The 144179-nt window shown below is 35.3% G+C and overlaps 1 protein-coding gene across 3 annotated transcripts; it reads right to left on the reverse strand.

The window, feature by feature from the left end:
* Window positions 1-19023: 19023 nt before the first annotated feature.
* On the reverse strand, window positions 19024-119487 carry TFEC (transcription factor EC). Of its 3 annotated transcripts, none has more exons than XM_007504175.3 (8): window positions 119319-119487; window positions 65108-65350; window positions 59338-59430; window positions 42232-42346; window positions 40636-40692; window positions 33679-33754; window positions 25838-25985; window positions 19024-24857 (listed from the first exon to the last, which is right to left on the reverse strand). In XM_007504175.3, the coding sequence occupies exons 1-8, from the start codon at window positions 119373-119375 to the stop codon at window positions 24477-24479; spliced, it is 1170 nt and encodes a 389-aa protein (XP_007504237.2). In that variant the 5' UTR covers window positions 119376-119487; the 3' UTR covers window positions 19024-24476. The 3 variants fall into 3 exon arrangements, with proteins under 3 accessions (XP_007504237.2, XP_007504239.2, XP_007504242.1); XM_007504177.3 differs by lacking the exon at window positions 119319-119487 and adding an exon at window positions 65755-66346; XM_007504180.3 differs by lacking the exons at window positions 59338-59430; window positions 65108-65350; window positions 119319-119487 and adding an exon at window positions 51084-52278.
* Window positions 119488-144179: the final 24692 nt, after the last annotated feature.

Below are 144179 nucleotides of genomic sequence, written 5' to 3' on the forward strand. Positions count from 1 at the left end.
GGATAAAATATTTTATATACGCGTGAGTATGTACATGTGTACGTGTGCCTATATGTAAGCACAGACAGATGGAGAGACCCAATTGTTTGAATTGTTTGATATTTACGGACTTCTTTAGTCCTGAGGCAAAAAGGTATGTTTCGAACATAATATTAAAAAACAAGGGGAACGGAACATCTGTCATCTTGGGCTAGGAACAATCTATTATGGGCCATAAGAGTTATAATATATTCTGGCAGGTCATCCATAACCCAAGTATTAGACACATGGAGGAAATTCCATAAATGGCCTTTTTATTGGACAAGATTGGTTGTTTTGTTCAAATAAACTATTAACAATCTTGACAAAACAAAGACTCTTCCCAAATGGTCCCAACACAAACAGAAGAAACATTTTATGATATTGGTCAATATGTTCATTTTGTCTACCTGACTCCAACCAATATGTTCAGATTTTCCCACTGAACTCAGTGGTCATTTAGACATCAAGTACTTCATAGGCTCACAGGCAGCTTTGGGTAGGAGATAGCAGTAGCAACAATTACTCTATTATTGAATAATTATTATTGAATTTTAAAATGTAATAATAATCATTTAATCATTCTAAGTACATCATTGAATATCCCAGACTGGATATTTCATTAGCACTTTAGGCAATGAACTAAATGCTCATGATAGTTTTCCCATTTTCCTAACCATATTGGAGTCTATCCTAGTATAGACCATCAAAGTACTTTGCATCTATGATGGACTTTCACACTTCACTTTTTATCCATTTTCCCCACATATTTCACCCATACTATACTGTCCTGATGAGACTGTGTTCTGTTTACACACTGTGGCCTTTTCAGCACATAGTCAGTCAACAAAAACTTAACATAAAAATTCCTGCTATCTATATTTTGGTGTTTATAGGGCTTATCTCCTTACCAATGTCCTCCTCAGAGATCCAGTAATGAAATCTCTGGGCCACACAGTTAAATATTGTATTTGTTTTATTTTCACAATTTGAAATTGCTTTTTGAAATGTTTCTATGAAATAATGGCTTCATGAACACTAAAGTACCATGTTTACATTCTGACAACCCTTCCAAATATTTCGTATTCCAATTTTTTTGCCATCTTTACCTATTTTCTTGGTGTTAGGTGAAACACCAGAGTAGTATGGATTTATATATTTTTTTTTCCTTTTAGTGATGATATGGAATATTCTTTCATATGGTTGTTAATAGTTTGTAATTCTTCTTTTAAGAACTATTATTTATTTTCTTTGACTACCTTTGCATCAAGAAATACTATTTATTTCTATATTATATCATGCCATATTATATTAATACCATATATTTCTATAATAGCCAGCATATTTTAATGTAATCTAACATAGACACCAAACCCATAATTGAGAAATTTTATTAAAATGGATTTTATACCCCCACTTGTTATCTGAGATATATTAATTTTATTAGTACAAACTTCCAAACTCTTGTAATCAGAATTATCTGTTTTATCTTTTGTAATTGCCTCTATCCTTTGCTTGGTTAACGATACACCCCTACTTATGTCTGTGAAAAACATATGGTCTGCTCTTTAAATTTAAGGGCATAATACATAGTGTAAGGGTAAATTTAGGATTGAGACTGAATATAAATTTAATTGGTCACCAGGGATTTCATTCAAATCCCAAATAAAATACACATCAGTTTGGAAATTATATGGTGGTTTAATTAATATAGAGGGAAGGAATTAAAAAGAGAGAGGGGAAAGGGTATAGAATTTCTCTGGCCTAGCCTGAGCCAAGGGGAGTGCAGAGACCTTCCAGCCACGAGGCCTCCTCCGAGATGAGGGGCCTCCTAGGAGGATGCTGTTTTTAGGAAAACTAAAGGAAAAGGAATCAGCCTAAATTCTGAAAGAGCTCAGTGAAGATGCCTCACCTGAATTAGGCTACTAAGCTTCTCCCAGTATTGTATCGAGGATGCTCACCACCAAAACCCGGACAATAGCTGCAGCCACGCCAAGATGCCAAGACGCCCAGCATGCTACCACCAGCCACCTCTCTACCACCAGAGCCAGAGCCACCTCTCTGTGAAAAAAGGCCGGAGAGAGGAAGTGATGTGAAAATATATAGACCATTTTTCCTGCATCTCACATGTACCAGTGGTAGCTTAAGCTTGATTTAGGACAGCCCAGGGGGTCTGTCAGTTGTTTCTGATTTGACATTTGCTAGCACATGTCTGTCATAGGCCATCCTTCTCAATACTTAATCCTTAAGTAGGGGTGTAGACATTCCTGCTTGTTAGACTAAGCAGGGTGGAGTAAATCTAAAATTCACAATAGTATTCAGACCACATATCCATTTTGAATTTATTATGGAATAGAATATAAACTGCAACCTCTCTTAGCTCACATACAAGGAAATCCACTGCCAAGGGAATTTTACGAGTTGACACAAGTGGAAAGGATCAGAAGGGGAATTTGTACCCAAATTTTTTGACTCCATCTTCACTTTAACTGTAGACATACAAGACCTGACTTAGGGAAGGAACATAGACATGTTAAACCTCTAGACTCTTCTGCTAGGAAATCCAGCTGAAAGACAGAAGCAGACAGAGAAGAAAAGTCACCTAGGGAGATTCTTACAGCTCACTCATTCATAGGTCCCTCTCCACTCTTCCTATTCTTATTTCATTATTTATCCTGCAGCTGTAGAATGATTGGTCCAGATTCAGAAATACTGTCAATAAATGAACATCCTAATGCAAACACCAACAACATGGAAATAGGTTTTGATCAAGGACACATGTAATACCCAATGAAATTGGGTGTCAACTGTGGGAAGGGGGGGAGGGAAATAATATAATTCTTTTAACCAAAGAATAATGCTCTTAGTTGACTAAATAAATTAACTTTTAAAAAAATAAAAAATAGAAATACTGTCAAGTACTTTTCTTAAAAAAAAATCCTAAAACAAGGAGCTTAGATGAAGTTGTTGGCGAATTGAATGCATTTCTCACTCCTCTGCTCTAATGACATTGGTTAATTTGCTCTATATACCACTACCAATGAATTTTGGATTTCTGGCAACTAAATCAAAGCATAGACAAAACCTGCCTCCAAGCCCAAACTAAATAAACTGAGGTAAATGGTAGTCATTGACCTCCCTACCTTCCAAGACTTAAAACTTCTCATCAGAATTTTGGTTCAAATTTTAGTATTTGGTGTCCAGAAATATTTTCATTGTATTTCAGGTTTTGTTTGAGATGTCTTGTTAAGTAAAAGTTATTTGGATTTTTGACTCTCCTAAACATATTTATTTGATAAAGTCAAAGGGTGCTTCAAGCTGCTTGAAGACTTAGGACAGGGATATTTCTGAAGGGAACAGGGCCTCATTTAGCAAAAGGATATTCCAGAAACTCAGGAGGGACCTTTCCATGTAGTTAATACAATATCAAGTTTTTACTATGTGTCATTTTCCAAATCCTACCAAAGTTGTAATATATGGGCCCCATTGGGACAGGGCCATTTTTCATCACTTTTGTTACTAGGTCTTTTTCATCAGTTGCTAGTATTTTTCCTACATGTCCCCAGAAGACCTACAGAGGAACAGCCAGAAAATGCAAAGCTTTAACCCACAGACACTCAATAATAACAAATTCTTTATACATTTGAGGGTGTGACCAAAAAAATCACTTTAAAACTCAATTTGTCTTAATAGGCTTTTTATTTTAAAATGTTTGCTTGTAGGAAGTCCCTATAGAAATGAACTTCTGAACTTTTCAAATTGGCTTAAACAGACTAAGCAAGGAATGAGCTACCTATCACCGAGGTAGAGAAAATCAACTAGAAAACTGAAGACAAGCAACAAAAAAACTTTTTTTGTTTTTGTTTTGTATATCAAGATGACATCAAGTCCTAAAGCCTTCCAGAGAATGTAATGATTGCCTTTATCAGGATGCAGGATGATTTAGACAAGAAGCTTTCTAATCAAGTTTGTAGGGAGATCAGATAACAGCATGGTGGAGAGACTGCCTGACCATAAGTTAGTTTAAATAAACACCTTCCGTTAACAGGATAGCAATGAAGGAAGGAAATATTTATTGTTTCTTATTTGATACTGACTGACATAAATGCTAGGCTTACAAATACAAATAAAAAAGCCTACAGCTCTCTCTGGCCTTTAGGAACTTATGTTCTAATGAAGAAGAATAACATCAAAAAAAAAGGCAGCTGAAAAGTATGGTAGGAGCAGAGATATCCACAAGAAGGGATGATGTTGTAGTTTAAATATTAAAAAAAAAAACCTAGTTGAAAGGGGAATAAAGGTTGGCTATTATTGATCTCTCCCCAATATGGCGGCCCCATGAGCAACTCCCCAATGATAAAAGAGAGCCACCATCGCAGAAGGTTGTTCTGAGGTTAGAAGACTGTAGAAGGACTGATGAGAAGGACCTAGTCTGTGAGGGGAGCTCCAAATGAGGATGCATTGAAGGCATAGTGCTAAAGTTCAGAAAATCTTAAGGTCACAATTGTAAAGCTTTTCATTCTACTTTGGGATATTTAGGGTTTGGAGACAGCCAGGTGGATTAGTGGATAAAGAGGTAGGCCTAGAGTCTGGAAGACGTAAGTTCAAATCCATCCTAAGATACCCATGTGACTCTGGGCAAATCATAGAGCCCAGTTTGCCCCAATCTACATTCTTATTCCCATTTTACAGGTGAGGGAATTATATTACCCTCCAGCCTCATAGGAAACCTCTAAGGAGTCAGAGTCTTGGGAAGCTGTCCCATTGGGCTTTGGGCTTGATCAATCAAAGGGAAGGAAGATGGAAGACCAGTACCTTTGCCAAGAAAAACTCATGAACAGAATTAGTGAACTATGGTCTACAGTCATGAAGTCATGAAGAGTCAGACACAACTGAAGGACTGAATAATAGCATGAATTTAGGTTCTAGTTAGGATGTTTTCCCTCTTTTTATGACTTACACTCATTGTCCCAATTCTGCTTTTTGGAGATAAAAATAATGATTTTTCTATATTTCTATTTCTAATATTTCTTTCAACATTTCAAAATATTTTTTATTTCTATAGTACTTTAAAGTATGCAAAGCACTCAGTATTGACTGTTTCACTGGAGTCTTACAAAATTGTGACACACCGATCTACTACAAGCATTTTATTCCCATTTTACAGGTGAGGGAACTGTATTACCCTCAGCTTCACAGGAAACTTCTAAGGAGTCAGAGTTTTGGGAAGCTATCCCAATGGGCTTTGGACTTGAACTTCCTCCCTCATCCTGGAAAATCCTCTTTCCCACAACACCTTCCTGTTATTGATTAATTCTTCCAGCAACCTGCATTTTAAAGAAGGACCCTAGCTGGGTATATTTTATTTATTGATAAGCATCTATGGTTTCTCAATTTCCAGACTTCTTTCTATTTCATTCCCCAACATGAACATCTTCTTCATCTGATTTTTAAAGCTTCCTTTTCTGTGTTGTTTTCTTCTATTAGAAATTAAGTTCCTTTCTTTGTGCTTCTATTTGAATTTCCAAAGCTTGGCACAAAAGTACGTGCTTACTAAATGATCATTGACTTGGCTTCATTTGTTTGTGGGCACTTAGCCAGAGGCAGGATTTGAACCCAACACCTAATTTTAAGACCAATCTTTTCTACAACAACGAAGAACAAAAAGAATCTCTTTTTCATATGACAACTATATTATACCCACTTAAGTCTTCTCTTCACCAAGCTAAATAAGTATTCCCAGTTCCTTCGCATGATCCTGGTATGGCATGGTTTCAAGGCTTTTCATCATCCTAGCCATTATCCTTTGGATGATTTCCAGCTTGTTAGTATCCTTTCTAAAATGTGGCACTCAGAATTGAACACATTGCTCCCGATGTGATTTTGTCTTTGTATCCCCAGGATCTAGTATGTTGCCTTTCACATCGTAGCTATTTAATAAAGGCTTATTGGATTGGACAAAAGAAAAGTGGGAAGTATTCATGAAGTGGATTTGTACCCAGGGATATGTCATCTAGTGAATATGAGACTAGAAGGGTATGCATAAGGTGGACTAGAGGTCAGAGATTTGTTCCTTAGTGTCCAATGGGCCAGAGAGTGGATATAATAGTTTATAGAAATTAAATCATAATTTTAATCTCAGATTAAATTTTTATAGAATTTGCTTATGGAATCCTACATTTTATTTATAATATAGATTGAGAAATTAGTTGGAGTCAGATGGAGAAAATCCAATATAAAATTCATTACATTCATTACTTTAGATCACCCACAAATTTCAGCATGAAGAATCCCTCAGGATGAAGTCAAATAGGCAACAACATCTCATCCTGATCCTGTTTCTTAAGGATCCTGTACTAGAGTGAACAACTTTTAGATATGCTGCACACATGCTTTCACCCTTAGAGGACAGGCTATCAATTTCACTTAGGCTTATGTGATAAGGACAAAAGCAATGTGGCGAAAGCATTGGCCAAGGAACAAGGATTCTTTGAAACACTGTAGTCCCTGAATGAATGTACTTATAGTCAAAGACCTCAGAGTTGGGTATAACTTCCCTTTTCTTATAGAGAAATGGTAGAACAACCATCCCTCCAGTCACAGAGGTTCTCAACCTCAGCATTTTCCTCCATTCCTCACTTTTGCATCTAGTCATCTATTCATTGCTAAATCTTACTTCTTTCTCCCCAGCATCTCCCTTATCCATTTCCATCTCTTTTCTCATGTAACTACCACCCTAGTTCAGATCTCATCATCTCTCCTCTGGACTATTGCAATAGCCTCTTAATTGGTTTTCTTCCCTAAAGTCTCTTCCTTTAGGCATTCTTCACAGTAATCAAAGTGATTTTTCCTCATGCCCAGGTTCCTTTATTCATTTGTTCTTTTATAGTCCCATTGCCTAGTTTGGTGCCTATTGAGCATAAGTGCCTAATAAATCCTTGTTAATTCATTGATTAATAGATTGACCACAGAGGCCATGTGTTACAACCCATGCAGGAATCCATTCTGTAAAATTCTTGGCAAATGTTCATCCCACATTCACTAGATCTCCATTTAAAGGAAGCCCAGCCTACTTATTCCTAAAGACTATTTATCTGTTGTATCTTTGGACAGTTCTGTTTCTAAGTTTTTACTTTTCTAACCTAGTTAAAAGAAGACTTATTTCTTTCAACTGATCCTTACATATCATCATCTTTAGTCCATCTATAGTCCTAATCAGCCATCTGATTGTGTCCCAGTTTGTTAATGTCCTAAATTGTGGTGCTTAGAATTGGACATCTTACCTCAGATATGGTCAGACATTGAGAGTCACTGGAACATCCCTCTCACAGAATAGTTCCATGCAGAATGCAAGGGCTGGTGGGACCTTTAGGAATTTTCCTCAAACCAAATTCTTATTATGATTTCAATAATCATATTTTAGTTTTGTTCATTGTGAAATATATGTATATATATATATATATTATAAAATCCAGTTCTATATTTTTACCTTATTCTCTTCTCAAGTTATACAGGAATTGCTTTATTTTCACATGTTTATTTCTTTAGACATTCTACAGATGTTTATTATGAATCAATTATATGCCCAGCCTCTAGTTAGGTGCTTCACAAGGATATTAAAAAGGAGATTGTTCTTGTCCTTGAACAACTTATAGTCATGACAAGCAAACCAGATGTGTGTCCTAAAGAGAATGATTAAGTCAATAAAGGCGATCAGAAAAAAGTGAGATTATGAACCCAAAAGGCCACACTGAGCCGTAAGATACAGGCCAGCACACACCTAACATAACAAAGGTGAATTGCTTTCTTGGGAGCTAATGTTAGCTACTAGTTTGCTCCATGACCCACTAAAATAAGACTTGTCAGATTTGGGATATGACACTGATGAATTTACTTGTTGCTGTTTGGTTTTTTGGAAGTTAAAAGAAGCAGTGTGCATACCACAAGAAGCCATCTATTCCAGATGGGTAAGGTCTATGCATAAGAACTGAAGAAGAGATGAGATGGAAATTCATTTGGGTAATATCACAGGGCTTTCAAAGACCTTGTTGACCCTGTTGCCAAAGTCCATTTTTTAAAGTTCATTTCTTTAATTAATTAATTTTGAATATTTTTCCATAGTTACACAAATTATGTTCTTTCCCTCCTCTCCTCCCACCCCCTTTCCCTTAGCCAAAGTGAAATTCCGCTGGGTTTTACATGTGTCATTGATCAAGACCTATTTCCATATTATTGATTTTTGATCATTTGATTGATATTGATATTGATATTTGATCATTTGGAGTCTACATCCCAATCATATCTCCATCAACCCATGTGATCAAGTAGTTGTTTTTTCTTCTGTATTTCTACTCCTACAGTTCTTTCTCTGGATGTAGTTAACGCTCTTTTTCCTAAGTCCCTCCAAATTGTTCTGGATCATTGCATTGCTGCTAGTAGAGAAGTCCATTACATTTGATTGTACATTATACATTTGATTGTTCTCTTGGTTCTGCTCCTTTCACTCTGCATCAATTCCTGGGGATCGTTCCAGTTCACATGGAATTCCTCCACTTTATTATTCCTTTGAGCACAATAATATTCCATCACTAACACGTACCACCATTTGTTCAGCCATTCCCCAATCAAAGGGTATGCCCAAATCCCATTTTTAATGCCAGGAATCTCTCCAGTTATAGTATGACTTTAAGATATGAAATATCTCAATTCAGCCAAGTTTTATTAAATATTTATAACAACAATAAGTCAACCAAAATTTATTTACTTATTTTTTTAAATCCTTAAATCCATCTTTAAATCAATATTTTGTATTGGTTTCAAGGCAGAAGATCGATAAGGGCTAGGCAATGGGGGTCAAGTGACTTGCCCAGGGTCACACAGATAGAAAGTGCCTGGGGCCAGATTTGAACATAGGACCTCCTGTCACTAGGCCTAGCTCTCAGTCCACTGAGCCACCCAGCTCCCCTCAACCAGAATTTATTAAGTGCTTCAATCTGTCAGGCAGTATTCTAAGAACTGGGGATGCAAAGGAACACAAAAAATGGCCCCAGTCTTCAAGAGTGAGCTCCCAATCAAATGAGGGAGACGAAAAGCAAACAAATAGGTACAAACTGTATACAGGAAATAAGTAATGGAGAAAAGAGATTGGAATTAACTGGAATGGGAAAGGATTCCTATAGAAGGTGGGATTTTAGTTGGGACTTGAAGGAAATCAGGAAAGCCAGAACTAGGGAATGACCTAAGGACTGGGGTTTAAAGTGACTTATTTTGATATTTAAGATATTCATTGGTTAAGAGAACAGTACTATGAGTCAATTGAACGTTCATGCTTACTGGGAAAGAATTGTAACCTATTTTTTGGATCAATAATATGTATCAATTCCCATGAGAAGACCCACATGTCAGGTACTGGAGGAGGAGAGAAAATGTGCAATCTTAACCACCAAATGACCACAGAGTCTGACTAGGAAAATGTCCTAACTAGGAGTCATAGTATTCTGCTCTTGGTCTTAGTGGCTAATAGTGTTACAAATTTCCTTGGGTGATAGGGAATGCCTAGCAAAAAGCTTGCAAGACTCTAGGAAGAACTAAGTCAAGTGTAATGGCGGAGGGGAGGGAAACATGGCGGTGATTCAGAGGTCCTCTGGCAGCTGGTTCAATGGATAAAGTGCCAGGTCTGGAGTCAGGAAGACAGAGTTCAAATGTGACCTGAGACACTTGCCTTGTGACCTTGGACTCTTAGTCTCAGGCTCCTCACATGTAAAAGGAGCTGGAGAAGAAAGCAACAAACCATTCTAGTATCTTTGCCAAGAAAACCCCAAATGGGGTCATGATGAGTCAGAGATGACTGAACAACAAAACCAGATTCCTATTTAGGGAAAAGAGTTTTTTTTTAATTGGCCCTACAATAAAACTTTGTGAGAAATAGATTTAATTTTGATTTCTACATTAGCTCTGAGTCTCTGTAGGATGTGATGAAAGGGAAATTATAATAGGAACTTGTCTTCTAGGATTAACAAAAGGGATAAAAATCTTCTACATGATAATATAAAATTCATAAAAATATAAATCATATCTCCTCAAGTATCTTCTTCTCTAAGCTAAATATCTTTATTTTCTTCAAAGAGCCTCTAAAAGTTTGGTGTTTTTTCTTCTTTCCCTTGTTAAAATCTTCTACCTTCTAACTTCCATATACCTATTGGGATTCCCTCTGACTTGGTCATAATTTTTATTTCTTGTTTTTGTTTCTTTTAACCAGATCTCTTTTCCTGAGGATATTTTATTCTCTCTTATATCTTAAATGGACATGTGTCCCTTTGACCAGTAGAAATACAACTTGTATTTTGTGTCCAAAGAGTTGTTACCTGCAATTAGAAGTCACACAGGCAGAGCACATTCTTGCAGTTCCATTCAAAAATCCCTTTGCTTTCCAGACTTGCTGGAATTGAGATTCTGAATTCTCTTGTCATGCTTGCTGCCAGCTCCTATGGTTAACTGCCCTGGCAAACTTCCTGAATACTAAAGCTGTAGCTGGGGGCTCTTGACTAATTGTTTTATATGCACATTAGAATGTTCTGCCTTTTTCTGGGACTCTTCTTGAATTTTTTACCATATAAAACTACTTGCCACCTTGGTCATCGGCTTTTGAGCCTTAACTAGCAGGTGTCTGCCTCTGTCCTAATGGAGGCAGAAAATTCCCTCAGCTTTTATACCAGCCAAAGTTATAACTATGTGAGTTTTTCCTCAATCAGGTCAGCAAAGTCCCAGGGTGGAAGTTCCAGAGCTGAAAGCATTAAGTCCTTCAAGGCATGTTCTGTGGTTTGGGCAGCAAGGTTGCTAATGAGATGGCCGGGGAGCAAAGTGAAGCATGGCTGCAGCCCACCTAGCTAGAGCCGGCCAAGTGCTGCACTTACCAATCAAGACCACAGGGCCCCAGGCAGCCGTGATCTTTTCCCCCATCCTGACTTTCTATAATACATACATATATATATATATATATATATATATATATATATATATTCTCTCCTTCACTTCATAGCAGCACCTATTTATGGAATGAATGAATGAATGAATGAATGAATGAATGAAGCATTTATTAAGCACTTACAATATGCCAAACACTGGGAATACAAATAGAAAAGTAAGATAGTGCCTGCTCTTTTGGAGCTATCATTTTATTTTTATATGTTTTTCTTTGAATTATTTCCTTTTATACATGTTGTACAGGTACTGTTTCTTAAGGATAAAGACAGCTTCTTCTTTTATATCTTTTATAGCACCTACCATAGGTCTCGCTACATAATAGAGGCACAATAAATGTTTGAATGACTACATGAACTTTAGAAAAAAGCAAGTCATCTTTGATATAGAAAATATACTCAAGAAATATAAACAGGTTCCTAACACACTCATTTCAAAATGGACAAAAATTTCTTACAACCAATGCTAAATTTCAATTTCTGTTCAGTTATTTTCAGTCATACTTCACTCTTTGTGACCCTGATTTGGATTTTCTTACTGAAGTGGTTTACCGTTTCCTTCTCTGGTTCATTTTACAGATGAAGAAACTGAGGCAAAAAAAGTGATGTGACTTGCTGTGATTCTTAGCTAATAAGTATCTTGGGCCAAATTTGAACTCAAGAGGAGTCTTCCAGACTCCAGACTGGGTGCTCTCTCTTCTGGACCACTTTGTTGCCCAATATTCCCCTGGTATACTGGTGAAGTCAAGCCCAGCGATCCTCTGCTCCTGGTGACAAAGAATATTGTGAGACCAGATGGATAGCAGTTGGTGATATTCAAATTATTTAAAATGTAAATGGCTTCTCAATTAGGAATCTCAGAAACCCAGGATCACCAAAGCTCCATGATTTGGGGCCAGGGGGAGGAACTTAGACCATTGGGAAAAGCAGTTTTATGCTGGTCTGGTGGTCTCTGGAACCCCCCAGAGATTAATAATTAAGTGAGAATAAATATTTGTCATTCACAAAACAGAAAAATTCCCTTCCAATTATTGTTGACTCTAAATGCTATATTTTGCCCTCCATGTGGTGACTAGGCACCTAGGTATATCACTGCAAATTGAAAAAACAAGGGGGCAAAATATGGTATCAGAATCAATTTTTTTCCATTAGTTTTTATGTGCATTTTAAATATTTTTGATATAGATTGGAAATGAGACTAGATGAAGTATTGCTATGTGCTGGGTGCTGTGGTAGAAATTTAAAGACAAGCAAAAATTAAGACCCTTCTTGCCTCTAAGAACTTATATTTTAATGATACACTAAATACAATGCATTAAAGAGAGCTGAAAAGCAGAGGGGAGGAAGAATGGAAGGTACCCACATAGGAAAGTTAATCCAGAGAGTCAGGAGCTGAACTGAGTGGTAAGCATGGCTGGCATGTACCCCTCCTCAAATGGAGGTTCTGTACAGTAACTCACCAAATAGAGGAGGCATGAAACATTGTTGTAACCAAAGTTATTTATTGTATAGATTTCAAGAATTCAATGTTGAAAAACTATAAATACTAAAATCTTGAAATGAATCTTTGATCTTATCAGTTTGGGAGATGTGTCCAATGAAGATCATAAACTTTGCAACCAATTATAAGTAAATATGTTTAAAAAATTGTTTTAAAAAAAGGGGAATGGGGGACTTTGGAGAAACAATGTTTTTGCCATACAATCACAATTGATTCCAATAATGAAGAAAAAGAAAAAGGCAACATGTGGACCTTATTGATAAGCTCAAATTTAAAAGAGCATGCTAGTAGTAAAGATAGGTAAATGAGAAAGAATCTAGAAGATTGAAATACTCGTTTAAGAACTGGGTCCAAAATTGTGATATAGGATGGTGATGGAATACTATTGTGCTGTAAGGAATGATGAACTAGAGGAGGTCTGTATGAATTGGAAGAACCTCCAGAAACTGATGCAGAGTGAAATGAGCAGAGCCAGGAGAACATTGTACACACGAAGTGAAACATTGTGGAATGATTGAATGCAATGAACTTCTCTACTAGCAGCAATGCAATGATCCAGGACAATCTCGAGGGACTTATGAGAAAAAACACTATCTGCATCCAGAGAAAGAACTGTGGGAGTAGAAACACAGAAGAAAAACATATAACTTATCAGTTGTTCATATGTATATATGATTTGGGATTTTGGTTTCAAAAGATTACTCTATTGCAAAAATAAATAATATGGAAATAGGTAGTGATAACATTTGTATAACGCAGTGGAATTGCTTGTCAACCCCAGGAGGGGGGGAAAAAAAATATATATATATATATAAATATCATGTAAACATGGGAAAATACTTTAAAAATAGAAAAAGAACTGGGTCCAGAGTTATCATTATCAACTCAGGCTCATGATAAGAGCTAAAAACAAGAGAAAGCTTTGTTTTCCTCCTTATTTCCTTTCCTTAATCAGATTTTAGAGTTATGATAGCTGAAACTCTGAAAGTAGCATTAGAGGAATTACAAATAGGGGACTTGTGCAAGAATAAGACAAGCAAACTTCTTTATTCAATTTTCAAAAAGAAAAGATAAATAGTTCATATATTATGGAAGTGTGATATTGATGTTTATTCCCTATACATTTCTAGAGTTATGTATAAGGAATACCCAGTTTGTAAGAACTGAGAAGAAATTATTGAACTTCATATAGTCCACATAGATTCATTAAGAAAAAATTTTGCAAGATTATCCTCCTTTATTATTATTTGTATATGCTTTCCTTATTGACAAACAGAAACCAAAGGTATATCAGAAGAATTATTAGATAAAGAATTTCATTAAGACATTTATAACTGTTTCTCATAATTTTGGATGAGGGATATGCAGACTAGATGATAGTAAACTTAGATTCAGATTTGGTAGAAAATAATATTTATTAATGTATGCATGTCAACATAGAGGGTGCTCTCTAGTGGAGTACTCACATAACTCTTATCTTTTCAAGATTCTTATCAGTGACTTAAATGACCAAGACAAATGGTTGTCAAACTTATGAAGGGATTACTAATAACTTGGATGACAGAATTGAGTTTAAAAAATTTGACCATCTTTATCAATAGGTCATCAAAATATATAATATATAATAGAAATGAATGCAGAATCTTGCATCTGTGTACTCACAAGTACAGGATAGGGAGGGATGTGTCAATAATAATCACAATATGCATATATACTCATATATAGCTAATGCTTTAAACCTATTATTTCTGAATGCATGGATTTAGAGTCAGGAATAGTCAAGAAACTTACTACTTGACACAGTTTGTCTCAGTTTCTTCATCTATAACAATGGGAATAATAAATGCACCAACTTCCCAGGGTTGTATCAAATATTTATTGTAAGGAACTTTTCAAACAATAAAGTGTTATATAAATGCTAACTTTTATTATCATTATCATCATACTAATTTTAGACTCAAAAAACTCTCATAGGTACTATGGGAATTATTATGACTTTTTTACAGAAAAGGAAACTGGAGCAAAGTTGTTAAGTAATTTTCCATTGGTCACATAACAAGTTATTATTAGAGACAGGATTTTAAATGAGGCTTTCCTCACTCCAAGAACAGTAATCTGTCCATTAAATTATGCTGCGACCTAGAGGTCATAGTGGCTTTTAAGCTACATTTGAGTCATTAACATAATAAGATATCCAATAACATGAATGTAACTTCAGACATCATTAATAAAGTCTTCAGATTGAGAGAGGATGGTCATATGGTCCTCTGTGCCATACCCCTCTTTTGGGAGAAAGAGAGATTTGTCTTTAGCCATGAGTTTCACATTTTAGGAGGGATATTGACAAACTTGATGGAGCAGGTAAGTGGTCCAGTGGATAGAGTGTAGCTCTGAAGTCAGCAAGAATTTCTTGATTCAAATATGACCTCTGAAGCATCTATAAGACTTTGGACAAGTCACTTAATCCTATTTGCCTCAGTTCCTCATCTGTAAAATTATCTAGAGAAGAAAATGGCAAATCACTTCTATAGCTTTGCCAAGAAAATCCTCAAATGGGGTTACTACTGAAATAACTATAGAAAAACAAAATTAACAAATTGGAATATGTCCAGAGCAGGATGATCTATAAAATGAGCATAATCCAAAACTATACCAGAGAATGAACAGTTGAAAGAAATTAGTAATTAACTGGGAAAGGCAGGAATATGATCCCTTTTGTCAATTATTTAATATATAGAAGAGAGTGAAAGCTTATTTTCCTTGACCCTAGAAAAAAATTTTGGTTTGATATAAAGAAAATCTTTTTAATATTTAGAGTTAAGAAAAAAAACTTTATGATGGATAGTAAAGTTGAGCTAGTTAGTTATATCATTAAACATAAGATTCTTTTGTTGTTTATTTGTTCTAGATTGGTATTTACATACATTTTAGAGCCTTCTGGTCTAGAAAACCCCTTCTACTGACAAAGATCAACAATTTGTCTTTAGCTTTAAAGACTGGATTGGGTCACTGAGTGATTTGGCCGTGGCTACACTGCTAGTTATAGTAATGGGTACACTTGAACCCACGTATTCTTAAATCCAATGCCATTCCTCCATCCATTACATATGCTGCCTCTCTTTACCAAAGAGAAATCTCTAATTTTGAGCCACACATCTGTTACTTCTTTTCAAACCTGCTCCTTTCTAGGTACATAGTCTAAGACTTTCCTGCCCAGGAAAGTGGTCCCTTTCTCAATCTGCTCAGGGTTAGTTATCTGGAACTGGATAAAAGCACTAAAGCTATCTGTTGGCACTGGTTCCTGCATGGTGTGACCTGGTACTTCCTTTTGTCTTGGTTCACAGCCTTTCCTTGGGTGTTGGAGTGCTCTGGTCAGAGTGTTTTTGGCCAGACCCTCTGGTCCATAGATCTCTTTATCTCTCTATGCTGACCTCAGCTAGAAAATGATTACCATGATTACTTTTTCTGGATGTCCCCACTATGAATTGGTTTAGCACATTTTCTAGACCTCTCTGGAGAGTTTTGATGGAGAGCTTACTGTACTGATACTATTAAGAAAATCTAATCATGTCCTAGCTAATCTGCTTTTGGTAGAAAGAAGGCAATGCCAATTTATGATGTCTCTCCTCATTTATTTCCTTTCTTCTGTCCAGATAGTTTATGGTACTTGCCAATGACAAGTTTTTCTCTCCACTCCCCAAATGCTCTTATCTCTGGTTTCTGTTATTTTTCCCATGGTTATATTTCTTAAGAAATGTTTCAACTCTGTTCTACCACTTTAATTTATTCTGATCCTTTTGAATAACATATACTGTCCCAAAACTTCAGGCTAGTCATGAATCTCATTCTATCAATTGCTAGTTGTTTCTGTGAGATCACATTTCCCTTTTTGACTTAGAATTTCTAGTCCACTTTGCTTATTCTTGGACCGTTTTCTATCCATTATTGGGGGGTTTTCCTTTTTATATTGTAGCTAGTCTCTATGGGACCTGGGTAGTAGAGTAACTAACCTAAGCATTTCACTAGCTGCCTCATATTTTACTAGCTGTTCTGTTCATCAGAAATCACTTGACCCCCCCTGTTATTGAATTTCATTATTGATAAAATGGGAATGATCAAATTAAACTATCTACTTCAAAGGATCATTATGGAGAAAATATGAAACTCAAGTCAGTAATGACTGTGCCCACCACTCCTGCATTTTAAGCCATATTCCATAAATACAAATACCATTTGCAGGTGCCGTCTTCTTAACTGTCTATGCACTTCTCCTGCCTGCCTTTCTCATTCAAAGGACCTTTGATTGGCAAAACTGCTGAGAAAAATATCACCTCTTCTCCTAAATTCTTCAGTTTCTTGACTAGGATTTCCACTTCCTCTCCTACATTATTGTTTTTCTAAGATTAAACATCTCTACATCATGCTCAAAAAGAAAATGGAAAGCACTTTATTCTTATAGTTGTCGTAGTGTACATTTGCTGCTTTCTCTGTGATATAGAAGAACCTAAGCATGCATTTTCCCACAAAATTATATAAATATTTTTCCAAGATATTATTTTTCCCTAACTTGATTTTCCCCAAAAAACATATTGTCACCAAATTCACATTTATAAGCAAGTGATTTCCATTCTATAGACTATGGCATTGTTTTCGGCAATATGATTTACCTTAACGTACCTTCTTATTCCATTATATAAGGCTTGAGTGATTCACATGCAATGTTTCCAATCCACTTTTCTAGGCTTGTGAAACTTTTTAACGAAATGTTAGCATTTTCAGGCACCAGATGTTTTGACATAAGGAGAAGCAATATGTAAATTTTAATCCATGCTAGGAACAATAGCCCGCAGGCACCTTTTTCTTATTACATGAATCATATACATAACCACAATGTGGTGGATCATATCAAAATCATCACCAACTGGAATATAGTACTCTTGTCTTGTGGTTGCCAATTAATAAAACTGATATATATTTAACTTGATGGGTATCAGTGATTTAACCAATAAGCCTTATCATACTATATTACTGTAACCACTGAATAATTAGATTGTGACCTGAAGGTGATTAATATATAGTTTTTAAATTGCTGGCATTCTCTTATCTTTCATTGGTTGTCAACAAAAATGATGTAAGTATCACTTATGATTGGTTTTCATTTGTCAATATGACCAATTTGAATATTTTAATTTTTTTTGGATTGGGTATCTTTCCTGACCTCTTCGATATCTTCTGAGTTGAATCCATATAGAAAATGTTTTCCTTTCAAATAATAAAAGTGACTTTGAGATAACCTCAACTGCACCCAAGAGCATAGCATTAAAAGGAACTCTTTTATTAGGATCAAAATCCCTTGTAATAAAGAATGACGAGAAAGCTATTTCTTATAGACTATTTTACCCAAAACTCATACAACTAAAGTAAATGCAAAATATTTATTCAAGCACATATTATAACATAGATGATACTAAAATTCTGATTTTTTCTTTCCCCAAAAAATCGATTTTTATTTTGTTCCCTAAAAGGGACTTTTTCCTCCTCTTATGACATGTTTAAAGTAGGTAACTGATTTGACATTGGCAAGATATGACCTCGAAATAAAATAGCTGTCTGCCACAGAGACGAAATAGGAAAAGGACCAACTGAGAAAGAATACCAACTTTTACATGCTACCTAGGACCAAAGCATATTTAAATTATTTCTGAGGTGGCTATGCATTGACTATATACTCCCTGAAACTCCCTATACTAATACAGTCATGCAACTCACACCTAAAATACTAAAGAGTTAAGAGATCCTCTTGTGATATTACTATCATGTATAAGGGGCAAGACTTGAACTCAAGTCTTGAAAACAAGCCTGGCAAGCTCTCCACTATGCCATTCTACCTCTTAAAAATATATGTAAAATGCCTAAAACATACCTTTTGATGTTAAGAATACTCTATAGAAAATCTTTTTTTTTCAAATCTTTTATCTTTTATCCATTTCATTTTGAAATGTAATCATCGTATGTTAAGTGGCATTTCTTTTGTGTACGTGTTAGAATGGATGGTCCATGCAGTCCTTTTCCATTTTCAAATTCTGTGATAGTTATTCAATACCTTAATATTGCTTCGATATTAGATTTTAAAGTGTTTTTCAAGTTAAAATAGAGTATCCTGGTTATCCTAGATTTGGGGGAGTTGGGGAGAAGGGGTGTCTAAACATGGAAAGATTTTTTAGAATTTCACAGTATTATAATAGTTACACCACCATGCTTCCTAGTCTATTTGGCAATATTTTTAAACATTTGCTATAAATGAAAGCCTGAACAGCAGTAATAAACAGATGGTAAGAGATCCTATTAAAGAAAATATTATTTTCATTGAGGAAGTATTAGATCATTATGTGTTATCATGGACAAAGTATTTATCAGTTTTCAAGGATTTCAGCACCTCAATATCCTCTCTGAAGCCTCAGTCCGTATTTTTCTATTACTTAGCACTGTGAATAGAAGAAGCCAAAATAAGACAAGTACAAAAACTATTTTTTAAAAAAATCTGTTATTTAATTGAATATATAACAAACAAAACATCAGCACATTATAAAAATGCATTTTATAAAGATTGCATTATGTATTAAGGCAATCTATTCTTGTACATTTAGAAAACAACATACTGTGTGATTTAAAATGAAAAATTGCAATAATTATAAAATTCTACAGTTTTATAATAACATAAATGCTTTCCCTGATCTAACCAACTTAAGTAAATTAAAATTACAGTCACTTTACATCAGCCATTCATATGTATAACCCTATTAAAGTCAAAGATTTTATAATGGCATTCTTATTAAGATTAAATGACTGAATTATTTTTAGTCTTTTATGCCGTGAGCAACTACATTGCTGTTGATTTAAATGTTTGAATTGGCTATAGCTTTTCAAACAATAACCACATGGTAGGCAGCAAAATAATTTGTTTCTTTTTATTGGCATACATATGCATTTCAAGAATTAAATGAGGATATTTTGATTCCCTTTCCTTTTGTATCATTACCTTTTTGTTTTTTGCTCTATGACCCCTGCTTTCAAATATATCTGTTATAAAACCCCAAATATTTTTCTTTCATATATAAACAAAAACTTTAAAAACATTCGGAATAATTAGGTTTTTTTTTGGGGGGGGGGAGAATGCAAGCTTAGAAACACAGAAGCCTTTCACTTCTAGTTAAGGACTGAGTCAGAAATGAAGAAACCACACTTTTTCCAAAGGATTCATCAGTAGAAAAGGTACTGAAAATAATTTGGATATATGCTATTACACATGTAAATCCCTTGTAAGAAAAAGGTGAGAGAAAAAAATTCCATTTATATATGTAAAGCAGTAGGCAGCTGTATCTCATTGCTAAATTGAATGGGTACTAGGAAAGAATTAGCCCACCCCACCTTGGAATGACTTTCTTTGAGAGTTTCTGGAGTTGAATAGAGCCCCCCTCCACCTTTCTCCTGACTCTCCCAGGAAAAATGGAGTGCAGCCCCACATTAAATGCAGAGTTCTTTTCTCACTTCCTGACCAGACTATTCCAGTTTCACCTTAAAATAAATCATACAAGTATTTAAAGTATGAGGATGCGCAATGACTAATGAACCATGGAAGAGTTTCTACTATTAATCATAAAGAGTACATAATTTAAAGCATAATAAATCATTCATCAGGTCATATACACACCAAAAAAAGCTCATTATATAATGTTCTTTCTATAAACTATTGAAATCAGTATAATTTTAGGTCACCCAAATTCCAATTCTAATGCACTGATCTTAGAAAATTAGTATGTTACTTTTTTTTGATGTATAAAATTAGTCATTATGAAGGCTTTTTTTTGTTGGTTTTTGAGGGGTGCAGGACTTCGCAGAGTGTCACAGAGGCTCTGATTTTAGTGTGGTCACCCTGAAGTCGATCAAAGGTACATGTGTTTGCAAATATATGCTTTTTCCTTTTCAGATAAAATGAAAAGGAAAGATTTTTTTTCAGATGAGTTTTCATCTACTTGTTGCGTATCACTGCATCATTAAGTTGTTAATTTGACAACTAATTTTCATATTTATGTGTGAAAGGCAATGTAATCTTGTGGACTGGAATAAAAAAAGATCCAGTTTCAAGTGCTTCTCTGACAAATACTAACTGCATGGCCATGGACAAGTCATTTCATTTTAGTGTTCTAGACAGCCCTCAAAGAGTATAAATTACAGAGAAGGGGCCACATAAACCCACTGGTGAAGAGCTTTCCCACACTAGGAATTCACTATACCAAAGAAATTAAAGTAGTGTGGACAGATATTTTATATATGTATCTAGATGTAGAGAATGTCTATGACTAAAAATATTATTTATTAAAAGCTATTTGTCTATTTTGAGCAAAACAAAAGGAAGTATTTCTCCCAGAAATCAATGCCTCTTAAAAACTATGCCCCAAGCCAATTCTCTGATTGTCAGAAACAAAATTGAAAAAAAAAATTGTAATCCTGAGTTGTCCCCACTGATGAAACTCAAGGAAAATATGCAGAGCAAATTAAGGTGCTTACAGAAAAACAGTTTAAAAAGTTTCAGTATTTTTCTCCCATAAATTTAAAGCCCAATATAGGGAAAGGCAACTTGAAAATTTGAGGTAGGAAATGGAGAGAGAAGAGGAAGAGAAAAGCCCATTTGACTTAACTCTCTCCCTACTTCATCATCTCTTTATTCTTTGGTGTTTTTTTTTTTATCTCTACAGTCAGATTCCTCCTCCTCTATCCCACCATCCCCCTGATCTCCAGTCTTTCTTTTCCTTTCTCCATCTCATTTGACACACCCCCACTCTTCCTTTGCTCCATCTTTAAAAACCCAACACCCATTTTACAATCCCTCCACAGCAATTATAATCCTGCAGCAGCCACTGCCACAGTGTAGTTATTAGTGCCATCTCCAGCCCTCTTTTGGGCATGCTCTTTGTATTCAGTCCTTATTAGTAGTAGTGATTACGAGGAAGAACAGTCCAAGGTGCCTTGAGCCAGCAAAGGCAGGAGGCATGATGATGTTTTAAGACCAGGGAGCAGGAGAAAATAAGGGATGAGAGCGGGAAGCAGTCCCTACTAGTGGGTCATTTTACTCATCGTTCTAAATTAAATTTCCTCCTTTTCACTTGGGAATGTCAAATGAATAACCAGGGCAGGTTTTCAATAGTCAGAGTAAATGAACTATCATTTATTAAGTGCCCACTGTGTGATAGACAGTGTGTTACAGGCATTTCATGAAACCAAAGACTGGTTTTGTAAATAAAAATAGGCTACTGGAAATAATGTTAAAAGGATAACTTCTTACTTCATTTTCATCCTTGTTATTTCCTCTTTTGAAGATGTAGGACGAATCTATCTTTAAGGTCCTCTGAGGAAGTTAAGCCTATTGCCTCTCAATCCCAGACCTGGATTAGAATTAAAAAAATTTGGAGGTGACGTGGATTGAATGGATCACAGAGATTAAGTGTAGCCCCTTTATATGGCCTATGATTTTAGTTCCAGAAACATTCCAGTCTCAAAACCTAGATTGAACAGTATGGCATGCCTGTATATTCTAGGTAAAGAATATATATTCGCTTCATACAGCAAATAAGATTTCTTGAGTCAATTGGTGCCTGATAGTCTTGTGATTTTGTAATTTGTCATAATTTGTAATTTGTAATTTTTTGATTTTGTAATTTGTCATAATTTTCTGCTTTATCATAGCTAAATTCTTCTGCCTGGTTTTCAAGGTCTGCTATAATTACTTTCACCTAATCTATGCAGCTTTATTTCCTAGTATTTTTCCTAAATGCAACCGTCTCTCTATTCAGGTCAAGAATGGCATTCTCCTTCCCTCTGTGCCTTGCTTATTTTATTCTATCTCCCCTCCATAATGTATTACACTCCCCCCCCCCCAGCTTCTATCTTCCCCAAAGTCTACATTTAATGGTCAAAATCCGAATCAAGGTCCGTCCAGCTCTTCCTTGAAGACTTCCTTAGACATTCTATCTTTCGCTGGTCTTCCTCTTCTTTGACTCCTACGGCGGTTGGACATCTTGTATTTCACATCCATGTCTTTCACATCTTAATTATATTCAGTCCTTTTTTGGTTCATGTATGTTAGGCATATTTTCTAGAGAATATTCTTCTTGATGGCAGCAAGCAAGTCTTATATTTCCCCCTCTCTCTTTCTTTCTTTTTTTTTTAAATTTTAAACATTATTTTATTTGGTCATTTTCAAACATTATTCATTAGAAACAAAGATCACTTTTTTTTCTCCCTCCCTCCCCCATCCCTCCCATTGGCGATGCGTGATTCCTCTGGGTGTCACATTCCCCCTCTTTCTTTCTGATGATTTAACAAAGTTCTAAGCATTGAATTCTTGCAAAGTACTCAATAAAAAAGTGTGTTTTAGTTGCTTGGTTAAGGGTACTATGCCCAACCTCTTAACTTTTTTGGTAGCTCAATCCTTAAAATCTAAGAGCCAAGGGGGCAGCTGGGTGGCTCAGTGGATTGAGAGCCAGGCCTAGAGATGGGAGGTCCTGGGTTCAAATCTGACCTCAGACACTTCCCAGCTATGTGACCCAGGCCAAGTCACTTAACCCCCATTGTCTAGCCCTTACTGCTCTTCTGCCTTGGAACCAATACACAGTATTGATTCCAAGACGGAAGGTGAGGATTTAAAAAAAAATCTAAGAGCCACTCAGGAGATATAAACTTGTATGAAATAAATAACACAGTAACCCAAACTTCAAATATCCTCCAAGTTCTTTTAAATGCAATACCTTTCTCTGGGAATGGACAGAAATAAATTGAAGTTTCAACATCTTTTAGTTCACCCAATAATATCATCATCATCTCCATCAATAACTACTTAATTAATACTTAATGTTAGTCACAATCATAAATTTTAAAAGATTGGCCTACTAAAGAACAACTTGAAAACATAATTTGATGCTCATCAAAATAAACACATCATAATTTAATGATATATCCTATAATCAACCACTTTTCTTTCCCAATAAAGAAAAATATGATTTCTGATGTTGACCAAAAAGTCAGAAAGAGTAAAGAAAAAGAAAACAAATAGCACCAATATTCTTTTCAAGACAATCACTTTTGAGATGATGTGATGTAAGGACGCCTTTTAAAATATGGTTATCATGAGTAGTGGAATGGGAAAATTATGTATCAAGTTCTTTGTTCTAGACTGAATGCATCTAATGTCAACTAGACTGTGGGGCTTTGGGGCTGAATGAAGAACAATTTGTTAAAGTGCTTGGGAATTTTCAGCACTCTGCTTTGGAAAATGTCCAGTGTTTACTGTAGATTTAATTCTAATTATCCAGGGGCAGATGTTCCGTTTTGTAACACGCCTCCATTTGGCTATGGGCTCTCATTAGCATGTCCACCAGAGGGCAAGGGGGAGCCAATGAACCATAAATCTGTCAATCTTGCTGCTAATAAACTGATTTTATTTTTTAAGTTGGGCAAGGGGCAAGATAGAAATAAATAAGGAGAAGTTTCTAGGTTTTGTTGACTATAATTGATTCTGTCCATAAGCACTTAGCTCAGTTTCTACTTTCAAACTTCAGTGTGTTGCTAACTCTAAAGTAGAAGTCTATTTCCTATGTTTATTTCTTAGATATAATTTTCACACATCCTTTCCTGGGAACCATTTCAATATGGGTTAAAAACTGCAGAAAAAAAAAAGAAGTATCCATGCAAATTAGATAACTTTAGCCAAAAAATATTTCTCCAACTTAATTTTTGCATTCTCGAGCAGTCTCCTTTGCTTCAAAACTCCTCAAAACCCAGCTTGCCATGAACAACTTACTCTGTTATAAAAATTAAGCCTCAGCAATATACCAGACTCAGAGCATAATCACATAGCACCAGCATAGAATTTCTTCCCAATATGAAGATCAGGTCTGTTCAGTTTTTTTTCCTTTCTTTTTTTATAGCTCATCTCCATCATCTGAGCTAAAACTACTTCTCCTACTGCTCTCTTTGGATACTGTAGGTGAAGTGGCAGAGAGCAGAGGATCTGTTCCAAATGGAGATATTGAATCATCCAGTAATATATCATCCAATCTTTGTTCCTCTTTCAAGGCAGCACTAAATGATAAATCAGTAAAGTGTGACAGGGGGTAAGAAAAAGCTGTGGATCCATCGCAGAGGTCAATTCTTGATCTCGGAGCCAGAGTCAGTTCTTGGGAATAATCTACTGAATTATCCTCCACATAGGTTTGATGATTGGTGGTATGGGCAGCCAAATCAATTGCACTGTGTGAAGATAAGACTGGCAGACCATGTGCCCGAGCCTGTATTTCCAGTTCCTGTAGTTAGGAATGAGAATTTATTAAGTACTTTCAATATAATACTCCCCCAATGGGATCCAGACAATTAATAGGCATTCATGTGAGGACTATCGTGCTTTTAAACATCACAATATGAAAAAATGCAATTCTGTCCCCACCATGATAGAAAGCAGGCTATTTCTAACTAAAAATTAAAAAAAAAATAAGAAGAAAAAATATCCATCTCCCTTCCTCCCACCAATCCTGTGGTTCCCTGGAAGCCCTAGAAACCCAAGATAATCCCATATTACCACAGAGCCCCTTGAAGGTTGTGGAAAAATTGATGATTTATTCCTATTGAATCACCTCCCACAACAGTCCTGGACAATTTTATGTAAAGCTAGCAAGTACTTTACCTGGCAAATATGCATGCCATCTTAAGGGGAAGAAAAAAAAACCTTGAGGGGTAAAAATTATGGAAATCCATATTCGGGTACCTGTGTCACATGTACAGGTGATGAGTGACTTAATATTACCTGGCACAACATACCCAGAGGCAAGCCAAGCCATCGGAATGTTATTAAAGGAAAAAAAGAAGGGGAAGAATTTAGTGTCCGATATTTTTTGAGAAACAAATGTGGTACTTAGTATCATATACACACACAAAGTGTGTGTGTGTGTGTGTGTGTGTGTGTGTGTGTGTGTGTGTGTGTGCGTGCGCCTTTTAGCTGGAAATATCCTCTGTGAATTGGGATAGTGACATATTCCTGAAATTTTGTGATTAGTCCTCCAGATGCATATATTCTCCCTTTTAAGGTCATCATAGTTTGGGATTTTCTAACTAAAACCCAACTGAAACAAGCTGCCCTATGAACTTTTGAAGGCATTTCAAATGGTCCTTCATGGAAGAGGGGAAAAAAGTGAATAAGGAAAAAAAATAAATGAGGCCAATGAATAAAACCGAGGACAGGAAAATGGTGCATAAGCGTCGTGGTTCATGGCAACATTCATATAAAAACCTGAATTCGAAGGAGAAGCTGTCGGTTAACCAGCTCTAATTTCTTCTGCCTGTGTTCTAATTCTCGGGCTCTCTGTTGTTCTTTTTGTAACCACTTGATGTACTCCACTGATGCTTTTAAAATAGTTCCTTTGTTCCAGCGCATATCACTGCAGAAGGTAGAGATAACCTTTTCACAATTGTGCATGTCAGCAGAATTCATAAGAACTTACAAAATCTTTTACATTAATATGAAATAATGATTTACATGACTATTATTCACTCTTAGATATTATTGCTTCTGAATAGAAATTTTAATAGAATAGTTAAGAAGCCCTTATATAGTAAAATTAATCCCTGAATGAAAATAAGTGTCAAAAGAAAGTAATAAAGTGACTTTTTGTGGGAGAGCTAAATGCAATATCATGATTCTACCATTACAGTTTTTATATTTTTAGTGAAAATTGCTTTTATTATTAACTCTGAGATTAAAATCTATGTGCAGTATTTCTGCATTAATGAACTAGGAAATGTACATTACTGAGGACTTAAGCCTAAATTTTTTTAAGATCATTTCAAATATACTACTCTTTTTACCTGACTTTCTAATAAGGTTGCTTTTATGCTTATTAGAAAAAAAATAATAAAAAACGGTCCATACCAGTGCTGATTTTCATTGATTGTGTAACAGACAAACCACACAGTTCAGTGATTTAGTATTATATTACTAATAAAGCAAAACTTTCTTAAATCAGTTAACCAAACTTTCCTCATGAACTGTAGCAAAACTATTGCAAATGTAAGATATTTATTTTTAAAGGTTTTTAATGCTCTATAAACACAATTGTTTCAAATCATGGAATTTTAGAGCAATAGGAGACCATAGATGAGGTTAGCTTGCCGATGCCTCTTATAAGGTGAGAAAACTGGGACCCAGGAAGGTTATGATTTGTCCAAGGTTAAGTCCATTAATTAGTGGTAGAAATAGCATTAAAACCATGGCTTCCAGATTCCGATTCCAATTTGCTTTCCAATAAACCACTCAGATTCTCATTTTCTGTTAATCCTTCGGTTTGCATGATGGAAATGTGTATTTTACGAAAACATATATTTTTATTACAGAAGAAATTCCAAATCTGAAAACATGGAACAGACCATAGATTTTAATTCCTGAGAACATCTACCAGTAGAGTCAATGCCAGATGAGTATTTGCATGCATGGCACTAGAAAGTAGGCATAAATTGTGTCATATTAAGCAGATCTAGTGAAATCCCTGGCTAAATTTCTAGCTGATGGGACAGTAGGAATTTTTTTAAATAAATGTAGCATAAACAAATAAGACAATAATAAAATAAATTATATTTCAGTGTCCATTTTGTGAAGCATAGTAGATTTCACTTCTGTGGACTATAGATAAAACACATTGGAATATTATATATAGTTTTCTAAGGTTGAGTAGTGATGCTTAGAATGAATGCCATCTGGCATGCAAATGAATTTTCTGTATTATGCATAAATAGTATGTAGACAATGACTTTAGCTGTTACACATAGGAATAAAACTTTTTTTAAAAAATCACTGTCATATGAAAGTCAAGTAACTCATAAAGTCCCCTTCTTCACAAACGCACTGGGACACTGGAAGGGTAGTGGGGAATACAATTTCTGTAACTTCTTGGAAGCATAATATTTTGGGGGTCTTACCACATCACCTGCTTCCTTGATCTATCATGGTGCCACACAGAGAGGGGTAGTGTCATAGAAGTCTGAATTGGAATATTATTCCTACTACTTAATACTACCTGTGTAACCCTGGGCAAATCACAACTTCTTTAAGGCTTCTCTTCCTCATTAATAAAATGAAGGGGTTGTCCTAGATGGTTCTATGGTTCTATCCATTTCTGAACTTATCCCAATAAGGGAATACTGGTCACTTATGTTATATAAGGGAGGACCTGTGGTTGAAAAATATGGTAGACTCTGGATCTAATGATTTCAGTACGAGCAAGAGAAGGCACAAAATATTAACTCTTAAACCATCTCTTCTTCTTTGTGTTGAAAAAAAAAATCTTTGCTGACTTAGAGACTTTAGCTTATGTGATTTAGATCCAAATAAGCTTTCAAAATGGAAAATGATGGTAGGAACTATATAATTGTGGATAAGAACTCTAACTAGTTCTTACCTTCAACTTTTTACAGGGTTATCACTTAGAAAATAGCTTCAAAAACCACAAAGTTTAAAATTGGTTTAATCCTCAATATTCCTTTCTTTAAAAAAAGGGAGGGGGGGGTTCAGTCTGTTTAAGAGATTTTCATCTGTCAATTAAGGGAATTTTAAATAGCTAGTGACAAGAAAGTGGTTCCTGATTGCTCTGAAATGCCAAATCTTTTCTAAAAAAAAAATGCCTCAAGATGACCATGAGGAATGAATAACTATCTAGGAAAAAATTGAAAAAGAAAATATTTCTTTTACCCTCTCACCACATCTCACATTATCTTTCAAGATTAAAAGTATGGTTTTACTAGCACCACTCCCAGCTTTTATACTAATGCAAAACTAAAATAATTTCTAAAGATAATCCAGGAAAATTAAATCAATTTCATGGTTTTAAATGAATCAATTTTGTAATGTACACATTATAATGATTATCTAATATCATGAGGAAAGACATACTGAATGAGGATTCTTTTTTCACTTTGCCATCATATAAACAACCTCAGAAAATTAACAACAATAATAAGGAGATCCCTAGAGATGGAAAAAAAAGACTTTTTTTTTTGGTAGGACAGTTCCCATATGACAAGTTTAGATGATAGAGATTGCCAAAGAGTTTTCTCATTAGTAAAAATATTGCTTTGTGGCATATTTTCCTCCCATGTCATGTTTTTCACTTATAAGCATCAAACTCAAAGTATCAAAAATGTCAGAAAGTTATTCACATAATTGTATGCTGCAATGAAATAATTCTACCCATAGAGTCAAAAGGCCTAAGTTCACATTATTGGCTCAGCTATTTACTATCTACATGAATAGGAGCAAGTCGTAATTTCTCTGAGCTTTGGTTTCCTCACTCATAAAATTAAGATTATATATACCAAAAGAATCAGTGTAGTTTAGTATATACCAAAGCCCAGAAATTCTAGTTTCAATTTCTGGCACATACTGCCTTTATGACCCTCCAGAAAATAATTACACCCTTCAGTACCCCCAAGCAACTCTCTCCACTACACATTTCAAACAAGGTTTTTATTTGTATCATAGAAGTTCTTCACTAAGACCTCTCTAAACCAACCAAATCACAGGTGTTTGTGTGTGTGTGTATACACATCTGTGTACATAAATAGAAGTGAAATGAACTGGAAAGGTAGTTCAGAGTCTGAATTTGATAGGTTTTGGATAATTGAATGCGTTTCAATTTGACTCAAGAGGAAACAGAGCACCAATCAAAGTTTTTGATCAAGGGAAAATAAAGCTATGCTTTGGGAATATTAAAGTAACAGAGAAATCAAGAGCCAGAGGAAATTTTGGGGAAAAGTTAATAAGTTGGATTGGGAGAATGGTATGGTGTCCATATCTCTACCCTTCTACATTCTTTATGATAACACCCATTTTCTTACTCTTCCTTACAGCTGATTCTGCATCCCTTTAAGTCTTTCTTTTCACTGGTTGTTTCCCACTGCTGAAATACTTCCCTTCCTTAACTATACCTCTGAACTACCCTCAAAATTCAGTTAAATACCAGATTTTTCAAAAAGTATTTTCTTAGCCTTCTTAATGCTAATGTTTTCTTTCCAAGAATACTTTCTATTTAGCCTGTGTCTCTATTGTAGGTGTATAGTTATTTGCATGTTGTCTACTCCATTAGAATGGGAGCTCATCAGGAGTAGAAAGCATTTCTCTCTCTCTCTCTCTCTCTCTCTCTCTCTCTGTCTCTGTCTCTCTGTCTCTCTTTCTGTCTCTCTGTCTGTCTTCTCTCTCTCTCTCTCTCTCTCTCTCTCTCTCTCTCTGTCTCTCTCTCTTTGCATCTCCACTATTTAGCACACTGATTGGTACATACATAGTAAGTATTTAACAATTACTTATTTGACTGACTTCTCTCTAAGATAAATAAGTCTCAAGACTAATACATTGACTGGAATCTCATTTAATTGTCACGATACTTAAAGTAGATATAGGCACATGCCTGAGCAACCAAGCACAATTTTAAAGTTAGTAGTCAGTCTTTATTCCCACACCACCATCCTATTCCCAGCACCACTGAGTCCCAAGTTTCCTGACTTTGAATCCCATCAAGCCTCCTCCTTAGCTCATGATGTTTCTCTCCAAACTTCCTCCCACACTGTTTTCTATTCCTTCTGCTTTTCAAAGGAATGAAAAATAGTAGCTAGATAATAATACATTAATTAATATTCATTAAAAGCTAAAGGAGGGGAAAACAAGGTGGCTCTGTAGATTGAGAGCCAGGTTAAAAGATGAGAGGTTCTGGGTTCAAATATGGCCTCAGACACTTCCTAAGTGATGTAGGCAAGTTGCTTAATCCCCACTGCATAGCTCTCACCATTCTTCTGCTTGAAACCAACACATAGTATTGATACTATAAGGATTAAAAAGAAGGCTAAAGGAGAAGCCTTCTTCCACTTCTATCTAGGCAGACTTTTCTTATTTCCCCTCTCAAATAACATGGGAAATTTTTACTACTGGCTGCAATACAACTTTGGATAAGGCTGTGGCAATCTTGTAAAGTATTATAATTAGGAAGAAAAAAATTTTTTGACCTGGTACAAGTATTACACTCTATTTCAGAGGTGGATATCACAGAGTAAATTATCTATCGAGTGTGATTTGGGATCTACTATGGAAGTGGAGAGACAAACACATATCCTGGGATAGAGTTACCAAGGCTATTTCTGGACAGACTGTGACTTGGAGAAGAAAGAGCAGAAGACCAAAAGATGTTCACCACAAACTTCCGTTTGGAAGGTTTTTAATATAATAAAAATATATGTTTTGGGGGATTTTTTATGATGTCATCTTTCTCTTATATTGCCATAGTTATCCCAAGTATCACTCTCCCTCCCATCCACCTAGAGCTAATAGTATTTTTTAGAAAGCATAAAAAATTAGGACACGCAATAAAAACATTGAAAAAGTCTGAAAATGTGTGAAATGAGTTCTGTGAGCTTCCCACCTTCACAAAGTAATGGATTGGGGATGTCAGTTAATATCTCTTCATTTGGTTCCCACTTGATCTTAATAATTTTATTACATTCATTTTTTTTTAATTGGTTTGTAGTTATTCTGTCCCCTTATATTGTTGCAGTGTAGGGACAGTTAAAGGTGGTGTAGTGGATAGAGTGGATAACCTGGATGCAGGAAGACCCAAGTTCAGATCCAGCCTCTGACACTTAATAATTCTGTGACCCTAATCAAATCAATTAGCCTCTACTTGCCTCTGCTTCCTCATATGTACAATGAAGATAATAATAGCACCTCCTTCCCCAGGATTGTTGTGATGGTCAAATGAAACTCTAAAATCTGGCACATATATATTATTATATATAAATGTTATCTATTTTATTGTTGTTGTTGCTGTGTATATTGTTTTCTTTGATCTGCTTATTTTATTCTCCAACAGTTTCATGTAGATTTTTCCATGCTTTTCTCTATTCATTAGACATGTATTTTCTTATAGTACAATAATATTTCATTAAATTTATATGCCACAATTTAATAAATTGTTCCCCCAACTGGTGGGAATCTACTTTTTTCAATTCTTTGCAATCACAAAAAGTGCTGAATTACTTCCCATTTTAAATAATTATTCTTACTAGGTGCTAGCTCTATTGTTTCTGTAATGCTAAAAGCTTTCAAATGCTATCAGCACCCATTAAATTCAGCACCCTGGGGAGTTACCTTGACCAAGTAATAATTCTGCAATCTGGACAAAGAGAGAAGGTTTAGAATTATACCTGTAATTTTATTGATGTACATTAAAACTGTCTTTGCACATTAGTCTTGAGTTTTGCCCAAATCATTGACAAATGGCCTGCTAAGGCCAAAACAACCAGGGTATATTAGAGGGAGAACTTGTAAGCAGGTCCTCCTACTTCTTCACTATTCATATTTTTTCTCTAAAGGAAAGGAAATATTTGAGGCTAAAATAGATGGACTCTTAATGCCCTTAAGGCTAGGCTTACATATGAAACCTATAAGGATATAATTAATATATTTATGATTAGTCTAAAAGCATGTGCCTATATATGAAATAAAGCAACAGAACTAATAAATTGTTTTTCCTTCAAAAATGTAAAGATATAACCAACCAGAAATGTAAAGTGCTGTTCCTTAATTAGCATCCCATTCAGGCACATATTTTTATGTTAAATTTACTTGCCATGTGATACAAAATGAGTTTAAACCATCATTAATGGGGGCCCTCACTTTACTGTGTATTAATCTCCTGTCCTTTTTGTCCTTAAGTAAATCTAATTTAAATTCAGCTTTGCCATCCCATCATGTAGCTTTGTATTTCTCCTACATTATCCCTTTTTTGTGCATCTTTTGAGTATTCAATTATAAAATAAGAGTCAGACTTATGTAAAAATTATAGGCAATATGGTCTAATGGAAAGGGGACCTGAACTGAAATCTAATATAATATAATCTTGGACAAATCACTTGTCATCTCTGGGTCTTAGTTTCCTCATCTATAAAAGGAATGGGAAGGTTGACTAGATATATCTAATAGCTTTTTGAGATTGAAATACCATAACTCTATTCCATGTTCTTCTGTTAGTTTACTAATATTAATTTTTAACATTTTTATTAGTTCTGGTTTTGATATATTATATAAATTCTATTAGAGCAATTAGATTCAATAAGCATTTATTAAGGACCTATTTGTTAGGCATAGGGCTAAAAATGTGAAAAATTTCACAATTCCTTTACTCAAGAAGCTTTCATTCAAATGGCTAAAATAGGACATAAAATCAGATCAGTATAATACAACATGGACTTTGATGGGGGTGAGGAGAGATCAAAAGCTTTCTTAAAAAAGAAAATTCAAGGAAGCAGAACCTTCTTTTAGGTTATGTTTTTGGGGGAGATTTGATGGAAGAGAGGATATCTACTTAGGGCCGCAAAGGAAGAAAACGATTGGATAAATTTATAGACTGTGAATATTTACATGTTTTACATGTAACGATAGCATATGCTAAACTCTTATATGTAATGCATTTAAAGGTTCTGTATTGATAGTTTCCTAAGACTGAGCATGTAAGAATAACATAACCAGTTGAAAAGGAAAGGCTTATGCAATAAACTAGCTTCTTGGGTTGCAGAGTACCAAACACTTGGCTACACTGAGGTTATGTCTACATAACCCCAGAAAAGTTTTAAATCTTTACTTCATTGTTTGACTTACAGAAGTTAAACATATAAATAATAACTTTTCTCTCTCCTATATCTTCACATCTTTGAGACAACTAGACAGTTCAGGTTTTCTCCAAAATAGCCCAATAATATTATTGTTGATGTACAGGATCATTATCAAACAGGTCAAACTAATCCATCTTCCATATAACAATAGGTCTTCCCTTTGGGATTTACAGTATGTTGCCAGATATAGGAATCCACTAAGACCTAGAAGGAAATGACCTACTCATTTCCTAGAGACTTATAAAATGATGCTCAGTGATGACACTGACCATTAGCAGCTGTCAGCCTGGAATGGATTTTTTAAAATGGTTTCTATAATATCCTTATCTTTTCCTTGAGCCACCTAGTTTCCTAGTCATTGGTTCTCCCATTTTTTTCCAGTATTGAAACCATAGACATTATTATAGAAATGATTGTTGAACTCACGGATCATTAGACTTTGGAATAAGAGTGCCAAGCTCCTTGATTCGGTAATTAATATTGTACCTTCTTCTTCTTTCAACTATTAGAAAAGAAACATTATTGATTATTCTCATTAAAGCAGAGTGCAATTGTGATTAGTTATAAACTTTTTGGGGGACTTGGAAAAAAAGTAGGCAAAGATTACAATATTGTCATAAAGAGGTACAGACAAAAGGAAAAAAATAGATGTGATAGTCCAGAAATATCCTCATGCTGGATATTATTTTAAGAATCCCAAAAAGGCATTTTTCCATTATTTTCTGTACCATCTATAATCTACCACACATATGAGTTTTGACTTTGTGTGTATGTGAGAATGGGTATACATACATGAATATATATATACATATATATATGATGGGCTTGAAAAGGCAGCAACACTATAAGGAATAACATGAGAAATGGACCTGTTATCTAAAAATATGTGAAAAAAGGAAGAAAAACTGGTCATTTAATAAGAGTGATGGGTTATCATTAGCCAAACTATGTACTCCACTGATATATTCACAATATTAACCTATAACCTATTACCTGACTTCTGGGAGGGAGACAGTCGGAGAGAGAGGAAAAAAAGAATGAGATGTAGATTTTTGGATGTAATATAAAAATGTTTCTCTTAAATAAGCAATTTATTATTTATTATACAATTACCACAAATCACATGTATTTTATATAATTATATGTTTATATTATATATGTACAACATAATGTAACATATGCAACAAAATATGTAATTGTATTATGTTTATAGGATCTTCCTTCAGATCCTACCTCAGCTCCTTATTACAATAGGACTTTGGAAAAGTTGTTAATACATCCCTGGTTTTCTCAGTTTAAAAACAGAAGATTGTATTAAATTATCCCTTTCTTCTTTAATCTATGATTTTAAAAATAGGATAAAAAAATCTTCTATACAGGAAAAGGAGTGAATGAATCAAATCTCCCAAAGTAGATAAAAAAGACATTTTGGAATTATTTGGATCTGTTCTTGAAGAAAATTGGATCACATAAACCTTTAAGAACAGCACCTCTCTTAGTGATCATGCTGTCTAAAGCAAATCATTACTAAAGGATTTCATCTTTAGAAATATCTCACCAAACTATCTCTAAATGTGTATCATAGTTGATTCTCAACTAAATGGTGTTTCTTTTTTTACCACTGTTGTTGTTGTTTTTGTTTGTTTGTTTTGATGAGTATAATTTGAGTAAGGAATAAGTATCCCTACTTGAAAACTTAAGAAGAAATGTTCAAGATAAACCTAAATAACAAAAGGAAATTATTCACAGTGTATCTTAACTAACAAATATTAGCATAGCCAAACACTCCTCTCAGATATAGGACACATTTCAAAGAATAAGGTTCAGTCCTTGGTAAAAAGAAGGCTTGATACTATATCAAAATATTAAGAATGGCTTAGAGTCCCTTCATAATCTGTTAGTCTGATATTTTAACTCACCTTACACAAAATATCAGTTATTAGAAAGTGCTCTGTAAAATTTCCATTTTGATGGTTAATTAGAAAGAGAAATCTAGCTGCCAGTGTTATTCACATATGTTTTTAAAATTGAATGAAGAGTGTTGGGAAATGTATTATACTTTCAGTAATATGTGGAAAGTGTGTATGTTTTCAATGTTCAGAATAATAAGTTAAATTTATTATGTTGTAAAAATATGTTGTATTCCAATGGATGAAAAAAATTTTCACTACTTTATAAAATATGTTATAATAGCCACAGTAGTAAACTAAAACTCTAAGAGTCAGGTACCAATATTGTTTTAAATTAAATGACTCTTGATATCTAAGCTCCCAAGATAGAAGAAAATCGGAATTGTTATTAACAACCTACTTGATGGAGAATTAAGAAGCAAGTGTAAAAATAAGAGAACCAAGTACTTCCAAATTATTCCCTTTCCAATAAATGAAAAGTAACCAGTTGGTGATGGCTCAGCAACAAGTCCTGACCTCTGATTCCAATGAGCAGTTGAATCAAGTCCAGAAGAGATGCAGAGAAGAGTATTCCTTTGTTAGTACTAAGAGTAAGAAGAGCCATTTCTTGAAGAACACAGTATGGTACTTTAGTTCATAGTACAAGAAACAGCTATCTCACATTAGCACATCCAGGAGAACTGTCCAACATGAAGTCCTTCATGCTTCAAGAGCTCCTGTGCCAGGGGCTAATGTCTACTTGTGCTTTGAAGAGAATGAGTCATTCTATAAGTCCCTGAACATATCAGTGTGGCTGTATGATTCAACATTTCTGAGTGAGTGGTAATTTGTGTTGGTGGTGTCTATGAGAGGAGTTCAGGAACCCCCTCTGAAGTTCTTTTCTACTGTGGGCTTCTGTGAATCTGCAAATAGCCATGACAGTATATAAACTGCCGAGATGGGAGAGGGAGCGTAAGACCGGAGTCAAGAGAGTTCAAATTTTAATTAAATATACTGAACTGAGCCATAAGCTGCCATTCTTCACTCTAATGCCAAGACTGCAATATGTCATCATTATATTCAAATTTGAAACATGTTTTCCCCATAAAAATTCAAGCACATGACCTTCAAAAAAAGAGAAAAATTACTCTAACTTAGAAGTAGCCCTAGAATTATTATAATCTTTCCCACTAAATTGGTGTCTCAGTTGGCTTGGGCCATTTACTAAAATAGTTACTTTAAAAAATTCTTGAGTAGGTCAGTTAATAATGAGCACACAGTCAGCTAGTTGAATAGCAGTTTCTACTTCCAGTTTCTTCCATCCTATTTAATGCTCCTAAACACAATGCTCCGGGTCAATAAGAAACAATATAAGAGGATATCTTTCATCACAATCTTAGTATAAAAATGAAGTCTGCAGTCCATAGTGTTGTTCTCATGCCATTCTGTCTCTAAATCCCTTCTAACTACCATTATCAACATTTATAAGCCCATAGAGTATAGATCCTTAGTTTCTCTTTTCTATTTACTATTAGAAGCTAGAAGGGCAGCATTTAAGGTTTACAAATCACTTTAAATTCATTCTTATTTGTATGCTATGTAATAGACAATCAAATGTATTTGAGAAGAGTTCTAGTGTTTACAGTCAGGCTATGTTTCCCATACTCTTAAGACTCCTAAATTTTCCATGTGCCCTGCAATAGAACTTTCTCTTTTTAAAAAGGGGGTTTTTATTCATATCTTTTGTTTTGTATCCCCACAATTTCACTTGTATTCCTCACTCTATCAAAGGAACCATCCCTTTTAAAGATTAGTATTTTTTAAAAGCCTAAGACAGTAAGAGGAAAAAAAACTATATGACTTACCAATACATCAAAAAGTTTGAGAATGTGTGCAATATGTAACACTTATGGACCTTCTATCTCTACAAAAAGTGAGCTGGGAGCATCTTATCATATCTCTTATTTTGAGCCATGCTGGTTCTTTATAATTTTGCAACATTCACTTTTGATTGTGTATCTGAATGTGCTTGGTTATTCTTTTCACTTATATTGGAGTTACAGTCAGTATATGTTGTTTTCTTGCTTTGCATCAGTTCATATACATCTTCCCATACTTTGTTGCATTCATCAGTACTTATGATGCAGTAATAATATTTCATTATATTCATGAACTATGATTTGTTTAGTCATTCCCTAATTGATGGGGGCATCTATTTTGTTTTCAATTGCTTGCTATCGTCAAAAATGCTACTATAAATATTTTGATGAAGAAGTTTGATTTCTTCTTATCAATGGCTTCTTTGGGGTTTAAGCTCAGTAATATAATGACTGAATAAAAGAATATGGACATTTCAATCACTTTATGCATAATTACAAATTGCTTTCCAAAAATGGTTCTCCCAATTCACTACTCTACCAACAATATACTCATATTCCTCTCTCCCTACAATATTTACATCATTGACTTTTGCCATTTTTTTGGTTATCTTTGGCAGTTTTCCGGACAGGAGATAAATTCTAAAAGTTACCTTTGATTTGCATTTTTTTGTTTCATATGGCTAAATAGTTTTTAGTGCTATTTTTAGAAAAAAAAATTTCTCCTCCTTTGACCACATATCAGTAGGATTAGATCTATCTTTATTTGCTTATGCTTTTAGCCTATTTCTTTTCTTTGGGTTTTTTACTGCTGGGCTCTATACATTTCTAGTGAATGTGTGGTCTGAGCTTCCTTTTACATCTTTTTACTGTTTCCAGTGCTCCTGAGATTATAAGATCCAAGGTGAGATTAACTCACATCCTTCCTGGTTTGAATTTTGCAAGTTCTTGACCCAGGTTTCTGTCTCTTGGCTTGTTCCTGCATGGAAGATTCAATAGACTGTGGCTAGACTCCACCACTATTAACCCACAAGGTTCTTTAGGTTCAGAATGACTGAGGCTCCTGGTTATTCTGTTGAATACTTGTATACTGGGCTAGAGACTAAAATTGAGTTTCTTCTCTGCCCTTGGAAACAGATTAAGACAGCTACTTTTTTTTTCTGAAGTCTGTCCCTTGCCCACTACACAGATGGGACGCAAGCTTTCCATTGCTCCTGCCCCCCTTGGATTACCCAGAATGGACAATGAGTGATGGCTGCCATTTCTGTAACCTGTGCTACTTCAGGGATCCCTGGGATCTCTTCCTGCCCCAGTGCTCAATCTCTGCTTTCTTTCAGTCTCTGGATACTGTAATGCTACCTGCTGGGAGTACTCCTGGATAAATTCTATTCTCATTATCCCAATGCCTTTATCTGTCTCCCTCAGTCGCCTGCTCTGGAAAAAAAAAACAACAACTCACAGTGATTAATTATGTCTGGTGTGGTTTTTATGAAGGAAATATGGTGACAAGGAAGGCAATACTATTTACTTTTACTCCACCATCTGTTTCTAATTGTTTATACATCTTGAATACCTAATCCTTATCAGAAAAATCTGACAAAGATTTTTTTCCCCTCCCATTCGACTTCTCTTTTTATCTTAGGTGGATTAAATTTGTGCAGGAGTTTCAGTTTCATTAATCAAAGTTATCTATTTCATCTTTTGTAATTGCCTCTATCTTGTTACCTGTAGCTATGAATGATCTGCTCTTCTGATATATTTTTTAAAAACTATGATCTTTAATATTAAAATCACATCTATTTAGAATTTATTGTTGCATATAATTTTGGTCTAAGGCTAATTCTGAAAGACTATTTTTACAGTTTCCCCAACAACATTTATCAAATAGGATTCTTTCCAAAGTTATTTGTTTTCTGCTTTACTAAAAACTGGTGTATTGAACATCATTGTTTCTATTTCTCCCTGGGATAGTCTATTCCATTCAGTTATCTCTATTTTTAAACCTAAATCAATTAGTTTTGGTGATTGCTGCTTTATAGTTCATCATTTTCCTTGATATTCTAGATCTTCCATTTTTTTCCAAATAAATTGCCATTACTTTTATCAAGTTCTATAATGTATTCCTTTGATAATTTGAATTTTTTAGCATTAAAACTGTAAATTAACTTAGGCACTCTTGTCATTGGCACTGCCCAGCCATTAGCACCAAATACTGCTCCAGATATATAAAAGTTCTTTATTTCTTTAAAGAATGTGCTGGCAACATCTCAGACATGCATTCCTGGAAGTGAAGTTAAAAGCTGATTTCTTCTATTGAGGAAGGCTTCTAATCTCCAGACACTGTGAGGACAGGTGATTTGTTGATGGATACCATCCTATATTTCTCACCTTTCACTCTTTTATCATTTTGTTGAATTTGTTTGCTATGACAATGAGATTTCATACTCATTTAGTCAGGCTCACCTGAGGACTTCAGAATACTGTACATTGGTTATATATTATGAAAGACACAGTGTTGTCAACATATTCTTTAAAAATTATCCTGTTTTCTCAATTAGTTATCTATTAGAGGATACAATTGACCAAAATGCAAACATCTGACTACACTTGCAGGGATTACACAGGGCAGGACTATGATATCTTAATATCAATAGCGGAGGCAGGTACAGAAAGGAGCCTGTTAAAATTTATTTTACTATAAAAGATTGCAAATTTCCAAAGCAGTTTTATTGGTTAGAAACCATTGCTTCTGAGCCATAATACAGTTTAACAAAAGTAAATACATTCAACTCAGCCATATACACTTGAACAAAGGAGAGATAAAGAAAGGTAAGCAAAATTTTTCACTAAACAAAAAGGTCTTGGTGCTCATTCTGAGTATCATATATAATAAAATTCCAGAAATTTGCTGTTAGAAAAAAAGACATATTCTGTGCAAAGTTTCCACAACCAACATAATTTCATGATTTCTTTAATGTATTAGAACTAAACATTCTTATAAAGTCATGAAGTCTTGTTGTAATGTTTTGTCTATTTTCACCTATTATGTGCCATCTCCCTTCTATCTTTCCCCAGCATAGGAAAATAGCATCCTGGGGGCAGCTGGGTAGCTCAGTGGATTGAGAGCCAGGCCTAGAGATGGGAGGTCCTAGGTTCAAATCTGGCCTCAGACACTTCCTAGCTGTGTGACCCTAGGCAAGTCACTTAACCCCTATTGCCTGGCCCTTACCACTCTTCTGCCTTAGAACCAATACACAGTATTGATTCCAAGATGGAAGGTAAGGGTTTTTAAAAAAATAATAATAATTAAAAAAAGAAAATAGTATCCTGTAATATAATTTTAGCTACCATTCTATTTTTATTAACCTAATTAATAATATACCAGATATACCTACATATATTTAATTTTTTATTATAAGTAAAAACATTTTTGCATTTAAAAAATATTTTAGTTTCAAAATCTCCCTCCCTCCTCCATCTATACAATTAATTAATATTAATTTGACATGAAATAACTCACAGAAGAGTGTTCAAAAGGCAGCATAGTATTTTAGTTCCAATATATTTCTTTTCAATCTATTTACTTTTATTGGAAAAAAATATATATATATACTCACTGAGATTATGATTGTCCTTTTTTTGCCTCTCTTTTGCCAGAGCCCGAGTATCTGTTTCTGATCAAAAGCAATATTATTAAAATATACTTTGATTATATCTGTTTGGATAGCTTTACTTAATATATTTAATAATATAAAAAGATTAAAATTAAGTGAAATTATGTTTACTTAGTTAACACCACTAATCATGCATTTTTCACTGAAATATTTGCAAATTTAAAACTCTTATATGTCATAATTGAAATTAATAGAATCTCAGAAGTCCTATTTGAATCACAGGGGCTTAGAAGACCTATCTTCAAGAAGGAGAGGAGGGGCTTTCCCTCTTGCCTTCAAAGATATTATATTATTACTATTGCCACTTAAATTTTCCAAATAAATCTAGATTTCCACATCTCTTTGAATTGAATTTTATTTGAATTTCAAGGCTCTCTTTTGGAAACAAACTCATTAGATTTGATCTAGGAAATGACATTAAAATTCTCTTAAAATTCTTTAGGTAAGTATTACTTCTTAAAAAAAACAAACCTGTTGAACTAATATTTTCATATTTTCTTTGGAATTTTATTGGACAGGTATTTTAAAATATACTTATATGTATATAAAAATAGAGATATATATGTAGATCAATTTATCATGTTAGGCAGATTATGCCTAATATGCCTATTTATGGCATACAGACCCATAGTGAGAAAAAAACTATCATGTCCTAATGAATTAAGTGTAATTTTAATGTCAATATTTTGAAGAATATATTGAGTCACTAACCTACGAAGTCAGTGTGACCATTTAATTTTGTCTATATGTTTCCCTTGTAAAACTAGGCAAAGGTCGGGAAATATGGGTACTGGCTCTGAGAATAACCAGAATTGAGAGAATTACTCATGTTCTCTGGTTGCATTTCCTTCTGTATAATATTAATAACAGAAGAGATGAACTCCAAGTTCTTTTCTGTTCCTAGGAAGTAGAAGTGATTCTAAATTCCTACTTATTCTTTATATTTTTTGATGTAATGGCAAAATGCAAATGAAAGCAGTTCCACTTGAAAAGAAGAACAAAATTAATTCATTTGTTCATGATACTAAATAATCATTTGACAAATATTTTTCACCAATCTAACTTTTTGTTTGTAATCTAATGTTATTTTGCTAAATTATTGAAGCAGTTGAAAAATGGAACACTTCTTTCAGTTAATAAAATAGCTCAGCCTCCTTGTTAGGTCAGTTAATAATGTGGTAAAAAACCTATGTGGCAAGAGAGGGGAAAAAGCACATTGAGTTTTACCTAATTCAACTGGCTGTGTTGGTGTGATTTCAGCAAACATATTGCCAAAAACTAGCCTTTTGCTATTTTTATTTTATTTATTTTACAGTGATTTAACCATTTATCCTTCAAAGGAATATTCTATATGTCTGTTTTGCTTTATTTTTAAATGCAAAGATTTTATTTTCCCCAATTACATGTAAAAACAATTTTTAATATGTTTTCTGAAATTACAAGATCCAAATTGTCTCCTTCCTTCCCCTCTCTTGGAGATGGTAAACAATTTGATATGGGTTATACAGTAGGATATACAAAGAATATTTGCATTATTACCTGGAGTTTCCCTTTTCACAGGTTGACTTCTTGGACAGGAGGCATTGGTAAGTCCCATATTAACTGGAGAAATCCCCTGGTCACCATTGTACACATCTAAGATGCTTCCAGATAACTTTGTGTAGTAGGGAAATAAGAAAAATATATATATATACACATATATATATATAATATAATTTTAATATCAGGATAGGTTAATGAAATCAACCCCCACTGCTACTTCTAGTATAATTTTAACAAATTTTCTATTTATTAAGTTTTGGTAAATCTTTGTCAGAAAGCAATAGAAGACAGGTATTTAGAAGGATAAAACATAAGCTTGAGGACGGGTACTTACTACGCAGGTTAAAAGACAAGCTCTGGTGCTCATGGAAACAGATTGTTCTTGAATGTTCTTAAATATGAGAGTTTAGATCTATTCCATAGTTTAGCTAAAAGTAGGAACAATTAAGAATCACAGCTTGATAGAAATGAATAGGAACATCAGGATAGATGGAAAATTCATTGCAAATCAAGTTAAAACTGAGGAAGATTTCTTGTAAGGATTTGTTAAAATTCTATTTTATTTAAAATATAAAATTATTGTATTAAATAAATGCTTAAAATATTACTTTAAATACTAAATAAATTCAATCAAGCATCTCATGTTCAAAAGGAATATTACATTAAGTTAAATGAAACTTATCTTCTTTTCAAGAACTATTTTTCTTGTTATAAACAGTTCTACTGCAGATAAACTCTTGGCTAACACATTTCCTCCTTATAATAAATGTAGGGTCCACCCCAATAGAGCAAAACTACATTACCTAAGTTACTTCCAAGAAAATGATTCTGCAGCATGCCATTACTGATGCTCAATTTGAAAAAGCCACCAAGACAGTATTAGAAAATCTGTTCATGTATTTGAACTCCCAAGAAAATTAATTTCAAAGCATGCCTAGAATCTGCTGTGACTATTACTGAAGAATAAGCTATATTTAATATGAAGGATCTGAAAGTTAACCACATTTCCATCTTAAATAGCTAAATTTCATTTTAGAAATTGAATCAAGAACTGGACAAAGAGCAAACTTTCTTCATTCTTCACAATCTTGGTATGGTCTTTTTTTGATTCATCTAGCCCTCTCTCACTATCCACCCACATCTCTTCTCTCTTTTCACTACTAAATTTCAAGAAGAAGTAAAAAAGGTAACTTTTTCCAATTTCTAACTGTAGTAGTAGTAATACCTACCATTACTGATTTTTGTTAAAGTCTTTGCAATCTGATTTCTGAGTCCACCACTCAATTGAAATTGCTTTCTCAAAGAGTACCAGTACTTTAGATACTAAAACTTTCTCTAGAACTCATCCTTTTTGTCTTTTCTATAATTTTACATATCATTAAGACCAGAAGATCACAGATATAGAATGTTTAAGTTAGGGTCCACTTTTCTCCCCTGACCATCTTGCATTCTACCTCTCCTTAGTCTATCTCAATGGATCTCTGACTTTCAACATGATGTTCAAGCATCACCTTTGACATCCACCTTTTTTCAGATTCCCACCAGAGTTAGTGCCCTCCCTCCCCAAACTACCATAAATTTATCTTGATAGTATCAAGGACTCAGCCTCCCATTGCAGCCATTTCTACAGCATACCTTCTCCATTTTGCCAATCCTCTTCCCTTTCTCCCAACCAATATCTAAGACCGTGCCCCTAGGACCATTCTGGGCTTTGATTGGTATCCTTTTAGCCTTATTCTAGCTAAATACAGATGTCCACATCCCTTTGAGGCTATTTCCATGCCATGCTACTGGTGCTCTTACCTCCTCCCCTGCTTTCTAGCTTCTTTTTTGTATAGTGTCCCCCAAACCCCAAAGAATATATGCTTCTAGAGGGCACAGATTATCTGTCTTGCTTGGATGTGAGTTTTTCAAATTGTCCAATGTCAGCCAGGTTGTAAGGGAGAAAGTTAGGATTTGATCCTAAGTCCTCAGACATCAAATCTAATGCCCTGTCCAGTGATCCATGCTACTTGGCTTCCAGGGGAAAGTTCTTACAATTGTTCTTCTTTTTGTTTGGCTTCATCACCTTAAGTCTCTTTTTTGACTTTGTCATTCACCTGTTTCTCTCCCACCCCTCACCCCCATTAGCCCCAAGCTCCGACCTGAGTCCTTTTTGCTTGTTTTTCTCCATTCTCTCCTTTGGTGATTTTAATCTAATTTCATAGGTTCAATTATCAAAACTACATAGATGACTCCCAAGGCTTTGTATCCAGACCCTTTCTCTCTCCTTAACCTCTGAAAATTCACTCCTACATATTCTACACCCTCAAATGTGTACTCAGCATCTTTACCTGTATTTCCAACAGGCCATTCAAACTTGAAATATTCAAAGACCAATTTATCATCTTGTTCCCAGGCTCAAAATTTGGAAGCTCTTTGACTCCTCTTTATGCTCTTCCCCCATATCCAACTGGTCATGAAGTCCTGTTGATACTACCTCTCTCTGCATCCCTCTTTTTCCCTATTCCCATCACCATCACCATAATTCAGACTTCATTTCAACTGGCCTGGACTATTGCAATATCTTCCTGATTCTTCTTTATCTCCATTGTCTCTTCTTTTTCAAGTACATCCTCTACACAGCTACCAAAATAATCTTTCTACAATACACATCTGACCACTTCACTCTTCTGTTCAAAAACTAGGAATGACACCCCTTTACCTCTAAGGAAAGTGGAAAATTCTTAGCTTGGCATTTATTCACAATTGGACTCTGACACATATTTACCATGTTACTTCATGAACTCTACAAATTGTCACACTTGGTATATAGCTATTCCCTAACCTCAATATATTGACTTCCTCTCTTTATGCCTTTCTTCTGCCTCTGTTCCCTCATCTATACAATGATTTGGAGAAGGAAATGGCAAATTATATCTTTGCCAAGAAAACCCTACAATAGGATCAGAAAGAGATGAATATGACTTAAGTGATTGAACAACAACCAATATGATAAAAAGGTACTTTCTTCTCATTTCTTTGTTTAGAAACTCTTTATTCCTTCTCAGCTCAAATTAAAAGGCTTCTTTTCCACTTACCCTTTTCAAATTCCCCAAGTGAAACTCACTTTTATATCACATATTCCTAGAACAACTTGTCTGGATTTCTCTTTAATTCCCAATCTCTACCCATTTATTGTTATACTTAAAACTCTGCTAAATCATGTTCCTACCACATATTTATCAATTTAATAGAACTTATTATTCTCCCTTCATGGAGAAATCATGGCTTTTTAATCTTTCCCTTCCCAGCACTCAACACAATACCCTCTCCACAGTAGGTATTTAATAGATATTTGTTCATTTAAATCATGCTGATGTAAAAATGGAGACTTGAATACAGGACTTCAATCCCCAGAAGTCCTTGCTCCACTTCCCCAGAATGCTTTGTAATATCACTGAATTCTCACTTGGGCTGAGATCGAGATGGGGTATTTAACTTGATTGGAAAGGCTTCTGGGCCTCTCTCTTTTCTTTCCTGTTTCTGTTTGCAAGCAGATGAGGATCTTTTCATAATGTAGGTAAGGTTGTCTAGGCCCATGTGTTTTCTTATTCTGTATTTTCTTTAATCCTTAACCTTTAATAAATCTCTAAAAATAGAATACTCCTTGCAGAGAGAAACTAATTTCTACTTGAATCAGTTTCCCCAAATTTTTAATCTTTACACTTGGAGATGGTTCTCCACTTTCAACATTTCACATAACAAAGTTTTACAATAGAGGCAGTCATAGGAAAACCTCAGAAAATTACTAGGTATATGACATTGGACAAGTAACTTAACTTTTGCCTCAGTTTCCTCAATTGTAGAATGGGGATAAAATAGCACCTTTCCCACTGGATTGTTGTGAGGGCAACATGAGATAATCTGTAAGATATCTGCCCTTTAGTCAGCACTGTATAAATGCTTAATCCCTCTTCCCCTTCCAGCTTCTTACATATATTGCCTTCATGGCCCTGGGAAAATTGCTTCACTTCATAGGACCCTAAAATGAACACTCCAAGTTGCCAAGAAGATGGTGAACCTCATTTGGTAGGTGGGGTTTCCTCACCTGGAACTCCCTATACTAATGATTTCATTACTTTCATACTTTTTCATTACATTCATTACATACATACTAATGATACTAATCCCTTTAATAATAACAGACAACTATTAAAAAGGAGAGACCAGGTCATTGTGGATAGAGAACTGGCCTTGGAGCCAGGGAGCCCTGAGTTCCAGTCTTGCACAAACACTATCTGAATTTCTCTGTAAGTCATTTCACTTTGCAGGACCACAAGACTATGAGTTGTACAGAAGGTAAGAGCCTGAATTAGAAGTTTCCTCAACTGGGAATTCCCTGAAAATCAATAAAAGGTTGAGTCCATATCCTGGTAAGTTTGTAAAAAACTTTTCATATGTTCTCTCATATCAGGTTCTTCACCATCACTTGCTGAGGAAGGTGCCATTGATATCCTCACCTTACAGATTGTGAAGATTAAATTTAATTCTCCCCTGATTGTGAAAATGAAATTAACTCTCCCCTGACTGTGAAGATTAAATTGTAACCCCTGCCCATTTTTACTTTTAATCACCAAAGGTGTAAACACCCCATTTACATTTGAGTGGCAGAGGTCTGTGACCCACGTGTACAATAGGGGGTGATGAATCAGAATTAAACTGAATGCCCCCTGGGCAGTCCTAAAGCAAAGCTTCAACTATGATTGGTAGATATAAAATTAGGGGAAGGCATGGGAAGTGATGCAAAAGAAAGTGTCTTTAAAAGGGAGTAACAACTTCCTGAGTGGAGTTCAACTTGGACTTCGGTTTCTTTTGGAGTTTTGAGTTGGAGACTGGAGAAGAATCTTCTGACTGGATGTGAGACCCTGTTCCTGGTGAAGCTGTTCTTAAATCTCTTCTTTTGGACTGACACTTGGTAAGTAAAAAGAGATGACTCCTTCTTGGATTTTCTGGAAAAAAAAAAACTAGCCTCAGGAGAGACCTACCTCTTGAGAGAGACTTCCCCAGGTCCTTGGCTACAAGGGCCACGGCCTCTCTGGTTAAGGACTAAACTCCCCTGCCTGGTTTGAGCCTGAGGTCAGAGTAAATTATTTAGTGCTTAGGCTAGATATCTTACCCTATCCTCTCTCTAATTTTCTAACTTCACTCTTTTTATATTTTGTAAATAAATTATAATTAAATCTCTTTGGAATAAATTAAATTCCTGGTGACCTTATTTTAAATATAATCCAGTCCAACATTTTTATATAATTAACCTCTTTTTTTCCCCTTACAAACTGAGTAAACTGAAGTAGAGAGAGGTTAAATTACTTGGCCTGGGTCACACAGCTAGCAAAGCATCTGAGACAGAATTTGAGCTCCTCTCAATTCTAAGTACAGTGCTCTTCCACTTAGAAGCCTCTATGTTTTCTGAATTTAAGCTCTACCAAGTCCTGAATTAGAAAGGCTACATTTATGGGTCTGAAAAAAAGGCCCAAATAAGCAATGTCTGGAGAGACTCATCCCCACAGGAGTATTCACTAAATAATGATTTTTCTACTATAGCTACCCATAAAAACTAAAATTACCTAATCACTGAGGGAATGTGATCTAATTCAATGCAGGGAATTCCCATAGTGATACTGACACAAATCTTTGAAATCTTAATGGTGAAGTCACAAGTATCTCTCTATTCTAAGGTTCCCATAATCTAATTTTAATTTCTTGATGTAATATTGCCTCTTTTTCACAATTCATATTTCATTCCCTTTTTCATTTTTTCCATTTAAATGAAGATAGAGACTTTTATAGCCATCATAATCAGTAGCACCATAATATCATGATTGTGCAATTTAAAAAAAATTGATTCAAATACATTTGGCCCAGGATTGAATATTTTATATTTAGGATATGTTCTTACTTAGGAAAAACTAAAATTTGGTCATTAGGCTATTTTACATTTTCTTTTATGGCTGGGAACAGTTCTCATGAGCTCCTTAGTCTCCTTTCTCTTCTTTGGCAGAAATTGCTTCATCTGCCTTTTTTTTCCTTTTGTGGAATATGGCCAGACTCTTCTCATTGACCTCTGTAGACTTGAGCTATTATTCAATTCAACAAACATTTATTAACATATATCATGCATCAGGAACTTAATAAATGCTTGTTGATTTGAACTATCAAAAATTTTGTCTCAGACAGGAAGTCTTAAGTTCATGTCTGGTCTTGACACACATGGTTGTTTGGCCTAGACCTTATGGATTCAAAGACTAAAGAAAAAAAATTCAAGATTTCATGCTACTCAGGGAAGATATTAAAGGTGCGGAGAATAACATGTGTATGGGTAAATATAAATGAAATGAAAAATAAATACAAAAAAATTTGGGGAAGGACAGGAAGATCAAGTTCAAGAAAGGGTGTATGTATGTATATATAATATATAAGGGGTGCCACTTGAAGTGAGTGTTGAATAAAACTCTAAATTTTACTAAACCAAAGATAATTAATTCATATATTAATAAAAAACAAAAAATAAAAACTACATCTCTCAACCTTACCTCTCACATGTGCTGGAGATAATGTTTATAATGCGTTACATCCCTGGAAGTCTTCAAGTTGATGATGGAGGATCACTTGTCAAGGCAGGGATGAGTGAGCTAAGATGGAGGACCACTTGTCAAGGCAAGGATGGGTGAGCTAAGATGGAGGACCACTTGTCAAGGCAAGGATGAGTGAGCTAAGATGGAGGACCACTTGTCAAGGCAAGGATTAATGAACTAAGATGGAGGACCACTTGTCAAGACAGGGATGAATGAGCTAGATCATCACTGAGGTCCCTTTCAACTCTGAAAATCTATAGGATACATTTTTTGCCTGGATGTCCCATAATTACCTCAAAATTAACTTGTACACAGAACATTTACTTCTCTCAGTTCCTTTAAAACCTCTGACCTTTTTCATTGATCCCATTATTTTCTAGTCTGCCCAACTGCCAACTTATTTTTTTAAATTTTTACCCTTTATCTGCTATTCATAGTGGCTCATTAAGTCATGATTTTTTTTTTTCATTCACAATGTCTCTCAGATTTGGGAAGATAAAATAGAGATATAAATGGAAAGCCCTATGTTCTCCATTCCCATGATAACAGGGATCATTCACATCTAATTTATGACATGATATAAAAGCAAAGTTCCTGCTCACAACTCTCTCTCCCCTCCAAGCCATCCTTAAGAGTAGAAAATTATTTTAATAATATTTTAAAATCACCAACTTCATCAAGTTACTTTTCCACTCAGGACTATAATATGATTCTCTATTGGCAATCACATCAAATCTAAACTCTCCCTAGCTTTCAAGGTCCTTTATAACCTGGCCTCATCTGATCTATCCATCCATATCCCTGCTCCTCCCCAACATTCACTCCACTCTGGTCAGGTCACTTTTTGTTTAATCTACTAACCTTGCTGCAAATGCCCTCCATTCTCCCTTCACAGATCAAAATTCCATTCACCCTTTAAGTACCTATCAGGGGAAGTTGGACCTCCATTAAAAAGGCTTCCTTGATTATTTCAGTCCATTGATCCTTGCCTGCCTCTTTTAAATTCCATTTTTGTGTATCATATGTACCACAAAGGCTAGTGATTATTTTGTCTTCATATGTTCATTTCATCTTTAAGTTCATTAACAACAAAGATTATTTCTTCTGCTATCGTTGTTTCCCCGAGAGCACTTAAAATATCGGTGGTAGAGGGTAAATACTCAGTAAACAATGAATGACTGATTGAAAGGACACATGATAAGGTCTTCAGACATAATGCATCCTTTGTCTCCCTGAAACACCGAGGAGAAGGCTGTTTGAGTTTTTAAGACTGTTTCTTGGCTCCTCAGCTTTGCTTTTCCACTGAAGATACAGCCATACTATTACAGAAAGGGGCTGATGGGAAAAGTTAGCATGAGGCTATTAGGTGGAACAACTGGGGACATAAAAGGAAGATAAACTACAAGCATAAATGCAGAACTCAGTAGGGGAGCATGTACATGTACAATGTATGCATACATGAAAAGCTTAGCTTTTCAAAGATTAACACATTTTCCTTTGGGGCTCCTATTCATTTAAATGCAGTAGACAGTACTTTTACAGTTTTAGGATGCACTGTTGAGTTCAATCCTGCCTCATTTCTGTTTGCCAAAGCCAGGTTCTGAGGTTCAGATGATAAACATTGAACAGTGAGGGGAAGGCCTACTTATTTTTTTTAGTACAAATAATGCATAAAAAATCATAGAAAAAACAAATTTTTAAAACCAATTTCTGTCCCATATAGTCTGAGTTGAGCAGAGAAAAAACAATGTAGGAGGAGAATGTGTAAACCTTAAAATCTAACAAATGATCATTTTACTCTCATTCTTTTCACTTATATATGCATGTATATGTGTACCTTATGTATATCTAATATATTTATTAAATATAGCCAATAAAAAGTAACTTAATAGTTAAGTACTTAAATAGCATATAGTTCCTTCCCAAGGTAAATCTAAGTTAAATGTTTACTCTTTAAACAAACAAACACAAGAAGCCAGAGCAGCATGTTACTTCGGTTCTAACAATCTCATAGAAAATAAAACATAGACTTTTAAAGTTTTCATAAAATAAACAGCACTAAACTCAATCAACTCAGACACGAAAACCTGTTAGTAGCTTAGCTTCTGTTTCCATGTGCTCCATTAGCCTGCTTTAAAGATAAACAATTGGGTCTAAGATAAGTTTCAGTTCAGCATTTACTGTACTTTTCAACTCAAAACACTGCAAGATATCCAAAATGCACTTGCTCACCAGTCTGAACTTTGGAGAGTCTATAACCTTCACAATAGCAATGGCTTTTTCTTTCTCCTTCACCATTCTCTTTGCCTTAAACTTGCACACAGTAAGTAGAAGAGCTAGACTGAAACTCCTGCACTGAAGTGAACTTTGATTCTTCCTTGGACTTTAAGACCAATTTGGTCTAGAATGTGATTGACAAAAGCTTCCTCACTAATGTTATGCACATTTTCAAGTTACTAAGCTAAGCAAAGGCTTGTTAATATTTACTCGATCCCCATCCCTGGAATGATTTTGAGCTATAACTGTATAGTTAGATTGTCAAATGCCATCAAAATTTACATATCCCTGGTTGAAGAAATGTAAGATGAAGACATGACTAACTTGGGTCAGCAGAATTACATTTACTTCAGAAAAAAAGAGCATCTTATTGGCTTTCATAAAGTGTAGCAACTGCATTTCCCTCATCATAACAAAATCATTTTCACTGAGCCATAAAAAAGGAGAATATTTTATTGATTTGATATTTGTTTCTAAGAACTATGTTTCCCCTACTGGAATGAGGAAGTCTGGAGAGTATTTAACTTCTCTCTTCCATGGATTCTAATTATTCTCTCTGTATGTATACATACATATATAATTATTGACTGTACATTTGCTAATCTAGGGGACTAAATTTCTGACTTACCCCAGAAGCCAAAGTGGCCAAATTGTTGATTCTTTTTGGTTACCTTAATGACTGACAGACAATAATAATTATTTGGTATTTGCCACGTGGCTTCGCCAATTGGTCTATGACAGGTAAAAGACTACCAATGGGTATCTCCTTACTATTCTCCAAATAAAGTCATCTGTCAATTGGCAGCTATGTGAAAATCTGACCTTAGGCTTCGTGAACAAAGAAGAAACCATTCCTTGAGGTCTTATTTTCTTATATGAATTTTGACACACTAACTCTCTGATGAAAATAATTAATTCCTTCCAAAACAGAGTTGAGAATGAATAGGTATGTGGTTATCATCAGTAAGTGGTCATTAAAATCTCTTGACACACATTCAATTTATAACCACATCTTCCTTTTTTTAGTGTACTGACACAAACACTTATTCAAATATCAACATTTCAATTAACAAATAGAGACATGGGCAATTTAGCCTGGAAATAAACCTCCAAAAGGCTAAAAAATGACAATCACTAAGGAATGAACAAAGCCATCTGATCCTGCAGGCTCATTGGCACTGCCTCTTACACTTTTTTTTTTACTTTTTTAAATACAATTTATTAGCCACATCCTTTAATTCTAATTTCCCCCCTAAAACACTCACAACTTGCTATTACATTGTGTAGTTCTGACTGCATTAGAGCAAAATTTTGTCAGCAAATGTCTGTACACCTAATGTTGGAAGGAGCCTCAGAGACCACATGTCCATTTACCATCCAAATTATGCACACCATTTTCAATAGTGTCCCAAAGCAGCTATTTTTTTAAAGAACTTCAAAAATCAGTCTAATACACATGTGCTTACCCTATAACTTATTGCCAGACCAAATATGAAATTCACTTCTAAGGAATCTATTTGCTTCAAAATTTCAAGGATCTATAATTTCATATGTAAGGATATTCTCTTTTATGATGCAAATCCCAACCCATGTCTAACTTAGAAAACAGGTTAATGAAATAGTAAGTAATTTAAAGAGTTCTTAAGGCAAGAAAATCCATCAATACACGAATACTCCTAGGTCAATAAACCTCTACAAAAACAAGTAGGCTGGTCCTTGGAAACACAGATATATAGTTTATTGTCAGTCCCACAGTCAAAGACTTTCCATCTTGGTTGATCAAGATGTTGCATTCTAGTTTTAGGTGGACTGATTCCTTAAAAGGGCATAGGAATAGGACTTTAATACAAATCAATTGATGGGAGATATCTCAACAATAGCATAAAACAGATCAGAAATAGAAAAAAAATAATAATCCAGACTTTTCTATAATCATGAAATGCCCTAATATCCACAATTCATCAATTATAATTTCAACATAAATTACACTGAATGCAATCTTTATAGGTTTATAGACAAAATAATTCCACTGGCTATTCCAATCACTGAAGCTCTTATGTATCTTACACAAATTCCTTTCTCCAAAGTCATCAATGATGTCATAAATGTGAAATCTAACCCTTCTTAATCATCATCACTCAAACAATAAATAAACACTTATTAAATTTAGATTATGTACCAGTGATTTTGCTAAGGGCTGAGGATATAAAAAAGACATTGCCTCAAATTGCTTACAATCTTCTTGCATTAGTGTTGACTACAATTTCCTCCTGAACAGTCTTTTTTTTTCCCCTCTGGTTTTCATGGTAGTGTTCTCTCTTAGTCCCACTCTTACCTATTTTCTAAACTGGAACTCCTCGGTCTCCTTTGATAAATTATTATACCTTTCATAGCTACTCATAGTGAGAATACCATGCCTCACCAAAGGCTCTATCTTATATCCTCTTCTCTTTTTCTTCCTATAATCTCCTCTTTGATGAACTCTTCAGCACTCATGGATTTAATAATACCTCTCTGAAGATGACTTCTAGATTGATTTATGTAGTCTTAAGTTTTCTTCTGAACTCCATTTCTGTATCACCAACTGCCTGTTGGGTATTTCAAACCACATGTCCAAAACAGAATTTATTATCTTCTCTACTCAACTTCAGGCACCAATATCCTTTTGGTTTAAAATTCTGATGTCACTTTTAACTCCTCACTCATCCTACATATCCAATAAGTTGTTAAACATATCTTTTTTTCTAAAATATTTCTCATATTTCCTTCTCTCTCCATTCATATATTCATAACCCTAGTTCAGGACCTTGACATTGCTTGCCTGGATTACTGAAATATCCTCCTATGGGATATTCCTGCCTCAGTTCTCCCCCACCTCCTACTTCATCTTCCAGAAAAACACCAAAGTGATTCTCCTTAAGCTCAGGTATTTCCACATCACTTCCATAATCAAATGCTTTTATTGAGTAGCACCAAATATAAATTCCACTGTCAGTCATTTAAAGCTCTTTAAACTTGGTCCCCAACACACAGATGAAACTCTTTATCATAGACTTATTGATTCAGAAAGGATGTGAGGGCATGGGTGAGTTGAACAGAACTAGACACATTGGGGAGATGACTGATCAATAAAAAGATTAAAGTAAGAAGAAGCTAACTGGTCTCAAACAATCAACTGGGTCTAATATTTATGATCCTCTACAATGTAACAGCCCAATTCCACCTCCATGAAGTTGGTAAAGAATGACAAACTCTTAAATAATATTGAAGAGAAAATAATTGTTTCTGAATTCATACTGAAAGTCACAAAATTAAATATTTAAGTGATTGTGCTGGCCAATCAATGACTTAACAAGTACCTATCAAGTATGTGCTAAGTGCTAGGTAGAGTTCCTGCCCCTTGGATGACTTTCATATAGATTATTACATTCCAATTCCTGCTATCCTAAGTTCTAACTTTGAGGTTAACAAGAAATGGATATTTTGGGCTTATGCTAATGGATTGGCCTAGTTTATCCAAATGTGTTTTTATCTTCCAACAAATGTGTTTCTATGTTCAAAAAAAAATACCAATCAAAGTTAGAATCCTTAAAAAAATAAGTTACTGTCAAATATGTCATATTGAACATGTATATGAATTTACCATAGGCAATAATCTCAGCTGAGAAAAGTCATTTATACTCACTGAGATGAGTCATGCATTTAGCATCATGTCAACATTGCATCCTTCATAACAAATCCAAGAAGTGGATATATTATAATTAAATCCTACTTAGAAATCATTTTCAAAGAAAGAAAAAATCATGGTAAAGGTTTTTTTCTTTCCATGGAACAGGATATTTCAAGTAATAAAATTTATACATAGAAGAAGGTAGTTCCCAAGAAATTAAGCCAGTTTTTCTTTAATCTATAAGCTGATGAAACAATAAGAAAATAATATTTCCATTCCAGGAAGCTAGATTTTCAGAATTTAGCATGACCAAATTCTGTCAAATTCTATTTTGCTTTAAGTGTGAGGAGAGACTGAAGAGATAAAATCTCTTGAAATAGCAGTCCCTATTAAAGTTAGATGGATTCCTAGGCTAAGAAAACAAAGTTTGAACATAAAACTTACCCCCCGCCCAAAAAAAAGCCCCAAGTTTAAAATTCTGTTGATGGTAATTAAGTGCTTTAGTAATCATTAAATTGCCAGGATAAGAGTAGGAGTAGAGAAGTGTGGGGAAATAGGAAATAGGGCATCCTCTCTTCTAAAAATTAAAATATTAAGGGGGCCTTTTATGAAACTTTTTGAAGAGTCACAATATGAATTTATGACCCTCAAAACTAAACCAACATCCCTTGTACTCAAGGAACAAGCCCCATATTTTGCAAAATTGTTTCAGTAACTCAGTAAATCATAGATTTAGTTCTGGAAGGGACCCTCTAGTTCAATCCCTCCCCAATCCCAATATAATTTTACTAATGAGTATAAAGTAATTTATCCACAATTACACAGATAGTATATGTTATAGTTGGCATTCAAACACAGATTCTTTGACTGCAAATCCCGTAATTACTTCTTCTCCTGAACCATTTGAAAGGCAAAGAGCTTAGAATTCCTATCATTAATTCAAGTTAAAAAAAAAAAACCTAACTAAAATCAAAATTTAGAGTGCTCACCTTTTTTCTTTTATATTCTGGATGGATATAAATTTCTGGAAATTCCCCAAAGAGTCCTGAAGGAGGATCTATATACAATACACCTTGCATCCTTGGTAATTTTTACATTAGTAATGAGAAGTTAAGTGAGCAGTTGCAGATGAGATGCAGTCCTTGGATTGCACTGCATATTGCTACAAATGAGAGAAGGGCATCAACCAATCTAGAAGGAATTTGTCCTGATTTCAACATCAGTCATACCTTCTGTGCTTCCGTACAGGGTGCAGAGTGTTTTACATGAATTGTACTAGCTGTAAAACCCATTTATGGCCTCACAATAAGTTTCTTTTTTCATCATGGTAATGCTTACTCTTCTAAACCTCTGTGACTGGGAACTTCTCTCTCCCTCCAAGTCTCAGTTCAACTGCCACATTTTACAAGGGTCTTTTACTAACCTACTCAGTTTACATATTATATATATATATATATATATATATATATATATACACACACATACTTATATACACACATATATACTGTTTACCATGCCAAAATAATATCATTATTTTAAGGTTTACAAAGGACCTCACAAATATTTCATTTTATCCTCAAGACAACCCTTAGAGCTAGGTGCTATTATTATTATTATTATTATTATTATTATTATTATTATCCTCATTTTGCAGATGATGAAACTGAGATAAACAGAGATTAATTAATGGTTTATCCAAGGTCTGTGTTTAAGAGGCTTCTCCAGAGTAGCATGTAAGTCCATGCCTCACCTGGATTATTACTCTAGACTCTTAACTGGCCTCCCTGTCTCAAGTTTTCTCTTATTCCAATCCAGTCTTCCATCCAAATGCCAAGGTGATTTCCCCAAGCACAGGTTTGATGGTGCCACTCCATTCTTAATAAAATCCAGTAGCCCCCTCTTGCCTCTAAGATAAAATATAAGCTCTGCCATTTTTTTTATTTGAAGCCCTTCACAACTTGGTCCCCAAATACCTTTTATAGTTTCATTATGCATTAGTTCTATTTCTGTACTTTTACACAATCCATTGCCCAAACTCTCCCTTCTCAACTCTACCTCCTAGAATCCTTTTCTTACTTCTTTGAAGAATCAGCTGTAAGAAACCATTCTAATCTCCCCAAACTAAACTATAATATCTATCTGTCTTATCTATCAATATCTATACTATCTATCAATACCCAGACTCATCATTCACATTCTTTAAAGTTCTATAAAGTCACCATGGATACTGAAATAATGAACACTGATTCATTGCTTCTGCTAGAAATACAAGATTATGTTCCTGGTCGCACTTGAATTTTAGCATTTTTGGAGCAGCCTCACATTCAGACTGGGGAATTTCCTCTTCCTTTTTCTGAATATGCTATATTGTTGATTTATTAATATCGTACTCATGGTCAACAGCATCCTAACCCATGACTCAACTAAGGTAACTGAGCTTAGGGATGAAACTAGGCAATGTTTCAACACTCTACTTGGTGGTCCTTTCAAGTAGCAAAACCACTCAACAAAAAGCACAAAACAACAACAACAAAGTGTCACTAAATAGATCAAGTCGAGGAAACTTGTTTGCAGTATGAGGGCTAAAACAAGAAGGCAGAATTTTGCCTCCTTTGACCTCAGCTGGGTCTTGTACATTGAGGCATGTGTGTGAATGATTGTGAAAACACTCAAATATCAATTTCACAAATACAGAATTTGTGAATGAGGGTCAACTGTATGTGTATATACATATATGTATTATATATATATATATATGTGTGTGTGTGTGTGTGTGTGTGTGCATATGGGGTGTATGGGGTGTTCAGGAAGGGGTAGTATCTCTGGTATGGAGGGCTTGTCCTGCATGTGAAGACTGCTTCAGCTGAACAGACGGAAGAAACCAACAAGAAGGTTCAACGGCTGAGAGGGCGACGCAGCAAAGCACTGTGGAATGTTTAGGGCATGTTGGAGCACAAAAGACAACACGGCCATCCAATGCAGCTGAGGAAGTCTCCAGGTGTAACGACGTTTCGTGCCACTGGACCCAGGCTTCCAACTCCGAGAGAGTGGGACTGTCTCTGTGCATTGACTTTTCCACTTAAATCTCCTTCACACACAAGTGTCTTTGTGAACACTCATCTATCATAGATGAAAGCGCTCAAAGACAATCATCATCCTCGATTACTGAGAGACTACTACTACTACTACGTGCATGTGTACATATAATTTGAATACAGAATGTGTGTACATATATTTAAATGTATATACATTTAAATATGTGTAAATTTTCTCTAAACTCTTTCCCTTGGTGATCTCAGCTTCCATGTGTTCAATGATCATCCTATGCAAAAGACCCTAAATCTTTATTAACCTTATGTTATTTGGTTATCTCTAATATTGGATTATTAATGCTTGTTTAGATCTCTCCATAAAAACATAAAATAGATATTACATATGTATTTTGCTTAAAACAGAATTATTTTATTGCCTTAATACATTCTTTTTTTTTTCAAAATTTCTTATTTCTATCAAGAGCATCACATTTACCTAGTAACCAAAGATCATAATTAAACCATCTTTCTTGACTTTTTTAATGTCTCTCCCTTCTTGACAATCATTTATCCCGTCTTGGCAAGGTTACCTCCATAGCATTTTTCAAATCCATCTTCTTTATATCCCCACAGTCACCATGTTAATTCAGATCCTCATCATCCATGGTCTAGACTGCTGGAAGTCTCCTAATTGGTTTCCCATATCTTATTCTCTCTCCTTTCTGGTCAAAGGACTTGGAGTCGGTAGGTTTAAATTAGATCCCTCCAGGCTGCTGGGTGACTCAGTGGATAGAACCAGATCAAGAGATGGGAAGTCCTAGGATCCCATCTGATCTCAGATATTTCTAGCTGTGTGACCCTGAGCAAGACTCTTAATCCCCATGCCTAGAATTTACTGCTCTCCTGCTTTGGAACCAATACATAGAATTGATTCTAAGATGGAAGGTGTAAGTTTAAAAAATATAAATCCCTGCTTAGATTCTTACTAGCTGTGAGAACTTGGTTAAGTCACTATTGAAATAAAATGTTCTCATTGTTCTTTCTGTATTCAAATTATATTTTATTATGTATGTATATGTTGTATTCCTCCAGGAGAATGTAAACTTCTTGAGAGCAAAGACAGTTTATTTTTTGTTTTCTTATCCTAAGCACTTAATACAACACTTAGTACTCACAGTAGGCACTTAATAAATGCTTGTTGAATTATACTGAATTAGAGTGGTACAATGACTTGGCCAAGGACACACAATTAAATGTGTCAGAACTAGGATACAAACACAAGTCTACTGTTCAGCTCAGTTATTTTTCCACTATATATACTATGTTTAGAAAAAAAAAAGTTTTTTGAAAAGAAATTACGTTTTCTCAGTCACTTAAGAAGAGGGAAAAATACCATTTGAAATAATATCTTTTAATGAAAGGTTTTAAAAAGAATTTTAAGTTTTACTTATTTCTGTTATATTTTATTCTGTGACACAGAGATCAATCAAAATCTAAAAATACTCACCGTCCTTTGCATTAGTGGAGCTTCTGGACAGCCTGTTCCTTTATCATTAAAACTTGATTCCATGCTGATTATGTCTTCAAAAACATTCTCCATCTAGCAAAATAAAATAAACTTAAAATAAACATACAAAATTATAAAAACTACTTTAGATTTATAATCAATCAATTGACAAGCATTGGTTAGGTTCTCCCCTTAGTTTGGAAACTTGATCAATGATTTCATTTAAAAAATTATAGTGGTATCTATGTAGAAGCCCCAAAATCTTTTAGATATGAAACCCAAAAGCTCTGCCATCATTTTATTATATGACTTTGGACTGTACGTTTGTATGACTTTGTTATTTAATCGTGTTGGACTTCCCATGACCCCACTTAAGGTTTCTTTGGCAAAGATACTAAAGTGGTTTGCCAATTCTCTCTCCAGCTCATTTTATAGATGAAGAAACTGAGGCCAACAGGGCTGAGTGACTTACCCAGGGTCACATTGCAAATGTCTGAGGCTAGATTTGAACTCATGAAGATGAAGTTTCTTGACTCTAGTCATGGGAAGATGAGGTTTCTTGACTTCAGTCATGCCACTCTATCCTTCTAGCTCTCCTTATTATCTCGAGTATGTTAAAAAAAGGGATATTGGCATAAGTGGTCTCCATGACCCATCTAGATCCAAAGTTCTATAAATCAGCTTTTCCCTCCTTTAGTCTATATTGATTTTCTCCATATTTGCTCAACTAACCTAAGTAGCAAGACAGTCCTTATGAAAAGAAACGGATAGTTATATCCATTTAGCTAATATCCCACAATGCCTAGATCATTCTTCTAGATTCAGAGTCCAGGCAAATAGGGCCATATATTAATAACTTCAATTCACCTACAAAATTCTTTTTTTTTGTTGTCAAAAAAAGTTCTGTTGCTGAATTATGACAATACACAAAACAAAAAAAGCTTTTGAGGGATTGAATCCAAATTATAATTCTAGTAAACCACTCATACAAAAATAAGGTTATATATCCACCCCAAAAACCTAAAAACCCAATGAAATTTATCTCATCTCTCAGTCTACTTTATTAATGTTTTCATTATCAACCCTTTTCCATTTCTTTATCTCTCCTTTTCCATTTTTTCTACCATTTTTTTCTTATTCATAGAAAAAGAGGATATTCAGAAATGCCTGTCTGGGTACAAATGGGTGAAATATGTGTTCATGTTCTATTAACTCAGGATGTGAAAACCAATAAAAGAAAGTAAACATAAATAGTATAGGGACATTGACACTCTTGTTGATGGGTCAGAATCTTTCATTTCTTCATTAATTTTAAATACCAAGTGACATGACCATGGATTTCAGAGAATCAAGAATAACATGGCTGTAGCACTGCTGGGTTTGTACCCCAAAGAGATAATAAGGAAAAAGACATGTACAAAAATATTCATAGAGCTGCTCTCTTTGTGGTGGCAAAAAATTGGAAAATGAGGGGATGCCCTTCAATTGGGGAATGGCTGAACAATTTGTGGTATATGTTGGTGATGGAATACTATTGTGCTAAAAGGAATAATAAAGTGGAGGAATTCCATGGAGACTGGAACGACCTCCAGGAAGTGATACAGAGAGAAAGGAGCAGAACCAGGAGAACATTGTACATAGAGACTAATACACTGTGGTACAATCAAATGTAATGGACTTCTCCATTAGTGGCAATGCAGTGATCCTGAATAACCTGGAGGAATCTATGAGAAAGAACACTATCCACATCTAGAGGAAAAACTGTGGGAGTGGAAACACAGAATAAAAACAACTGCTTGATTACATGGGTCGAGGGGATATGGTTGGGGATGTAGACTCTAAATGAACATCCTAGTGCAAACACCAACAACAAACATATAGGTTCTGATCAAGGACACTTGTAATACCCAGTGGAATTGCACATCAGCTATGGGAAGGGTGGGGGGAGGGAAGGGATGGAAAGAATATGATTCTTGTAACCAAGGAATAATGTTCTAAATTGACTAAATAAATAACTTACAATGAAGAATAACAGCTGAAAAAGATGTGGAATGCAATCTCATCTAGTTATATATACACTAGAATTTTCTTAAGAATAAAATAAAAATAATTAGGACTACTTCCTAAAATTAAATTACTTATACATGGTTTACTTATGGTAATCATGTAATCAGACGTCTGGAAATCTTGAGGTATAACTGTTATTATTGTCAGCAGGTATTAGTTTTCCAGTTTTCCCTTTCACCTATGTAATAAAATTAGCTCTACATCCAAAGAATAATTGACAAAGGAAAAAGCATTTTTTAAACACTTGTAAGGATTGACAAAAGTCACAGTAAGCAAAAAAAGTTTTATTCTTCTCTTTTCTCCACAAGAAAACAGACAATATGGAAGCCACTCCAGATATTCTCTATTTTTTCCATTCCTTCCTACCTCCTCTGGGACCTTGATTCATAATTTTTTTTTCTCTCATATCTATAGACTTTCCCTCTTCACCAAGTTCTTCACCTTCATTTACAAATAAATTAAGACCTCTCTTATGCTATACAAATAAATATAAACTGTCCTTGACCCTAATTTCTAAGACTACATATTCTTCAGTCATCCATTAATTTATTCAGTATGTAAAAAAATACCAGTTATGAACAAGGCACTTTTTTTTCTAAAACTGCTCTCTTTAGGATGTGATCTCTGAATTGCCAGACCGAATTGCATTGTTTTTCAGGTTGATCCTCCTTGACCTCTCAATAATATTGACACTCACTCATCCACTCATTAAAATTTGCTCCCCCTTTGGCTCCAATGACACTGAATAATTTGGGCTCTCTTCTTATTTCTCTTCTCTTTTCATTGATTTCTTTGCTTCCTTCCACCCCCTAGTTAATCTCCTAGTGTGAGCTTTTCCATGATTATTTATCACTACTTAAGTCTCTAGCTTCAGTCCATAGCAATATTTCTGGATACAGTCCTACATTTCCAGCTGCCTGCTGGACATTTTCCCCTGCATATTATGTCAACATGTCAAACTTAATTTCATGAACTGAATCCTTCTTTCCCCAGAAACCCACTTCTCTTCCTTGGTTTCCTTCTGGCATTGGTGGCACCATCATCTTCCAAATGCAATGTCAACTTGTAATTCATCGCTCTTTTTCAGCTCTAAATCAAATCTTGTCAATTATCCCCATGAAATCCCTACTGCATCTGTTTCCTCATTTCTATCACTGCCATCACTAGTTTCCCAGAACCTTATTTCACTTGTATTATTGTAGCGGTCTGATAACCAACTTATTTGTCTCCAACCTCTCCTCCATTATAGACTGTGGAAAGGAAACAAGAACAAGTTTCCCTAATACATTTTATAAGACGGAGAGAAGAGTCATTTTCCTATCATATTCAGAAATCTGCAGTGGTCCTCAACTGCCTTCAGAATACATTTTTAAGTGATTTAAGTCATTTGAAAATGAAATAAGATGATCAATTTACTATCATTCACAATGTTTAAAGAGAACCTAAAGGATCACCTATCAAGGATGTTGTAGAGATGTTTCCCTTATTAGGTAGAAGGTAGGATGGGATGACCATTAGAGATGACCTCTAAGATTTTAAGAGTCTCTTTTGGGACTGTGAGAAAGCACAGGGGAAAGAGTACTAGGCCTGCAGTTAGGAGAACCTGTATTCAAATCTGGCCCCCCTCACTGTGTGATCCTGGGCAAGTCACTTAACCCCAATTGCCTGGCCCTTACCAGTCATCTGTCTTAGAAAGGCAAGGGTTTAAAAGGGGGGAAAATAAAGAGTCTGTGTCATGTTCCTGCTCAAAAACATTATGTGGTTCCCTATAGCTCATTGAATAAAAACCATACTTATTTTGTCTGATATTCAGTGTTCTTCATAATATAACACCATTATGTCCTCTTAGCCTCAAAACCCATTACTTCCACATGTTCAGCCTATATTCTAGCTAAAATATAATACAATCCTTAAGCCCATCCTTGTCATCTGCTCCTTCATTCAAGCTGTCTCTCCGCCTGGAAGTCTCTCCCCAAAATATTTGCTTGTTTTAATTCTACCCATTTTTTCAAAGCTGAGTTAATTTATGACAGTTTTTGTCATATTTATCATTTACCAATTTATGATGATTCTTCTCTCAGCCCAAAGGCATCCTTTCCTTATGATTTACTATTGAACAGTTGCTCCCTAATCTCTCTTCTCACATTCCTTCTCACAGTTATTGATGGACCTCCTCTTTCCCTCTCCCCCAATAACTGCAAGGTCTTATTTAATCACTATATCCTCCCATAAGCTCCAGCACTATGTGCGACCCAAAGGGAATACTTCATAAATATTTCTTGATTATTTTGAGAAGCCTTCTTTGACTTTTCCCTCCTCAAGTTACCTCACATTGACTGATCAGTGTCCATATTGCAAGGGCTGACTCATTTTTGCCTTGGTCATCTCCGTTTTGGCATCAGTGCCTTAATAAGTGTTTAATAGAATTAACTAATTCATGACTGAATGATAGCCAGGGGAAAAATATTTCCCTGCTTCATTGAGAGTCAGTTCTTACCAAACTCAATATCCCAAATTTCAGATCATTCCTTCTGGCCCAATACTCTACAGGAAGAAGTTTGGGGAGATCTTCAGGGATCCTTCCCTAAAGGCTATGACCTAGTCTATGTATTGTTCACTGGAAAAAGCCAGGACACTGATATGTGTGATTTGGCTTCTGGTAACAAAATGAATATATTTCACAATTGGTTTTGTCTTTTTACATTTTGTTTATTCTTTGGACTATCTTTTCATCTGGGCAGGGAACTTCCAGTATGGAAACTCCTTCTGTCAATGCCAATCATTAACATTTTTATCTTTATTATTTTAGAGGTTTGCCTATGATATTGAGAAGTTAAATGACTTGTCTATAGGCACACAACTGGTATGTTTAGGAATTTAACTTGAACCTAGGACTTATAGGCTTTGACTATCATTGTACCATACTGACTCATCTATTCTGCTTAAGATAATTTAAAAGTTATTGTTTTCAAATTCCACTCAGCATAAGACCATGTCAATAAATTCTTACCTTCTGTCCCTCTCCACCAAAGAGTCATATCCTATATCAAAATACATCTTGAAAATGAATAACTATAAGATCCTCTTGTCTTTCATGTGTTATTCATAGTTAACAATCAACTTGTTCTCCACTTATGTTTACATAGGCTTAATGAAATTAAATGGAAATTCTGAGTCCAAATGCATTTTTGTATTTTTTGTACATTTTTGTATTCATTTTTGTATTTTCTTTTTTTCCTCAAAATCATTTTAAAAATATGATAACCAATTAGCATGTGAAGATAGTCTGCATTTTTTAAATGAAAGTGACCCAAATGATTTTCAGAATTGAACTTCATTTATTCAACAATTCAACAATTCTGAAACTTTGTGTATTTCAAACTTCCTATATATACATATATGAATATATATATATAACTTTTATGAAATAAAACATTTAGAATATTTTCTCCAAATGATCATAGATTTAGAAATGGAAGGGACCTTAGGAACTTTCTTGTTCACCTTCCATATTTTACAATGGAGGAATCTTGAGACCTAGAGAGGTGGTCAAGAGACTTAATAAAAGTCCCCAATGTAGAGAATGGGATTTGAATCCCCCCATCTTTTCTACTGTACTACCTCTAATGCCTTTCTATCCTTTTTGCACTGGCTTTCAGCATTTGGTCATAATTTTCAAAGCCATTAATAATATATTCCATACCACATTTTCATGATCCTTGCCAAGAGCTAGCAACTTGATGATTGGATTTTCTGTGATCCCGATCTCGCTGTCAGGAGGCACATGTCCATTCTGTACCAAACGAACAGCACCCGTGGCTTGTGGATGGGTCAGTGCTAGGGTTTGATTGGGCAACTTGGTGTCAAGAGTCATATACTGCTTCACTTGCTGTCTCTGCGCTTCATGTATATGGTACCTAGTTGGGTTTTCCGCATGTGTTTGGACCTAAAAATCAAAAAGATAAATGTTAATGGGTCACATCATTTGTTAAATCATAATGGCTAACAAAGTCCTATTTTTAACCACCGAATCATGACATTAAACACATAACATTCTAGAACATCCCAAGCCTTTTGGAGATTTTTGTAGTTGTCATAAGTTACATAAGGCTATAATAACTTTACTATTTAGAAAAATCAATATGTGTCAGTGAGACTGCTGTATTTCTTAACCTTTACTACACATCATCTGATGCCAAAAGCATCAGTAAAAATTAATTTCTTTCAAAATATTGCATAAAAAAATGACATGCAAATGACACAGAATTAATTATAAAAGTGATTGCCATAGTACAGTGACAGTGATGAAGAAAATGCTTAATATCTTGCTGCTTTGAGTTTTTTACTCACCTTGTAATAAGGTCGATCAGTTAAATGAGGCATTGCTGAGTTCTGCAAAAAAGAAAAACTTTCAGTCCTAAGGAAAGCCTACCCACACATCCAATGCCAATCAACCAACTAGTAGTTGGGCTTTTGAGGACTACAAGTCAAAAGTGAAATTTTTTAAGCTCTGTGGGTCTTTTATAGTCAGTGGACTTGCTAAAAAATAGCAGCAAAAAGGCAACTTTTCCATGTTTCTGACCCTTTTTAACCAGCACTATCTGTGAGCACCCACACACACACACACACACACACACACACACACACACACAAAGCTGCTGGCAACTTGACTTCCTCTGACTTCCCTTCCTTTACCCTGTGTTGTGACTAGTCACCAATTTCTAGTAATAAATTTTCCTCAAGTGGCCCATATGTAAACTTGTTTAATACACCCCACATGTTAAACAATAGTAAAGGCTACAGTACAATGCTTATTTTTTCTTTTTTTATTCCAGCTACACAAACTACTATTTAATTCCCTTAACATACATTAGCCCAGATAAATAGCCCATACAAAGTATTTTGCATTTAAATGAGCTAGTTTGGGGTACAATATTGTAGTACTTACTTTAGTTTAATTCTGTTATGCTGACATTTTTAGCATTATTTTAATTGTGTGACCATAAAATAATTTTTCAGTCATATAAAAAAGATTAAGATTGGTAATAAAGATTACACATATTACTAATTATATTGCTACGAGCTTTGAAGTTGTAAAATAACATTTCATTAAAACACCAGTGGGAATTTTTTAGGGTGGCTGTTTAGATTATTCTACAGTTTTAAGTTAACACTCCACATTCTCTTCACACATTTACAAAATATATTTCATAAATAGTATTTTCAGGCTCACAAATTAGAATCCTCCTTAGTATGTATTTTACATGAATATTTAAGTGCATTTGTATTAATTTTTTTTTTAAGTAGAATGCCTCTGGTTCAAAGGAAAGGATGCTGACTTCATCAGTTCCCCAGATTCTTTCAACATTTCAGAAACATCTATTAAAAACCTACTTTATCAAGTACTATGAAGGAGACCAAAGATTTAGAAGAGTTGGTTCAAACTTCCAAGGAGTTTACAATTTGGATAGGGCAACAAGATATACACAAATCAGAAAGCATAAGAACAAAACAAAAATGCTTTGTAAAGCTTGACAACTATAGACAGACATAAAAATTAATGAAGTCAAAGTTTTTCAAGAAAGTGATTTTTGAATGAAGTCTTAGAAGAAGGCTGGATCAGAATGAGATTTAGCTCATGTGGCATCTCTGATGGGAAGCCTCCCCTGGACCAGTGATGTCTCTTCCCGGAATGATGTTGCATTTATTTATCTGTATTTCCTTAATAGATTGTAAAAACAAAAACAAAAAACTACTCCTTATCTAGTATTTGACTTTGTATCCATAGCACAAGGTGGCTGGCCCTGAAGTTCAAATCTAGCCTCAGACGCTTACTAGCTGTGTGACCCCAACCAAGTCACTTAAGCCTGTTTACCTCAATTTCCTCATCAGCCAAATGAGCTAGAGAAAGAAATGGAAAACCACTCCAGTATTTTTGTCAAGAAATCCCCTAAAAGGGAGGCAACATGAATCATATAACTTTGGAAAACTTATGTGTAAATTTCTTATTGGAATAAAAATTTAAAAATGAATGAAAACTCTAAAAAACACATACAAATGGGGTCACAAAGAATGGGAAACGACTGAAATGACCAGACAACAACAAATCCATAACAACTGGTCTTTGAAATTTTTATTTTCTTTGGTTTGGAGAATATTTTTGGTGGGGGGCTGGATCTGAGACTTTTTTGGTATAGGGAATTCCTGGTGAAAAAAAAATCAATTTTAATAGGTAACTACTCTGCAACTTTAAAGTTTCTTTGGGAATTATGAGATTAAGCATTTTACTCAGGATTACAGAGCCAGTAAGACAAAAATATCATGAGCCTGGGTCTTCTTGGGCAACCAGATTGTCCAGTGGATAGATCGTTAGCCCTGTGTTCAGGAAGACCTCAGTATGCCTCATCTGTAAAATGAGAACAATAATAGCACCCAAGTCCCAGGGTTATTATAAATAACAAATGAGGTAAATCTGCAAAGTGCTCCCCAAACCTAAAAGCACTACAGATGCCACCTTGCATACCTCTTGTCTTGTCCATAACAGGCACCTCACAACAGTCATCAAAACTGAGCTCATTTAGATGGATTTCTATGGAAAGTATTTCCAGTGGGGGAAAAACAATAGTGGAGATCAATGGCTTAAGAGAAACAACCCAGAGCACTTCTCCAAAGAGAAAGCTGCCTCCTACCCCCAAACCACAACAGAACGTGAGACACACACAGACTAAGATGAATGAGAATGGAACTAATTGTACTTCTCTATGAAGTATCTATTTTTAGTTATACAAAGGATGAAAATGTGCATCTGTCCAACCCAGCAGTTCAAGTAAAAAGAGATTGAATAGGGGAAGAACATAGTTTCAAGGAATTGGCTTTTAAAGAAGCCTCATTGAAAGAGAGCTTCTTAGCCTTTTTTGCATCATGTACTAAGAATGGGTAAAATATAGCTCTTTTTGGAGTCTTGGAATCTTCAGGGAGTGTCCATCCATTAAGGAATAGCTGACTAAATAAATGATGATATATAATAGGGATGGAATACTACCTGCACTGTAAGAAATGATGAAGGGGGTGATATCTGAAAAGGCTGAAGAGACTTCTGAAATAAGCAGACCTAAGAGAATAATTTATTCAATGAAAATAATATATTAAGTACCCCAAAACTTTGAAAGGCTAAATAATGACCAACCACAATTCCAGAGGACTAATGATGAATCATGCTGGCTACCTCCTGATAGAAAGGTAAAAACTCAAGCACAATGAATGAAAGAAATTGGTATTTTCTTTTTAACATAACTTATGCGGGAATGGGTTTTACTTAAATATGCATATTTGTATCAAGGTTTTTTTAAATATTTTTTTGTATTCTGTATTGGGGATGTGTGGGAGAGAGAACAAATTTTTGCTGATTAGAAAAATAAAAAATGTTATTTTAAGACAGTTGCCAAATTACAAAGATAAACAGGGTTCCAAAGAAATAAAAAGAAAATCTCTCCTCACCCCTAACTCTTTTGCAGAGGTGGGAACTACCTGGATGTGGAACACTTCATGTTTTTAGCCTTTTTCCCCCTATTATTTTGATAGATTTTTACTAATTTTTTTTTCTTTTTTAAAAATCTTATGTAAGATGGTTCTCAGAAAAAGAAAGTAGAGGGATACTGGGAGAAATTTAGACAATATAAAAACAAATGTCAACAAAACTTTACTTTTAAAAAAAGGTAAAGTTTATTTTTCATCCTGATTCCCTGCTTATACTGCCTCAGTCAATGCTTTTACTTATGCATGACTTAGAAAAAAGAAAGGAGCATTCCAATTTAGGATCTAACACAGAATATTCATTTAGTAGGAATGAGTCCTTTCATCCAGTGGGCACTTTAGACACCTTCTCTTTATAAATCTAAGATAGATACTAATGGTTAAAGGACTCTGAGCTTGCCAAAAATAAGAAAAATAAGATTTCCCTTGACAAAGATAAAATTATAAATAACATCGATACCTTCTACAAGTCTGTTTACTGGATAAGAAAAGAAGAAATTTCACAGCCATTGGGACATAAGCACTGTCACTGGAGTGACACACATGCATAGTGGCATTCAGTTAATTCCTTTTTCAATAACATTATGGCACTGTACTTAACTGAGAGTAGTAAGAGATTGAAAGGCAGAGAGAGATCATTTTTGCCTTTGTTCAGTTGTGTCCAACTTTTCAAGATCCTTTTCGGATTTTCTTGGAAAAGATTCTGGAGTAATATGCCATTTTCTTCTCCAGATCATTTTTATTTTTTATTATTTTGTTTATTTATTTTTAAAAATACTTACCTTCCAGCTTAGAATCATTACTGTGTATTAGTTCCAAGGCAGAAGAGTGGTAAGGGCTAGGCAATAAGGGTTAAGTGACTTGCCCAGGGTCACACAGCTAGAAAGTGCCTGAGGCCACATTTGAACCCAGAACCTCCCCTCTCTAGGCCTGGCTCTCAATCCACTGAGCCACCCAGCTGCCCCCCCCCCCCATTTCATTTTTAGATGAAGAAACCAAGGCAAACAAGATTTGCAAAAAAACTTGCCTAGGGTCACACATCTAGTAAGTTTCTGTGATCAGATTTGAACTCACAAAATGAATCTTGCAGATTCCAAGCCTAACCCTCTCTATGCATTGGGACACCTACCTATTGCAATAGTCCAGAAAAGAGGCAATGTGGACCTGAATGAGAATGGAGAGGAGAGGACATAAATAAGAGATAGATGGTAGAATCAAGACATGAAAATAGATTAGCTGAGGGGAATGGGTGGAAATGAAAAGTTGAGGATGGTATTCTAGAGGGTGGTTCTAATTTAGATATGTTGAATTTGAGATTGCCATAGGATATTTGATTAAAGATTTCCTAAAAGCTGTTGATGTGTGATTATCTCAGGAAAGAGATTAGGTGGGGATAAGTAGATCTGAGAACCACCTGCATGGAGAGATGCTTCAACCCTTAAGAGCCCATAAGATTAATAAGTGAGGTAGTACCTAGTGGAAGGGGAAAGGACCAAGGAAAGAATCTGGGAGAACATCCATAATTAGTAGAAATGACTGAAAAGATTGAAGGACCAGTGAAGGAGATTGAACAAGTGTGATTTGGCAGATAGGTTTGAGAACCAGGAGAGAGAGCAGCATCACAAGGGTCTAGAGGAGAAGCTATTCAGGAGGAAAAGATAATTGTCCATGGTATAAAGAGAGGGTGCAAAGCATCAGGATTGAGGATAAAAACCTTTAAGATGTTTATTTCAAAAATTACTGTTATTTTAGAGAGGGAAGTCTCATTTAAATGACAGAGCTAGATTTCAAAGTTTTTAGAAGAGAGGAAGTAGAAGGGTCTCATGTAGATGGCTTTCTCAAGGAGGTTAGCCACAAAGGAGAAGGAAAATATAGGATGGTAGCTATCAGAAGAAGTAGGATCAAGTGAGAATTGTTTAAGGGTTAAAGAAATATGGGTGTGTTTGTAATCTATTGAAAAGGAGTGTCTAGATACACACTTAGACAGAGTGAAGATAAAGATAGAAGTAATCTGCTGGAGAAAACAGAAGAGGATGGGACCAAATCACACTACTCCATCAATCTTCCACCCATAATAGATTCTTCTGACTGTAAGAGTTAAAATTAGCTTTTGGAAATAAAAACCCCAAGGAAATAGATTATTGGTATGTTTGAGCTGCCAAGTTTCTTGAGGAATCTGCAAAGGTTTAAGCAAGAAGCCAAAATTTTAACCAGTTTTCCACTGTCTTTTCATAGCCTTCTCATCCTACTGCTATTCAAAAGGGAAACAGCCCACCAATGTGGCTCATGCCTTTTCTTTCTCTGACCTGCTCTTTTAATTTATTTAATAAATAATTATAAAATTAAGATACAGTCTCCAGAGAATTTTAATCTTAACAAAGTCCATGAAAAAGGAGTAGCTCAGACCTGGAGGCCATGTCCTATCATGAAGACTTAATCATTTTTTCTTAATGGGAGGTAGCCTCAGCTCTCTCAGGGAAAGAATGACAACCCAAACCTTTAAGAAATTTTATTCAGCTTAATGAACATTGAATAAGAGTCAAGGGGGCATTATACAATCATAATTTGCATTAATATAATGCTTTTTCAAGTTTGCAGAATAGTTTTCTTTACAATAACTTTCTGATTAAGGTAATGCATATACCATCATCCTCGTCTTACATCAAGGATGTGGGCACTATAAACAGGTCAACTTGTGTGGAAGAACTGAAATTGCTCTCTCCAAAGTCATCAGTGATCTCATTACAAAATCTAATGGCCTCAATTTTCATCATTTTCCACCTCCCTGCAGCCTTTGATGTTGCCTATAGCTCTCTCCTGGATACTTCTTCTCTGTATTTTTGTGACATCATTTTTATTTGGTTCTCCTCTTCCCCATAGAGTAATTCCTTTTCAAATTCCTTTACTTAGTCATCATCTGCTATTGTCCCTAATTAATCCCTTGAGGCTCTGTCCTGGGCTCTCTTCTCCTCTTTCTCAGGACATTTTTTTCTTTCAAAACCCTTACCTTCTGTCTTAGAAGTGTGTATTGGATCCAGGACAGAAGAGCACCTGGGTCCAGACAAGGAGGGTTTAAGTGATGTGCCAAGGGTCATAAAGCTAGGAAGGATCAGAGATCAGATTTGAATCCAAGAAACCTCCCATTCCTAGGTTGGCTCTCAATCCACTGACCAATCTAGCTATTCCATCACCAAGACTTTGTAATCAACTCACCTGAGTTCAATATCATCTCTCTGCAGACAACTCCCAGATCTACATATTTAATCTAAGGCTTTTAGCTCTAATAGATATTTTAATCTGGACATTCTGGAAACATTTAAAACTCAACAAATCTAAAACAAAACTGTCCCTCATACTTGAAACTCCATCACTTGGTTTACCTGCCTTCTTCCTAACTGTCCTTCTCACCCAATATATATTCTTGCTCTCAGATTTTCCAGATTCCTCTAAAGCAGGCTCAAATGGCTTCAGTGGTTCTCAATGTATGGTCAGCAGACCCTGAAGGATCTTCATACCTCTCAGACTGTCTATGAGGCTAAAACTACAATATTTATATAATAATACTAAAATGTTGTTACCTTTTTCATTTTCATCCTCTCCTGACTGTACAGTGGAGTTTACTGTAGGCTACATGGTTTCTCAATAAAAGACTTAGCTGAAAACATGATTGAATCTCAGCTGCAAAATTTTTTTTTTTGCCTTATAAATGAATGAATCTAAAGATACAGTTGAACTTGGGACAGTAACAAATAATCAAAGATTTTCTTTTACATGAATGCTTGACTGCAAAGAAAAGTGGTGCTGAAATATTCAAAATTCTGAAAAACTACTTTGAATCTGATGATTTATCCTGGAATCTCTGTGCTGAATTTAACTGATGGTTCAAAAGCAATGGTGAGTAAAATTACTGACACCTTAACAAGAATCAAGCCAGTGGCACTAAATTCCACTGATAGTCTTTATTTTCTTTACCTCTACACATTCAGAGTTAAAAAATAATGACAAATAAAATAAATAAGTGGTCAGAAAATGGATGCTAATGAAATATTAATTAAAATTTAAAGCTAACAAATTAAAAATAAATATTTATTAAAATAAAAAACAAATACCACTTTCCCTTTAAAATGTCCTTGATGAATGATCCAAAAAGGCAGTGAAAAAGGCCTGCATCAGGGCAATGGCTATGGTAAATATCCACTATATGTAATATAAATGTAACTCAAACTTTCTGAAATTATACAAAATAATTCAAAATAATTTTTTTTCTATTTTTCTTCCTCTCCATTTTCCTGCCATCTCTTCATTCACTGACTCTAGCTTAAATAGAAAGCACCTGACAGTGTTTTAAGGAAGTGTGTTTCTTGGGAGATTTCCTTCCTATTTTGGAAACTCAAAACACTGAGAAAGCTTTCTGAATCTCTGAATAGGCAGAATCAGATGGTTCATGTCTCTAAATCTCATTTTTAAGTTTTCTGAGCTTTGCCCATGACTCATTGAAATGTATACTAAAATGTGTCTTTAAAAATAGGATCTTGGAAAATAGAAAATATCTTCAACAAAAACCTAAAGGGCACATGAATTCTTTTGTAGAAATAAAATCTTTGAAAGGATTCAAGTGAAAAGCTATTCACATTTCTTAAACTTAATGGGAAAAATGTTCAGTGAAGAGGGAAGAATACAGGATACCTGGGTTCTAGTCCCAGAATTGCCCCTAGCTCAAAATTCATAAACAGCAAATTATTTTATTTCCCTGGGACTCAATTTCCTCATATACAAATTTACAGATTGATTTACATGTCCAAAGTCCCTTTCAGCTCTTTCTATGATTCAAGACAAAAATATGGGAATCCACCAGGCAGGTTAATTTAAAATTTAGCAAACATCCTCTTTATCATTATCATAGCTAATATTTACACAATAATAATAGGATTTTACTAGCATTTTAAGGATAAATGCTTTATTGTCCCATTTTGAGCCTTGTTTAGATAGATGCTATTATTATCCCCATTTTACAGATGAGGAAACTGAGGCCAAATTCAAACTCAGTTCTTTCTGACTCCCAATTCATTCTTTTGTTCCACTTTCCAACTATCTACTCAATAGATTATACAGTTTTGGGAGGTTATGTTGGGAAACTGGAACCAAGAGAGGGAAATGTATTTGCACAAGGTCAGTGTATTGAGAGTCTGAAGCAGGATTGAAATTGAGGTCCTTCTGACTTAAAATCTGGCAAATTTGGAAAGAAGAAGTACTTTGGTTTATATCTAAATTTAAGCAATTTTTCTTCTTCATTTCTCCCCCATTAGGAACTGTGATTTCATCACTTTAGGGAACTCCCATCAGAGACACTGCCCTCACAAATCAAGATCTCTAATTCATATGTAGAATAGTCTTAGAAAATAACTAGTCATACCATGAAGTGGTCTTTTCCACAGTCCCTATATGTTACCAGTACCAGAAATAGGACTTGAATTCATTTTCTCCTGACTCCACGGTCATCTTGACCTTTCCACTAATGCTCCCTCTCAAACTCAAACACAAAGAAAGGCTAAATTGCCATGGAACCTAAGAATTTGCGAATTTGCTTCTACAAATCTAAAATATATTCTCATATAATTTTGACATCTTGTTAACACCGTGACATTCAATCACAAATGAAAAGAAAATGATTAAGCTCATGAATTTTGTCTAGATGTGCAAGTGAGCTTTGTTATTTTAATTAACCTAAATACCAAAGTTAAGCCAAAAATTCAATTTTTAAAAAAAGTCTTTGGAGAAATAACTCTATCTCCATTTTAAAATAATGCTAGTATCCATTCAGAATTTTGTGTCCTCAAAGTGTCATGATTCCTTTAACACATTTAGAAGCACCCTTATGTGTTTATAAGATTGCTACAAGTATTAGATGCCATTTCAGCCAAGAATCATTTAATAAGCAAACCTAAATACTTGAAAATTTGAATCACAGAAGTTCTAGCTTCAAAGGGCAAAGGGTAAACAGTAAAAAAAAAGTGTAGGAAGAATAAAATCCTTTTTCTAACTGAGGAAAGGACACTCATGGCAGGAGTCATAATGGCTAACTAAAAGGGTGTTGGGAACCTTGGTCTTTCTTTTACTGCTTCTGGCCCAAAGACAGGAAGATATATTGGAGCCCCAAGAATCCAGACAGATCTACAAAAAAAAGGCAACTTATGTTATTTGCTGTAGTGAATAGATAGTAGGCAGATAAAGTTCTCTCAACACAGCAACTTTTGAAATCTGCTGAATTGCTCAAAGTCCCAAGCTAATGCCAAGCCCTGTAAAAATCCAACTGCAAGAAAAGGTTGAAATGAGCAAGAAAACTACTCTATCCAAGCCTATTATAAAAACTGGGTTAGATAAGCAAAGATTGGAATCAATGGAGTGTGGTTTCAAGTACAGCATTCATTAGCTGTGTGATCCTAGGCAAGTCACTGTATACTCAAAAGCTTCATTATCTTCCTATGCCAAGTTGAGATAATACAGTTTTAACTAGCTTCCTCCCAGGTTTTTGGGAGGAAAGCATTTTTTTTTTAACCATGAGTAAGTCATTATTTCAAGTAAGGTATTTGTTACTATTTATAATTTTTTTCAACTATAAAAAGCAGTTATTATCTACTCAGGCAACAAACCACAGTCCCAAGGCTTTTTCTCTTTTGAAAAAGATGAAAAAAGAGGAATTGAAAAAATCGTGATCACCTATATTAGTAGCAAACATCTTCCATCCAAGTCTTCCTCTGATATCTCATGGCAATATGGAAGTGGCTCTAGATTCTTGAGTCACCAAAGCATTTATTAAGTCACTGATCTAAGGTCTGGGGAAATGAAGAAAAAGCAAAAATAGTCCCTGCTACTGAGGAGATGACATTCCTTTGTTCATTGGTCATTTGAGTCCTTCCTGTCCAAGGAATTCAAGCTCTGGCAAATCTCACACATCTTCAGAGGCTTTGGGTGTGGGATCTCTAATGAATTGTTTTCATTATCACTAGTCTGAGGACCAGCTTTGCTGAGTCTAGAGTAGCTCATTACTAGGTTAGCTACAGGAGGATAAGTTTCTGCCCTTCTCAGATACAGCAACTTTCATTGATTATCTAAGTAGCTTAGAAAGAGGTTGTGATTTGGACCCTTTTAGGTGGCACACAAACTGCTAAATTTTTGAAGTGCTGAAATACTGCCATTGATTAATTAAAGTGTCTAAATATATTTCTAAGCCTTGTCTTTAATTCTTCTTCTAATATAGCTATTTCCAATTTAATACTAGTGAATATTCATTCTTAGCCACTTAACATAAAGAATCATAATTTTTCAAGTTGATTATGCCAAGCTTTTTACCCTAGAATGCCCCAAATCAAGCACGACCATCCTGAAGGAAGTTTAGACAGATTACAGGGATTGTGTGGGAGAAAATAAAACAATTAGATGATAACTTTTGAAATTCAGAAATATAAAAATCATGGCCAAAAAACACAGCCATGCCAGATCTTTGACCAACTGGAAATTTTATTTAAAAAAACACCTCGACTATTATTTTGTCTGAACAATCAAATTAGCCAGTTATTTACTAGGGATAAGGATGAGATAGATGTGTGATTTCAGAAGTACTGAGAGCTCCTGGGCGAGAATAGTCCTGTCAATGCAGGTTAACAACTGCTCTGCAATTTTGTGGAGAGTTAGTTACGGAGATTTGATCCATGTCCTTTTCCAGTAGCCTAGATTCCTTTGACCAGACTTTGATTTATTCTAATAACATTACCAGATCATTTTAAATATCAGAAGAAAAAAAAAAACCATCTCCAAATCAAGACAGACAGTATGAAGCCTGAGGTTTTAATGACCACTCACGGCAATCTCATTCACTGTAATATGACTGTCATTATTTCATGTTGTTAATGTTATATTCAGTTTGAATTTAATGAATGAAGTAAAAGTTTGGACTTCACCATTGAATAATAGGTTACTATTAATTATGTCACTAGTGTCAAAGGTATGTATAAGAGGGAATCTATTTTGGATCTTAATATCCCTACCTCCTAGATATCTACTCGTAAGAAGGATATGACATTTGTTAATGCCTTGTAGTAAAGTATAATAAGTCATTTTTTCAAACCTCACCTTTGGAACGTAGTCTTTGACAATGGTATTCTAATAAATCTTGAGGTGACGAAGCCTAAAATCATCTAGTACTGCATGTCTGATTGAGATAAAACTACAAAACTAAATCTCAGCCAAGGTTCATCAAAAGTTTGACTTGGGTTTCTGAATAACTGTCAGCCCATTCGAGCTGAGTGAGCATCCCCTAATTCATTAGGAGTACAGATTTAGAGCTTGAAGGACCCTTAGATGTCACTCAGCTCAAACCTTTCCTTTTGCAAAAGAGCAAACTGAGGGCTCAGAGAAATCACTTGAGATGACTTGCTTTTAAGGTCTCCCAATTCTAATTAAAGATAAGGATTCAAACCCAGGTCCTCAGAGTCCAGAGCCAGATTCCTTTTCACCATAGTTCCTAACAATGTTTTTGGTGCCAAATCATTCCAAAATGAAGGATTCTAATCAGACCACTTAGGCAAATAAAATTCTTTTTTTTTTTCTTAAGGAGCTCCAAATATTTTCAAATGGAACCTTTTTTTTGTCAAAATGCACTGACTGGTGGGTTATTCTTTTTGTGACATTTTTGGCAAAGAACATGATAAAATGAGACTTAAGGACTTCTCAAATGAGGCCAGTCTAGTACCCCGCTTCATTAATGACTTAGTCTAGTTTTTCCCATTTCTGTTAACTTTATAGATAAGTTCTTGAAATCACAAAGAAAAGATTTCTGTGTCAGTAATTCTGTTTACATTTAAATTTATATACAATACTTTACAGCTTATAAGATGTTTACCCACAACAACCCATGGAAGGAATTTCTGCTTTTTTGTCTTTTTTGGTTTGTTTATTTGCAATAATCAATGTAGGGAGGGCTTCTTTTGCTGCTATGTATCAGCATCCCTTCGGGAGCTTCTTATTTAAAAGAATTATATTAAATAAAGTCATTATTCATCATTGTTACATAGCTAGTGTGTGATAGGACTCAAAGGTATTAACATAACCATTTTACAGATAGGGAAATTGAGGTTAGTCAACTTTGGCTCTTAACATTTTGTAATTCTTGGACTCAAAGTTGACAAGGTGGATAGAACCGGGGTCTGGAGTTAGGAAGACCTAAATTCAAATTTAGGTTCAACCACTTAAATAGATCAATTAATCTGTTTGCTTGCAGATTATAAATTATATAAAATGTCCATTATAAAATAGGGATAATAATAGCAACTACCTCCCAGCATTGTTTTAAGGATTAAATGAGATTATAGTCATAAATGACTGTACATGACCCATGGTAGGCACTTAATAAATACTTGTTACCTTCCTTCTTTCTTTTGGAGGTCTGCTGAAGCCTATAGACTGCAGAATAATGTTTTTAAATGCACAGAATTCAACATAATGGGTTCAGAAGGGAAACAATTGAAATAGTCATCAACAAACTTTATAGAGATAAAAGAAGAGAGCAAGTTCACAAAGTCCCCAAATTAAGGACCCTCCCTACCCCCCAAACCCCGATCTAGAATTATCGAGTCACGAAGCATTTGAGGTAAGATGTAAACCCAAGTTTCTTGTCTCCAAGTCCTGTATTCTTTGCACAACATAATGCCCCATTTTAAATTTCAAATATGAACAGCCAGATGGGACTTAAAGTAAGCAACTCTTTCTTAAGGACACTAGGTAGAAAATATGAATAAAGAATCAGTTGAAATCACAGAAAAAGCAACTAGAATATAAAAGTATTTTTTTCAGTCTATGGTTATTTTAAATAAATGATCTCTTATTATCTCTTCTTGCAGTACTTTGATAATTTTATATTTAGAAATGCTGATGATTTACATAGTTTTATTTTGTATTCTACTACTTTGCTAAAATTATGGAGAGTTTCGACTAATGTTTTAGTTGAATCTCTAGGATTTTCTATATATTTCATTATATTAAATGGAGGGAGCTAATTGGTTATTTTAAAGAAACAAACAAATAAAAATTTTAAATAATTTTGAAAATATATAAAAATTAGATTAAATGTTTACTTCTGATTCATTTTCAGTGACAGCAACATAAGCTTAAAAGCTGTATATACAATAATGATGTAATTAGGCTTTTCCACATTTTATTTTGTCAGCATTTCTTCATTTGCTAAATGTTTATGGAATGCTTATTTTATGCATGATTTAGTCACAGAGGGAAATGCAGAAATGATTTGGTCCTTGCCTAACTAAGCCCAGTAAAAAAAAAAGAAACTTACCCTATAATAAGAGGTAGACTGTAAAAGTGGAATCAGAGAAGTATGAAGGACTATGTTAGCTTAGAAGAGGTACAAATAACTAATATCTTCTCAAATTGTTTTAAACTCTTACCTTCCATCTTAGAATCAACATTCAATATTGGTTCCAAGGCAAAAATAAAAAAATGGCTAGGCAGTGAGGGTTAAATGGCTTGTTTAGAATCCTAGAGCTAGGGAGTTTCTGAGTCATATTTGAACCCAGAACCTCCCATCTCTAGATCTGGCTCTCCATCTACTGACCCACTTAGCTGCTCCCTATCTTCTCTAAGTCTGAACTGGCTGTATTGCTTCTTACCTTGCTACACTCACTATATAGTTTAGAGAAAGTTTGCTCATTTTTACCTACCCCCCCCCTCCTACGGTAAAATCAACTTTACAAAACTGTTGATTAAACCATGGACACTTTCAGGAAAAGCTACAGAATTGGAATTTTGGAAGCCTGAACATAAATTTTCTTATCATTTCATTAATAATAATTCATTAAGCTCCTTTTATATGTTAGGCACAGGGCAGGGTGCTGGAGATATCAGCACTAAGTAAAATATTTCCATCCCTCTGAGAACTTAAAAGAGGTGCAGATGAGATAATGTATCATATACAGGTATATTAAAAACAAGCTTCCTTAATATAGGTATATATACACATATACCTCCATAAAATATAGGTAGAGCATGTCATTCTTTAAGGGGATTTAAAGTACATATACAAAAATATGTATAAATATATATAATTTTTAGTCACATACTTTTACATATTTAAATAGATGTATATGTTTATATACACACTTATAAATATAGATGTAAGTTGTAGAAATATATGTGTATATATATACACAAATATTCATTTTCTGTCATTTAGTTCCTATTGATCTTGCATGTTTATATACATTTGTTTACATGTCTCCTCATGGGAGAGAAAATTTTGTTGACTGACACATTTATTTATATACATATATGTATAAATATTTGATATATGTATATATATATTGATTGACATATACATACACCCCTATACTTTACACACACATGAGAATATATATGTACATAAGTACATATGTATATATGAGTATGTGTGTGTGTGTATATAAATATATATAATTTTAGGTTGAACTGAGTCTCCCTAATGTGCCCAGGCTGGAGCTGCAGTGGTCACTCAAGAGTCTAATCTCCCTGATAACTAACATGGAACTTTTTTCCTGCTCCATTTTCAGTCTTTACCAGTTAGTCACTCATTAAGCAACCTGGAAGCCCTCTGCTCTCCAAACTCACCCTAGCAGTGCCATACAGGGCAGATACAGCATAAGCCTTTATCCCTATTGCAGCTCAGAATTCTTGAGTTCAAGGTATAAACTAGCCTTAGCTTCCCTAGTAGCAAAAACTGCAAATGTGCACCACCACGCTCACTTAGAAATTAATCTTTAAAAGCACAAATAATCACCAATTTAATTCTAGACATGAATCGAAAAGCTTTAGTAGGAGATGAGTCGTCCACTGTATTTAATCCTAAAAATGCATCATTTTTCTATTAAAGCATTCACTATGCCAAGAACTTAACACTTGAAAAGAGAACAAAAATGCATTAGTATCATACCAAAAACAAAAACAGAGCTTAACATGGTTTCAGACAGTCTTACAAAATAAGAAGCCAGTTTTTCCTGCATAATTAGTTATAAGAGGGTTTTGTGCACCCAAATTATTAATTCCACTGGAAGGTAACACCCCAAAATGAAAGATCAAAAAGTCTATGTTGCTGTTACTTGGGGTAGGAAAAGCTCAGTTCTGATTGCCCGCTTTCAGTAACTGACTTCAAGAAAAATTAATCCTTCCTCTAATTAAAGTGATTTTTCCAAGCTCCAACAACATTTTATAACTCTACTAAATTTAGTGATGTGATGTTTATTACCAGTGGGCTTATTTAAATGATTTAATATCAGAATTAAGCTGTCTTTAAAGCTAACAATGAACAACTTCTTACCAAGACTCATCAAAGACTGGTTTGGCTCACCTCTTTCACATCCAAATCTACAGCAGGCATGCCAAAGCTGAAATATGCAAATTAATTATTTAAGCCAAACTCAGTAAAACATCTCAAATGAAACTTCCCTCAGAAAACTTTCATCTGGCAGCATTAGAGCTTAGTCATAAATATGCATAAAGAGCGAACACAAAGCATAAGACATCCTGCTTCAAAAATCAACAATTGTGTTTCGATGATGCTTTACACTATGCCGTGTCTTTTAAGTTAAAACAAAGCTTGTGTGTGACTCTTAAATGGATGGCTTTTTCATCCAGGCTATGGTGACCTTTTGATATCATATTCATAAAGAAGTTGCAAATGTTCTTTCAAGGATGTAGACAGTGAAGAAGCAACATTGCCGAGTTCTTTACAAAGGTCACATTTTAAATACCTTGGAAAGTCATCAATGTCTGTTCTATTTTGGAATTTAGATGTCCTAAAATAACTCTGAAGGTTATAAATGGGCAACATTTGGGGCAAAAGACACCCTGAAATGCTTGATCATGATCATCATTTATTATTAAAATTCTGATGTAAATGTGCTGTATTTATAAATTTTTATCATAGCTCAATAGTAGGACTTGGGGTCATATCTATATATTAATATCTATTATTAATAGCCCTGAAAAATAGACTTGTCATTTAATTTTGTTGAATATTTAACAATGATAAAAATAAAACTATGTAACTTTGAAAATAAAAAGATTAAAAATGTTTTCTGTCAGAGAAGTTTTTTTCTTAAGCCAGGCAAATGGTTTCTATAATATTTTTAACCATGAAAACTTTTTTTATATCCTTTATCTACTCATTTTATGGGTTGATATATTGTAATCAATTAATAGAGTCATTTTTATCATAATAAAATGTCATCATTAGAACTGTAGTAGTCTATTCTAACCATTTCATAAAGTATATGATTGGGACATTTTAAATGGTTAAATATTAAAATAATTTAATTGAAAATGAGACTTTGAGATTACTCATTTTGATTGACAAACTGCTGAAAATAGCTTGGCTTCATAAGTGCTTTTGTCCCTGGTCTCTTTTACAGACTTCAGTAGTCATTCTGAGGTCGATATGAAATTTGTCTTTCCTTCACCTTGATTGACTGGTAAATATGACTGTCTTTGGCTCTCTGCATTAATTGAATTCACCCAATGAAAGCATAATTGCTCAACTGCAGATAGTCTAGAGCCAGTCTGGATCAACTGAGTTAAATAAAAGAACCATGGCAAGAAAGTGAAGGTTTCTATACTCATCAAATTTTACCAGATAACAGATCAGCCTTAACCCTGTTTGTGATTTCACTTTCCTCTTGACCAATGGCAAAGAATAAATCCTTCAGGATCAAAGGGACATGCACTTGATTTTAGCTTTAGTTTTTTTGGAAGCTTTACAAATTGTATTCATCTTGGCATATCAAATAAGGGAACAAAAAATGAGATATTGGAAACAAATTCCAGGGAATACATGGAGCAAAAGTTAATGAAAGGTTGCAAATTAAGACACTAATTTGGAATCTGTTGACAGCCAAGAGTACATCTGACAAGAGTTATCCCTGGGAGGTTTTATTTCTTTGGTGTGAGGAAGACTCAGTTTAGAAACTACTTGTCAGCCATTAAATAAACAAATTTTAAGAGCCTACCTGTGAGAAAAGGAAGGAAAAAAAGATACTCCTTGCCTTGGAGGAGCTCAGAGTCTAATCTAAAAGGCAGACATATTGATGGACAATTTAGCTGTAATTTATACCCTTGGAGAGGAGCCTGGAAATAATGAGAGGTTAATGACTTACTCATGGTGATACTCTTGCCTTCTTGACTTCCATAACAATATCCTGCTTCTTTAATTTCAGTTTAAAAAGAATTTATAAAGAACCTGTCCTATATGAGGCATAGTGATAAGCTCTGGCAATGTATTTATAGATAAAAGAAAGAACCTGTCCTCAAGAAGCTTATGTTCTGTGATATAAATACCTGGCTTATAAAACTTTAAAGAATATTATATTTTCCCCCACCCATGAAAACAAATACTTTCTACACAAAGATAATCCTGACTCACTATTCAGATAATTGACTGAGAGGGGGTAAAAAACATAATTTGTGGCCACAAACAGAGCAAACTGGGTAGCTCATCTGGATACTGAACCAATTATCTCATTTGGCAATGAGATAATTGGTTCAGTATCCAGAGGAAACTCAGGATATATGAACTCTAATACCTTACTTCAGAATGCACTTTACTTAAATTATTAAAGTGTTATGTCCTGGCAGATAGGCGGATTGAGAACCAAACCTAGAGATGAGAAGTCCTGGGTTCAAAAAATGTGGCCTCAGATACTCCCTAACAATATGACCCTGAGAAATTCATTTTATCCCCATTGCCTAACCCCTACTGCTCTTCCTCCTTGGAACCAATACACAGTATTTATTCTAAAAGAGAAGATAAAGATTTTTTAAAAAGCGTTATGCCTTAAGCTTCCTCAACATTGTTTGCACAAAGGGATTTTGGGTCCCTTAAGTGATCTTATCTAGTCAATAACCAGTTGCCTAATATTTCATGAACTGAAATCATCTAATGACAATTTTTGGACAGAAGAGGTACAGTTTTAAAGCCAACATATCTGATTCTAAAACAAAAATAAGTCTTATGACTACTCTAGCTTTTAGTGTCTCATTAGAATTCTCCTTCCATAGGAGGGTGCAAAAGATAATCAGGAAGTTAACGAGAATTCCTCTTGTGAAACAGTTGTAGACAAATATAGTACTATTGTATACCATATTGCCTGCCCTGTCTCTAGTGGGTGAGACTAGACTTTAAATAAAAAGAGCTGGGTTTAAGTGACAGTTCTTCCACTGATTTGGGAAAATACTTTTTGTCTTTGTTCATTTGGGATAAGTTTTGATCCTGAATATAGTCATTCATTTAAAAAAAAAAAAAAAGCATGTTACAAGGAGATGCCTTTGGACCAGAATGGTAATACATTGCCTTTTTGGTGGGATTGGAGGGGAGGGATAAGATAGAGATATTTGGAAGTGTCAATTTGGACCTTCCACTCTTGCAAAGCTGGTTACACAAATCATGGGGTTTGGGGTAGGGGATCATTGCCATGAAATATTTCTTGGTCGAAATCATTACTGAACCACTAAATTTTTTCCTATGGAGTCTTTACTAGTTTTGACTACCTGCAAGGGACCCTCTCATTTTTTAAACATTTTATACATTTTTGTATTTATCTGGGTATATTTTCCACTAAAAGAATATAAATTTCTTGAAAGCCAGACTGTTTCATTTTGACTCTCCCCCCACCCCCTTGAGCCTTAGAACAGTTCCCAGCATTAAATAAAAATTTAATAAATGCTTGTTGATTGAGTACTTTGAGGTGTCTCTTCCTAATAAGAACTGGTGACTAAACATATTAGCCTCCTAAAATGACTAAAATAGCTTAAGACTGTGCAAGCCTCAAAAGTTTCTGGAGGAATATAAAAAGATTCCCCAGACTGAACCAAAAATGTTGATATATTACTCCCATAATTCACTTTTTAAACTTTTATATCATTTTAAAACTCCTGATACCAGGCCTATAGACTGCCCAAGCCTTTTCTATCCTAGAAGCCGAATTTTTAATCTTTCAGACTCCCTGACAAGAAAGCAGAACAAAGGTTAAAGTAAAAAGCATCAAGGAATCGAATGAGATACCTTCCTTCCCTCCATCTTGATCGTTCTGTCTAGTCTTGCTCATGACCACATGACCCTGAAATTCACCCTCTGAAAAAGCCACCTAGAAAATTTGCCATCATGCACCACAAATGACACGTATGGTAGAAAAGAAAGAAGACATGAGGAAAAGGGGGGGGGGGAACTCTTCCCTCTTAGAAAGTACTTCATCCTCTTTCTATACAGCAGTGTATTTTGCCATATGAGAGGAAGATCGAGAGAAGAGGGAGAGGTAAAACTAGTCATTACCCAGGATATTTTTACTCATGGGGACCCACAAGTAGCTATTATAAAAATAAAAATTAATTAATTGGATATTGAGGGTGAGTGAGGGTTTTTAGCAGACAAACACTTGTTCTCAAATATCCAAATGCAACCTCTGATAAAAGGTCATTTTAAAAGTAGCACACCCCTTCTTGATATTATTATAGGCAAAAATTTGATTATGAAGAACACTTACTAGGACTTTGTTTTTCTCATCAATGAAATATATTAAGAAATAAAAAAAGATTCCATAAATCATTTTGACAGTCTGAACCCCCAAACCATAATCAATATCTATGGAAAATAAAAATAAAATAAGCATAATTGAGTTACTTAAAGGTATACAGAACACTTTAAGTATATTATTTCACTGGACTCTTATAATAGCCTTGTAATAATAGGTGATATTATTATCTTCATTTTACAAGTGAAGAAATTAAGGCATAGAGACATTACTGGGAATCTGGAGCTCCTAAGTATCTGAGGCAAGAATCCATCCCAGACCTTTTCTGACTTCTAATTCAGTCCTCCATTCACTATTCCATGTTGTCGCACTGGTATATGACTAGTAAAGAATGCATAAAGTGATCCTTTTAACTAGGTTTTTTGCCTTTTTCTTCATTTGGTGCTTTAGTAATTTCCTGAGGGGAAGGTATGTGGGTCAGTGGATAGAGAATCAGGCCTAGTGATGAGAGATACTGAATTCAAATCTGGACCAGATATTTCCTCGCTATGTGACTTAGGATGAATCACTTGCTCCCAATTCCCTATTTTAACTGTTTTCCGCCATGGAACCAATACTTATTCAATTTTAAGACTGAAGATAATTGTTTTAATAATAATAATAATAATTTCCTTGATAGAGATACCATTATCAATGTTCTGTTTTTTCCTTATTGATAAATTGACACTAATTATTTTATCATGAAGTTTATCATGTGAACTTAATGAATAAAGTCTCAAATACTTTACAGGATCCACCATGATCTAAATCTATTTTCCATTCTAAGCAGCTCAGTCAAAGGACTTTTATAAAATTATACGCATCAGATGTCTGAAAAATAAAAATTTGTTCATTATTTTTCAATTCATTTGTTGTGTCAATTCTTCTTTAGGCAAAATTTTGAAGAAGTGAATTTAGCTTATCCTATAACATATAATGAGTTTTCCTGGCAACCACCAAAATACGATCTGGGGATCTGATGAAGTAATCTATCATACACCATTATCATGGAAACTTCTGCCAGTGGAATTAACATGAAGGTTGATGATTTTCAGACAAACTCCTCCAAAGAGACTCAAATATATGTACAAACACACACACACACACACACACACACACACACACACACACACACACACAGATTGAATCTCCACTCAAGCTGTTTCCAAACAGGAACCAATTTGACCATGCAAACTGTCAAGGAAATCAAATAAACAGTCAAACCAGGGAAAAACACAATTAAGTCAGGCAAAAAAAAAAATCCTGTCAAAAAAGACTTCCAATTTGATGTTCATTTCTTGCCTGATGAACAGCACAGTCAGTCAAAATGGTTTTTTAAAAAGTCAAAGTACTTCGCACTCCTATACGCAGCTTTGGGGGTATACACATAATAGCTAATGTACGTTGTGTCCATATTGAAAGAATTTTAATAGGCTACATCAGCTGTGTCAAACTCAGATAGAAATAGAGGCCACTAAACATTACATCAAGATCCCAGGTGTCCCCGGGGCCATGTTTTTTTTTTTTTTGACACTTCTGGAGTAGACTATGTTTAAGAAAAATGGATCTATGTCTTGATAGAGAGCTGGAGACTCAAAGTACAGCCTGAGACTTTTTTTGACTTGGACAATGAGGGTATTTATTTTGCTTGACTACATGTTTGTGATGGATTCTCCCCCACCTCTTTTCTCAGTGGAATGTATATTTTCTGGGGAAAATCTATTTTTAAAATAAAATGTAATTAAAAAGAAAGGGAAATAGGTCCAAGAGGATTTCTCAGGTGATAGATTGACTGACATTTAAGAAATTTTAATAGCAGAAGGACTTTGGGAATAGCTTTCCCATCACTTTGGTAAGAGAGGAGGTAATATTGTTAGAGTGCTTTGTAAACCTTAAAGAGCTCTATAAATGCTAGCCATCATTATTAATTATTAACGATGATTATCTGAAAGCCTCTCCAAGAAGGGAGAGGGCATAAGAATAATATCTGGAAGCATATATAGTTTTTTAAGGTGCCAAAGGACTTTATATATAAAGGTGTTCCAAAAGTCTTAGTGCATCCCTTTGCAAGAAGGTTTTGGGTGGATCCTGTATCATTTCATTTGATCCTTCTATCCATTTTGTAGGGGTAGCTAGTGGTTGTTTTTTTTTTTCCTGGTACATATCAAAGAGAAAAAGAGTCTCAGAGAATTTGCCCAGGGGTCTCACAGATGCTGTCTGAGAAAAAATTTGAACATAGGTCTTCCTAATTCCAAATCTGGAACTCTGTCTAATAGACATACTACAGGAACATGAGGTAGCTGGCATTTCTGATGCCTGCCATGGTTTCTCTTCTAGAGAAAGCAAGTCATATGTCACAAATGTAATTTAGGATGGATTGGGAGGGAAGTATAATCTTTTCATCTCCAGGATAGTGCTGGAAAAAATACACAGCCCTGTATGTCCTACTTCCTATTCTTTCCCCAACTGGAATGTTTCCTGAAGGCAGCTCGGTTTCCCTTTTCCATTCAGTAACCAAACTTGGTTTCCCTTAAGAATCAGGGTAGCACAGTAGATAAAAGGCCAGGTCTGGAGTCTGGAGGACCTGGGATCATATCTGACCTCAGACACTTCTAAGCTCTATGATCTTCAATTCTATGCCTAACCCTTATTGTTCTGCCTTGGAATCAGGAGTTAGTATCAATTACAAGACAAAAAGAAAGGATTTAAAGAAATAAAAATATTTTTAAAAAAAAATTTGAATCACAGGGGGCAGCTGGGTAGCTCAGTGGATTGAGAGCCAGGCCTAGAGATGGGAGGTCCTGGGTTCAAATCTGGCCTCAGACACTTCCCATCTGTGTGACCCTGGGCAAGTCACTTGACCCCCATTGCCTAGCCCTTATCACTCTTCTGCCTTGGAGCCAATACACAGTATTGACTCCAAGATGGAAAGTAAGGGTTTAAAAAAAAAATTTTTTTGAATCACAATTTACTAACAGAATTGGGGAAAAGAGAGAGATGTTCCATTTCCTCCTATAGATGCATGGAGAGATATAAATACCAGAAGCCCATTGGGGGAAAAGAATACAATGTGTATCACCATCAAACAAAATGGAATTGTGAATACTGTCCACCTTGGAATGGTTCTCCTAGCCTAAAGACCCCATTCCCCCCTAAAGACCCCATAAAAATAACATTTAAAAAAACACAAAGGTTTATAAAGAAAACCAATTGTATTGAAAAATACTTTGTAAACAGGAAGGCTGTAATAATATACAGTTTAGCAAAGGGTCTAATAAATGGAGCAGAGGTGATAATTAAAGATGACATTTTGAGATAATCTGCAACAACTGTAAATGTATTTACTATTGGTGATATAATTCCAAGTGTTACTAATATTATAGTTTTTTTGCCTACATTTCTAATAAAAAAAATGCTAAATTCCAATTTCAGTTCAATTGCTTTAAATCATATCTGACTCTTTATAACCCATTTAGGGTTTTCTTGAGAAAGATACTAGGATGGTTTTCCATTTCTTCTTCACCTCATTTCTTTGGACTTCATTTCTGAAGCCTCATTGTGGCTTGGAGATGATCCTGGATCCCTGAGAGGTATGCCAGTAGAATATAACCTCTTGTATTGGAAAGTCTTCAGCATATTGCCTTAGAAAGGACATTGAATTTGGAGTCAGAGAACTACGGTTCAAATCCTGTTTCTGCTACTAATGTAGCATTAGGCAAGTCCCTTAACCTTCCCAAATCTCAGTTCTCTCAACTGTAAAACTTAGAAGGAAGTGCAGGAATCTGAACAGCTGAACCTCCTAAAGTACTTACCAGCTCTAAATTTTTGATGCAATGAATTTCATTCCTGGCAACAGAAGGTTTGCTTTTGGACTGTTGGCCTAGCTAAATAGAGTAACCAGTAAAGTATCCATTATAAAACAAAGACCGCAAATCAGTCCTCGGTTCCACACAATCCACTTTCACATCGGTAGTGAAGTGGACAGAATGATGCAAAAGGAAATAATTAAGAATCTTAGTTTTTAGACTCCACCCATATTATCTTGTCAGTTCCTACTCTGTATGTGAGATCTTTTTTCTAGAAACCAAGAGAACATATATATGGAGGAAATAAATCATCTGTATTTTGATGTTCTTATAACTAATGCAACCAGGACAAGGAGAATAACGTATACAGTAACAGAAATATTATTTGATGATTAGCTATTAAGGACTAAGCATTTATCAGCAAAGCAAGTTTCCAAGATAACACAAGGGACTCGTGCTGAAAATGCTATCCATAGCCAAAGAAGGGACTGTTGGAGTCTGAGTGCAGATCAAAGCATGCCATCTTCCATTTTATTTCCTTCATAAGATTTTTATTGTATGAGTGATATCTGTCTTCTATTCCAACATGAACAATATGGAAGTATATATTGCATGAAACTATTGGTAAAAACTATATCAATTATTTCCTGGTGGGGTGGAATTGGATCAAGGAAGAATATCTGATCCTTAAATGTCAGAAAACAATTGTCAAAAACTGGTTTTACATGTAACTTAAAATTAAATAAAATAATTAATTTTAGAAAAAGAAACTGAAACCAAATAGAAGAATGATGGCTGGATGACTCACACATTCTCCTTGGAGAGATAAAATAAAAGAGTTGATGGAGTTGCTTTTATCTTATGTACAAAGGCAATGAGATATATCATTTCTTGATACGTTCAATCATCATATCAGCAAAACATAATTATAGCTCATAATAGAATATAAATTTGCAATAAACTTTATAAGAGACTTGGTGATGTAAATGGGGACATTCTTTGCTACTCAGTGACTTGAAAGAAAAGATAGGAAGGGCAGGAAAAATTAGCTGAAAAATATGATTCCTGAATCAGAAATGAGAGACCAATGGCCAGTAGACTACATAGAATATTCCCATGTATGAATCAAATCTAATTTTTTCAAAAATATAATGTGAGATGGGGGCAGCTGGGTAGCTCAGTGGATTGAGAGCCAGGCCTAGAGATGGAAGGTCCTGGGTTCAAATCTAAATTCAGACACTTCCCAGCTGTGTGACCCTGCACAAGTCACTTGACCCCCATTGCTTAGCCCTTACTATTCTTCTGCCTTGGAGCCAATACATAGTATTGACTCTAAGATGGAAGGTAAGGGTTTAAAAAAAAATATATATATATATATATATAATTGGGAAGTGTTTAATATGGGGTGTACTAAATAAAACAGAAACACACACACAAAATGAAACTGATTCTGCAATCTTTGGATTTTTTAGGAGAAGCACAGCTTACAGGAACAGAGAGGTGATAGTCTCACCATGTCAAGGTCAGACTTTGCTCAGAATAGACTGTGGATGAGAAGCAAGGGGCTGTGTTTAGTTCTGGGAACCACAGTTTGAAAAGGATAGGAATAAGCTGAAAAGTGGCCAGAAGAGGGCAATTTTGGCTCCATGTCATTTGAGGATCAATGGAAAGAACTAGGAATATTTAGTCTGAAAAAAAGAGAAGATTCAGGAAAGAAACAACTATCTTTATGTATTTGACAACTGTTGTGTAGAGGAAGGATTAGATTGGGCATGTTCGACTCCAGAAAGCAGAAGACCAGGAACAATAAGAAATATTTGTGAATCTATGCGCATTTTTACCAAAAAAGAGCAGTGATAGTCAAGAGCAACAACTCAAGATAAAAGTTAATTTGTAAAAATTTTCTAAGATAGATGTTAGAATATTATGAGCCATGAATTGTATTAAAACAATGAGAAGAAGCAGAGGAGCAAACCAAATTAAAAAACAAAAACCTTGATGGAGCAGCAAAAGCAGCAGCCACTGCAGGGAAAGCCAAGGCAGTGAGAACAGCAACAGATCCAGCCAAAACTCAGAGCTGACCAACTGCCCTTCAAATGACCACAGCAGAAAAAAAAATGAATCAAAGCAAATACTAGAGTGGCAGAACTAAGAGAAGGGGTGAAGCAGTGCTCTTGCCCATAACAAAATGGTGACAACAAGGACTCACCTCACTGGGGTACTGAAGGAGCACTAAACAAGCCTTAGTGGGACTCTAATGAGAATTTCCAGCTGGGTCCAGCCTTATCAAGGTAAGAAAGGAAAGTGACCTTGCATAATCCAGCTAGAACAGAGGGAGAACAAGACCCAGCTTAAGCAGCAATAGGAGGAATTCAGCTCAAGAAGGTAAAGCTTCATGGGATTGGGAAGAACACAATTCCAACCAGCTGAACTGAATAGCTATGAATTTCCACACAGCAGGTCAAACAGACTACCTCTATGGAGTGCTCAGTCTAAGACAAAGACAACTTCTTCCAATTCCAGGCACAGTACAGGTGTGGGACACCCCTTCACCCCAGGAACAGATTTATGCTTCAGCATACAGACAAAATCAAGGCAAAAGACAGAGAAAAAGCCTGACATAAGAAAAATGTTTCAACCAGAGAGATGACAAAAATACAAGCTCAGAAGAGGAAAGGAATAGAAAAATGTAAATGTGTGAAGCCTCAAAGGAAAATGTGAAAGGATGTCAAGGCCAAAATATGAACCCACTGAAGAACTACCAAAAAGAACAAAAAAAAATAGTAAGAGGAAAAAGCCAACAACTTAGAACAAAAACTTACTGAAGAAAAATGTTCCTTAAAAATATAAATACAATACCTCAAACAGGAAAATAACTCCCTTAGAAAGAAAGTACAAAGCCTCAAAGAAGAAAATGTCTTTCTAAAAAATATAATTGAACAAATGAAAGCTAAAAACTTCATTAGTCAACAGGAAGAAATAAAACAAATTCCAAAGACTGAAGAAAAAATAGAAGAAAATCTGAATTTTTCACTAGAAAAATAACTTATATGGAAAATAAATCCAGAAGAGAGAATCTAAGAATCATTGGATTGCCTAAAAGCCATGATCAAAAAAAAAAAAATAACCAGGACACTGTATTAAAAGAAATTATCGAGGAAGATTGCTTTCATGTTCTTGGACAAGAGAAAATAGAAATTGAAACAATCCACCAATCATCTCATGAAAAAAAATCACAAATTTAAAAATCTCAGGACTATTATACCTAAATTCCTGAAATCCCCCCCCCAAAAAAGGAGAAAATATTACAAGGAAACCCCCCCCCAAAATATTGTGAAATCATGATCAGGATTACACAGGATTTAGCAGTTTGACATTAAAGGATTAGAAGGCATGAGATATGATATTCTGTAAGGAAAAGGATCTGTATATTCTGTAAGGAAAATAAACCTATTATGGTGAACCTATGGCACATGTGCCAAAGATGGCATGCAGAGAACTCACAGTGAACATGTACCTTCCCCAGCAGAATTAGTTGCTAGAAAGCTATGGTGGAACTACTCTTTTCCCCCTCTCCACCATACCTCCCTTCTCCTCTGTGCCTACTCTCTCCTCTAAGTGGAGCATTCAGCATTCAGTACAATCCCCTCCTTTTATCCCTCCCCTATAAAGGACTAGGAAGTTCAGGAGGGGTGGAAGGGTAGGGTTCTCCTCTCCCACCATTGGGCCCAGCCCCACCACCTAAAATATCTCTAATTTCTTACTTCCTTCCCTAGTCACCAGTCTAGGAGCTGACCCTGCCCCTCCAAAAGCTAACTGTACTCCCCATTCCCCTAATGCCATCCCCATGCAGGTTGCAGCCCAATAGGCTACCTTGGAGTGGCTGGATGCAGGGATGAGTACTTGTTGTGGCTGGCAGGCGGCTTCTCCCCTGCCCCCACTGGAGCCTGCTGGGAGCCGGGTCCCTGCCCCCAAAACACAGGGCGGGGACACTCAGTCTGGTAGGGCAAAGCATGGCACAAGGTCCCTAAAAGATACTAAAAGGTTCACCATCACTGATCTAGACCTACAACTAAAAATCAACAACACAATGAAAACTTAGCATAATACTCCCTGGGAAGAAATGGATATTTATTGAAATAGAGGAATTTTGCATATTCCTGACTAAATGGTCAGAGCTAAAAAGAAAAATCAATGATCAAATTTAACACTCAAAAGAAGCATTTAAAAACAAAAGGTAAACAAACAAACAAAAAAACCCTAAGGGAATCTGAGTTAAGTTAATCATTTCTCTGCATGGGAAAATGCTAACTAGGATATGTAAGATTTCTATTGTACAAGTGATAACTAAAGTATTTTATATACTGAAAGTAATGAAGGGAAACAATGGACTTCAGCTGATTCTATTCCTTGCATCAGAATATTTAAGATATTAATGGTATTAGCTTTGTGATCCTGGGCAAATCACTTAACTCACATTACCTAACTCTTATTGCTATTCTGCTTTGGAACTAATACTTAGTATTGATTCTAAGAGGGAAGAGTTCTTTTAAAGATATTATGATACAAGAAGTATTTAAGATACTTAAGATACTTTAAGGTAATCAAAAAAACTATGAGATTAAATTGATTACATTACTAGCAAGGTGGCAAGTAAGATGCTTAAGATACCTATGATATTTCAAGTACCTAAAATACCTAAAGTACTTAAAATGTTTAATGTTGAAGATTCTTAAGAATCCTATCACTGAGTTCTGGGGGTGGAGCCTAGATGATGGAGTAATCCAGGGTAGCTCTGTGACACCATAAGAATCCTCGCTGACCAAGATTAAAATATCACCACAAAATGAAGATAGGAATGAAGGAACCAATAAGGAGACAGAATGAAACAACTTTCAAGAAAAGAAAAACCCAAAAGGTAGGCAAAGAACATCTGGGGCACTGGGGTAAGAGAAGAGCAGTCTCCAAGAAGCTGTAGCAAGGAGAGAAGAGCAAGCCAAGAACAAGCCACACCCTCCACCCTACATCTGCTGTCTGTAGTTCCAGAACTTATGCCCAAGTCAACATCCAGATCCAGAGATCCTGCCTTGGCAAATAGTGGTATAAATCAACCAAAATCCCTTGAAATTTCAAACCTGAATATTACTACTAGATCTGTTTCCCAAAGAGAATGAAGATTGGGGGGAAGAACCTATCTGTATAAAAATATACACAGTACCTCTTTTGTCATAGCAAAAAAACTAGAATCTGAAGGGATAGCCATGAATTGGAGAATAACTGAACAAGTTTTCATATACATTTGTAACAAAATATTATTGTGCCATAAGAAGTGACAAGCAAGATGATCACCAAAAAAAATTCTGGAAAGAGTTCTATGAATAGATGCAAAGTGAAATGAGCAGAACTAGGAGAATGTTGGGCCTATTATGCACAATAAGGTATGAATATCAGCTGTGAATGACTAACTATTATCATCAAGGCAGGGATCTGGAACCCACCACAGAGCAGAATGACAGAGTCTAAATGCAGAATGAAACATACCATTCTTCAATTTATTTTCTCCATGAATTTTTCTCTAGTGTAAGCAAGAAGTGTTTTCTTTCCCAATATGCTGAATATGGAAATATGTATTTTATGATAACATATGTTCAACTTATTACCTGCCTTATTAGGAGAATTAGCAGGGAGAAATAGAACATGGATTGCAAAATGTCAGAAAACAGTTATTAAAAATTATATCAACATGTAATCAGGGGGAAAAATAAAATAAAAAAACCTTGATGACAGATGCAACTAATTGAAGCCATTCCAAAGATATTTAAGTATAAAACTAGAAGGACAAAAACAACTCTTTTCATATTTAAAAACAACAGATAAATATCATCTGAACTCCAAAGTCACATTGCCAGATGTGTTGCATAAGGAAATGGAAATAATTATGACAAAAATAAATATGGACAAAGCAGCTGGGTTACACTAAAAATAAATAAAAGACATCTATCCTGAAGATAATGGTTTTGAAAACTAAAAGGAATCAGTTCTCAAGATATCTACAAAAAAGAGAGGCTACTGAAGGCATTAAAAGAAATTTTACATTATTACCAAGAAAAAGCAGCAGCAAAATACTTTCACTAATGACTGAACTATGCACCTATTTTTTCATCTTGATAAAAATGTTTATGAGAATAGACCATATAGTCAATGAGGAACTATATGGGAGAAATGGTAAAGAAGGAATCCAAGATATACAGAACCAAAATTCAACATGGATCAGTTCTATAATGAGGACTAATAGATTAAAAACCCATGTGTTTAATTCATAAGTGTTTAATAAATAGTTATCAATAGATTGAGCAGGTATGCTTAGCCTTTATTGTATCACAAATGCTTTTGCCTTCTGGTGAAACCTATAACAGTTTTAAATGCATGAAAGGGAAGTCAATTATGCTGAAGTAAAATCATCAAAACATTTTTTAAAATTATGTTTATATGGGGGAAGCTGGGTAGCTCAGTAGATTGAGAGCCAGGCCTAGAGACAGGAGGTCCTAGGTTCAAATCTGGCCTCAGACACTTCCCAGCTGTGTGACCTTGGGCAAGTCACTTGATCCCCATTGCCTAGTCCTTACCACTCTTCCGCCTTGGAGCCAATCCAAGACGGAAGGTAAGGATTTTTTTTAAATTAAGTTTATAGACTCAAAGTTAAGAATTATTGTTCTAAAGGAAGAACCCTAGGATACTGGGTAAATTTCTTATATCAGATTTATAGGGCAAAAGTCATAAAGAATGTGCAGGCTTAGATGGGTTGCAATCTGTATCACTGGAGGAAGTATCCACATGGATGAGGTGATAGATTCATTAAAATATCTGAGTAAATTCTAATTCATCTATTCACATTTTGAGTCTTGTGAATCAGAGTTACTCTCAGAGAAGTTGGTGACTATATCCTAGGGGCAGATGCATTGTCAGCTGTTAAGATTATTTAAATGGAGGCATCAATCTAGAGAATTAAAATTTCCCCAAAATGTACAAAAGTATTTCAGACCAGGAGGGAACATATAAAACAAATGAAAGGTACATTGAACAGTGCCCACCTCTCTTAAAGGGAAAAACCAGAGGAAAACATAGAAATTAAAAGAAATTCACTAATCACCTCCTAAAAAAGATTCCAAAAGGATAAATCCCAGAAATATTATAGTTAAATTCCAAAATTACCAGGTCAAGGATGTTGCAAGAAGCCATAAAGAAGAAATTCAAATATCATAGAGCCGTAGTCAGGATAATACAAGACTTAACAGCTTCTACATTAAAGGTCCTAGAAAATGATATTCCAGAGGGCAATGGAAATGGGACTTCAACAAAGAATCACTTACCCAGCAAAACTGAGCATAATCCTTAAAGGGGGGGGGGGGGAAAGGCCAGGTATTTAGTGGAATAGAAGAGTTTCAGACATTCACAATGAAAAGACCAGAACTGAATGGGAAACTTCACTCTCAAATACAAAACTCCAGAAAATTATTAAAAGGTAAACAGGAAAGAGAATTAAAAGGCATTCAATAAGATACATTGTACATCCATACATGAGCAGCTGATTCTTCTAATAACCTAGAACTTTGTCATTATTAGGGCAGTTAGGAGTATACACAGAAGGCAGGGATGTGAGTTGAATATGATGGGACAATATTAAAAAATAAGATGAAATTAAGGTATGAGAAAGAGGAATGCATTGGGAGAAGAAAGAAGGAGTAAAAGAGAAAATAATTTTCAATGTAGGTTATATCATAAAGATGAAAGATGATCAGGGGATTTCTTCAGATGGCATCCATATCATTAACTACCTCCTATTCTGTGCTAAATTCTTATACTAGTTTTCATCCTTAAGTGATATTTCTATCTCTCCATAGATTATGAATTCTTAATAATTGAAGCTACACAATTATATTTTACTCATAAGGCCTTTAATTTAATATTTTGAATTAAAAACTGGAATAAAAAGATTCTGTCCTTTAAACCTAAAGAGAAATTGAGTCTATGCTGAAAAATATGCCAAAGTATCATCTTGCCCTCAGACTGTAGACACATGGCTTCTGGGACCCACAAAGAACTTTAGAAGTTGTCTGTCATGAGAAGAAGTATGGATATCATTCAGTTTCTGCTTCTGACACATGCTAGTTTTGGGATCCTGGGTGAGTGGCTTAATGTCTCAGTGTTCTAGGCAAGCCCTTAAGATTATAATTTGCAGAGAAAATGCCAATCTGCATTGAGAGAGAATCCTATACAATGAAATCACAGGGTTGGCCCTCATCTTTAGTTATGATATTTTCAGTTCATATACATCTTATGGACTATAGAGGAGAGCAACTGGCAAGTCACAAAGGCCTTTCATATTGTCCAGAACCCTAACTAGGCTGGTACAATGTCGGCTTTTCCCAGTATGACAACATTGAGGGGTGAGAGGTTTTCTGTCCCTCTGACTCATACAGCAAGAAATAACTATTATACTCCTACCTGGTGATTGGCCCCACCACCAACATTCTGTTACTTTAATAAACCTCTCACTGGATTGACATTGGAGGCAGCTAGATAACTTAGTGAATAGAATATTGAGCCTGGAGTTAGGAAGACCTTTCAAATCTGGCCTCTGATATTTCCTAGCTATTTGACCCTGAGCAAGTCATTTAACCTCTGATTGCCTGACAAAAAAGGTCTAATTGAGAAAGAAATGGCAAACCTCTCCATTCCCCTTGCCCAGAAAAACCAATGGATGCCTATGGTCCATGGGGTCATGTACAGTTAGGCATGACTCAATGGATGAACAGCAACAACAATGGTTTATTTCCTCTCTTCTATTTCCTGGGGGAGGGAAGAAAAGAAAATAGATCAGCGTATCCCCTTCCAATGCAAATGCCCAAATTTAGAATATGAAGTAGTTAACAATACAGATGCCATCTGAAGAAACCCCCAATCACCTTTCCTCTTTATGGCATAACCCACATTGAAAATGATGTTCTATTGGTAACTATTGATTCTATTGATAATTCCAACACTTCTTTTCCTGCCTATTTCAGCATATGTGTTCTCTACATTGCAATCCCTCTGCAAATGTGTATTACCAGCTAATATATATGGTAGATATAGGCTGATATAAGCTTGATATGATCAAGCTTGGTTTAAGCATGAGTATAGAAACTAAATAATTGTTTGGTTTTGAAGTACCTCTGTAATTTCTAATGTTTTCTGGCATAATTTTAATTCAGTTATTAAAGGAAATAGTCTTGTGTAGGAAACCAGACTTCTGAAGAATAGGAATTAATAGAACACATGGGAATAGGCTACTAGCTACAAATTAGGTTGATGGAGGCAATAACCAGTATGGATTTCTCACGTGACTTGTCCAAGGTCAGTTCACCTCTCTATGATGTCTCACCCTCCAAATGGAAATAAAAACAGTGAACTCTCTCATAAGTGTGCCCTGTAGTCTGATTAAAGATTGAAGAGATCTTTGAAAATCCACAGTGCTCCTAGGGAAAATGCTAAATATGATTATCATTATTACACCTAATGCTATAATTTGGTCTCCCCAGATTCCTTTTTTATGCATATTTCGTCAAATTCTGACTTTTGACTTTTCTCTTCTCTGGACAAATCTCCAATGGTAGAGCAAAGGGAAATATTAAAGCAATTAGAGGAAAATTGAAACAATTAATTCCCTTCTTTTAAAAAAAAAGTAAAGAGCTAATCTTTGTGAACTGGTTCAACCACACAAAAGTCACCAATGACCTTTTTCTATTCAAGTTAAAGAAAGAAAAATCAACTTGATATTTGCCACTAGTAACCAGTTCATCCATTATTTCAATATTACTCTTCTTTACTTTTACTTTCATTTGTGATGGATAGAAGTCTATCGTCATTTTCATAGTTACCTCTTCCATTCGAATTGCTACTCCATTAAGAGTCAGAGAAGGTACCATACAAACTGAGGACTAGGTGCCATTTTTATTAAAAAAAAAAAACTTACTAAAAATAAAAACCTTTACCTTTCCCCAGTTTCGGATTTTGGGGAAGTTTCCCTTTCTCTAATTGTATTCTTCTGATTTATAGTAACTTAGTGACAAATGAAATAACCCAGGAAAAAAGAAAAATTAAAATAAATATCTTTAAATTATATTATTTTTCCCTTAATTCTCAAAAGGTAATCAAATAATAGATTTAGAATGCAAGGAACTTTAGAAGTCATGGAGTCAACCCTTCATTTTATAGAGGGGTTAAGTGACTCACTAAGTCACATAGCAAATAAAGGTTTGAAATGGTCATTTTAATCTAGGTCTTTCCAATATCAAATTTAATGTCCAATCCACTATACCACACTCTTCTCTTTTTGCCTTGAAAAAAATCTACTTGATTTTAGTCACTGGTAACAAATAAAACCTTTGTTTCTATATTGACCATCTCTGTGAGTGAAGATTGAGAAGGGAATACCTTTGGCTTGTTTAGTTTTGCATATAGCTGATTTCTCTCAGGGTTTGGTTGAAGATTTCCCTGACAAGGAAGCTTTTTTCTATAGCTATGCAATGTACATTCCTCTTCTGGAGGCACCTGATTCTTGTCCAGGTCTAAAGGTTTGCTGTCAAGGAATTCAAGGATCATATAAGCTCTCAGAGCTAGAAGGACATGTAGAAGAGATCATCCTTTTCAGCCTCTACTTCTGATTCTGAACTTTCTTTACCATGTCACAGACATCTCTGCCTAGGAAGTTCATTTGTCCTTTGTACTTCTCTTTTTAGAAGTACTATCTACCTTAGAGCTCATTCCTCCAATTGACTAATTCCTCCCAGAGCTCTATTTTAAAGAAAATGCCCAGGTTAGCCATGATTTCATTTTCTTCCCACCACCCAATACTAGATTTAAACTATTAAATCCATTCAAGTATCCTGGGATTATCTTACTATATTATGAAGATGTCTGGATACATGCAGATTGACTAAATAAAAGCTGAGACCAGAACTCTCTTTGGGGTAAGGGGCAAAATGGTAACCTTGAGAAATGGATGTTTTAGATCTTCAATGCCTACAATCATGATATCATGATTTATCTGCGTTTGATAAGGGGAGTTTCTGTGGAAATAGGAATTTGACAGCAGTGGATTAAAAGTGATTACCATGGACCAGGAATAACTTAAAATGGAACATGTTAGGAACCCTAGATGACCTTGGAGATCACTACCATAAGAACCTTAAAGATTGCTTAAGTCATATCATTAAAAAAGCAACAAAAAACTTCCCTAACTTATATAAAATACCAGAACTTCTGAAATTCAGCAATTATTACTTAAGGTTCAGATGGCATTTCTAAAGCTCTTTTACATTGCCTCTTAAAGTGTCAAGGAGAAACTTTGAAGGAGATACTTCAGAATGACAATGTTGGTCCTAGCTTTTTACTTTTGATTTTTTGATATGATGTTCTTTCAATTTAGATTTGTTATAGTCATATATTTTCATCATATATATATGTAGTATAGATATCATGCATATCACTTCTTACAATACAGTAGTATTCCATTACATTCATGTATCACAATTTATGTAGCTATTTCCACAATGATAGGTATCTACTTTGTTTACAATTCTTAGCTATTGCAAAAAAAGTGCTGCTATAAATATTTTGAAGTATATGGGGACTTTCCTCTTATCTATGGCTTCCTTGTAGAATAAAACCAATAACTGGAGTCTTTGGTTAAAAATGTATGGACATTTTAGCCACTTTATTTGCCCAAGTCTATATGGCTTTTCACAATGGTTGAACCATTTCATAGCTTCACCAACCATATATTAGTGAACAACAATTTTTCAAACAAGCCTTGTATGATACCAACTATAATCAATAACAGATCATCATACTTCCTTAGAATTTCTTCCCTTTGGGGTTTGAAATGGACATTTTAATCTAGGTCTTTCCAACTTCCATTGATTTTATAGTCAATTAAAATTGTTCATTGAAATGAACCAGACAGTTCTATATACATTGCTCCATGTCTTGTCTAACCATGAAAGAATGAGTGAGCTCCCATCTTCCTCATTCTGCAAAGTAAAAGAAAATTGTCTCTGCTTTTTTGGAAGCCATGTCATAGCACTGACCCATACTGGGATTGCAATCACTAAAGCCTTTAGATAATTTTTTTTACATGAATTGTTTTCTAGTCATGCTTCTTCTATCTTCTGCTTATGCTATTGATTTTGGTGAGGTTTTTTTGTTTTTGTTTTTTTAAGTTTTTATTTCTTTTCCAGATTATCATTTTGGGCCTAGCTTTCAATTCTAAGTAATTGTTTAACAAATGACAATTGATTAAATGACTGATCCTCCTCACTGGTAGAACATTTCCTTTTTCTATTTTGACAAATAGTCTTTAATAAATGCTTGTTGACTTATTAACATACATTTTAATCATATGCATACTTAAGAGAGGAAAATATGGAATTTTTATTTTCTTCTCAATTCATAGGACTTCCTAAGGAGATGGGACAAAAGTTATGTTTGACTTCTTAATGATGCTATACTTCAACTAAAAGTCAATTTATTTTGGAGGCTTCTGGGTAGCTCAGTGGATTGAAAGCCAGGCCTACAGAGAGGAGGTCCTACGTTCAAATCTGGGCATTGAAACTTCCTAGCTGTGTGACTCTGGGCAGGTCACTTAATCCCCATTGCCTAGACCTTACTGCTCTTCTGTCTTGGAACCAATATATATTGTTGATTCTAATGCAAATGGTAAGAGTTTTTTTTTTTTTTAAGTTAATTTATTTTATAGACAGGCAGAACATTTTCAAAAACAAAAATTCCCATTCTCTGTCTCTTTTTTTTTCTGTCTTTAGTGCTCCCATAGTTGTGAAACTTATCCATCTACAGTAGCTGATTAAACAGTATACCAACTGCTAACAATATCAACCAACATGTCCAATATTAGTCACCGTCTTTCATTATAATTTCTTTTCAAATGTTCGCCCATTCATACCTGCCAGAGTATTCAATTACACTCTATATTCAGTGAACTCCATGTCAAATCCTTTTCATCCTCAGATGGTATGGACTCATTTTTTGTACTACAAGGATCAGGGATGATATGCTGCAACCCTACCCAGATGTGTCTGGTCTACCCAACTCAACTTCTCTGAATTCAACAATTATGAAACCCTAAAATTTTAAATTAAAAAAACCAACTGACTACATTATTTTCTCTGACTCTATGAGTAATTCAGGAACATTCATCATAATAACAAAAAAAAAATCTTTTTCCAGAGGACAATGAAGAATAAGCAAATTTAAAAAAAAAGATGAGTAAGCAAATAAAAAAGCTCTGACTTTGGTTCCTCTCAAAATGGACATCTTAATAGGCTTTTAGAAAATAAAACATATATTAAAATTTTTAGAATTGTGTCTTAACCAACTTTTTGACAGCTTAGTTTTTTTTGGAGGAAAGAGTCAGCCAACCGTGTTCATCTTAAATAGCATCACTGTTGGGTAAAGGGGAGAGAGGACAAGGACAAGGTTTCAGGTTACTAAGAGATCTACTTAACATCAAAGAATAAGAAAAATAATGGTGAAAAGCAGGGATTGAATGCAGAGACATAATAAGTAAGAACTAAGTCAGGACACCAAAAAGCACTCAGACTTAGAGGAATCACAAGTGGGAACAGGACCTGTGCTAAGAAGGGGAGGGAGGTGCCATGGCTAATGAACAGAATGTGTCTATTCAGAGCTCGGAGTGTGAAGATGCTACTTCTGAGACCAGATATATTTAACAATAATTTATTTTCTCCAAATCATTTTCAGCTCTCTGACTAGACTAAACAAGTATATATGAGAAGATATTGGTTCTACCGATATGCATAGAGGACCCTCCGATTTCAGTGCTTAGCATAGTGTCTGACTCATAGGAGATACTTAATAAATGTTTCTTGATTGGCTAGAAATGAGATATTCCCTTTGTATACATTAGCTGACATAATAGATTTAGGAGATTAGAACTGAAGAGTGGCAATAATCCTGCCAAAGTCTCATCCGTAGGAAATCTAAGCTTGCAAAATGATGTCCTTTTGGATATTTCTCTTGGGGTAGCTGCCTGAACCATAGAGGAAAATACATTGTCAAACTTATTTATCATCACCACCTAATATTGCTCAATAGCAGTCTAGGGGATAAGCTGAGAGGCATTTCCCATACATCTCTAACAAAGATAATCAGCATTTATTTCATTATTTAGTAATCAGCCCTCCTTTCCTTATCTCTCCCCCTGAGATAGTTTAAATTGGGTTGAAAGTTATCAACTTCCTCCTTAAACTCAATCTGACCTTCAATATTGCAGTCTCTGTTCCTAACCATACTCATAACTGGAATGTTGAGATTATGGGGGAAAAAAAAGCTGAAAGGGAGCAAAGGTCTGACCTTTGGAAGGCAAAAGAATTTACTACATATTCTGCTGCTTTTGTCTTCAAGGGGGTGGAAATGTCATCTCTTTACACAACAGAAAAGCAGAAATCAACCTATACTCACCCATGCCTGAGGAACCCGAGAATTCAACATCCTATTTTCTTGCTTCAATAAATATTGTTGGGGACAGAAAAAAAAAGTTCTCATGGCTTTTGAGATACTACAAATGGAATTCATAGTTATCAGAATAACTGAATATATTAATACGTATACATTTTAATCCTCTAGTAGAATATAAGCTTTTTGAGGGCAGAGAATCTTTTGGGGGGTTTTAGCTTTGTATCCTCATTTTCTAGGATAGAACAAGAGCTTAAAAAATGCTTCCAACACAATAAGTTAATTGAACTGAAAAGACTTGAAAGAATTAATTCTGTTCAAATAATCTGGAAACATTTGTTATCCAAACTGTGATTTCTTCAAGATGAATCAAAGAAACCTAATCCATATTGATGCCCCAAATAACCTTGACTTTCCCAGATCTATCTTTCTACATTTTGTAAATTCAGGATTCTCCTAAGCTAATATCTACTTAGCATATTTATTTGAAGCTCTTAATACACCTCGCAGAAGTTCATTCCCAACTTTCTTAAAATTTTATTTGTATTTCTCAGCTCTTATCACTACAGTCTAATTTACTTGCTGGACATATTCTCAAAACCCTACACCAACATCAATCTTATCTGCCATTGACCAATAACCAAATAAACTTCTCTCCTCAATACAGGTACAGAATGGCACATACACTGTCAGATGTCATCTTCATTTTGCTCAATTTTTGTTTCTTGATTTGTTTATGAGACAGAATTTGGACCAGGAGTAAACAGTTTTGGAGAAATAAAAATGTTATTTAAAAAAAAGTAAAAAGCATACTTTTCTTTTCAAGCCATCACATATTGATAGTCTAATATTTTTCAATACCAACAATGATCTTCTGGGTACAATTATTTCATCACTGATCATTGTTACAATATATTTCCATTCCATGGGAAGAAGTGATTAAAAACAACATAATAAGGGCAGTTAAGTGACTCAGTAGACAGATTGCCAAACCTGGAAACAGGAGATCCTGGGTTCAAATTTGACTTGAAATATTTCTAGTTTTGTGACCCTAAGAAAGTAACAATGCCAATTGCTTAGCCCTTACTATTCTTCTGTCTTGGAATCAATACTTAGTTGCCATTCTAAGTCAGAAACAAGACTTATTTTAAAAAAATAATAACAACATAATACTTTTTACATGTTTATTGGTGATAAAAAATGAGTACTTCCTTCATTAAAAACAATCACTTTTATCTATATCACTTCAGGACAATTCTATGATGCTGAGAATCCAAGTATTACTTATTTTTTCCCATTCTAATTATGTGGAAATTAAGCCTCTCAAACTAACCTATCCAAGAAAGTAAGAAATGAAAGAGTTAGGACTTGACCCTAGGTTTTCTGAAAAAGTCCAGTATTCATATTAATATCCAGTTAGCATTTATTAATTGCTTATTATTGATTCTTTCCATTCTTCCTTGTTGTGTTTCATCTATAGATTGGATTCATCTGTGGAGCAGGCAGTATAACCTGGTCATAGATTCTATGCTATTTATGTTCCTTCAAAGCTTATATTACATCACAACACCTAAAATTAGCCAGTATAAGAAAGGTCTTTGAAAGGTGAAATTCTAGTTCTAAGGAGAACCAAAAAAGGCTATTTTCAGGTTCTATCTTCTTTTTTTTTTAATTGTTGATGAATTTGGATGTCATGCCTATGTATTTATAGGAAAGAAGTAGACAAATATTTAGTTTTTGAATTATAGACTTTTCAGGTTGCAAGGTCCTTTAGAGATCATAGAGCCTAATCCCCTCCTTTGCAGATTAGAGGTTGCGACATGTTTTACAGATTAGAGGTAAAGTGGCATGTCCAAGCTCAGAGAGATAAGTCACAGATTCTTAACCTAAAGCCCCTGAAATGTAAAAAAACATCTATTTTGAAAACTGTTTTTCAATGCAATTGGTTTCCTTTGTAATCCTATGCTTTTTATTTTATGCCTTTAAAAACATTGTTTTAGGAAAGCATCCATAGATTTTATTAAAATACCAAAGGGATCCATGACACAGAAAAGGTTAGAACACCAGAGATATATAATAGCATAGTCAAGATGCAATCATTGATCCTAAGAATAAGAAGACCCATAAGAAACTGAAAAGATCGACTTATTATGGTCAGAAAAAACAACCTTACATCTAACAGTACACAATTAAAATCATTCTATTTTTAGGTTTACTTTGTTTCAATGAGCAATAGATGAATTCACTTATTTCCTGAATTTTCTTATCAATTCAGTGGTATGTAATATTGACATTTGACAGAGGATTTAACAGTAAGTTGCTACCTTTATAATCAAGATAATTCTGTTCAACATTTAAGGGTCTGATTCAATTCAAAAGCAGACCCTTAGGAGCCCTAGGGGAGACAGAATGGCTCTTATTGGGTTTCTTTTCCTATCAAAATTGTTAATATATCATTAAAAGTTGTTCATACCTCTCCTTGAAAACATTTAAGCCTAAAATTATCTCATTGATTCTGCATTGTATAAAATTTAAGTTTTAGAAATGTCAACTTACACTGTCAAATCCAATAGAAAGAGTAGGAGGTTTGGAGTCAAGAAACTGGGCTCAAATCCCCATTTGTCGTTTACTATTTGTATGACTTTGAGCAAACCTATTAAGTACCTGAGGGCCTCGGTTTCATCTGAAAAATGAGAGACATTTGGCCTCTGACCCTTATAGATCTAAATCTATGATTCTACTTTTCCCAATGCTTGAACAGATTCAAATAAATTAATATTCAAAAATAAAATTCAATTTCTTAATAAAATGTTTGCCATACCTGTTTGCCCACCTGTATGGGTTACTTCCATGCACAAGTGAAAATGTCTTCTGTCTGGATAGAAAAATTAGTCAGGCTCCTAAATTTTCATAATAGAATATCAATTCTTGCTGCATCATATCTTTTAGCTTAAAAAGTTTTAATCAATGGCAACATAATATTGATTCTTCAGTTGCTAGACAGAATTCGGCAGTGAATTGGCTATAATTTGATATTAGGCTAAAGTTTATTTAAGACAGTTGTTATCTGAGACAGCCTAACAGACATGTTACCTATTCAGGCTTCTAATTCCTTTAAATTCCATGCTTATATTAAGTTAGATCATCAGAAAATATTATCTCCGAGTTTAAGAGCCTCAAAAGAATCTTCATAAGATTTAATGCTATATGCTTAATTCTTATATCCCAATGATATGAGAAATGCCTGATAATAATTTTTCTGCATCCTTTACAAAACTGTGGTTGAACATTTTGCAATCATATTGCCCAATATTTCTAATATTAGGATCTACACAATAAATTCCTCTTTGATGGTGCCAGAAAAAAAAAATCTTCTCTAAGCAAATTGATTATTCCATTTCATCAGACAAGAAAAATAAGATAAAACAAAGTATTTTCCTTTATTCCTCAAATCTCAAACTAACATTCATGATCAGTTAGGGTCAAGGAGATACAGTGTGATAGAATGCTAGGAAGTCAGGAATTCCACCGTCAGCTACTTAATTAATCCTATGACCCTACAAACATATACATTCACATATCTTACCTATCCTTTAAAAAAAAAATCACTTCACTTCTCCCACTTCTCTCTCTTTCATAGCCAAAGACAAAGTGGAAAGAGCTGTCTGTACTATGGGACTCCATTCTTTCCCAGCCACTCATTTTTCAATCCCTCATTACTCTAGTGAAGCTGCCCTCTCCAAGGCTACCTGCTAAATATCTGCTAAATCCAATGGCCTTTTTTCTTTCTATTATGAAAGCATGTTAATAACTTCCTTTTTAGTTCAACAGAAGATGTTAAGAAATAATATCTCTCCAGTCTAAAGTTGTTTACAGACTTACCAGAAGGAAGGAAACGATCAGTATTTAATCAAATTTCTTAGGAAACAATGTCCCCCTTTTAAATCCTTCTTCTCATACCTAACACATTTTTCCTTCGGAAAAAGGCTTTTTCTGAATGAAAGTGCAAGCTAAAATTGGGTAAAATTAAATGAATGGTAAACCCATTTAGAAATTAAAACACTTCTAATTTAGTAAACATATCCCTCCTTTTTCCTCCTGAAGAGTTTAGCATTTAAACTAAAGGCTGTCCCCTCTTTCCTCATTTCCTGATTGGATTAGGGTACTGATCAGAATAAGCAGGTCCCATTGGTTGCTTTAGGTTACCTGGGGCCCCAGAAAGGAGTGGTCAAAATAAGAGCCTTTTAAGAGAATGATTCTCCCAAGGCATTCAGAAAAGATTAAGTGACTATTGTTCTGCTTGTTAGAGTAGAAAGTTAACCCAAAACTATGTTTATCATATTGAGACATTTTCTTTGTACAGGATTCCTCTAAATGTCAAGTTAATAAGCATTTAAAACACACTCTAGGGGGCAGCTGGGTAGCTCAGTGGATTGAGAGCCTGGCCTAGAGACAAGAGGTCCTAGGTTCAAATCTGATCCAGACACTTCCCAGCTGTGTGACCCTCAGCAAGTCATTTGACCCTCATTGCCTAGCCCTTACCACTCTTCTGCCTTGGAGCCAATACACAGTATTGACTCCAAGACGGAAGGTAAAGGTTTAAAAAAACTACAACAAAAAAAAACACACACACACACACACACACTAGGTGACTGGCATTGTGTTAAATGCTAGTAATGAAAAGAAAGGCAAAAGCCAGTCCCCTCCTTTAAGGAGTTCAGAATCTAATACAGAAATAATAAATAAAATTATATGCAGCATAAATAGGAAATAATGGAGAGAATGCACTAAAATGGGAAAGGTTTCCTATAAAAGGTGGGTTTTTAGTTGAGATTTGAAAGAAGCCAAAAGGGAGAGATAAAAAGGGAAAACATTCCAGACTTGAGAGGAATGCCAGTCATAAGCCCAAAGCAGTGAGTTGGAGTGGAGTAACTTGTTCTATAGAAGGGTAAGGAGACCAACCGTGGTCACTAGATTGAAGGGTACTTAGGGGTGATGGGATGTAAAGTGTCAGAAGGCTAGAAAGGTAGAGGGGTGACGGGTAGGACATGAACCTCTACAGTAAGCAGGAGGCAATACATATGAAAGAATGACCCAAAAGATAGAAGAACCAGGAGAAGGCTGCAGGGAAAGCCAAGTGATAAGAATATCAAGAAGAGGTTGATCAAGGACTGTGGAGGTTAGGAAGGATACCAAATGAGAAGAAACCATTAGATTTGGCAATTAATTCATTTGCCAAGTATTACTTTGAAATATCTTGTGTTGTAGAAAGATGTGTGAAATCCTACTAATTTTCCTTCCATCAAAAAAATACCTACATTTGAAGAAATTTTAAATTAATTTTAAAAAGTGTGCCTGACTGATATGTACCTAAGCCACAAGGTATGTCGCATTCTTTTTTTTTTCTCCAACAATGTCACCATAAAAGCACAAAATGGCAAATATTGGAGGGGGTGTAGAAAAGCAGAGACACTAACACACTGTTGATGGAACTATGAACTGATTCAACCATTTTGGAGAGCAATTTTGAATTACACAGAATGCTATAAAACTATGTATACCCTTAAATCAAGTGATACCATTTCTGATTCTATTTCCCAAGGAGATCTGGGGAAAAGAAAAAGAACTAGTATTTTCCAAAATATTTATAGCAGTTCTCTTCATGGTGGCAAAGAAATCAAGGAGATGTCCATCAACTGGGGAATGGCTAAACAAGTATATGATTGTGATAAAATACTACTCAGCTGTAAGAAAGAACTACATGAGATAATGAAGAAAGAAAACCTAATGGAACCAAGAAAACATTATACACAGCTACAGATTTAATATTTTAAGAATAACTTGTGAATGTTCACATCCAGAGAATGAACTGAAAAAGTAGAAACAGGAAAGATATAATTTATATGTACAATATGTACATATCTATTTGCTGGACATTGCCTTTGGTGGTATAGGGAGGGGAGGGAGAGACTATGAGATATCTGTAAATAAATTCTTTTAATTAAAAAAAAAAAACAAAGCAACATTCATTGTCTTCATTCTCCTTGAACTCTATTCTATTTGATACTGTCACCTTCTTCAATATACTTCCTCTTATCCTGACTTTTGAAACTGTCCTCCTTTGGTTCACCACCTGGTCTGTCTCACCATTCCTTGGTGTCTTTGCTAGATTCTGAATCCTCTTTTTAAAAAAAATTTTTTTAATTCACTAAGTGTAGTTATCATTCAAAATTCTAACCTAAGGCCTTTTCTCTTTTTTTTTTTTTGCTCTTCATTCAATATCTACAAAAGATTCAATTACCATTTCTATGCAGATGGCTCCCAAATCAAGATATCTAGCCCAAATTCCACTCCCATTTTCCATTCACAGATATATGGAAATTTAGAATTAGAAAGGACCACAAAAGCCATCAAGCTCAATCTGTTCCCAAGTTTAAATTCTCTCTCCAGTATATCCACCCAGAGGTATTCAATGTCTGTCTGAATAGCCCTTATCACCATCTGCTGGGTATCTCAACCTAGATATCCCAAAGATGTGTCATAGTCAATGCATCTAAAATTCAATTCTCCACAACTGCCACCTCCTCCATTATTGTTCTGTGAACCACTAGACCTTCATTTATTTATGTTCTTAAAATTAGTCAGATTTGACTCCTCCTTCTTCCTTAACCCACATATCCAGCCTGTTGCTAAGTCTTATAAATTCTGCATCCCCAACATCTCTTGTATTGATTACTCAGAGCTACTCACCATTGCCCTAGTTCAGGTACTTGTCATTATAAAAGTTAAAATTAAATCTAAAATTCACACCATCTTTGGAGTACTGCAAGAACCTCTTAATTGATCTCCCTATTTCCACTCTCCAAAATCTATTCCTAAAACAGATGTTTGAACATTTCATTCTCTTAAAAATCCCTAGTGTCTCCCTTTCATCTATATAATACAAAAGCCACCAAAAACTAAACACCCTTACTGGCTTAAAACCCTCCACAACCAAGCTCATATTTCTGAGCTCTACCTTATCACTCAGGCAATAAACATTTATGTGCTAATAAATACACTATGTGCCTGGCACTGGGGATATAAAAACTGGCAAAACACAGGTCTTGTACTCAAGAAGCTCTCAATCAAATGGGGGAGACAACAAGCAAACACCTGTGTAGAAACAAGCTATAATATAGGATAAAAAGGAGAGAATTAAGAAAAAGAATGCAATAGAATAGAGAAGGGCTAGGAAAGGCTTCCAATGGTCATTATTGTGGTTTTTGCACACCAGGCAAATCAATTCTTATGAATGTCAAGAAATGCCTTCAAAAGCCAAAGTAGTGATAATCAATGAAATTGCTCCTTATGTGGAACTGGGCAGATCTTGGGATATGACTGTCCTTCAAAAAATCTACCTTCTGGTCAATCTGGAAGACAAGATTTAGAGCAGTCTCTTGACTACTAAACTAGTCCAATACTCAGTCATCTGAAATCAGAATTTCATCCTCCTCATCCTTATATTACCAGCTGCCAGCAATGCTTTCCTTCCTCACTTCTGCATCTGAGAATCCCTAGACCATCCCTCCAGTGATTAGTACCTCTTGGCTCTGCAGAATCATCTTTCCTTTAATGATATGTGACTTTTCTCCAGCAGAATGTAATCTAAGGACAGGCATTATTTCACTTTTGCCTTTGTATCCCTAGTGCCTAGCACAGTGCCTTACCCACTGAAGGACACACATTGGATTGAATGGGCATTTGGGAGACCTCCGTAAGAGTCCAACAGCCAATATTTGCACTATCTGTATTAACATGGACAAGGCTCTCTACCTGAAAAAGTCCCTCAGAGTTCTGTCCCAGTCCATTTTCTTTTTCCCTCAATACTACTTCACTTAATGATTTCACAGGTTATGAATTTAATCGCCATCTCTATGGTAACGATTCTTAATTCTACCTATTATTCTCCCAGACTTTCTGCTGACCTTTGATCTTACATTTCTAACTGCTTTTCAGATAGCTCCACGTTAATATGTCCACAGTGGACATTTTAAACCCCATATGTCTAAAACTGAACTCATTATCTTTCCCCCTAAATCTGTCTCCCACCCCTCAACTCTTACCTTTCTTGTTATTGTAAAGGATGACACCATCCTCCCATCCGTCAGGCTAACCACCTAGTAGTCATCTCTTCTCAGTGTATAGATCACCTTCAGTAAAATTCAAGTAGAAATCTTGGGCCTCATAGAAATGATTTTTCAATAAGGTCTCTTTCTTTTTCTTTTGTTCTGGAAAGAAGAGCTAGTATTTCATTTATTTATTTATTTTATGGGATTTTTGTTTCCCTTTTGATTTTCTTCCTTTCACTCCTATCTTAAACCATTTCTCTAATATAACAGCTTCTCTGCATTCCTTTAGGAGACAGCTAGGTGTCTCAGTGGAGAAAGCTCTGGACTTGGAAACCTGAGTTCAAATTCAGACTCAAAACACTTATTAGTAATGGACTTCTCTACTAGCAGCAATGCAATGATCCAGGACAATTCTAAGGGACTTATGAGAAAGAAGCTATCCAGATCCAGAGAAAGAACTGTGGGAGTAGAAACACAGAAGAAAAACAACTGCTTGATCACATGGCTCGATGGAAGACTCAGGTCTTCCTAACTCCAGACCTGTACTCTTGCCACTTCACCACACAATTCCATCACTTTCTCCATGCTTCAAACATATTCTCTCCTTCACCTCTGACTCTTTTCTTCAAGGCTTGGCTGGAGATTTTCCTTCTACAGGAAAGCTTTCCTGAACCCAGCAGTTTTTAGTAGTATTACAAAAAATACTTTTTATATATTTTGCATTGACTTCTCTGGGTCTGCGTTGAAATGATTCAAAGATTTAGAGCATATCATATTTGCCATAAATAAATAAGATAAATTTCTGTTCAGACTTATCTTTGTGCCAAGTCAACTCTAGGCTTCCAACTTTAATGCTGGAATTCTGAAATAGGAGCAGGTTACTTCTAGTCAACAGATACATTAAAAAAAACAACATTCAGTCCTTATTATCTGCCTTTCTGGCACTAGCCCAAACTCTGTAATTGTGGAGAAAAGAAAACATAGTCCCTGCCCTCAGGGAGCTCCCTTTCTAAAGGAAGAGATAACATGTAAATAACTACCTATAAACAAAATGTATACAGAGAAGATCAAAGGTCATCTCAGAGGAGGAGGAGCCACTAGCAACAGGATGGCCTCAGGCAAAGGGAGGATTTTAACTGAGAAAGAGCAGATAACATAGAAACCGAAATAGAGAGATTGGGAGGAAGTATATTGGGACTGTGTGTTTTGCCATAATTTAAGGAACAACCTGTAGGCCAGTCTAACAGAAACTTAGATTGCTTGAGAGAAGTAAAGGGGTACAAAGATTGGAAGGATAGGAGGAGTCACATTCTAAATATAAAAATAATTGTCTATGATTCTTTCCAAATTTCAGAAGTTGGTAGGTAGCACAGTGGATAGAACTCTAGGCTAGAATCAGAAAGACCAGAGTTCTAATCTGTCCTCAGACACATTCTAGCTGTGTGACCCTGGGCAAGTCATTGTATCTCAGTTTGCCTCAGTTTCCTCAACTGTGAAATGGAGATGATAACAGCATCGATCTCATAGTATTGAGTATGTTCTTAGATGGGAAGACATTTTGATAACTGTACTTCAATATAATTGACTTCCTTTTTAAACTTATGTGGAAATGAAAAAACATCCTTCTGTATTCAAATCTAGCTTTAGACACAAGTTGTGTGACTGTGGACAAATCACTTAAGTCTATATGCCTCAGTTTCCTTATCTGTAAAATAAACTTTTTTTTTAAACTTAAGAATAGTGTTTAATGGTCCTGCCAAGTATTGTTTCTTCATGTAATCAGCAACATCTTTGTGTTTCTAGGTGCTTGAGCTGCATCCTAGGAAAATTATTTACTTAGCAATTCCAATTAGGCCACAAGCTAGACAGACTAGCTGATGGAAGCAAAGATTTGGTATTTAATTTATAAATGTGGATGAATTGTTATTGGGTAAAGGGTTTAAGAGTTTAATGACTTTCATGGATGGCCTATGAGCCAGCACCTGGGGAAGTGAAGGAAGTGGTGATACCCGAGTGTTGGTAGGGAGATGTAATCACCCTCTTGGTCAAGGACAAATGGAGCAGGAGGAGATCACTCTAATTATTAGAAGGTTACTATAACAATCCAGGTTGGGAGAAGAAGGGTCTACACTAGGTTGGTGGCCATGTGAGTGGAAAGAAGGTATATACAAGAAATGTTATGAAATTGTAAATGACAAGATTTGGAAATGCATTGGTGAATGTGGTATGAATGGGGATGAGGGCTTGAGAATGAAGTTTTACACTGGGGAGGATGGATAAGAGGGAAGATGGTGGTGCTGTTGACCGTAATAGAGAAGTTGGTAAGAGGGGAAAGTTTAAGGAGAAAGATTAATGTGTTTTGCTTTAAATTTGTGGAACTTCAAATGACTATGGGATGATCAGTATGAGATACCCAAAAGACAAGTGATGAAGGCTCTAGGAAATCATTTGCTAAGAGAAGATAACTAAACCCACTGAAAGCTGATGAGATACTCAAATGACAAAGTCAAGAGGGAAAAGAAAAGTCCAAGAATTAAGCCAGGAGCTACACAAACAGTGGACATGACATGAATAAAAAGAATATGAAAAAATATAAGAACAATAAAGGAAGGCAAAAGTAAACATATCTTCGTTAGTTATCCAAGTAATTGTCTCCATCTGACCTAATGAAGATAGACAATCAGGAAGGAACCTTAGTCTTTTCTCAGAGATGAAGGCACTGGAAAAGTTCATTTCCAATTGCCCTACAGCTATACTCAGGTCTTTATATGTTCTACAATTGTGGTTTAAGACAGCTGTGTTAGAAGTGTCCTGTGACACCTTGAGCATCATCACATCCCAAAGGCTGCAGGAAAGGGGAGGAGGGTTATGCTTGGCATTTGACCAATAAATCCCACAGGTTTCCTGTTGGGTATCATGGCAGTTCGCAGAAGAAAAAAACAAAACCAAAACTTTTTCAAACATCTTGGAGAGCCAGACTTTATCACTTCTTCTAGGCTTTTCCCTTCCCCACTAGAAGCTATTTCAACTGTTAATATCATCAGGAAAACCCAAACTTATTCATAATCCCATGGCAAAGCTGTGGCTCCACTGGGACTTAAAATGCTCAATTTTTGACTTCCCATTTCATGTTTGGTGACCAAGACCTAAAGAAATCCACTGCATGCCCACAATATACATTACAATTTAACCTCTGCTCAATCCACAGAATCTGAATTACTCCATGTCCAGTATAGATCTGTCTCTCTATTCCCAAGGCCATCATCTTAACAGAGAGGGTGATTTCATCTCTCCACCAACACTCATTGCCACTAATGCCTCTGGTATCACCGCTTCCTCCATTTCCCCCAGGTGCTGGCTCAGAGGCCATCCATGAAAGTCATTAAACTCTTAAAGTTGATGTTAGGCAGAAAGATGATCCATTGGATAAAATGTGGAATGTCAAGTTAGGAAATCAAATTCTACCTCAAGTCCCATCAGCTTTCTTGAGCAATAGTTCACTCATCTGCAAAAGTAGGAATAATAGAAGGAATTTATTCCCATTGGGTTGTTGTTAGGATGTAAAGAGATAGTAATCCGAAAAGGTGCTGAGCTAAGGTCTATACCAAGAGAATAACATTGATCCACACCTTGTTCTCCACAAGGTTATATTCTCAGTAAGGTGCATAACAGAGACTCTAAAATATGTGTTTGTTAATGATTGCTGGACTAAGATAATAAAATTCAGGGACAGGAAGTAAGAAGGTGAAGACTTTTGGGGAGAATAGCAGAGAAAGAAGCACATACACATCTGACTTCTTGGTCCCTCTCTATCCCTAACCTCCCAAACCCCATCAAGGTTGGGGAAGTGGCCAAAGCCTGGAAGAAAGGAAAGCAAAGAAAACCCAGGGATAACTACTCCAATAACTATTTGTATGGCAAGGCAATCTAAATTCCAACTAGCAGGGGAAAATCCTTATCATCATTATCATAGTTAGCATTTATATAGTAGTTTAAGTTTGCAAATTCCTTTACAAATCATGCCATTTTATTCTCATAACCCTGGGAGGTAGATAAGCTTTATTTTACAGATGAGGAAACAGAAACAGAGGTTCAGTGACTCATTCAGGGTTCCACAGAAAACAAACATCATAGGCTGGGTTTGAACTCAGATCTTCCTAACAGAGGGACTAGCACTCTTATTTCTTTAATTATACTAATGCCTATTATCACTTCATACTGTTTTTTAGCCTCAACTACTGCCCTTAGTTTAATTTAATTTTTCCCTTTTTTTTCAAAGTAAGGAAAGATGAGAAAGAGAGCAATTAATGAAATTTTAGGATCATTAAATTAAATTCCCTGCTGTTTTCTTATAGCAATTAATTTTTTTTAAAGCATTGCCTCAGGATACTTAATCCATTCTTAAAATTTTTACAACTAAAGAGATTCTACAATTTACCTTAAGTTATTTCAATATTTCAACAACTCAGTCATTTGAAAAACTCCCCTAATGATGAACAAAAACTGTCTTTCATACATTTCATAACTTTCTTCTACCTTTGTTATGACAGAAAGGAACTGACAATTTCTTCCACCACCATATAATGAATTTTATCCAAGGCCTCTTCAGGCTAGAGGGAATCTATGCCCTCTCCCAAAGACACCTGCTTCACTCCCAGCTTTCAAATTTGACTGATGATAAACTCTCAGAGACAGTATTGATGCTATTTTGGATTTCATCAAAGAGATTAAATTCCTTGACTTTCCATTGGTTCATGCCTTTTAGAGTTAAGATTCTTGCGTGTCTGTGTGTGTGTGTGTGTGTGTGTGACATGTTTGGAGTTTGCAATAATGTGGTTTTTTTTTTATTATTATCTTTCCTAAAATGAACCAGAGAACTACTGTTCCAATCTCATCTCAAAGGCCCATGTTTTCTCTACTATTGATTATTCCTATTACTTTACCAAGTGCCATTTTGTCATTCTGAAGTTAAAAGGACACATGCAAGTCTCCAGTTAAATATAAAATATATTTTTTATAAAAATATTTTTATAAAAAAATAAATATAAACATAAAAAACACGTAAATGTAATTGTTTTGCCCATTTTATAACTCATAATAGTCCCTCTAAAGGAGTCCCAAATTTCAGATGACCTTTTCTAATTGTATTTTTTTAACCATATTACATCATTTGTTTTATGACCTGTTCTTCTTTTCAATTCAATTTTTTCACTGGTGAATATTTTTCCTTTCAAAATTTGATAACTGAAATTCCCATCAGATTTAAAATAGTTTTGTATCAGGTTCAGAAAAGAATCTATTGAGGTTAATTCTTTTGGTATTGATTGCATTTTCCTTCCACACATTGTATCTGTTTTCTAAAATTATTCATAACAAATATAACCAATCCAATCCAAAGTATTTATCATGTGGTACCATGGAAAGAGAATTGACTTTGGAGTCTGAGGATCTGAGTTCAAATTCCACTTCTCAATTTTTCTACCTGTCTGACCCTAGGCAAGCCTGTATCCCCATCTATAAAATCAAAGGATGGGATTTCCAAAACCTCTGAACATTCTTTTAGCTCTAACTGTATGATTATTCTTTGAGATTAACATAGAAGAATGCTTTTGCCCCTATCTTTGCCCCACTCCTAATTGACCTTTCTTAATGAAAAATATTTGTGCCTAACTTGTTTGCTCCCACACCTAGCAACAATAGTCCTTTCCTCCAATCTTCAACTTGTGCTAGCTATATCTACCATATTCGAGTATCTTTTTTTGACCCCCCCCCCCCTTAGGTATTGAGAAAGACACAGCCAACTATTGTGCCATAGAATCAATAGTCAGGATGACTTTTAAGAATATTATTCAGCTTGTTTCATTTCTTTTTACAACCAACTCCAAGTTTCAGTTCAACAAAAGTTACTGGATTCTAGAATGATGAGATTTCCTATCCATAAAACCAAGAATAGTCAAAGCCTGAGACCCGAGAAAACCCAGACTGAAAGGCAGATGTTAGAGGCTACTTTATCCAGTAGAGAGAGTACTTGACTTGCAAAGAGGAAGGCCTGGCTTTGAAAACTCCCTGAGACAAGTGGGTCCTGCTCAAGTCATTTAACCACAGTTTTTTCCTTTGTAAAGTGGAACTAACAACACCTGTAACATTCAGCTGGTGTAATGCTAAAATGACAAAGTATTATTATAAAGCACTTTGTAAGGTTTAAAAAACTAATTATATAAATCGGTTATTAAGAGGAAATACTGATTTTACATCTATGTGAAGGTATTTTTTTGTAAAAACTGAATTGGTAGATCGGAGATCTTTTAAAAGTAACTTCTTAATAAAGGATAAAAATGTCTAACTCTTTAAAAAACAGTTTGAAGGAGTAATTTTTAATATATGAAGTCAAATTCACAATCCAAGTTCAAAGGGATTCTAAATTTTCCTGAAAAAAACCTAGAAAGACCTCTGTTTCATTTGCCTCTATTGACACAGGGGAGAGAAAACTCCTGAAGTTTCCTGTAAAGTTAGACATTCAGTGAAATCTGTAGTAAATAAATAACTAAGTCACTGAGGAGAAAAGTAACCATTACCTCAGGTTTGGACGTGAGTCTCTTTTTTAAGCCCTAAAATTAATATTTCAAATCATAATTTCTTGGGGAATAATACTATTTGAAATAGATATAATGGGCCTAGGCTTTATACAACAAAGAAGCTCCCCAACATTATCCTTTTATGCCAGCCTTATGATTTAAAAAGAAATTTATTCCTTGTGCTTTTATCATTTGTTTCCTAACCATAACATTTTAATTAAAAACTTGTTCTATGACAACAATAATCTTACTCTGAGTTAAAAGCATGTTGCTACTGTCGTTCTGTATCCTAAAGATTTTTAAAAAAATACAAATTGGTATTAAATGCTCTAGAAATTCAATCAAATAAACTTCAGGATAATACATAGGAATGAATATATAATCAAAAATTACCATCTATAAATTGCACTGCCACAAATGAAATGCCAAAGAATTTTCCCCTTTCAGAAACCAAAGACCTGTGAACACCAGAATGGAAAAAAAAAATGCTTCAATAACCAAAAATCTTAAATAGAGATCACCACATTCTTGATCATACCAAGAAACCCAAAGCTACTTACAAGATCAATTTTAAGAGAATTATAGGAAATCACAGCTTGACAACTCTAATATCCAGTTGCCTACTTGACATTCGAGATGATCTCTGAATTATAAGCAAGCCTCATATTGCAACAGAAAACAGGTATTGATTCAAATGGTCTTCATCAGTTTATTTAAAGTCCAGAAAATTAACTGGCCAGTTCAGATACCTACCGGCACTGATTGGATTTCTATCAGTGTTATCACTTCAACTAAGCAGCATCGACTCATAATCCCTGTCACCAGAACATAAGCAGCAGCATGCAAAAAGGGACAGGAGAAAGAAACAGACCACAGCTCAGGACTGGACCATGAATAATGGATAGCATGGTCTAGTTTGAATCCACTTAGTTCAGAAGAGAGAAAAGAGAAGTAGCTCATTAGGGCATTTCCTGAACCCTGGTTGGAATTTCAGTTAAGGGAGAAGAAATGACAAAGCACTTTTAAGGAGGGAGGTGGGGGACTTCCTATCTTTGTCTCCAGTGTGTTGGGGAGTGGAGAAACCATGGCCAAATGAACCCACCTAGATAGTGGTAGGGAGGCCCCAGAAGGAACTCACTGTGATCCCACGATTGCCCCATCGTTATTCCTTTTACTCAGAAAACACATTCTTGTTATCAAATTGGACTACGGTCGGTCCTGCAATCTATGACAACTCAGGGGCTTTTTCCTGTTTCCTTGCTCTCACCTGCTTGGGTTTTTAAGCTCTAGAAGTTGGATTTCCACTAAAATGATGGGTGGATGTTGAGTTTTGGCTTCCTTTTTGTTACAAAGCTTCCTCTATTTTTCCTCGTCTTTGTTTCCTTGGACCTCATTTTGTTTTCCAAGTTCTTCAAGGATCAGTAAGAGCTTATAATAGATTATAGGATATTATCTTGCCCTAGGACATAGTCACCATTACCTTGAGAAATATGACCCCTGAGAGCAGGAATTCTTTACCTTTTGGGGGGGGGTTCTGGACCTCCTTGGCAGTTTGGAGAAGTCTAGGCATCCTTTTTCAGTATGAAATTTTAAATGCGCCATATAAAATACATAGGATTACAGAGAAAACCAATTATATTGAAAGGTAGTGATCAAACTATTAAAAAACAAGTTCTAAATAGCAATGTAATGATCCAGGACAATTCTGAGGGATTGATGAGAAAGAACGCTATCCACATCCAGAGAAAGAATGATGGGAGTAGAAATGCTGTAGAAAACGTGATTTATCACTTGTTTATATGGGCATAGGATTCAGGGTTTTGGTTTTAAAAGATTATTCTATTACAAAATTGAATAATGTGGAAATAGGACTTGACTGATAATATATGATTAATGCAGGAGAACATTTTGTCAGCTCCAGGAGGAGGGGAGAGAAGATGGAAGGAAGACAACATGAATCATATAACCATGGGAAATTTTTTAAATTAAATTTAAAATGAAAAAATAAAGAAAAAAAACATTAGAAAGGGAAAAAGCAACAACAAACAAATTTTCAGGTCTCAGTTTGTCTGTATCCTCTAGGATGTAGCATTCTGTAATTTAATTTATATTTGTAATCCCCAGTACCCAAGCAAAGGCTTGGTGGTTGATTGATTGACATGGATAGATCATAAAATTATAGATTTGAGTTGGGTGGGACCACAGAGGTCATCTAGTTCAACCCCTTCATTTATAGATGAAAAAAGTGGGCCACAGAGAAGCCAAAGTGAGTTGCAGTGTTGCACAGTTAATAAATGTCTGGGGTAGGTTTTGCCAGGTCTTCCTGATTCCAGGTCCAGGGACCTCCCTCCACTATTCCAAGATGAATGCAAATATAATGAAAACTTCTTTAGGGAAGGAACTGGTTAGTTTCTTGATTACTTGTTTTGGGTCCCAACACCTAGCACACTTAATACATGTTTGTTGAATTGAATGCAATGAAATTAAGAGGTCTCTGGATTTCATTTTTCCTTTCTTATCCTTGCTTAAACCTTATTTTACAGGGGGTAAACCGGTGGGATTTGACCTATCTTTATAGATCCACCTTCCCAAGAGGTCATACTTAATAGTCTTATTGTATATCCCTCAGGAGTTCAAAATCCCGAGCTCTCACTTTTGCTCACCAATCACAATTTGTGCTATAAGAATGAGCAGGGCACTAGAGAATAGTGGCTTCATCTGCTTTTCTCTGTTTAACCTACATTTCTGATTCCTGAAGCAAGACTTTCATGTTAATGACTGAAGTTTCATTTTCATTTCCAAAGGTTCAGTACTTATTACTATAATTTTTGTGTTTTAAAAAAAGAATGCAGTCAAGTTGACATTTCTGTTTGACAAGAAGAGTGATTAGAATAACTGGAAATATCTCACCAAAATACTTGACTTCCTAATCTCTGGAAAAGATCTCCCTACCAATCAAATCAGAAGAAAAGTCTACCAGTATAACTGACTAAATTCTTGTATTTGATATGACATTAGCAGCCTTGCTAAAAATCCTGAAGGAATGATGAGATTTTGATAAAAGCCTAAAATTGTTGATTAGGGTGAATACTTGGGGGGAAAACTTTGACTAGTTTTTGAAAAAAAGGAAAAACAAAATAAACAATTAGAAACATACTTCATTTTAGTTTAGTCTAAAAACAACAAAAAAAGATAAGATGAAATTAAAAGTCAAGGCTAATGCATTTCAGTTATTTTAGACTCTTCATGACCCCATTTGGGATTTCCTTGGCAAAGAAACTGGAGTGGTTTGTCATTTCCTTCTCCAGCTCATTTTCCAGATGAGGAAATGGAGGCAAGTAGAGTTTAGTGACTTGTCTAGGGAATCACACTTAAGGAGTATCTGTGGCAGGGTTTGAATTCCAGCATTCCTGATTCCAGGCCCTATGCTCTACTACCTCACTGGCATGAAGCTAATAGTTGCATTAAAACAGAGCTCCCTTTTTGATGCCAAACATAAATTTTGGCAAGCAAATAGGAGATTCACAGTGTCTCCTTCTTGAAACTCTTTTAGCTTTGATTCAAACACAGTATTGTGTATTACTTTTTCTGTGCTGGGAATAAAATGAGATATTCATAAAGTACTTTGTGAACTATAAAATGCTGTATAATATTATTATATAGCTTCTCCTCCCCAGTGTTTACTTCCCCTTACCCTGTTACTTGCCCTTAATTACCCCTCACCCCCATGATGGAGACCCACTAAATTCTACTTACCACAAAAGAAAAAGAAAAAGTCTTGATACGACACTCAAATAATGGAAAATCGAATTCCCACACTACAATTCTATATAGGTGCTTAAACACCTGCTGGGTCGGGCTTCCAAAGAACTAAAGTTCTTAGAACTAGAAGGAAACATGAAATTCATCTAATCCATTCCTCATTTTATATTTTAGAAACTGAGCCACAAAGAGATCAAGACCCAAGATCATAGAGGTCTAGAGAACCTTCAAGACCTTCCAAAAAATAAAACTAATTGATTTCCAAAGCAGTTGAGAATCGATTGCTTTTTCTATCATTAGCATCCCTTAGACTGTGGGATTTCTTCTATAGGTTGGTAAAGGACCTGCCAGATTTTCTGGCCAAGTATGAAAGAGTTTGTGGATTTCAGTTTCCAAGTATACTCCACAGCTTAAAACAAAGTTGTTTTTCAGTACTTTACCAGGCTGGACAAATTTTTTGCTGATATTCCCTACCTCAAGAGGAATAAGCATCTTTTGGACAATGGGGATCCCAGGAACTCAAGAAAAATGTAGAAACCACATTTTATAGAACATCAAGATTTGTCTTGGAAAGCACCTGGATCATCAATTTTTGAAACATTTAGTCATATTTATATGTGATGAATTAGCTCAGAAATGAGTTGTTACCAAACTGACCTGACTCATTTTTAGGCTTAAGTAAAATAATAGGCTGGGGATTTGTTCCAGAGCATTTAAATGCCATGGGAAAATGAGAATGATAGGGTAAACTTCCTCTTTCCAGGGCACTGACATTTGGTGAGGGCAGTTTCCTTCCTGCAGTTCATTCTCTTTCCTTCCAAGACTCTTGATGTTATCACATCCTTCTTCTGTGGTCTGTCTTTCTCTACAGATCTTGCCTTTGGGACCCATGCCCCAGAACTCACCCAAGATCCCTGGCATCAGTGACATCTAGGATTTTGGTAGTCTCAAAATCCTTTCTCCTTACCCTCAACTTAACTTGACTGACTTTTCCCCAGATGCTAGATTTCCCAGTTAGTCTGCTCATTATCAGTGTGACTACAAAGACCCTTCTTGATGTGATACTTAATGCTTCACTGGTCCCTACAGCGTTCCTCCAATCTGAACATTCTTTCAAGAACAAATGACACAGGTGGCCTGAAGCAGCTCAGGATATATAATACTGGGTTTACTCCTACAATTGCAGCTCCAAACACCAGCCCAGAATAGAACCATACAGAGTCTTACTGGTTCTGTGGGTAAGAGGCTCATAACAGAACTTCTGCCCATGCAATCCTACATGATGATTAATTCTTACAACCTGCCCTACAACCCATCTGTTCAATTCTTTCAACTTTGAACTATACTAAATACCATCAATTCAGTAATATGTGGCTATGAGAGTCCAGCTGGGGAAACATTACCAGTTCTTTGGATCTACTGGAAGACTCTATCTAAATAGGATTTTATATCGTATATACTTTTATATTTTCCAGTGCTACCTCTTCCATGGAAACTTTCCCTGAAAACTCAGATACCAAGAGTATAGGATGCCTACTAAGTCACCCTTTGCAAGTAGCCTCCTCTTGGAAAATATTTAAGAGTTCTTAGAGGATATCAAAGAGATTATTGACTCCCCTCATTCTTTCAGAAGTTGCCGAATTCTGAATTACTCAGCTTGAACAAAAATAAATAGAGTATTCTATCTCCTTTGTGAATCATAAGTCAAGATTTGATGGAAAACTCCTAATGTAGTGGATACGTTTTTGGAGAGTTTGGCTGTCATATTCATAAAGAATTAGTTTGAATAAAGCCACGAGAGTTCAAGAACTTCCTTACTGATGGAACTATGATTTATCTTGAAACTATCTGCATGTACTTCTGGGACCCCAGTCAAAACACCAAATCAGTTCTGGCTATGCTAAAAGACCATGCAATACCATTTGCTAGTTTGGAGAAATGTCAATGTGAAGAAGAGATACACTGTAGAGAGTCCATATGAATCTATCCAAGATGGAAGGGATATTACAGGGAGTGATACAATAGTGAAAAGCAGTTCCTCAGCTTTGTGAAGGAAGCCTTATTGTTATTTCATCCTTTGGGTTTGGTGGTGGTGGTGGTGGGTTTTTTTTCCCCCTGAAAACATCCCCCAAACTTTCTGCTGAATACACTCAAACTTCCCAAGGAAAACTGATGATGAAACTACCCATAACCTCAAACAATTCCATATGGGTACTGATGTCAAGAGTAACATAGAAACGTCTGTTCTCCACAGTGTTGTGAATACTTTTCCAGCAAGTTGATCATAAGGGAAAAGAACTGTTTTATATGAAAGAAGGAATTGCCCACAGTAAGTCCTACAATTGAGCAAAGGAGAAAATACCCTGAAAGAGCTGCACACTTGTATTATAAAAAATAAAACAAAACAAAACATGAGAAGTTTAATTTTTAAAAACCTCGAAAGGAACTAAATGAACTAATGAAGAGTGAAACGAGAAGCAAGAGAACATTATATCCGGCTACCCATTTCCTATTTGAAGAATAACTTGTGAATGTTCTCCTCCAAAGAATGAACTGAAAAGTGAAAAAAAGATATAATCTATATACATATCTATACATTTTTTGAAGCCAGTATGTCCAGTCTTATGTATTTGCAAAATGTCCCATGAATTAAGCCCCTGTTTTATTGTCTTTTGATTCCCCCTTCCCATGGGCAGATTTTTCCATGAATGTGCCCCTGTTATTGGGGGTGGACATTCCAAAGACACTTTACCAAGTTTATTGCATTTCCTCCTCTCTGACGGATAACCCGACATAACCAAAGCCACCTACCTATTTCTACAATATATTTTCTGGTTCTCTAGTCTCCATAACCCCAGCACCCATGTAACTCCCAGTTCTCTTTGATTTCCATATTATATTAGTCACAGTTTTCTAAGTAAAAAATTATGTTGCTAAGATATAATACCCTCAATCAGAGAATAAAAAATAAGTCCTTAAACATAACTATTAGACTTTGGCAATCAAGATGATTGGGTCACTCTATCACCTACCACAGAATTGTTACAACAATGCAATTCATGCATCCATCTAAAACATTTCATAATGACTTCTGCTTCTAGTCATTCTTTGTACCTTCCACTTAAACTTTGGTTCTTAATATCAATAGCTACCAAAAGCATTTCTCCTTGGCCAACTTTCAAATCATTCTATGAATAGCAGAAATGGCATTTCAATAGGAAGTTTACTATCGTTGCATTCCTGAGGATACCGTAAGTGGAAGGGATCAAGTCTATCTGTCTACTCAAAACATTCATATTGATAGATGTTCCTGGAAAATGGAAGACTTGTTGATAGGCTCTTCCCAATGACAGAGGAGTTGAGGTTTGTTTCCTATTAGCTAAAATTACTCTTCTTATTAGATATTCATATCATGCTTCATGAGTCTGTTGAAATAGACCCACTTGAGTCTTGAAAAATATCTGCTAAATACCCCATAAACCATACTAAACACCTCCATCATCTGGTAGTTTGGAATGTTTACAGGCATAAGGAAAGACCATTGAAACCAACATCTAATGTAAATGTCCTAGAGTTAGTAGAGACCATTCACTAATGTTATCCAAGTAATCTGTAGCCTTAATTTGGGTAAAAGCATGGTGTCAGGGTACAGAGCAATGGGCATAGGTGATGTGGTAGATAGAGTACCAAACCTGGAGTCCAGAAACTCTGAGTTCAAATTTAGTGCCAGACACTTGCTAACTGTGTGGGTTAGTCATTTAACCCTTTTTGCCTCAGTTTCCTCATCAGTAAAATGAGCTAGAGAAGGAAATGGCCAACCACTCTGGTATCTTTGCCAAAATAATCCCAAATGGAGTAACAGAGTCATGACTGAAATTACTGAGCAACAAATAGCACCCACCTCCCAGGATTGTTGTGGGAATAAAATGATATACTTGTAAAGAACTTTGCAAACTTTAAAGTGGTATATAATAATATTATTAATATATAACTTACATTTTATATTAAATAATACATTATATCAAAAGGAGTGTGGTTACCAAGCTAATACCATACAAGGATGTTGCCTTTGGCAAAAATTTTAAAAACTAATATAAGGATTGAGTAGTAGAAAAAACACAATAGAATTTTATAGATCTAACTTTAAATCCTGCTTCAGTCACTTACTAGCTGTGTGACTTTGGGCAAGTCACTTAACCTATTTTTTAATTTCCTCCCCTGTCAAATGATGATGGTAATAGCATCTATCTGCATTAGGATAAGTGAGATAATATATGTAAAGTTCTTTGAAAACCTTGAAGTGTTCAATAAATCTATTTTAGATGTTCTTCTGTTGATCCCTGCTTATTTCACAAGTGTTGGTTTTAACTCTAATTATTGGTTATTCCTATAAATTCTTAATTTTTTTTTTACTTTGGCCTTGTCAAGTAGTGGAATAACTTTCCTCCCTTGGCTCCCCCAATCCATTCAGGAAAATTGTCAGTTACATGGCTGAGTGTTTGTGGTTCTGTGTCTGGAACCTGAGCTCAAATCCAACTTCAGACACTTACCAAACTTGTGATTCTGAGTAGAACTTAACCTCTTTCTGCCTCAGTTTTCCTATATATGAAATGAGGATAATAATTCCTAGGGTTGTTTTGAGAATCAAATGAAATAATAAACATAGAGACTCTGGCACAATTCCTGATTCATTATATTCACTTAATAAATACTTGTTCCCTTTCTTCTTTCCCCTTCTAGATAGATGCTATGTGTCTACTACTTTGCTAAATTCCAGAATATAAATAAAGAATTCAAATAGAAGTAGGCAAGGTATGCAGTGAATAGAGCACTAAGTTTAAATCCAGTTTCAGATATTTAACTAGGTGTGTGAGCCTGAACAAGTAACTTGACCTCTGTTGGCCTTAGTTTCCTTAACTGTAAAATGGAGATAATAACACCTACCTCACAGAGTTTTATGAGCATCAAATGATATAATAATTGCAAAGTTTTAACACAGTCTGGCACAAAATAGATATATCAACATTGACTACTAGTATCTTATAATTATACATATATTATTATTATTATTATTATTATTATTATTATTGGCTATCCATTATCTTGATGAGGGACAAAAGGTATCTATTTAGGAAAAGGATCAATGGTGTAATGAATCCATCTAGTAAAATCTACACTTTTAACTCCTTTTTTTCCTTATATTTCACAGCAAATACAAAAACCAAATATTTAAACATTTATTGTTCTTCCCTACCTCTTTCTGGGAAAGTTTTGCCCAGTAAGAGTGAAGTGAACAATGATGAACATTCTGAGGTTGCCAAATTCCAGACTCATCTTTGTACATTAGATCAATGATCAATAATAGATAACGTTGAAGTTAGAACTATTGACGAGAACTATTTGATGGAAATGGTGCTTGCCAAATGCAAGCTAATGTACCTTTAGAAATAGAATCAGAAAGTAGTTCTCGGGGAAAGGAAAAAGTACAAGGAGAAATGATTCTCTAAGTGATTTAGGATCAGAGCTGAAGATCAGGAAGAGGATTTCTGAGGGCCTGGTGAACAATCTGGGTAGAGAAGGTCAGGAGGAAGCAGGCAGTATCAGCAATACCAGAGTCAGCAGCAAGGAACAAGGAATGAAGGAGGAACAAGGAACATAGTTCTCAATCAGTTGGGCTAGAGAAGCAGTTTATCTCTTCTTTTCCAAGAATCCGCTGGCTAAAAATAGCCAGGCCAGAAGGGAGAGTAAGCAACTGGCCAAAAAGTAGGAAAAGAAAAGCACAACAGCTCCAAAGAGAGTTGGAGTTTGCGAGGGTGGGTGTGTGGGTAAATAAGCTTTGGCAGGAGAAACATGGCTTTAAAAAAATTTTATCTAGGCTATCTTAAAAAATTGAGAGGTTTTTCTCTGACTAGTAGTTGCCATCAATGTAAAAATTAAAATTAAATATCAATAATAAAAATATTATATTTTAAAAGACTTATTAATGATCATTAGAAATCAAGGAATAAAGAAGATACAAAATAAAGACCACATGCCCATGGCTGATCAGCCAGTTCAAATACCTGCCTTACCACCACTAAGCTCGGGACAGAAAGTAAAGAGGTGGGACCTTCCATGTCCCTGCCTAATATCCCCTATCCACAGGAAGTATTTAATGACAGGAAGTCCGTGGGCTCCTGGGAAATGTAGTTCTTTTTTAGGGTAACAAATTTTCAATTATACATTAAATAGGGCCAGGAAAGACATTAATATTACCACAAAAAAAAATTTAAGAAAAGACAGGACTATCTAATCCAGGCATCTCTGATGTATACCTGAGTATGATAGAATTAGACTAGTAGAACTTTAATTATTTTGCTTTAGGAATAAAATGTATTTTAATTAGTCACCAATCAGATTTTTAATTTTGTGTGTGTGTGAAAATCATACTGAAAGGCCATGAATATCAAAAGAATTAATAAAAAAGATATGAAGGAAGGTAGTTTTGCTATACCTGATCTCAAATTATACAATAAAGCAACAACCATTAAAACAATCTGGTTAAGCAATAAGAGTGGTGGCCAAAAGGAATAGATTAAGCACTCAATACACAGTAGTAAATGACCATAGTAAGCTAGGGTCTGATAAATCCAAAGATCCAAGCTTTTAGAAGAACTCACTATTCTACAAAATACTGCTTAGAAAACTGCAAAATAGTATGGCAGAAATTAGCAATAGATCAAAACATCACACCATATATCATGGTAAAGTCAAAATGGATACAGATTGTAGAAATAAAGTGATAGCATGAAAAAATTAGAGGATCATAAAATAGTTTACCTGTCAGTTCTAATGGATAAAGGAAGAATTTAGGTCAAAAGAAGAAAAAGATAATATTACAAGATGTAAAATAAGATAAAGATAAAATAAGATAACTTTGACATTAAATTAAAAAGTGTTTGCACAAATAAAATTAATGCAACTAAGATTAAAAGGCAAACAACAAACTGGGGGGGGGGTGAAAATCTTTATAGTAAATGCCTCTAAGACCTCATTTCTCAAATATGAGTCAAATTTATAAGATTAGAAAGTATTCCACCACTGACAAATGGTGAAAAGGTCTGAACAGGAAATTCTCAAATGAAGAAATTAAAAGTATCTTAAATCCTTTGAAAAAATGCTTCAAATCACTAGTAATTAGAGAAGTGCAAATTAAAACAACTCTGAGGTACTAACCCCATACTTTTATTTTATTTCTAGAAGTCAAACTATATATCTTTAAAAAAGCATTTGATAAATTAATGAATAAGAAATTATTTATTAATAAAAGAGCATGTGCTGAGAGCTGGAGATCCAAACACAAAAGGAACACAAAAATAGCTGCCCTCAAGGAGCTTACATTCAAATAAAGGAAGATAACCTATAAATGACTACTTATATAAAGAAATGATGACTAGGGAGGAATATTTTCTATTAGAAAGTCACAAGGATAGTGAGCTAAGCCATAAAGCAATTAGTTAACATTTAGAATTAGTTGACTTTTCAGCAATGACAGCATTGATATAATTACTATTCAGAAAACTAGATATGGAACAGAGGGCTAGGGGGAGATGGTGATGAAGAAAGGGTATAGGAATGGCCACATGGCATGAAGATGACCAGAGAGAAGCAACATTGTAAATGCTGGTCATGGATTATGTATGTAGTTACAGATTTCTTTTGCCCTTCAGAGGATTGGCTCCCAGAATGAGAGCTGGAAAGCCAGATGAGAAGAATGGCATAAAGATGACTAGAAAGTATATACCATATTAAATACCAGGGATAAACTTGCATATGCTGATAGAAGCTGATTGGGGGGGAAAAAAAGACAAGGGAGACTTTTTCTCAGTATAATGCATTTGGTTGAATTTTGTTTGTTTTTATTTGGGGGCTAGATGCAAGATTTAATTGGTATAGGAAACTACTGATAAGAAAACTCCCTCTACCAAAGCAGAACAGAGGCTGCTCAGCCAGTCACAGTCTGAGCGTTTCTTGGGGCACATACAACTTTTTTCCTACCATGAAGCCAGTATCTTCTGAGGTGGGACTTGAACTGAAGCCAGTTCTTGTACTCTCCTACAATGCCATTCCATCCATAACCATCAATAAGCTGGACATTACTGATGCTGAAAATTAATCAGATCTTTCTAGGTTCAGAAACATCACTTCAGCAGCTGTAATTATCAAATTCCATTCAACTTTTATTGAACTGGAGTTATAATGTCCTTAACAATGCCCTCCATGATACTCAGAGACTTCAGTCATTGTGAAGGATGCATGCCAGAAAGGAAAATGTGCATATCATTATATCTAATAATAATACCTGTTTTTACTTCTAAAGCTTCTTTCATCTACCTCGATGTGCTTTAGAAACATCAATTCATTAATCTTCACAAGTCCCCTCAAAGGCACACACTATTATCATTGCTGCCATGACACATGGGCAAATTGAGACACCAAAAATATGTGGTGACTCATCCAAGCTCCCTCAATTGCTTTTCTTATAGAACAAGGAAAAGATCTCTTGAGAGCTCATAAGAACGAACAAAGTACAGTGTTTCTTCAGTGCTACAGTCCAAGTTTATTCTTTACCTTGTTTAATACAGTCCTGCTCTACAGTCCAAAGCATATTACCAGTCTTATTAAAAAAAACCGAGCAAGCAGACAGAGCTGTTTTTTATATTCTCAACTTCTTCTTTGATCGCTCTTCCCTATATTTGTTAGTATTTCTTCCTTGCCCCCAAAGCCATGTCCTCGCCTTGGGTTGCTACCTCCTCCCCTCTTTAAATGTGCTCCTAAAACAAGATCAGGGAAATCCATTTTGACAAATCCACCAAAGTGTCATTGGCTGTTTCGCCTCCCTGGGGACATTTGCATTTTAATGAGTTTTGGGTTCCTACAGGGAAGTAAAGAAACTGATTCAAATATTTTCAAGTGGTTTGGGGGAGAGCTGAACAGATGGGGTGGTCAACAGCATCTTCCCAGCAGGCTGCTTGCTCTGCTTACTGTGCAAACTCACAGTCCAAAATGATCACAAACTAGACCGAGAGATCTGTTTTACCAGCTCCCAGGTGAGATTTTGTCTCTTTTCTCCTGAAAGGAGAGATTGGCTCTATGAAAAGCCACTAGATAAAGTTTCAAGATTAAATCTTGACACTGCAAATAGCTGGTGAATTTATATAAAATCCCACCATGCATTTCCTAGCTGTGTGACCCTGGGAAAGTCACTTAACTCCCATATTAATTCTATGATGAAGGCAGCATTTTTAGGGAGGAAAAAAAAGGAAAATCTTGTCCTGGCTTTCTGAAATCCAGGTCTATAAACTGCTCCCCTTTTAGGGCAAGTAAGAACAATGAGTTCTGACTTCAAGTCAACATCAATAAGCTTTCTTCTTTACCTTCCCACTCCTAGAGACAGCTAGCCATCCTCTGACTTTGCCAGACAAGCTGTGAAGAGGCTGGGCAGTGGCAGGGAGTAGGTCAGAAGCTACATCTGCCTTCAAATGCTGTGTTTGTGTAAGAGAGACAAAAAGCACGTCATTTAAATTAAATTGGTACATAAAGGAGGCAAGCAGATGCTGCTCACACAAGCTGGAAGTGATGGTACGGTCAGGGAAGCTGCTGAAACTGAAGAATTGGGAGGAGTGGGAAGTCTAGAAAGGGAAGTACTCTAAGGCTGGAGAGTTAGAGGAAGGAACAAGGAGAAGTAGGGTTTCCTTTTGTGTTTTTATTGTTAATCCATCCTATACACGATTTGTTTTCTCATTTCCCTGACAGACAGTAATGTCGAGATAGAAACATCTTTCCATAAATATAAAAATAAAACTGTTTTGTTTTGATTTAAAGGAATTTTTTTTCTGAGTAATATAGAAAAATGAAATAAACACCCTTTGGACAACTTTAAGACAAAGAAGAGGAATTGTTGCCCACATTCCTAAAAACAGGCTCATTCATTCAGTCTAAAAGTTAAATAGGAAAATCAGTGTGAGTGAGAGAAAAAAAGAGGATTTCTTTATAACTGTCTCTGTCTTTATCAAGTGGTCTCCAAGATGAGTTTGCTCATGGTGGACTGCTTTCTGGAGTGGAAAGAAAACCAGACTGGTAGCCAAGGCTTTGTGGAGGACAACTCTGTTCCAACTGAGCAGGGAGACCCCACGTTAATCCATCCTCTTTGGGGCTAAGTGACCTGCTCTATAAAGTGAAGCTTTTACTGGGTCCGGTGTCTAGAGCAGGCATGGACCTAAGAAGCCGTCTTGTTGAACTTATTTCATTTAACAAATGAAATTTAACTGAAGGATGAGTGATTGGCTCTAGGTTACTCCAGTAGTAAGAAGTAAGCTGTCCATTATGAGACATGTTTAGACTAAATTCTAGTCCTGAAATCCTTTGGTTCTATGATATCTGGGAACATGATATAAAAGGAAGTGACAGGTCTTTGAGGCAACTAGATGGTTCAGTGGTTCTAGAGTCAGGAAGATCTGAATCCAAATCTGTCCTCGGACACTCATTAGCTGGATGACCCTGGACAAACCTCTGTTTGTTGATCCACAGGAGAAGGATATGGCAAACCACTCTGGTATCTTTGCCAAGAAAACCTCTCATGGATCACAAAGAGTTGAAAACAACTGAACAACACCAACAATAAAGTCTTCAAAAATTGAATTCAGGAGCCAGGGACTTCTGACATAGAGCAAGACAGAGACAGAAAGATCTGAATGAGAGGAAGAAAGAACTTCTTAGGAGGGGGAAGTAAAGAGAAGCAGTCTTCTCTTTCATTTTGATTTCAAGTGAAACTCTGTGTGGTGGGAGTGGGGATTTTATTTTCTATTTAAGGAAAACTGTTTTTTTTAATATTTTTTTAACCTCAGAGTCAATGCCCTTTTGTTTCTGGAGCCTTGGAGACAGAATGAGTGACTCAAAATAGTGCCTGAATTCCGTTTTTTTGAAGTTTATAAGGACAAGTGAAAGAGAAAATAGAAAGGCTTGGAATTTGACCCTATTTTTTTTTCCTTTTGAATTTTGAAGATAAATTCTTTGTTTTTAATTCCTTTCTTTCCTCATCATCCCTTAGAGGGAATACCGTCTCTGATGCAAACTATAAAAGGTGCCCAAGAGCCTATGGAACTTGACCAAGTACCACTTGATGCTTAGAGCATCTAGGTGGCACAGTAGATGGAATACTGGACTTGGAGTCAGGAAGACCTTAGTTCAAATACTGCTTTAAATACTTACTAGTTGTGTGATCTTCTATAAGTCACTTAACTTCTATTTGCCTTGATTTCCTCATTTGTAAAACAGAGATAATTTCCTCACTGTGTGATCCTGGGCAAGCCAATTAATTCCTGTCTGCCTCAGTTTCCTCATTTGTAAAACAAAGATAACTTCCTAGCTATGTGACCCCGGACAAGTACTTAACTCCAATTGCCTAGATCTTATTGCTCTTCCATTTATGTACTGTCTTCCTTCGTTAGAATGCAGACTTCCTCAGGACAGGGACTGCCTCACTTGTATGTAGAGCCTCAGTGCTTAGCATAGAGCCTGGCACATAGGTATAATTCTTTGCCCCACTATCTCTATCTCTCTTAACAAATGCAGAAATGAATTGGAGCACAGATGCAGGAATATAGAAGCATGTAGACAAATCATTCTGGTAATGGCTTTTAATTTGGGGGTGCTTTATAGGGTACCCATGAATCAACTTACAATCAATTCCTTGAAGCGACAGCAACACATATTTCCAGAGAGCAGACACTATGCCAATGTAATATCACCAAAACCATGAATAAGAATCAAAAAAGAATCCCTAATCTTTTGACAGGAGTATTTCTTTTCTTATTTATTACCAGACCCAAACCTGGGCTAAGCCTGGGCTCAGCCACTGTTGGGTTGACCCTAGGTTTGTCATCAGTACTTGGAAACATTTTAACTTAGAAATGCTAAACAATAAAGAATCGGTATTGGAAATGTTTCCTTTTTTTTTTTTTGACAGTTCAAAAGACAAGGAAAGCTATATATAGTGCCATGGTTTAGGAAATTAAAAGTGGAAATCTGTCCCTATTACTTCAGGTTGCCATTTCCCTCAAGGGAATAGTAATACTTAGCTCCTCAAGCTACTCAGTTCATGTAGCTCTTTTATCGATCTCCTGTCATGACACTTAAATGAAAAGGATCCGTTAAATTTGCTAACTGAAACCTTTCTCTAAATGTAAATAACTAGCCATGGCTAAGCTAGCATTTTAACTTCAATTATTCTGTGTTTAAGCTTTTCCTGGAAGAGTTACCCATTGGTGTAGTATGGCTTCTTTTGTTTATCCCATCTTCCACAAGATCATGTTCTCTTTTCTTTTGAACTTTTATGTAATAAGCCAAAGGAAAATATTAGGTATGGAATGAAAATGAAAGGCTATCTAATGAAAATAATGGGAGAATGGTACAAAATATAAAGAAAATCTATTTAAAAATAGAAGATTAATTAGGAAATGACTAAAAAGACCCAAAATTTGCCACACAAGAAGGCTGTAAAAATTAAATTCCATAAACAAATAACATGTCTCATCAGAATATAGAGGAAATGATTGATGAAAGACTACAGAATTAGTTTTGGCAAAATCAAAAAATAAATCTCACGTTCAAACTTGCTTGACTGCTTTGTCTGGACTTCTTAGAACATAAGACATTTTGTCTCCCATCACAATGATTATTGCATGCTTTTTATTATTCCCGTAAGACTATCAACTTTTTTTTTAATTTTAAACATTATTTTATTTGGTCATTTCCAAACATTATTCACTGGAAACAAAGATCATTTTCTTTTCCTCTCCGTCCCCCCTCCCACCACCTTTCCCTCTCCCATAGCTGACGCACAATTCCACTGGTTATCACATGTGTTCTTGACTCGAACCCATTTCCCTGTTGTTGGTATTTGCATTATAGTGTTCATTTAGAGTCTCTCCTCAGTCATATCCCCTCAACCCCTGTAGTCAAGCAGTTGCTTTTCATCGGTGTTTTTACTCCCACAGTTTATCCTCTGCTTATGGATAGTATTTTTTAGATCCCTGCAGATTGTTCAGGGACATTGCATTGACACTAATGGAGAAGTCCATCACCTTCAATTGCACCACAATGTATCAGTCTCTGTGTACAATGTTTTCCTGGTTCTGCTCCTTTCGCTCTGCATCACTTCCTGGAGGTTGTTCTAGTCTCCGTGGAATTTCTCCACTTTATTATTCCTTTTAGCACAATAGTATTCCATCACCAACATATACCACAATTTGTTCAGCCATTCCCCAATTGATGGGCATCCCCTCGTTTTCCAATTTTTGGCCACCAAAAGAGTGCAGCTATGAATATTCTTGTACAAGTCTTTTTCCTTATTATCTCTTTGGGGTACAGACCCAGCAGTGCTATGGCTGGATCAAAGGGCAGGCAGTCTTTTTTCACCCTTTGGGCATAGTTCCAAATTGCCCTCCAGAATGGTTGGATCAATTCACAACTCCACCAACAATGGATTAGTGTCCCTACCTTGCTGCATCCCCTCCAGCATTTATTACTTTCAATAGCTGTCATGTTAGCCAATCTGCTAGGTGTGAGGTGATACCTCAGGGTTGTTTTGATTTGCATCTCTCTGATTATAAGAGATGTAGAGCACTTTTTCATGTGCTTATTAATAGTTTTGATTTCTTTGGCTGAGAACTGCCTGTTCATGTCCCTTGCCCATTTATCAATTGGAGAATGGCTTGATTTTTTTGTACAATTGATTTAGTTCTTTGTAAATTTGAGTAATTACACCTTTGTCAGAGATTTTTATGAAGATTGTTTCCCAATTTGTTGCTTTCCTTCTGATTTTAGTTACATTGTTTTGTTTGTACAAAAACTTTTTAATTTGATGTATTCCAAATTATTTATTTTGCATTTTGTAACTCTTTCTAAGTCTTGCTTGGTTTTAAAATCTTTCCCTTCCCAAAGGTCTGACATGTATACTATTCTGTGTTTGCCTCATTTTCTTATAGTTTCCTTCTTTATGTTCAAGTCATTCACCCATTTTGAATTTATCTTGGTGTAGTGTGTGAGGTGTTGATCTAAACCTAACCTTTCTCACACTGTCTTCCAATTTTCCCAGCAGTTTTTATGAAATAGTGGATTTTTATCCCCAAAGCTGGGTTCTCTGGATTTGTTGTATACTGTCCTGCTGAGGTCACTTACCCCAAGTCTATTCCACTGATCCTCCTTTCTGTCTCTTAGCCAGTACCAAATTGTTTTGATGACCGCTGCTTTATAAAATAGTCTGAGATCTGGGACTGCAAGGTCCCCTTCCTTTGTATTTTTTTTCCATTGTTTCCCTGGATATCTTTGATCCTTTGTTCTTCCAAATGAACTTTGTTATGGTTTTTTCTAAATCAGTAAAAAAAATTTTTTGGAAGTTCAATGGGTATGGCACTAAATAGATAAATGAGTTTGGGTAGGATGGTCATTTTTATTATATTGGCTCATCCTACCCATGAGCAGTTAATGTTCTTCCAATTGTTCAAGTCTAGTTTTAGTTGTGTGGAGAGTGTTTTGTAGTTGTGTTCATATACTTCCTGTGTTTGTTTAGGGAGATAGATTCCTAAGTATTTTATTTTGTCTAAGGTGATTTTGAATGAGATTTCTCTTTCTAGTTCTTGCTGCTGAGCTGTGTTGGAATTATATAGAAATGCTGATGACTTATGTGGGTTTGTTTTGTATTCTGCAACTTTGCTAAAGTTGTTAATTATTTCGATTAGCTTTTTGGTTGAATCTCTAGGATTCTTTAAGTAGACCATCATGTCATCTGCAAAGAGTGATAATTTGGTCTCCTCCTTGCCTATTTTAATGCCATCAATTTCTTTTCCTTCTCTAATTGCTACTGCTAGTGTTACTAATACAATGTCAAATAATAGAGGTGATAATGGGCATCCTTGTTTCACTCCTGATCTCATTGGGAATGCATCTAGTTTATCCCCATTGCAGATGATATTAGTTGATGGTTTTAGATATATACTGTTTATTATTTTTAGGAACGACCCTTCTATTCCTATGCTTTCTAGTGTTTTTAATAGGAATGAGTGTTGTATTTTGTCAAAGGCTTTTTCTGCGTCTATTGAAATAATCATGTGATTTTTGTTGGTTTGCTTGTTGATGTGGTCAATTATGTGGATAGTTTTCCTAATATTGAACCAGCCCTGCATCCCTGGTATAAATCCTACTTGATCATGGTGGATGACCCTTCTGAGCACTTGCTGGAGTCTTTTTGCTAGTATCCTTATTTTTATTAGGGAGATTGGTCTATAATTTCCTTTCTCTGCTATTCTAATTCTAAACCTTTTCATTCTTCCTCAAATCGCCCCCTACTCTCTCAGCAGAGAACTTCATCTCTTATTTCAGAGGAAAAATTTAAGCCATACATTATGACCTTCCACTTTCCTCCTCTTCCTCATCTCCTTTCACTCAAGGTGCCTTCTGCCATTCTCTCCTCCTTTACCCAGGTCTCATATGATAAAGTGACTTACTCTTTACTAAGATTAATCCTTCTACTTGTTCAAATCATCCCATATCCCATCCTGTGTCCTCTAACATATTGACTGTCATTCTTGCTCTTTAACTTATTTTCAACATTTCTCTATCTATTGTCTCATTTCCTTCTGCTGACATACATCCCCAGGTATCTCCCAAATCTGAAAATAAAACAAAACAAAACCCTTACTTAATCCTTCCATCTCTCCTAATTATTGTCCTATATTCTACCAATTGAAGTTACACTCTTTGAAAAGACTGCCTACAGTACAGATCCTTCCCCCTTTTCTCCTCTCACTCTCCTCTGAGCCCCTTACAGTCTCATTTCTGACCTACCATTCCATCAGAACCATTCTCTCCAAAGTTACTAATGATTTCTTAGTTGACAAATCCAACAGCCTTTTCTTAATCTTTGTTTTTCCTTGACCTCTCTATAGTTTTTGATATTGTTCATCATTCTCTCTTCCTTGATACTCCGTTTTCTCTAGGTTTTCACTCTTTCCTGGTCATCCTCTGACCTATCTACCCACTCTTTCTCTTTCTCCCTTTTCTGGTCCTCTTATAGTAGATCACACCCTCTCACCATAGACATCCCTCAAAGTTCTAACCTGGATTTCCTCTTTTCCAGCTCTATATTACTTCACACGGTGGTCTCTCGGCTTCTATGGATTTAATTCCATCTCTAGGCTGATGACACTCAGATCTACCTATGTCATCCAGACTCTGTACTGTGACATTCAGTGGTGTATGTCCAACTGTCTTGCAGACATCTCTCAAACTGGATATCCAGAAGACATTTTCAACCTGACAGGTCCAAAATTGAATTCTCTTTCCCTTTAAACCTTCCCTCCTCTTATCTTCCCTATTACTGTAGAGGGCAAACATCATCCTGCTGGGTCATTAGACTCACAACCTAGGCATCATCTTAGATTGCTCACCATCTCTCACACCTCATAACTAAACTGAGACCTGCAGACTTCACTTTGGTAATGGCTCTCATCTATGCTCCTCTCTCCTCTGATATTGCCACCCCCCTAGTACCTCACCATTTCATGTCAATTATTGCAATAATCTGCTGTTGAATCTGCCTGCCTCAGATCTCTGAGCATACCAATCCATTCTCCATTCATTATGAAAGTGATTTTTCCCAAGGGCAGATTTGATTATGTCATCCCCATCACACACACTCAACAAACTGCAATGGCTTTCTGTTGCTTCTAGAAAATGCTCTGTTTGGCATTCAAAACCTTTCATAACTCATCCTCTTATTTTTCCAATATTCCTACACTTTACTCTTGAACATCCAGTGTACTTCTTCCATCCAGTGACACTGGTCTCCTCATTGTTCCCCAACAACACTCCGTCTCTGAACTCCAAGCATTTTCTCCTTGCCTGTGAAGTTCTGCCTCCTCCACTCCACCTACTGACCTGCCTTTCTTCTTTAAAGTACCTACTAAATTCTCACCTACAGAAAAGGCTCCCCAACCACTCTTAATTTCAGTACTGTGCTTGTGTCAATCTCTCCCCGCCATTTATCCCATAGATGGCTTGCTTTGTTTTGTAAATACAGATACCCACTTTTTTCATCATTGAAGACATTGTTAAAATTTCATATTTTTTCCAGATTACATGTAGACAGAATTTTAATAATCATTTTCTGACATTTTGCTATTCATTCTCTTTCTCTCCCCAGATAATATGGAATAGATTATACATAAACTATCAGGTAATACATACTTCCATGTTCATCATGTTGTACATGTGTGCACACACACATATATTTGCATGTTTTCTTCCCCATGAGATTATAACCTCCTTGAGGGCAAGAGCTATCTTTTGCCTCTTTTTGTATGCATAGTGCAATTAATAAAGGCTTACCAATTTGCTGATGGGAAGATACACTTCTGGAAAGCCTAGATTGAGATAGCTATGCTAATTCATACTGATGGGGCTATGAACTGACACTGTCTTTCTGCATAATAATTTCGAACTAAGCAAGAAAAGGCACTACATTTTGTTTGTTTTTTTTTCCCATGTACTTCTACCCAAATCCCAGAATTGCAACTGCAACAAAGGGAGTTTTTGACTGAAAAATTTAAAAAGACTTATTTCTATAAAAATTCTGTTACCAAACAAAAAACCTGACCACTAAATATATGATCAATGATTAGGAAATAGATGAACAAACTAAGATTAAGTAGTAGAATATTACTGAATCATAAGGAGTGATAAAAAATTAGAATTCAGGGGAACATGAAAAGACTTGCATGAAGTGAAAATGAATGAAGAATGCAGATCCAAATACATGAGATGACAAAATATTAGGAGAGGCAACAAAATCGTCCAATACAATAAACAGGTTGAGTTTCCAGATTAAAGAGCATGTCTGTCAAAGTAACAACTGGTAAGGTGTTTTTGTTGTTGTTCTTGTTTTAGGTTTTTGTTTTTATATACTGAAGGAATAGTGATCCTGAAAGGAGGTTTCTTTACATATTAGGTGGAAATATCAATTACCCCTATGATGAAATAGGTAATTAGATAAATGAGGCAGCTAGGTTATGAAGTAGATAGAGCTTTGGACTTAAAATCAGGAAGACCTAAGCTCAGATTCTATTTCCTGGCAATGTAACCCTGGGCAAGTAATTTAATTTCTGTCTGCCTCATTTTCTTCATCTGTAAAATAGGATTAATAATAATAGCACCTACCTCCTAGAGTTGTTGTGATGATCAAATTAGACAGTTGTAAAGTGCTTGGCATGAAGCAGGTGCTTAATGGATGCTTGTTTGCATGTTGTGCTCCCCACTGGATTTTGAGCTCCTTGAGGGTAGGAACTCCCTTTTGCCTCTTTTTGCATTCCCAGTCTTTAGCATGATGTCTGGCATACAGTAAGCACTTAATTAATGTTGGATGATTCTCTAAAATTTTCTATGAAAACTTGGACATTCTGAAGTTGATCCCTAACAGTTCTAGAACTTGTCAATGTTTTCCTGGCTCTACTTATTTCACACTGCATCAGTTCATGTATATCTTTACAGTTCTTTCTAAAATCATCCTGTGCATCATTCCATAGAACACCATAGTATTCCATCACCATCATATACCCCAATTTGTTCAGCCCCAATTGAGGGACATGCCTTTAATTTCCAATTCTTTGTTACCACAAAAAGAGCAGCTATAAATATTTTTGTATAAACAGGTCCATTCCCATTTTTAAAAATCTCTTTGAGGTACAAACCTAGAAGTGATATTACTGGATATTACTAGATCAAAGGGCAGGCATTCTTTTATAGCCCTTTGGGCATTATTTCAAATTGCCCTCTAGAATAGTTGGATCATTTCACAACTCCACCAGCAATGCATTAGTGTCCCACCAAAAGCCTTTTAATCCCCCACCATCCCAGTCCTTTCCTCACACAGCTGAGAAAATAATCTTCCTAAAATTTGTAAGCTAGGTAACACAGTGAATAGAGTGCAGGACCTGGAGTCAGGAAGACACTTACTAGCAGTGTGACCTGGAAGAGTCATTTAACCCTGTCTACATCAGTTTCATTATCTGTAAATTTAACTGGAGAAGAAAATGGCAAACCATTTCAGTAGCTTTGCCAAGAAAGCCCTAAATGGGTTCACAGAGTCAGATGTGATTGAAATAATTGAATAACAAGAACAAAACATGTCACCCTGCTATTTAAAAATGTTCAATGGTTTCTATTGCCTCTAGGATAAAGTACAAACTCTTTAAATTGATATTTAAAGTCTTGTATTATCTAGCTTCTGTCTCTTTCCAGTTTTGCTCCATATAATTTCCCTTAAGAAGTTCACTTTCTATCATTACCTCTTGTTTGGACTAGTATGATAACTTTCTAATCAGATTACATTTATCCAGACTCTACTCTTTCCAATTTATACTTTATACTCCTAAAGCATTGCTCTGACCATGGCATCCTTCTCCTCAAGAACATTCAATGTTCCATATTGTTGGATATAATAAATATTATATGTAATAATATAAATAATAAATATAAACTTCTTTATTTGCCATTAAAGACACATGTCATATAGTTCCAATCTACTTTTTCCAAGCTGATTGTACATTATTCTATTTCTTTTTCCTTTTTAGGCAACATTCTATCTCTTATCCCCATAATTTTGGAAAGGCTGTTTGCCACATCCATAATACTTTCCTTCCTCACTTTATTTCTGCCTTTCAAAGTTCAACTAACATGTTACCTCTCCTATAAGATCTTTGTTGAATTATCCAATTGTTACTACCCCTCCAATTTACTTTGGGTATATTTTGTATTTATTTATTTGTATACATATTGTTTCCCCCAGAAGAAAATCTCCATGAGGATAGATGCATCATTTTGTTTTTTTATTTTGTATGTCTAGGGACTAAAACATGCCTGGCTTAGAGCAGAAGGTTAAGGATGCTTGTTGAATTGAATTGATACTGAAATCTGTTCAAAGATAGTTTGCATGATGGTCTATTTAAGGAATCCTAGAGAATCAACCAAAAAGCTAGTCGAAATAATCAACAACTTTAACAATATTGCAGGATACAAAATAAACCCCTATAAGTCATCAGCATTTCTACATATCTCCAACATATTTCTGCAGCAAAAACTAGAAAGAGAAATTCCATTTAAAATCATACTAGACAATATAAAATACTTAGGAATCTATCTGCTGAGACAAATACAGGAACTTTATGAACACAACTATAAAACACTCTCCACACAATTAAAACTAGATCTAAACAATTGGAAAAACATTAACTGCTCATGGGTAGGATGAGCTAACATAATAAAAATGAACATCCTACCCGAACTTATCTATTCATTTAGTGCCATACCCATCGAACTACCAAAAAACTTTTTTACTGAATTAGAAAAAAACATAACAAAGTTCATTTGGAAGAACAAAAGATCAAGGATATCCAGAGAAATGATGAAAAAAATGCAAAGGAAGTTGGCCTTGCAGTCCCAGATCTCAAACTATACTATAAAACTGTGGTCATCAAAACAATTTGGTACTGGTTAAGAGACAGAAAGGAGGATCAGTGGAATAGTCTAAGGGTAAATGACCTCAGCAAGACAGTCTATGACAAACCCAAAGAGCCCAGCTTTGGGGACAAAAATCCACTATTTGATAAAAACTGCTGGGAAAATTGGAAGACAGTATGGGAGAGATTGGGATTAGATCAACATCTCACACCCTACACCAAGATAAACTCAGAATGGGTGAATGACCTGAATATAAAAAAGGAAATTATGAGCAAATTAGGCAAACACAGAATAGTATACTTGGCAGATCTTTGGGAAAGGAAAGACTTTAAAACCACGTAAGAGCTAGAAAAAAATTACAAAATGTAAAATCAATAATTTTGATTACATCAAATTAAAAAGTTTTTCACAAACAAAACTAACACATCGAAGATAGTTTGCATCTTGTCATTTTCTGCCTCTGTGAATTTTCTTTTCTTTTTTTTTTCCTTTTTAAACCCTCACCTTCTATCTTGGAATCAATACTATGCATTGGTTCCAAGATAGAAGGATGGTAAGGGCTAGGCAATGAGGGTCAAGTAACTTGCCCAGGGTCAGGCAGCTGGGAAGTGTCTGAGGTCAGATTTGAACCTAGGACCTCCCATCTCTAGGTATGGCTCTCAATCCACTGAACTACACAGCTGCCCCCTCTGTGAATTTTCTAAGGTCAACTTCCTGCCTGAAAGACATTGCATCTTCTCTTTTACCACTGAACTTCCTATCTTTTTCAAGGTCCAACACAGGTATGACCTGCTCCATAAATCCTGCCTTGATTCCCTGGGACTTAAGGGATATCTTCCTCAGATTTTCCCAGAGCTTTCTGTCCATATCTCTCCTTTGCCTCCTATAATGTTGTATATTATATTGCACTTGACTGTTCATGCTGTGCACATATATTGCAACATGATCGCATGGAAAGAGCACCAACACCAAATCTGGAATCAGGGGCTGTATCATTTTTTAATGCACTTCCTTCCCCAATCATTCATCCAACAATGTCTTGTAAACAGTAACTATTTAAGAAATATTTTCTAATCTACTTATTTACATGTATGCATTTTAATGAAATCATTCATTTCTATTTATTAAATTTTATTTTAAAAACAAATAAAATAATTGTTAAAGTAATAAGGTAAAGAAAAGTGGCCAAAAGGTAAATCAAGGTTAAGGAAATTTTAAAAGGTTGACAAACAATCCCAAAGGACCGACTTGTGTCAGTCAGTAGGGAGGTGTGTGTCCTCAGGCTTATGCTATTTAATG

Source organism: Monodelphis domestica, chromosome 5 (genome assembly GCF_027887165.1).
Source record: "Monodelphis domestica isolate mMonDom1 chromosome 5, mMonDom1.pri, whole genome shotgun sequence".
NCBI lineage: Eukaryota > Metazoa > Chordata > Mammalia > Didelphimorphia > Didelphidae > Monodelphis > Monodelphis domestica.

What these genes read in the sequence shown, in the direction of transcription:
- TFEC (XM_007504175.3), bottom strand. Translation starts at nt 119,375, where the DNA reads ATGAGTCGATGCTGCTTAGTTGAAGTGATAACACTGATAGAAATCCAA. An exon ending in ATTCCAAAGTCTAATGATCC is followed by an intron (nt 25,986 to 33,678) that starts GTGAGTTCAACA and finishes TACCTTCTGCAG; the next exon opens with TGATATGCGCTGGAACAAAG. An exon ending in AGCTTCTCCTTCGAATTCAG is followed by an intron (nt 24,858 to 25,837) that starts GTTTTTATATGA and finishes TCCTAACTACAG; the next exon opens with GAACTGGAAATACAGGCTCG.